General features: G+C 40.0%; 1 protein-coding gene across 1 annotated transcript; it reads left to right on the top strand.

The window, feature by feature from the left end:
• Positions 1-49,614: 49,614 nt before the first annotated feature.
• Positions 49,615-135,687, top strand: LOC137131569 (cadherin-2-like). Its single transcript, XM_067513006.1, has 16 exons — positions 49,615-49,814; positions 54,272-54,389; positions 91,083-91,297; positions 96,791-96,964; positions 99,984-100,139; positions 102,374-102,518; positions 102,627-102,799; positions 104,074-104,211; positions 105,414-105,599; positions 106,778-107,031; positions 110,797-110,939; positions 114,985-115,218; positions 115,933-116,166; positions 119,738-119,877; positions 125,850-126,011; positions 131,694-135,687. The coding sequence occupies exons 1-16, from the start codon at positions 49,773-49,775 to the stop codon at positions 131,898-131,900; spliced, it is 2,721 nt and encodes a 906-aa protein (XP_067369107.1). The 5' UTR covers positions 49,615-49,772; the 3' UTR covers positions 131,901-135,687.
• Positions 135,688-144,179: the final 8,492 nt, after the last annotated feature.

Genomic DNA, 144,179 nt, shown 5'->3' with positions numbered 1-144,179 from the left:
TATGTTTTTTTTCTTGGTCTTAATCGGCTTGTGTAGCACTTTGAGATTTGTTAGCAAATGTAAAGTGCTTTATAAATAAAATGAATTATTATTCTATATATTTTTGGATCCACACTGTCCTGTGATGGCAAATGTCCTAACTTTTGTTCAGTCTCCTTCTGAAGAACTGTTAAATAGTTGTACAAAAGAACAACTTTTAAAGCTTGTGGAGCATTATAAGGTTGATGTTGGAGAAAAAAGACTGAAGGATGAAATTAAGTGTATTGAAAACTACTTTAGTGGAAAAGGGTATTTTGCTTGTTAAATTGCAGAGTTCCGCTGAAAGTACAATGGAGCCTGCAGGTTCTCATGCAGTAACTTTGACCTTTGAGCAACAAAAGGAACTTTTATTGCTGCAAATGGAAAGGGATAAATTAAGCATAGAAAAGGAAAGGCTAAAGCAAGCTTTTGAAAAGGAAAAATTAGAGTTGGAGCAGTATCGTTTGGATCTTGGGGCGACTGTGGCGCAGAAAGGTAGAGCGGTTGTCAACCAATCCTACAGTGGTTCAATCCCCAGCTCCTCCAGTCAGATATCAAAGTGTCCTTTAGCTTGAACACTGAACCCCAACTTGTTTGCTCCCGGTACGTGTTGGCCAGCTGCGTGTGTGTGTGTGTGATTGTGTGTGTGAATGGGTAAATAAGAAGCAGTGTAAAGGGCTTTGAGTGCCAATAGGTAGAAAAGCGCTATATAAGTGCAGAACATTTACCATCTTATTAGAGCTGATAAAATTGTAACTAGTGTTGACATGGAGGGTCCAGATGATCAGGAGGTATTGGTCTCACATGGTTCAAAAAAGTTTGATGTTCTTAGTGACCTGAGTTTAGTACCAAAGTTTGATGAGCGAGACCCAGACATTTTTTTTTTCTCACTTTTTGAATGTTTTGCCGATGTGAGAGGTTGGGCAGAGGCTGACTGTGTAGTAATGTTACAATCTGTGTTAACTGGTACGGCACAGGAGCATATTCAACGCTTACTGCAGCTGATAGTCAGAAAATACTCAACTGTTAAGGATGCAGTTTTAAAAGCCTATGAGTTGGTACCAGAGGCTTATCGACAGCGATTTAGATCCTGGAGAAAGTCTGATAAACAGTCACATGTCGAATTTGCAAGGGAGTTGTCTAAACATTTTTATAGCTGGTGCTCTGCTTTAGAGGTGACTACTTGTATGATCTGATGGTGCTGGAGCAGTTTAAAAATTCTCTTCCGCCTGAGATTTCTACTCATGTTGCTGAGTGTGGCATGAAAACTGCCTCTGACGCAGCTACTCTAGCAGATGAGAATGTGCTGTCACATAAGGGGAAATTTGATCATTTTGCTTCAGGTATTAATGCTAATCATAAACCTCCACGTCATGCACCTAAATCTTATTGGTGTGAGACAACCAAAACAAATTGTGGCTTTCATTCAGAGTGTAATTTTTGCCATGATATGGGACACTGGAAGACAGACTGTCCTACGTTGAAAAACAGAGGTAATCATGCAGGTGCTAAACCTGTAAAACCTGCAGCTCTTATAGCTCCAATCAGGAAAAGGCCTGTATGTTTTACAAAACCACATGATGCAGTTAAATCTGGTATTGAGAAATATAGCATTTGTTTCAGATGCCTTTGCATCTCTTACTGATAGTAAAGTTAATGTCCCTGTAAAAAATTTTACATGATACTGGAGCAAAGGATTCTTTTATCCTACAGTCTGCGCTGCCTTTTTCTGACAAAACGGATACAGGTGATTGTGTGTTAGTACAAGGAATGGGTTAAGCTACTGTGTGTGTGTGTGTGTGTGTGTGTGTGTGTGTGTGTGTGTTCCTTTGCATAAAGTCAACCTGTCCTGTGGCCTTGTGGACAGTGTTCGAATTGGTGTTCGTCCAGCACTGCCAATAGATGGTATAAATGTAATTCTAGGGAATGATGTGGCTGGCAATTGGGTTTGGTCTGGTAGATCTTCATCAATCAAATTTCCACCTGTGTGTAAAACATTTGAATAATTGTAAACAAGAGTTTCCTGATGTCTTTACATCTTGTGCTGTCACAAGAGCCATGGGTAAAGCACATTAAAGTTCTTTGTGAAGAAGAGTGTGGTTTGGGTCTGAGTTGCATTTACCAGATTCTTTTTCTGTTTCCCAGCAGGAGTTGATGCTTCTTTGAGTAAGTTATTTGGGCAAGTACGTTTGGGTGAGGAAGCCCAAAGTGCTGTGGGTATTTCCTGCAGGATCAACTAAAGGTCTGTAAGTGGGTACCACAGAGCCCTAATTGCCTTGGTGGTCCAGATTGTGGTTACAGCCAAGTACCGCATGAAGTGTTGAAGTGTTCTCATGACCAAACGGGTCATTTGTGTCGTGGCCGTGAGTCTTATTCTTGTTGCCTTGGTGATTGGTACTTCCCCTCACTCTGTTTTCCTCTCCTCCCCTCTCCTCTCCCTGCCGATCTGCAATTAGTCTCATGCCGCTCACCTGTTGCCTCCCTTTATATACTCTGCCCACCTGTCACTCCCTGCCAGATCGTCTTTCAGACTGCCTTGGTGAATGATCCTGAAAATCTGCGCTGTTTTTTCTCTTGAGAGCTCCTTCGCTAATTTTCAAATAATCTATTAGTCTGTTGCTACTTTGTGTTGCTCATTTGACAGCGTCTGTTTTGATTTGTAGTACCAGTTATTGATCTACTGTTTATTCTCGTCCTACTCGGGGTTCTTTTTGTTTTTGGAAGAAGCGTTTTTGTGTTTACCTTTTTAGGCAGGGTTTGAGTTGGAGTCTGCTCCCCTGCGCATTTTCTTTTGCTACTTGTTTTCTGTTTGTTGTGGTACTTTGCTCGAGTGTTTTTTCTGCCAGCTGCTTTTAGTTCATCCCTTCCTCCTGTTCTGGTCTCCTGCCCTACCTGGTCTCCACCGTAACTTCGAACCTCTACCCGCAGTAAGATCTGGTTCTGCCTAAATTTTCTCCGTGCCATAGTTTGTCATTCACCTCTGTCTCTTTTTCCCCTCAGTTTCCTACTGTCTCCTGGCCATCCCCTCCTCCCTCTCCGGTCCAGAGTCGCCTTCCCCGCTTACCTTAAATAAACTGTTTGCCTTCCAAGTCCTCTGTGATCTGCGCATGTCTGTGTCTAATTCATAACCTCATTTTAAGGCGTGATAATTTGGGAGTGAATAAAACATACACTCATATTTTGCGTTACTTCTTTTGGCCCCGTCTTAAACGTGATGTTGCTGCCTATATTAAGACTTGTCTTACATGTCAGTTGACAGGAAAGCCAAATCAGACTCTTAAACCTTCTCCGCTTTGTCCAATTCCTGCAGTGGACAGCCCGTTTGAAAATTTGATAATTGACTGACTGTGTTGGGCCATTGCCGAAGTCAAAGTCGGATCAAAATATCTATTGACTGTCGTGTCAAGTAACTTCCTATCCTGCTGCATATCCTTTGCGCTCAATTACAGCAAAGTCAGTTGTTAAAGCCTTGATTCAGTTTATCTCCTTATTTGGAAAATCTTAAATCATTAAAAGTGATCAAGGTTCTAACTTTTCTTCGCATTTATTCTTGCAAGTCCTTAAGCAATTGAATATTAAGCATAACAAACTGTCTGCATATCACCCGCAAAGTCAGGGGGCTTTAGAGGGATTTCATCAGACCCTTAAATCTTTAATTCAATTCAACTTTATTTAGATAGCGCCAATTCACAACAAAGTCATCTCAAGGCACTTTACAGAATAAAGTCAAGATTATAAAGATATATAAAGAGAACCCAACTATTCCCCCTGGAGCAAGCCATAGGCAACAGTGGAGAGGAAAAACTCCCTTTAACGGAAGAAACCTCCAGCAGAACCAGGCTCAGGGTGGACGGCCATCTGCCTCGACCGGTTGGGGTGAGTGGAAAGGGGAGAGAGAAAAGAACAGAGCAACAAAAGCAACAACAAAACATCAGACAGATTGGTAGGACCAGTAGCTGCACGCTGGAAGACACACAGCTTCAAAGCCAGGCACACCCTCAGAAAGGGACAGAGAGAGGGACAGAGAAGGACAAAGACAACTACGGGAAAGAACACACAGTTAATAACATACAGTGGTGACAATTGCGGGGTGAGAGGAGAGGAGAGATGGTCAAGAGGAGGAAAGGAGCTCAGTGCGTGAGAAGGTTTGTACTGCAGAGGGAACCAGGGCAAAACAGTTGATGGCACGAAGTTCTAGGAGAGAAGCAAAGGTGAGTAATATGTCTGCGAATGGAGAGATGATATTGGGTGATGGAATGGAGACGGTCTGCAGAGGATCTGAGAAAGGGCCAATCAGGAGAGGAGGCAGGGGAAGAAGAAGATTTGAAAGCACTGAGATCATCGGGAACAAAATAACAACTCAAGATAAATACAAAGTAGCAACAAAACAGAGTACAACAAAGTACTCTGTTTTTTTTCTGTACTCTCGGGAACAAAGTAACAACTCGGTGTCCAAAGAGGGAAAACAACAGTCCTATGCCAAACAAAAAAACAGTGTTATCCACAACTGGGCTGCATTCAATGGAAAGTCAGTCACTACTAGAGATCAACAGGGAAAAAGGCAGAAGGTCTCATGGGAAAACTGGGGACCAGAACCACAGATCTTCAGCAAAACAAGCTCAGAAGACAAAAACCAGGTAGACAGGAAAACATTCTGGCAGAGTGGAACAAGTGAGTGGGGCATATATAGGGAAAGCAACAGGTGATGTAGGTTATGACTGATTGGGCAGAGCAGGGGGGAGGGAGAGACAGAGGTGGTCACTAGGTCAACACAGATCAGAGTCACAGCCATGATAGCTGAATAATAAAGCGCAAAAGATTTTTTATTTTGTTCAACAGAGACAGTTTGTAGCAAAATAATTACTGATGATTGAATTGCGCAACGACTTTATTCACTGCAGCTCAGAACAAGGAGACTAATAGTTGCTCTTCTATCAAAAGAGGAAAAAAAAACACAGTCTGACTTTAGAAGTAACAAATCCACACTGGCAGCAATCACACATGTCGTCCTTTTTAATTATTTGTGCATCGCATGTTGAGAAGAGATTTTTCTTCATCAGACAAAACAAACATTTTGCTTGTGCTTTAACCAATGATATCACTGTTTAATATCATATTATCTCAAACACTTTAGCCATGGCACTAGTTTTATTACATGTAATTAACAAGTCTGCCTCTCGCTTACAGCCAGATATAGAAAACCAGGCTTCACAGCCAGTTGATGACTCACTTAGTGGTTCTAGATGTGCGTTTAGTCAACCTGCTTATTGCAGGTTTTATGGCTTTTATGCAACTCATGGCTGAGTCTTTGCAAACATGTTGCTCAGCACAATTAACCTTCCATCCAAAATGCTGTGATCAAAAAACGTCATATTTTAACATCAACAAGTTGTTTATCACAACACTGACATTTTTCTTCCAAGAAAACTGTCTCTCAGACCTCAACGACTTTGCCACCATCTACATGAGGCTTAGTAGACAAAACACGCACACACCAATAAAGAGGTAAGTGACACTACAGCCAAAGTACTGATCCCGGATGCCTCTCCATCACTCTGCTCTTGTCTTCTGAAACTCTGTAGTGAGAAAAAATAATGTAAATAGATGGTGATTGACACAGTGTGGACCTTTTTCACAACGTGTGTCGTAAATGTACCGCAGATGTTTGTACATGTTGCCACACATTTTCATCATGAAGCCTCGTGACCAGATGTCCCTCTTGGACACAGTGAATGATACGTGTCTGTGCATATATGTAAAAAGGCTGTTTCCCATGTGGAATAGAGGAGCTACAGTCAGTAAACCAGTTTTGAAATGCAGAAAGATTAGCATTGGTGTGTTTACATCTTTGCCTATCAGATACAAATACTATGATGAAATATATGCCAAATAAAAGGAAATATCACTCATTAAGTCACATGTTGTTAATATTTTTCAGTCGGTGAGTTCCGAGTTTTCTTGGTGTTGAAATATAGAGTTTTTTGATTACAGCATTTTGGATTTAATGCAAATTGTGGTAAGCGATGGAGGATTCTCAGTCATCTAGGTTAAGGTTATCCCAAAGTGCTGTTCAGTGGAAACTGGACTTGTGCTTGTAGGTCTCCAAGACGTGTCCTCCTTCCTCTGAAAGGCTGGTTCAAGCACAAGTGCAGTTGCCACTGAACAGCACTTTTAGGAGCAAAGTTAGCTCACACTGTTTGTTCGCTGTTAACTACACTAGCTGTAGCCGTTTACCTGCCTGCATCAGCTAACGTTATCTTCTGTAGCTAACAGTACAGAAACACTGTTTGACTGAGCAGGAGAAATTCAAGAGCAAAACACCAACTGAAAGACAGGTAAACGTGAGACTCACCTGAGGGACTGTAGCTCTGCGCTTCTCGGCCTCGGAGCTTCAGTGTTCTTCACTAGCCTGAGCGCGGACTGTAAGGGACACTGTGATCTGAACCGCACTCGGCCTGTAAGGCTGAGCCTGGAAACCCGAGCTGAGGGCAAGGAAAACCCTCCAATACAGACACAAATCTCGCAGACGGCAGAACAGTAGCAAAATTCCACCCCTACAAAGACAGAAAATTGTGATTCTTTCCATCACTTGTATTTAAAACCTAAGTGTTTTCTCAGATTATTAGACATTTACAGTGAAATCAGTGCAAATACATTTGCACAATATTTTACATACACACAAATATTATTTACAGGTACAGATGTGTGTACAGAGACACAAATCTGAGTACAGACACACAAACAGACTAAATTACGAAGCAGAGTACACGCGCACAAATACCTGTACACGTACAAATCATTTTGCTACTATTCTACTTCCATATTTATGCATGTAAATGATTAACTCTCCTACAAGAGGACCAGTCTACCACACCCCCCACCTTGATGTAAGCCAGAGACAGTAGTGTCCCTAAAATTAGGCAACTGTCAGTGTGAAATAATGTCATAAGCTTCATGCAACTTGAAGAAGTTCCCCTAAGTGATTTCAAGACATTCCAAGTCCAGTTAAATTTGATGGAAAATTGGAGACATTCTCCAGTTTCGCACCTGGCTTGTTAGCTGGATAATGAATAGGACGAGAACAGGGCGGAGTCATACAGATGTAATAGTGGGGATTGTTAGGTGTGGCTCTCTTGGTTGATGTGTGAAGTGGTCTTTATCTTACTGGGGATGGATGAGAGAGCACTAGGAAAATGGGAGACAGCCTCCTCCTTTGTTGAAAAAAGGATTCTCCATGTAAACATATATGTTTTTTTTCCGCCAACTCTTTGTCTACTCTGTCCAAAATGTGGACATTTTCTACTCATATGTCTTGTATCCTTCAGGTGTAGGTACACTTGTTATACAATGTGTCTCCCACTTCCACACTGCCCTTTGATCCATGTCCAAGGAACATTAAGACCACTTCACATACCCACCAAGGATGCCACACCTAACAACCACCTCATTACATCCCTACATCCTGTTCGATCAACTATACGTTTTCAGCTTGGTTTAGAGTGAAGCCTCTTTCCCTCTTCTTAGCTCTAGTTACACAGTTAGACTGTAAGTATTCACACCTATCATGCAATTGTTTAATAACTACAAAATACGTAGGTGTCAAAGGGCTGTGCCCCGTAAAGAGTAGGTGCAAATTTGTTATCACACACTAGTACCAGTAATTCTGTTAGGTTTACCATCTGTCCGGCAGATGTTGTTGTTGTTGTTGTTGTTGTTGTTTAGTTATGTGGACAAATTCAGGGTACTAGATGACCTCATTAATACATCCTCTAAAAACCATTGTTACTGTGATACTTACCAAATGTTCATGTGGGCTTATCCATCTACCAACAGGTCACAGGTTCAGACTATCAAACAAGAAGTGGGAGCTCTTTGTAGCAGGGGAGAATTAGGCTGTAGCATCTGGAGGGGAAATAGAGGGGAGTTTTCTGATTTTATGGCCAAATAGTCTTAAAATTACTCGTAATAACAATTAATGTTAACCTTCCCAGATAGGAAAAATTAGACTAACATACATTAGACATTTATATTTTTTTAATGGATTATCTTAATTGATTTTATTATTTAGTGGAGGTTTTTCTTTGTAGGAGGGGTTCTAGGTTTATAAGGTCTGAAGTAGAAGTAGGCAGGTCTGCTGCTCGCTGCCCTGTAGCAATGGGCCTAACTTAGTTTTTCTTTTCTGTTGAGTTCAGTTTTCCTATTTTGTTTTAGGTTTATTTTGTTGTTTTTATTTTTGTATAGAATTTTCCACACATTCACAAAACCAGTTTGAGCTGCTGTAGATCCCACACTGAGTGAAGTACACAACTGCCTTCTTGTGTGTAAACCTTTACAGTAGGTATTTTTTCATTCATAGGTACTGTCCATAGATAAACCATTGTTACTAATAAGTACACAGTAGGTTTACTCCATTTTCCCTGTAAGTCACAGGCTGTGATTTAAAGTGCTAGACTCCCCGTATTTTCACATTAAAAGTGGGCAAACACTGTTTCCGCAGGCTAAGTTAGTATTTCACTTTTTTCTTCAATAAACTCAAATCCCATTTTAAATTAGTATTTTGTGTTTGCCTTTGATTTAAGCTGAAGGTTAAAGGTCTGAAATTGTTTAATTTGAGATCCTCAGAAAAGAACATCTCAGCTTTTCATACCCTTTTCATATTTTCATACATCTTATATTACTAGATTTCACTGTGGTTACATTTTAATTTATTTTTAGTATCCTGCTGTTCACATCTGTAGTCCATGAATCTTGAGAAAGATTGTTGGTATTTGAGTTCAGCAGCCAAACAAATCCACCGCTCCATTGAGTGCTCCTTCATAACTACACCCCTCTCGTAAAAGTGTGTGCACCCACATCACCATGGCAACAATACGAGCAACTGGGGCAAAAGTTGATCCACTGCTTAAATTATCACATTAACATCATTATCAGACTGAATGAAATGTTTCCACATACGCAGATGAAACACATGATGATAAATCAAATTAGAATATGGAACATTAACAGTTAAATCATTAGCCTGACATCTATGATTTCAGTTTATTTCTCATAGACATGTAAATAGTATCAGTAGCATCCACTGTATGAGATGAATGTTCTGATAGGGTTTATATAGCCAAACACGTACAAATAAAACATTTCCGAACATATGCTTTTGTTCATAATTCTTTAGGATTTCTGTCTCTACACATAATAATTCATTTATTAAAATGTTTGTGTATGTTAGTGTGTGTCCATTGAGGCCTGATGAAAAGATGATAGTTTGTTGACCCAGTGAGAAGCAGAGGGAATGTGTGTGATTTTCCTGTTTTGTTTCTGCCTTCACATAAAAGCCCAGCTACCTCCTGACCCACACATACATAATAAACAACATTGCCATCAGATGTATTCCACTAGATCCCGTATCAGATGCCTCTTCAGAGGCAAATAATATCACGTGGTGCTGTGCAATGTGCCCTGCAGCAAGCTCTTCATCAGAAACTCTGGAGTAACCACACTGGGTTGGCAGGCAGTGGTGTACGCTAGAAAGTTACTTCACGGTTCAAGCTGAGACTTCTTGCTTTACACTTCATAAATATGGAATATATTGGTGAAATGAGCCCTGAGGTGAAACTTCAGTCGACTTTTTTTTCGAGTTGTTTAGGTGCATAGATAGTGTAAACCCAACAGTGCCAGCCAAGATGGCTCAACCAGCTCTTGTTAAAAGTGCATTAATATCCATCTCCTGTCTGCTCGCGGCGATCTGAGCCTTTCAACAGTCACACGATGAGATGCTCCTTGTCAGGGTTAGTTATTGTTGATCGAGAGCCTCTGGCCAGTCTTTTGTTTGACTCATGGACAGACAGTCCAAGAAGACTTGTTTGATGATCAGATGAAGAACCGAACTCCAGTATGTGGTATATTGTGCAAACATGAAGCAACACTGACTTTACAGGTGCAGGTATTCTGTGCAGGCTGCACACATGGAAGTGATTGTTAGCAAATCTTAACCACCTGCTAGTTTTGACCTTCTGGAGAACCTCAATTGGCATCACAAGGGCTGATTGCAACTGAATTAAAAGGGATGAAACTTGCACCAACCTGGCAACATTGTGTGTAGAAACATTTTTAGTTTTCCTAACATGTAGAGCATCAAAAATAAACATGGTAAGTGAAGAAAATAAAGTCCCGGCTTTAAGCAAAAACAAAAATTAACTTACACAGTTACAGTTTCCAAACCCAAATCCCCAAATTGTTAGGTTTTTGATTTTTAACGGTAAACTTAAAACTCTGACTGGGGCTGATGAGGCTGTTTTAGCAACTAAACTACGAGTGTCTTAGTGCTGTTGCTTTGTGCCTAGATTATGGGGAAGCAAATTATAAAGTAAAGTACTAACCAGTCTTAAGGGCAACACTGTGGTTCTGTGGTTTAAACTGCCGCCTCACAGCTTGAAGGTTTTCCTCAACCAGTCCAAAGACATGCATTTTAGGCTAATTGGTGGCTTTAAATTGGCTTTAGGTGTGAAAGATCTGTCTGTGTATGTGTCTCTGTGTTGGCCCTGAGATAGACTGGAGACTGGTCCACCTTGTACCCTGCCTTTCACCCAATGACAGCTGGGTTAGGCTCCAGATGTTAGGGATCCGTATTAACCTATTTCATTTCTTAAAACTAAATCTAATATAAAACAGAAGCAATGTGATCAAACACTAAATAATACAATTAAATAATAATTGTATTTAAAAATGATCCAGCAGCTATAGTTGTATAACAAGTGAGTTGTAGTGTAGTGAAAAGTATAGTTTTTCCTATATTACTGTGAACCTTTAGCTTCCTGGGAAAAGTTCAAAGTAAAGATTTGCTGTGTTTTCAGACACTAAATTTAGAGTTTGATACTGTAACACACTCAAAAACAGTTGGCAAAGAGTCATGTTTGCCACTGTGTTACATCACCTTCCTTTGTAATGATACTTTTAATGATACTTTTTAAGGGTTTGGAAACTGGGCATGTTTATTGTTTCAGTCAACTCTTCTTAAAGAAACACATTTATCAGAAAAGAAAAAGTTAAAGTTAAAAGTTCAATTTTAACTTAATGACAATGATGATATCTACAATTACACAGAAGCTACCACATGTTTTTAAAGATATACATGCATAGCGTATACTAAGCTATTACCTGGTTAGTACTTTAGTAATTGCACATAGTGTACTCCGAAAACCAGCCAGCATGGTGCTGCATGGTTTCCATTCCAGTTAAAATGGGCACATGAAACAGCATGTCGCTGGTGCAGACTTGAATCTATGATCTGGCACATTGCAGTAAACCAAGCAACATGTGGGGTCAGAGAGAACAATGAAAACCAAACGATAAAACATAAGCTGAAAGTTGTATTTCGTTTGGCAACACATGAGCTAGAGCTATTCTGTTGAGCCTCTTAATACATTTATTTACTAGTGTGTAAAATTAGGCTCGAACAGAAAGAAAAGTATTGTCACATTTTATATGGTGGTGGCTGAGTGATCTTTGGGATTATTAAATAAAAATACCTAACATACATTCACTTCATGTAAGTCTAATGCAAGGACATTCTCTACAAGGACCACTACCACCCTGTTTCTGAAGGTACTGTATTATCAGTTCTTTATGAGCTGATGAAGATCAGCATCATCAGCCATCTTTGTTTCTATGTAGCAAGAGGCCCACCAGCACAGCAAATGGTTGGTGGCTTATGACTTTTTTTTATTGTCAAGATAATATGTTTTACTTTATAACCTTATTACCTTGGTATTTCTAAAATATTATCCCCTCTTATATTCTCATTATAGAGATATTACCTACTTGTTGTATAACCTTGTTATTCCTTAGATTTTGTTATTTTTCTTTCTGGTTATCCCGTAAGCTCGTGGCCCCACAAAGATCATTCTGCTCAATAACTTGGCACACTTTCAAGCCGGATGTAGTTTTAGGGGTTCATGGTCTTGCCCAAGGACGATTTCACATACCACCAGGGAGAGTCAGGGCTGACGAGTCAGGGCCGACCATTCGGTCTGCCCCACCTTGTTATTCCTTGTTATATTGTGTAAACTTTTTTGAGAGTTTTGCAGGCCTCAAACTCAAAATGATGTTTTGTTGATCAGTGAAAACACTTAAAATCTTAGTTTTGCACTTTTGTCTAATAAATTATGGTTCAAGTGAATCACATATGTTAGTTTTTACTTCATTTTAAAAAGTAATCTTTTTGGAAATGAGGTTGGACAAATTGGAATCAAAATAAAGCCAAAGCACCACAAAAGTGCATCTACAGGTTTCCAGAACTTTCTGGCTGCAGTGAAAATGTCACTTTCCCAGTTTCAAGCAGAGCAGTACACACGAGTCTGACATCGTAATGAGGGAATATCTCCAGAACAAACACAATAACAATAGAGGCACAGGATCACAGGGAGGTGTGAGTACAGTATAAAATTGGTTTTTCATTACACCCCAATGGAATTTACCTTGACAATATCAGGTGGGAAACCTGAGGTCCAAGAATTCAGTTCCTCAAACCAATATATGGAAATGCTCACATGCACACACCCACTCATATTTAAGGCTGCAGGCCGAAGGAGGCAGAGGATTGGGGGAAGCATCTACAAGGAAGAGGTTTTAATCACATTCACACAGTGTCAGTGATAGAGAGACTGGATGTGAGTGGGAGTCTGCAGGGCAACACGACACATTGTTAGCAGCTCTGCCACAAACACAACCCGTCTTATTAGACAAAACACATCTGCAGCCTTTTTCTGCAACTCATGGGAGATATGTGTGAGGGCTCATTTCCACAGTCAGGTGTAATGTGGTTTGCTCCTGTCTAAAGATGATTTCAGGGTTAATTTCATGGTCTGCTTTTTCTTTCTTAAGCAGGTGACAGGTAAGGGTGAGGATGGAGGTGTGTAGGGGTTAACATTAGATAGGTGCCTGCATTAGAGTGTTTACACCCTGTAATGGATGAGACAGTCCAACAAATCCACTTCAGTGCTGTGGAGGACCAGCACACCTGGGTGAATAACAGTGTGCATTTATGTCAGCAGCTGAACAAACTCAAATGGAAAGTGAATAAAATAGTCTGAAACCAAGAGATGATCTTAAAGCAGTGTTTCTTTTGGCACCTGATTGTGATTTAATCTTAGTCACAGTCTTTAGAGGCAAAGCTAAATCATTTATTAATTATCAGAATATTAATATAGCAAACACAACACTGGGTTAATGATAAGTGGTATCACCTCTTCATGTCAGCATGCTGATCGTCTGAGCTCGACTTGTCCAATTCTCAGTGGATTCATTAAATTCATAAACCTGGTAATGCTAATCACTGATCATAAGAAGCCATTATTTAATGGCGGCACAATAAACTTTTAATCCAGATATGTTTTTGTCATGAGCAGCTGGCCCGGCCATATCCTAAAACATCCCAGGAAAAGATATCAAACCCCAAGTTATCCACACCACTAGCTGTGCCAATTGAATTTAATCTGCTGTGGCCACAACAGGATAAATTAAAGTAAAGAAATTAATCGTGTTACATGTTGGACTATATCCAAAGCACAGGTCCTAAGGTAAAACCTCAATGCAACTAAGTACATGTACTTAAAGTATAAGCTTTTTTTTTTAGCTTGTAGTATTTCCCCTTAACGTGGGTATTGCAGGACTGTCTTCATTGGGCGTCTTGTAGTTTCTTGCTGACAGCAGAAGACCAGCAGTAAGTGTCATGATCTGACACTCTTGTTCACTTCCTGCACCAGACTTTTATCTTGTTCCTCCTTTTCTCCACTTCCTGTCCCTAGTTTTGTCTCCAGCTTCACCAGTCATCACTACTCACAATTGCTTTCACCTGTTCAACTGCCCTTTTAAACCCAGCTCTCCCCTTGGTTCATTGTTGGATCATTGTCTTTGTTTGTCCTTGCTGTCAGTGCAACGCTTTGTTTTGTGAGTTACCTGTCTCATGATTCTTGGATGCCTGATCCTGCTCCCATGGACTCTGTTACCTGGTATCTTCAGGTTAAGGTTTGATTTGTGTTTTTTTATTTATTTATTTATTTTTTTTTTGATTGACGCGTCTCAGTCGCCTCAATCTTTGGACATTAAAAGTTTTCTAGTGTGAGTTAGTTTGGTTTTGATGCTACGTTCATGTTTAGCTCTTCCCAGTGTTTTCATTTTCTTGGTGTCTTCGTTTAGTTTCACTGTCCAAGTTTTTTATGTTGCCACTCGGTTAACCCATGTTTATCTTTTGTTCCGCCACCTATTTTGTCTTGTTCTGCTCTTGTTAAATTCCTTTTGAGGTTACGTTTCAGTTAAGCCCTTGTTTTAAGTTTTGTAGTCGTCCCTCTGGGATCGTGAGTTAATGTTGGTTGCTTTAACCTTTAATAAAGCTCGACCTTTTCACTAAACCTCTATCGCCCTGTTGCTCTTGGGTCCACGTTAAAACTAAACCTTGACACTAAGAGTGTTTTCTGTCAGTAGCTGCTTACTGTAAACACTAAAGCTGAACACTGGGATGAACACAGCAGAGTATTAGACATATTTTAACATGGAGTATGGTTATTAGTAATACAGAGCTAATGTCAGTACTTGATGCATATCATACACATACATATCTATATCAATGACTTCCTTCCTGATACTGTACCAGTACTGCTACACATGCTTTGTACAATGAGGGAAAAGAAATGGGTCCAAACAACAGTGACTGTTGGGGTACAGGACATAAAAAGCATATCTGTAGGTCTTTCTGCTTCTAGTAACAAGAAATGGTGTAACCCAGGTCTCACTATATTAAAAATGTCAATGGTTGCAGCCCTGATCTTTATAAAGTTATTTATAGTGACATTACTTATTTTATGTTAAGCATAATTATTTATTCATAACAATTGAAATAAGACATTTTCTGATTTTAACAGTGTGTTTGAGAACACAGAGTGAAGTCTGAACAGACATGAATCACTTTCCAACGCTCAGTGATACAGTCGGCATGGCTACACACTGGATACCTAGATAATGCTGCCACTGCCAACTGACACACTGTTTTCCCATAGAGCATCTCTGTTCTCCTCAACCGCTTCAGACTCCAGCTTTATAACATGATCACACTGTATTGTTGCTGAGTCTCAAGTGTCTTCTTGCTGGCTCACACATTTACACAGAGTGGACTTGGAGAGACTCTCTTGTTATTGTCATAACGCCTTTATCTATATGGGACTGAGTAACATAGCTGTAGTTTGCATATGACAGGTGGAAGCCAAAGTAGTTCAATCAGGTATTATTCAGACTTTTCAGCTTAGTTATAATTTTTCTTTCCCCGTGTCTCCTGTTAATGATAACATACACATTTACCTTAAATTAATGTGTTTAGATATTGATCTACTAATATAAGATCTGCTCATAGAACGGAAACTTTTGGGTTTGGAATGTTTATATTTCAGGATCGATCAGCACATCACTATCCTGCATATTAGTTTTATGATTTGAAACATTAAAAGGGGTGTGAGTGTGCGTGTTATTAAAGAAATTAATAAAAGATCAAGCATATATAAGATCGAAAAAATATTCAGCTGTGGCTTAAATTTATGGACAGACACATCCTGTTTGCTTCACTTTTTCTGGAGTTGAGTCTAAAGGTTGACTGTGCACCTGGGGCCAGGAGAGTTGCTTGGACATAGTTAAGAAAGGTACACACCTGTGGATAGAGTCCCACAGTTCAGATTGTTTCCCAAACAAAAGCTAAGACATGAAATCCAAAGAACTCTGACACTTCACCTGTACCATACAGCTTCAGTCTCAGCCATTTAAAATGTGCTGCTTCCAGCCAAGAACCCTCTGGCCGGCAGCCAAACCCCAGCCAGTTCCCGGCTGCCTTGTCCAGTTGCCTGACAGTGTGTCTAGATTCCTCAGTAAACAAACCCATTCAAGCCATTCACAAAAAAACATTCACACACACACACACGACTGCATGATTGCCTACAATACTCCATGTAAACAGCAGAGACATGTTTCTGTATTCGTCACCCACAGAGTTCACCTCAAGGACATTACTGGAAAAAACATTTGTAGAGTGGGTGGAAATTTTCTTCAGTGGTTTTCTGTATGCATTAGTTATGAAGACTCCCTAAGTAGCAGACTATTACCAGTCAAGCTGAGGGAAATTCACTCAACAAAATCAAGGTCACTTCACTGCTCCTGTCCATATGCACACTCCCTCGATTTTGCTTGCAGTGGCTCATCATCACCATCGACCATCTGAACTGTTTGTGACTGGCCATTATCAGTTGAGGCATGTACAAATGGGGAGCATTTGGTTTTGTCTATTAGGAGTCAGCTGAGTGGATCACAGGCCAGTGGATCAGTTAATGTGTCCCCATTTGCAGCTCCTCCTGGCAGATAAATACAGCATTACAACAGGCTTCCACACACTGGTTATGGGCTTTGCATTCATCACATCAGAGATGAGCATTATAAGTTTTTTTTTTTAGATTGTTGCATTTATCATTAATGTGTATTTGTAATAATAATAATAAACACATAAAACTAGTGCATAATACATTTCAATGCACTGATGTAACTGAATGTTCAATGCCAACTTATCATTATTCTGGTTTTTGCATATAGATCAGTGACAAACTCACACACTTTGGTTTCTGGCATAAAAGTCCGATGTACTACCCTGCATCCATAACTCTTCTTCTCCCATAGAAAGAAACCTGAAGCCATGTCATTACTCTAAAAATCATTAGTGCTTTCTGCTGTAGGATTCTTAAGTCTGATTTTATATACTGCAGGTCTTTAACCATCACAGAGCAGCAAATAAGTGCATTTCCAGTTTTATGGATTGTTTCACGTGTGGCACCAAAGCAGCTGAATTAATGATTTATGATTATTAATGATGTATTTAAAGCGATGGAATAAGCCAGGATCAAAACATAACTCACTGTTTGACACGGCTCCAATGTTTAGACAGGGCAGCCTCTTTTGTCTTGGTGCATTTAAAAGGTAGTTAGACCCAAGTTAAATAGTTGTTTCAAAACTTATCCTACTGTACTGGTACTGTATTTACCGAACCACAGTAACTACACATCATCTGACTAATACCATCCCTACAGTTACAGTCAACATTGAATGAAAGCTGCCAGAATATACTGAGAAGTCTGAGAGTTTTTGAAGATTTACCCAAAGCATTACTGCCAAAAGATTTCCAACAAAACACTGACTGACTGATCTGAAAGATACAATACCAAATTTTGGTTTTGAATTATTTTGGAGTAGTGCTGAGTATTTCAGCATTAAAAAAACATTTAAAAAACACTGTCTCTGCAGACGGTATAACACCATTTCAATACCATTATTTAAACCTGGGCATAAACAAATTCCAAATAAATGTGGGAGGTGTGACAGCCTGATTAATGCTCTGCCTGTGCGAAACAATGCCTTTACCGAAGAGTGATGATTATCACACAAGCTAAGGTTTTTCTATAAAATTCAAGTCATTGCTCTTGTACCACAACATAACTTCAAAAACTACTTAAAACAGATGAGATTGAGGGGAAGAAAAAGTCTGAAATGCAAGTCTGCACGTTTACACATGCATGATACAAACAGTGTGCAGGTTTATATGTTTACAGGTTGAAACAGGAATACAAGTGGTCAAAATGGTTTTCTCTTGTAGTGAGCCTGGACTCAGCCTTAAGACTGCTTCATATTGTCTTCATACTCATGTCTGGAGGTGGATAATGGACAGGGGATTTGCACATACTTTCATTCATACTACAATTGAGGATACAGCCAGAGACACGTTCCAATTATACAAAACACCATGGCAACGCTGAAGTGCTCCTTTGTTGTATTTGACTGGACAATACGCAACAAATGAAAGAAATGAAACAGTACATAAAATCTTCAAATGAACAGCGTCAAAGACATTGACACAAATTTTTGAACTGCATGGGGTCGTCCACAAAGAGTCTATCTGGCCGACTGGGAGGATGATGAAATGAATACGGACGTGGAGTTCAAACATGGAGGAAGCTCAGAGTAGAGACTCTGTTCTTTTTGAGTTAAAAGGAGACGGTTGATTTGGAGACAGGCGGTTTGGCCGTCTTATTAAGATGCCTGATAGAAGCTTTCTATTGGAGGTTTCTGGGCACCTCCCATTGGGTTTACTCACATGTCTAACATATATGAGTTGTCTCAACTTCAACTGAGAAAAAATGAAGGAGGAGACACAGAAAACACCTTTAAAAATGCCTCATCTAAACTGGGAATGTCTCAGATTCCTCTCTGCCCACAGTAATATTCCATACTTTGTGGGCTGGAACGGTAATACTACTTGAGTTATTCGGATTTTAAATGCAATAATTGATAGTTATCCATGTGGAGGGACAACGTCTTTTTTTTTTCCCACTTACCCATTTAGCTCAGAGCATCATTGATGTGAAATAACTTGTCTCAAGCTATTTCACTGAAAGACTTGGATGAGTATAAAGAACTCCAAAAGTCTTGAAAGACAAGCTGGCAATCCCTCTATTCCTCAGTGCACTGGGAATCCAGAGGAAGATGCCTCGTACGCTTGCATATTGTTTCTCCGCTTCAGTAGCACAGGCTTTGTTACTTGCATGTTAACACGAGAGCTCGGCATCCCTTGCAAAGATGCGTCTGCCAGCATGTTGTCACTTTGTGGTGTGAAGTTTTTCTTTGCTAAAGTTAGACACAACAAAACTCTGGTGTTGGTCATTAAATTTCACTCTGGATCTGTTCAGTTTTTGTACCATTAAGTTTTCAGTTGAGTTGCAAAAACCTTAGTCTACCTCCACAATGATAACGAAAATGGTCTGGAAATCTGGAACCAACTTTAACCTAGTAATCACGAATAGCTTCTTCAGGTTTGGTTTTCACTGAAAATAACATAAGTACGACAGATAATGTCATTCACGGCTGATTGGGTGGGACAAGTGCACAACATAGTGAAGAGATAAGTTAAGAGATAAGTGTTGGAAACCCTCCTGAAGAAGAGGAGGCTTTAAGAGCGCTTGCTGACAAGCATTCACATATTAACATAAAACCTGGAGCTGTACTTGATACTAAACAGAACAAACAAACATCATGAAGCTTTGCCCTTCTTTACCTGGATCGGGAGTAGCCCAGGCAGCGGAGAGGTCGGGGGGGGGAAGGGGGGCCTTTTAACTAGCAGTGACCAGGGGCCCATTGTTCTTCTAATCTGCCCATTCCAGTGGACATTACCAATGAATGAACTGTCAAAATTCTTGACAGAAAGCTTTGTATATATAGACACGTGTGCATTGTTTTAATGCTCTAGACATTCACAGAAATATTGTGCTAATCAATCCTTTAGGAGGCAACGTAAGTTATAACATAGTCAAGCATTTATACAGAAGTCTCCGTCTCTATTTACACATTTATTTACTGAAGATCAAGTCTGTGTGGCAGTGAAAGAACTACACATTCTGCCCCTTAAATGACTTAAATGCCCCCTGTTTTTGCTTCTTACCCTTTTGCCTCTACAATAATAATTGAGGGTTAAATGTTATAACAATCCACATTCTTTCAGACATTTTTGAAAACATTCTGTTTCTCAAACAAAACTATCTTCTAACTTTTTCATTCAGCTTCATCAGTGACTTCAGATGCTCTCCTGGCATAAAATAAAAGGTGGTAGAAGAGGGATTTAGAAAGAGTGGGGGGCATATTCTGTACGAGCACCACTTACACTTTATGTGTAATAACTATGGAGTAATTCATCAAGTGTAAAGGATTAATGCTGGAGCTCACATTTGTAAGAAGCCCTGAAATTACTACCAATGGTTTTAATAGTTTCACTTCAATTTTTATTTCATGGACTTGTTTCTGTGATCAGCATTCATATGATCCATATACTGAGCACTGTAAAAACCAATAGTGATCCTAACTTACATTATTTTGCTGATTTTATTCAGTTATCAAAAATATGCCCAGCTTACTACTTTTCACCAGGTTACAGGTAATTACAGGTGGAACAAACTCATTTACTCTTTGTTTTTGAGTGAGGCTAACTTAAAACAAATGGGTACAGTAGCAACATACGAGGCAATGACGCTGCTACACCGGTGGGAGGAACCAATAAATGAAAACGGGCTCAGTCTGCTGGAAAAACTTGTAGGCAAGTATTGACAACATCCGGCTATAGTTCATCAACCCAGTGCAGCTGACCATTGACCTTTTTCTGCCTTTAGAGCACCGTCTGCTGACATGTGCTAAGGACAAAGGGAGGATTCGAATTTTTCCAAATGTGCACTGCTGCTGTAAAATGTATTTTACAGTACTATAGTGCAGTTTGCAGTTTGAAGTACACTTAACATTACTATGGTAGGACTGATCTGAGCACTGTGTAAATACGGCTTAAAAAGTGCTCTCATACATGGACAGTAGAGAAAGAGAGACACGGTGAAGATGGAAGGTGTATTACTGCATCTAGCATACTACTAAGATTATCTTATCTTAGTAGTATAGTATATACTAATATAGCATTTTTGTAAAATTTAGCATATATTATAATATATTTATATTATATTATATTATAAATGCTAATATAGCATTTGGTTATGTACACTTATGTACAAGTGTACATAAGTATTTGTAAGTACAAATACAAACAAAAACATTACCCTCAGCCTGCCTTTACTACCAAATGTGAAAAATATATCTTAACTATAATATTCCATGTCTTCCTCAAAATAGCCGCTGCTATTTTGAGGAAGACATAGTTACACAGTACCTGAGAAACAAAGCATTTAATCAGAGTAAAGACACACTGCAAACATTCATATTCTTGTACAAATATGTACAGGAGGAGAAGGTGGAGGGAAGTAAATGTCAGAAAGCAGGCAGTGGTGTAGCAGCGTGAATTCTCAGCTTACAGTGAATCAAATACCTATTGAGAGAGATGTTGTAGACATACGTGAATGGAGTGTGTATAAAGCATGTGACTAACTGCATTATAACATGTTCTTTATCGTAAATGCACAGGTTTCGACTAATTTAACAACATCTTTTTAAAGGGTCTCCACAAACTACTGTAGGTTTGTACCTGTGTGAGCGGAACTTTGAGTGGACCTTTGTGACGTGTGAGCTAGTTGGACGTGCTAGGGAATGAAAGAAGGTTGTAGTTTTAAAAATTAGCCACTATTGCCCATGTTTAGGTCAACTTACTAAATATTCCAAAAATGTGAGGCTGCCTTGATGAATTTTTGTCTTCATGGTTAGAAAGATGTCAGAGAACCAAAACTTAAAATCTAAATGAATAAAACTGCAAAATGTGACCATGAAGAGCAGTCTTTTCTATATTTGGTGTTGTGGTGACCATTTGTATCTGCATGTAGTTCACCAGCGTTTCTCTGTGAAGTGTCATAAATGTCATAAATGTTGTTTTAAAACAAACGCATAATTTCAATTGTGCCTTTATCAATTGATTTCAACTGTTGGTCACTAACTTCTCAGAGAGTATGGCTCATAAATGCCTTCTGGTTTGATTTTAGAGTGAATTTAGATTTTTAAAACACACAAAAACTACTTACGTCATTGCAGTTATATGCCTCTGCTGACCAGATACGTTACAGTTAATTTGCATGTCGGTCCAGACTCACATTCTAATCAGTTCATTCACGAGTCCAGTTGGACGATTGTGTCACATGTAGTGAAATTCCCTGTAGACAATTATGTGATATAGCATTTGCAAGAATGGGACACATATAGTCACAGTGACCTTCACTTTGATCATGAATCGTCAATTACACCAGCAAAAGCAGAAACAAGGGAGAATAAGATTTCTTAAATTCCCTTCCAGTTCTCCTTAGGTTTTGCATTCACGTGAACAGTATGGATGGACGTGGAGACAAGCTGAAAACATAACACCACATACATGTGTAGGAACTTTGAATTGAACTTTACTAAACATGGAAAGTACTGTACAATATTGAGTGTAGATGATACCTGTGGTGTATTTAATCCACTGAGCAGCTTCCCACACTGGCATTCTGGTAAACAGCAGAAAGCTAATAGAACTGTTAGAACTTCAATAGCCATAATTCGTGAAAGATAACTTCAGAAAAGTGTCTGGCACTTCTCTATACTGACTCATCAGCTTTGGGGACATAGTACAATAGCAGGATTGAATGTGTGAGTAGGAAGAATGTGTGGTGATGGGATGGAGTCTGATGTTGTGATGTGGACTGATAAAAAAGCTTGCGTTTTATCCCAAAATCTTGCCTAGTGTGGCTCCAAACTGTGCTGAAATGTGAAAAGGTGTGTGTGTGTGTGTGTGTGTCTGACTGTAGTGAAGTACAATGGCAGTGTGTGTGTGTGTGTGTGTGTGTGCGCATGTTGTACAAGGCATGCTGCCAGCATGGCTGCTGGAGTGGAAAGCTTTCAGCCTGCCCACTAAGTGGGGTCGCAGCCGAGCACTGATCACTGCTCTCCTCCATCCACCACTTTGCTTCGTTCATCTCATCTCTCTTTCCTTCTCTGCGTTCCCCTCCCCCGCGTCTCTTTCTGCCGCTGCTATTTTATATCTGTCCATCTTCCTTTCTTGCTTTGTTTTTTATCTTTATCTCAAGCATCCTCTCCCCCATTGCTCCTGTCCTTTCCATTTCTCTAGCCTTCACTCTCTTAAAGCCTTTTACGTTCCCTTCCTTCCATTTCCCCTCAGGCGTCTCTTTTTCTTCATCTCATGTCTATTTCCTCGCCATTCCTCAGCTCCCCTTGTTGTTTTACTCTCTTCCCTACTCACTCTCTTGCTGTACGCTGCGCGGCTTCTATACAACCAAAGTAAATCAAGACATGTGTTCATTTTGCATTGCTTAGCGGGGACATACAGTTATATTATACACACCTTTTATTTTTTATGCTCTTTTTTCATTTTTATCGTGCATAATAGATTTCATGCCATTTCTTTGTCTACTGCATTTTTCATACAAACATTTAAGCTTGTTTTAACACCATTCGCTCTTCTTGTATATAAAATATAATGATCAGCGTGTTTTGTGATCTGCATGACTGATCCTCCATCTACTTGCAGACTGGAGCAATTAAAGAAGAGCTGGTTAGCATTGCCTGGCCCTCCCATATGGAGACAAAGCACGCCTCTGTGTGAAAGATAAAAATAGAAACAGACAGAAATATGGGAGAAAAATATTCAATCTAATGCATCAAAAATTTAGACATATGTCATCACTATATGGGGGAATCATCTCTTACATTTGGCTCTAGTTCAACTAAATAAAAGAAGATTCATTAGTTTTATTGCGATACATGATTTCAAACATGTCTCACTGTATCTAGGGACAGGTGGCTGTGGCACAGATGGTCGAGTGGGCTGTCCACTTGTTGTAGCATTGGCATTTGATTTTGACTTCCTCTTGCCACTTTATTTTTATCCCAAAATGACCATGCAGGAGGATCCTATGCACATTCAGCCGGTTTCATTCCAGAGGCGTCAAAAATTGCCAGTTTTCCAGTCTGTTTTGCTTTATATGCTGACGCTCAGGTGAGTTGTTTTCATTGTTGATTGACACCTTTCAGCGTAATACAATTGAATCCCAGACACTTTAATATATTCAGTTTCAGTTATGTTCCATTTTTCACACATTTTAGTGGCTAGGGCTAACTTTTAGAGATTAAAAGAGTTAACTGGCGGACAATATTTAATTATTTTGTCAATGTGTCATTGTGTTCTGCATTAGCAGTTATATACAGATTAACTAACTTACTGATGTTTTGCCTAATTAGTGCACAGTATGTGTCTGTTGTTAGCAGATAGCAGCTTGGCTGCAGCCCTGATTCTCTTTTGGACGGTGCACCAAAGATTCCAAACTGAAATAGCGCAACAACAACTAAACAAATTACCATCACCTTTGGTACAAATCTCCAATGTCAATTAATATCAAAGCATGAATCCTAATGACTTTGGTGATCTCTTCAGTTGTTCAAAAGCACCACCATGATGAATTAATGAACAGTATTCAGATGGATTGTTATGTAATGTGGCTTAGATAGTCAGGTTTGCCTGAGGATGACCTGCAACAACCGACTTTTAATTGAGTGCATTCGTTATTTGTCCAGCTGTTGTTTGGTTAATGAGCAAAAACCTGCAAAACAAATGACATTCACATCAGCCTCAAGTGTGTGAATTAGTGCTTTATGTTCAATGTTTAAGTACAAATCTTAGTGTGCTAACACATTAATGTGATAAAGCTAAAATGTTGGTTCCCAGTGGAAACAAGATGCCAACTGGATCTGATATGGGTGTCATGTACGGTCGTCAATTACACCTCCAAAAGCAGAAACAACGTAGAATAAGTTGAGTTGCCGGGTTGCCTGAAGAAACAGTACTTTTAATTACAATATCGACCTTTGCTAACATATAGTTTTACTATTTAATTATTACAAGAGTCACAACAATCCCTCTGATGCATGGATATCTGTGCAGTTTGAGTAGGAGTGTCTTGCTTGAGGATGCTTGTGTGCATAGAGTGTTGGGCATCTATTGTAGTGGTTTGTGTTTTTTACATAACTTATGAAAAAAGTGAAAAAGCATTATGTGATGGAACTGTTCTGAGCCTCGAGCATCCTCTAGGTCATGTGTCATTGCAGCACACACACACTCCATCGGAGTGTACAAACCAAGCTTAACAAGTGAGATTGTAGTCTAATTCAAGTTGGCAGATAGGAGTTAGGATGAGAGCAATGGGTAATCAAGGAGACAGACGAGAGAGAGAGGAGGAGGTAAGTGCACAGAGTGAGTGAGGACAAACTAGAAGACATGAGAGGATAAAGGAAGAAAGAAATAGAGGAAGGAAGAAATCCAAACTGACAATGTCTGAGTTAGCTTTGAGAGACAGAAGAGAGAGACTGAAATGGAATTAGAATCTCATCATTCAACGTGTGCGACTTGTGTAGATTGTGTCATCAGAGTACTAACAACATTCAGTAAGGGACCATACAGCACTCACTCAAGCAAAGTAGGACCTCATTTTATCCTGTCAGTTATTTTATTGGCATTATGTCGCAATATGCATTACAGGAACTATTTTCACACGGATGCCAGCCATTTATAGGCTCATAAATATTTAATTAGTGATTTGCACACACTCAGCATAGCACACAGCATCTTACTCTGCCAAAAAGGGTTTCAGTTAAGAAGTAGTTTGGAAATTTATAGAATTTCATTCAATTACTATTTGGGCTCCTCCGAAAGGGCTGTAGCAAGGCAAATTAGGGGCATACAGACATGTCTATAGGGAATAAGTGTTGAAAGAGAATCAAGTTTAACAGGTGTCATCTGCTAGTTATACTGTGTAACACTCCAAACCGAACCATGTGTTATTCTGTCACCGATTGTGCCTTTAACTTGTGAGCAGTTCAATAACAGACTCACAATTCTTTCTTAGTTATACTGGAATCCTATCATACACCCACTATTTGACATTGAAAGTGATTTAAATGTCCCTTGAGATGATAGATTAGAGAAAATGTGGCCGTATTAAAGATAAACAGAAGGAAAGATGTCTAAAATATTACACTCTAAAGCAATAACTTATTATTTTGAAGTTTAATGTTCTGCACTTATATAGCGCTTTTCTACCTATTGGCCCTCAAAGTGCTTTACACTGATTCTTATTCACCCATTCACACTCACAATCACACACACACTGATGTTATGCAGCTGGCCAACACTCACCTGGAGCATCTAAGTTGGTACCAACATTCAGTACCTGCTAAATATCACCTGCACATCTTCGAAAGATGTCTGTGTCCCCACATAGTCTACCCAAGTATTAGTGTGTCCAACTCAAGGGTCTGAAGTTAAACCTGCTTTATGTATACATAAATAATTCTGCTCCAGAGCAGCTAGCTCAGCTGCATTAATGGCTTTTATTACTGTATTAATACAAAAAGTAGTTCATAATAGTTCAATACATGTTACATAAAACATTGCCTGTCCACTTTGTATTTGAGTGACCAGAATAACTTCTATTAAAGAGTAAAACAAATGTCGCTCTAATGGCTGCCAGTCATGTTTCTCATTCAGATGGTATTTAAAAAAAACACTTTGTTTTATAAATGCATTGTAATTAATTTTTATAGTGTAACTGTATCAGTCACATATACACTGTACATTAAACGATTTAACTAAATAATCAAATAAAAATAAATTCACACAGATGTACAAAAATGAATAATCTATTACTGGTGAATTATTATTTCTGTTACCAGAGACATTAGCATGGTAACTTTCATCGGTACATGTAGACACAGAGCACTGGCCTTGTTCGGTCCATAATTGAGTTTTTGTGTTTATGTCCTCCACCATATCCCTCAACCCTCCACGCACATACACATGAAATCCCAGACACACACACTAAGCCACGTTCTTTCCATCCTGATGAAGAAAGGCTTCTTAAGCAAGTGTATTCTGCTAACTAGGATACTTTAGGAAATTATTTTTTAAATGTCAGTTATGTCCAAATTAATTCCAACTGTACCTTTTTTCTTAGTTGTGCAGTTGTTATTAAAATGCAAATTCATTCCAAATGTAAAGGAATTTTGCAAAATAAGCTGCCAGTTATTTTTTGTTTTGTACTAATTCAGCTAAACACTGAAATTCTGGACTCTCTGTGTTAAAACAGACATTCATTTTATATAACGATGAAGTGTTTTCCATTATTGGAACAACTTTTTCTGGTCTGCTTTGTCGATTAGGCATGCACATATGATTTTTATTCATTAGACAAAACTAAAAAAAACAAGCTATGATATTCACATTAAACAGCAGTAACACTTGTGATTCTCCAGAGCAATTTTTATCAGTGGAAAAAAAAACCTGACCTGTTAATACATGTAGATAGATTCAGAAATAAAATGCCAAATTTTGAGTTGTGCACTGGTTTTTTCACTCATATTGGAGGCACACACATGCATGTTCCTGCTTTGTGACTGACACAGATGTAACTTAGAAAAGAGGAGCTACAGTCTTATGTATCAGAAAGTGAGACAGTGCCTAAAAGCTATGATTATCGAGACCAAAGTGTGGCCTCACAAACAATGTGATGCTGAGAGTTAGATGGGGTTCACTGTGACATCCACAGAGCACCGTGCCATGAATTTACTACGAGAAAAACCTGAACCCCTTAGCCATTTTGCAGAACTAAGTGAACTAAGGCAAAAGAAGTTAACTAGAAGTTTGTAAAAATGCTGCTATATATTGATATGATAAATGTAAATAGATTAAATTCCACAGAATATCATGCTGAACAAATTTGGATTTTGGCCCTGAAATTTGGCATCAACAATGGTGAATTTTGTGCTTTGGTTAGTTAATACGTTAGCTAAAAACTCACATTCATACCTTTTTGGGGATGTTTTACCTTTTGGGGAGGGGGTGAGAGATTAATTTGGATGTTGTGGTTGGTGTCACAGATTCTCAAGCTGCAGACTTTGCATACTGTCATTGACAAAATAATCTTTGAATCCAAATTGTATTTTTTTTTACTAGTCTCCTCTGTGACAGCCATTTCTGCTATGGTCCATGCTGGTCTGCTGCAAATAGGTTGCCAGGTTTACATGCATTGGTCTAGAAAAAACCCACTTACTGTATGTTTAAAAACCTAAACTTTTCAATATCTAGTAAAATGCAAATATTTCATAATAAAAAATCTAGTCTTTTGAAGCCATCCGTCTCAAGTAAAGGTCAAGTCTCAAGTCTGTCATGAATATGACACTGGACTCTACTCACCTTCACCTTTTCCTTCCTTGCAGGAATCTACCCAATCAAAAATCTACCCTTTGTCAATTTGTATACCTGCACTCCCCTCTCTGCCCCTTGTTGTCTGTCTCTTCCTCTATTCCCATCAATCTCTGCCCTTCACTCTTGTTTCCACTGTCACCCTGTTTTCCACAGCCCTCCTTACTGTTTCCCAGCTTTTTATTTGTTATCCATCTGTTCCACTTCCTGTCTAATCATTTTTAATAACTTCCCCACTCATCATCTGCCCTAATTGTTTTCACCTGTTCCCTTGCTTATTTAAACCCAGCTCACCCTACAGTACCCTGCCAGATTGTCCCTCTGCATTCCCCATGTTCCTAGATACTGTGTTTTCCAGTTTGGACTCTATGAAATGATTTCCCTGTCTTAATTCAGGAACATAATTGTCAATTTGAGAGCATAATTTAATGATTTTTATTTTCAGATTTTTTTAAGGCTGTTGTTTTACATTCCCAGAGTTGTACAACCTGCTATAAAGGAGTGCAAACATAAATCATCATGCAGCAGCCTGTCTCCAAGTCCTTATCTAGTTATTAATGTTATTTGTATTCTTTTTTACTCTTTTTAGCTAAAAAGTGCATGGTAATAACCTACCACACACTCTACTTATTTACTGGAAATATGTTTTAGGTATAGAAATAGGATGCGCTGATGCTAATAAAGGCAATGCTAAACAAACTGCAACTTAGACTCTTTTAATTTGCTTCTAATAACTGCTAAGTTTTAATCACATCTTACTTATATGTCATTTCTGCCTATTACGTATTTTAGATGTTTATTTTTACTTAATGCAACCGCAAGGGGGCACAAGCCAGTGTCTTCTTGTGCCAGTCCCAAGTCTGGATAAATGCAGAGGGTTGTGTCAGGAAGGGCATCCGACGTAAAACACATGCCAAATCAAACATGCGAATCGTGACAAAGACTTCCATACCGGATCGGTCGGGGCCCGGGTTAAAAACGACCGCCACCGGTGCTGTTGACCTACAGGGTACTGGTGAAAATTGGACTACTGTTGGACGAAGTCGAAGAAGGAGAGGAGGAAGGTGTGTTCGTAGGCAGAGAGAGAAGAGGACAGCTATGTCGGTACTATGACAGGGAGGTTAGACAGTTGATTGACATGTTCCAGGAGACCAGGTGGAAAGGTAGCAAGGCTAGAAGCTTAGGAGCAGGGTTCAAGTTGTTCTACCATGGGTCAGATAGGAGGAGAAATGGAGTAGGAGTTATCCTGAAAGAGGAGTTTGTGAGGAATGTTCTAGAGGTGATTAGAGTATCAGACAGGTTGAAGAGACAGAGTTAAAGAGCTGGAAGTTGAAGGCGTGATGTTCAATTCTGGAGTGAGTTAGATGAAGTGATGCAGAGCATCTCCAGAGGTGAGAGAGTGGTGATTGGTGCAGATTTCAATGGACATTTAGGTGAAGGGGAACAGAGGTGATGAGACTGTTCTGTCAGGTTTGGTCTTCAGGACAGAAACGCAGAAGGAGAGATGGTGGTAGACTTTACAAAGAGGATGAGTGGAAGAGTGTTATCCAGTACAAATAAAGACACGGTGTGTATGTTAGTTACACCTAGTTTTGCTATCAAATACATTCTTTTTATGATGAATATAGTTTTACGTTTAGGATGTACTCCCTTCTAAGGTGATATTTTTTAGGTTAGTAGTATTAATCTTAACTGGGTGGACAAAATAATATAATCACCTTTTACACCTGTCATCTGATACAGTAGATTTCCAAAAGCAATTTGAAAAATAATGTAAATTTTGTTATTGAGATTTCAGGGATCAAGTAAGGGGTTAACAGCTTACAGCTTTCATGCAGCAGTGTAAAAGATTCATTCCAAACTCTGCCTCTGGGCAGTGTCAGAATCAACTGTGCTACTATATATTTTTAAATATAATATTGTTACATCCAACCACTGTATGATGAAATTATAACATACATGAAGTGTGGGACATCATCAGTCTGTGTTGTTGCTTAACTAATATTTACTAATATTTTGTAAGGGTTAAAAAAAGAGAAAAACTACTACTGCATTAATTAATGTATTTGTTAAGAACTACACTCACCTGCTAGTTTGTTACAGTCTAATCAGTCCTGCAGCAAATATTTTTCCTTAAAAGGTGAACATGTTCACATTTTTTTTCCTATACTGTTCTGCAGTTTTAACTCACTGCTTGATCACTGGTTGCTATAGCAGTATATTTCAGTTTCAATTTTTACTCTCTCAGCTGTGCTATGTTTTGGATAGCCGAGCTAATAAAAATGTAAATTATTTCTGATTCCACTCTTGCATGTGTGCACCTGTTATTCTATCAGTGTAATCTGACCCTGGAAGTTCTCGTATGTGCATTTTGGTTTATTGTTACTTGTTCGGTTTATTGTTACTGGTCCAGATTGGTGGCTTTGCCCACACTCTTTGGTTTTGTTAATATTTATTAACATTAATATTTTTAATTGGTTTTATTAATATTTTCCTGTATGTTTCCTATGATCTCTCCTCTTGTATGTGTGTATTCTTTTTGTATGTGTTTAAACCCTCACAAAGTCATGGATATCAAGTAAACAGTCAAGTTGATTCTAATGAGTGTTAGACAAGTTGTTCTTAAGTCCTCAAAATTAATTGACCCTTTTTAAGTCTGTGACTCGAATCACAACTCAGCACCAATAAAGAGACTCATTACAAATGATCTTTTTAGCCCACTGGGCAGGGGGGCTCATAGGTGGGGGGAAAAAATCCATGAGGACAGAGCTTGAGTGCAATAATCTTTGAAGGATCACCTGCCTCCACAGGTACATACAGCTTAGTGTCATCAGCATAGAGGTGGAGTGTGGTACTTTTACTATCACTAAACTGTGTCAAATGAGTCATTCATCAATAATCCAGAATCAATGATTATTAATTATTAGAGACAGACCAGGGCATAATATATAAATAAAAAAGTGGGAAATTATTATTCATACTTATCTTTGAAACAGAGTAATGACCACTTTATTTATAAGTCCTGATTAAGCCTGAATCCGACTGAGTAGCCACATTAATAACAGCTCAGTCATTACATCATTGGTTATGCTTTTTGTGCAGCCCAACTAACGGGACACATCATGTTAGTATTAACTAGTGCCTCATTATTTCATGATGATCTGACTGCTATTTTTTTTTTGCCCTCTTCAAAGACAGTATCACACAAAACCAACATGCAGTTGTGCAGTCTCTCAAAGTAGTATCAAATCTAGCCAGCTCTGATGTTGGGTCCATCCTGTTGGCTAACAGGATGGACCCAACATCAGAGCTTTCAGATCCTCCGTCTCCAGCTGTGCTCCCTCTGGAGCTGTGCTGTAGGCTCATTCAGAGACTATATTTTTAAAAAGATACAATAGTTGTAAGTTCATTTGTGTTCAGGGAAATTGGACAAAGCACTCAACTGCAAAGTTACAAAGAGAGAAAATAGTCAGCAGTTAACTCCCACTCCATCTGAACATGCTCATTACACTATTGTCACCCTTTATATCCGAGCACTTAGTAAGAACGAAAGCCCAGTGCCACTGTGCAGAGGAGTCTATGTTCTTTTGATAAATGTGATCATTTTTTTCACATTAAATGGAAATAAAGAGCTAAATGAGCATTTCCTATTTACACAGTGTTGTTTCGTAGACAGATATAGAAATAAACAGCAGCCATTAGTGAAACACACCACTGACTCGACAATGTGCAACAAGCTGTAATATGCTGACTGTATTTGTAGAATGTACAGTGCACCACAAGGGCAAGGAAATTAATTTTAAAGGATTTTTAAATGCAATTTATTTTCAATGCACCCAGCGGCGTGCAATTACCATCATGTGTTCAATATCATTTTATATTAGCCAGTTTTGCTACTGTGTGCTGTCTGTTTGCTGGTGCCTCCACAGAGAGTGAAATGTTTTCAGGCCAACAGACTTTATGTGGATTTATTCTTTCAAAAGAAAGAATGTTTCCCAAATCAACAGTCTTTGTCGTCTCCCATTTTTCATATGACCATTTAAAGGGCATGATTCCTAGGATGTAAACCAAATTTCATTGTGTAATATCGAAAGCATGTTTCCTTTCATTTTGTTCTTCCTTCTTTTTTCTGAGGTCGTCTTCACATTTTTGTTTTCCAGTTGAGCTCCATGACACCTGGTTATTGGAAGATTTGCCAATGAAATTTCTTTGCAAGTTGGCCTAGTTTATCAGAGAGCCTGGAGAGGCCAACGTGCTAAATGGTTAACGGCTTTAAGAGAAAAGAAGGCCACGACCAATCTTGCCTCCAGGCAGGGTGCATGTATCTGTCAGGGGAGAAAAGTCTAGTCTGTGTCCATAGCAAAGAGCTGAGCATTATATGTTAGACAAAATATCTGAGCCCACTCTAACCCAGTGTATAGGGGCTTCTTCTTAGTGAGCCTGCACTTTGCACATCACATCTGGCAAACAGAGCTTTACTTAATGTACTGTATCATTTGCCTCTTCTGTAAGTGGCTGGAACACTTAAACTTGATCTGACACTGAAAAGCTTCTAATGGGGTCTGGGGTATTGATGCACTGTTAAACTCTCATCCACAGCCTCTTCTGTGAGCGGCTCTCATCTGTAGCTGCCACACGCAGGAGAACATTTTCTCTGACAGCTCAGGTGCCAGTTTGGAGCAGTGCAATAAAGACGATCGGGTCAGCTTGTGTCAGCCTTCCAGTCGGGCCTCTAAAATCCTTACAACAGGGGATCTATTTGCAGCTTGTAAGGGCCACACTTTTATGGCATATGATATTTAGAATTCAATAGCAATGTAGAAAAAAAGAGTCATTGTGACAGCAGTCATAATGTACCAACCAGCCACACTGTGATTAACACACTGTGGATGAGAGAACAGGGGCAGAGCTCAAATTACCATTATTCAGAAAGTTTTACTTGTTTCTAGTGTGAACTGATAACATATTTATGTGCTTCATTTGCTCGTACAGTGACAAGTCAAATGTAGAGACCTGCAGTTGTAAACTAACATTAGTAAAGTCTCACCTCACCTGGGCAGGGGGCACACAGAGAAATTAATAAACAAATACATTTTCAAGTCTGCTTATTTCACACACTGCTCAGTTCAGGTCCCAAGGAAATGCACCTGGTTGAATCACAGATGCTGTGCTCAAATAATTTTACACCTTTACTATGTATTTCAGTATTTTTTATTTATTTTTTTTGGTCCTTTCGGCTCATCCCGTGAGTTCAGGGTCTCCACACTGGATCATTGTCCGCATGTTGATTTGACAACAGTTTTTACACCGGATGCCCTTCCTGACGCAACCCTTACCAATTTCCACTGGGCTTGGACCAGCACTGCACAGCTGGGGAGGGGAGTGGGCTGTTAGGGGTTCAGTGTCTTGCCCAGAGACACTTCGACATATAGCCGGGACTGTGGATCAAACCACTCACCCTGTGGTCTGTGGACAACTGCCTTGACCAACTGAGCTACAGCCGCACCCCCTTTCAGTCACATATGCAAAATGTGAAATGCCCACAGTGTAGGCTACAATTATGTCTGCAGATTTTTTTAATAAAATGACCAGCATGAGCACAGACAATCAGTCAACCACTAAAACCTAGTCTTAACCCTCAAACAGTGCTATAATACTTCAATGTCTTAATGATGGATTTAACTGTAAAAGGTATTCAGTGACTTGGAAATATACTTGTATCCATTCCCTGACTTCTGCTTTTCAATGACCTTTGTTCAGAGTTGGCTCGATTGTTCTATTGTCTTCATGAGGTTGTATTTGGCCAAAATTCTGATTCAACATCTAGTGGACTTTTCAGATACAGGTGTATTTATACTACAATCCTTTCAATACATTCATGACTCTTAGGTGATGTGAATTTTTAAAAAAACTTTGATTTTGGAAACCAATTCTCTGCACCAGTAATGTTTTAGGTGAGTAACTTATATGTATATTAGTGTACTAATATGTTAAAGAAAATCCCAGTGTGGCTTCTATGGTGTACTGCACATAGTAACTAGTAATAATATTATGAATCTTTTAAGTAATGCATTATATTACTTAATTACAATGAAAAGGAAATGTAAGTTACTATGAAATGTAATTTTACTATATAAAACATTACTATGGTGATGCAACACTGCCTGTAATTCTGCACTTTGTTTGAAGGATTTTGTGTTATGTGGCTCCAAGACACCCAGCAATGGTACTGTAAGAAGTTAAAAAAAAATACGTATATAAAACTGTCCTCCTGTGAAATATGTATTTATACAGTATATGTTGTTTGTGGGTTTGTACTAGCAGCCAAAAAGGTTGCAAACATTCTATGCACATGTTCTTCTAATTGCTCCTCATTACCCAAAGGATAAATGCAGTTATACAGGGTGACATTTCCAATAATCTTAGATTAGCCCTGCATCCCTTCACTATATAACAAACTGTAACACCCAGCAGATGCTGATACATTGTTGAGATTGAGAAATGATATGAAATACAATAAACAGCACTGAGCCCCATGATCATGAAGACACTACAATACTTTTGATCCAAGGTAAATTAAATGAGGCATCTTTATTTTGTTTGTCAGTCAGGTCAGTCAACTTCATCCACCCTGTATTTTCTGACCGGGTGAAGAGTGGTTTTGTTTTGGTTTTTCCAGTAAAACCTTGAGAAACAGTATATTTAAACTCTGGATGTGCTGCCATATTCCAATACTTAATCCATGATTTCTGATGGGGTTTTCCTATTGCATTTCACACTAAAACATCCACTTATCAACTAGTAGCCAGCATGAAAAAAACATTTTCTGAAAAGGCAAGAACAAAGAACAGAAGGGTGTATTATTCTAGATCACAGGTTCTATTCAGTTGAATGGAGGAACATTCAGGAACACGGCGATTAAGCAGATGGAAAAAATTGAGGCATCTCACTAAAATATGATGAACTATACCTATATAAATAATCTAAATGAGAAAAAAACGTTTTCTTTCATCAGCCTGTGACAATTTAAAGGTCTATGTCAAGCCTCTTCTAATCCCTATTCGAATCCCCGCAGCATTAGATGATAAAGTTTTGTAAGGTGTCAAATTATGTCGCTTTTAAGGTCCTTAGACGTATCATATTGACGCCACGGGTACCCTTTGCGATTACTATTGTACTGTTGTCAGGGTTTGATGAAACAACTCCAGGGTAATGTTACGTTAAGATACAACACGGGTTTGAGTTAGGAGCAAAAACTTTGGGGTAAAATTAACTTACAAGATAAATGACATAAAAAGAAAACAGTGACAATGACATACACGTACTTCCTTACCATGGTAACCACGTGTGTCACAGTGTGTTATAATCATCATTAAAGCACACATCATGTACTAGAGTCGGACCCTGGTCACCTGTGGAAAATACTTTGTGTCTTGTGCCATTTACCAGCCTGTCCACCCTGTCCACCCCCCCCCATGACACTTTTTCACTTTCTATACTACATCATTGCTTTAGGGGTAGAGGATTAGAGAAACCTGATTTGCCTAGTTAGATATCTTCTTGGGGGTATTGGGTCTTCTTCTAAATAAGGGTCTGGTGGTGTGCAGAACATTAAATGGTCATTTTCTACCCAATGCGACTTATTTACACTGCTTTTCATTCGCCCATTCACACTCACACCGATGGGGGAGCTGCTATCCAGCCAACACTCACCTGGAGCAACTAAGTTAGGGTTCAGTGTCTTGCTCAAGGACACTTTGACATGTGGCCAGAGGAGCCAGGGATCGAACCAGAACCTGGGGATTGGTGGAACACTGTTTTAATTTCCGGCACCACAGTCACCACTACATCAATGGCTTTCACCTTGTTCCTTCAGGATAATGATAATGAAGAGGAACGTAGTCCCCATGGTAATTTGCCATGGGGTTTTTTTAAAGGCCGGATGCCCTTCCTGCCATAACACTCCCATATTTTTTAATTTTACGTAAATGAAACTGCAGCTGCATTTAGTAAGTAAACTACTTTATCTTCTAGGAGATTTTTTCTTGTCATTTTTTATTTTACATTCCCGTCTTTGCCATGACGCTGTTTCTTTCCTGTAGGCAGACAGCATTAGCCTTAGGTAAACATATGCCTCAGCATTTGCTTAGACTATCACAGTAATTTCCACTCCGGATGACAAATAGTCCCACAGTATCAAGGTGATTCTCTTTGTCCTCAGGCTCCTCTTTAACCAAACATGAACTTCCTTTTAAACCATCTCACTTTCACTATGCAGATTATCTCTCAGGGCCATTCTTTTGTTTCATGACCTAAATCGGTCAGTTAGTAATTTCTTTGACACAATCTTCTCAGGTAAAAATTGCCATTGGTAGTTCATTGCCTCAGTGGAATGGCATTTTCAAATTTCACTGAGACATCCTCATTAACGCTGCCCTTCAGAGGCTTGGGGCTGCTGTTAACGAACGGATGCCTGGATAAACACACTGTAGAGCATCTCCTATGCTGCAGGTCTCCTGCCCTGACCTATCTCCTCCCCAGCTGTCTCAGCCAACCTTCAGGCAAGGAAAACTGATAAACACTCGCCTTCTCCTTGGGCACAAAACAGTGTCAATTCTGTCAGAAAGATGGATGTTTAAACCTCTTGCACTCATATTATTTGATAGCTGTAAATCATTTCCTGTTGTAAATTTGCTACTTCTGCCTTCTCAGTGTAACATTTCAGTTTCGTACCATAAGCCAGAAGCAAAGCTCTGTAGCTCATTCTACACTGCCCGTATATTGCAGGTTTACCACAAAATATGCCACCTTGCTATTCTCTATAAAAGGTACCTGGTGGGGGGACTCATTGTTGATCCAAATTAAGCTCCCTCGAGAGGTACAGGTGGACTGATTTTGGCCCCTCGCTGTGTAAAATAATGTTGCACCTTGGGGAGCTGAAGGTGAAGAGATTGTTTTTTTTTTTTTTTACTTTGAGACTGCAAGAGAAACAGCATTTGCAAGTTGTCATGCATTGTGAACAACAAGGTAATGATCAGGTTTGAGTTAAAGCGCTGGAGGAGAAACAAGTAGACCCATAAAGGACCACCAAGACTTGCAAAAAGAGTCAAGAAGGTTGTCCGTATTTTTCCGAGACTCCTTCAGCTCCTGTGTTATGATGCCTAACCTGCCTTGACTTTAGCCAGTTACCTCTGCTTTCTCTCGAGCTGCACATTGTAGCAGGTCCTCAAAACTTGCTTCTGCTCTAGATTCTTGTGACACACATTCAGTGCCAAACCATCCATTGAGGTTGGCATAGGGGGTCATTGCTACTGTTCAGATAGGTGGTTGAAAAAAGTTACTTACCTCTATATTCAATCGATGTAGATTCAGCTTCTCATTCTCCGGTTTGCATCTGCAGAAGTTAATTTATAGAAAGCTGCAGGGACGCGAGTGCAGAGAGGCGGGTGAGGGAGGCGGGTGAGGGAGGGTGTGAGTGCTTGGTGACAAACGTTGCCACCTGCAACCAGATCAATTTCCTCAGCCAGGTTTCCACCAGTAGAGGGCAGTCCATATGCATGTTTTTAACACAAAATACTGCAAGATGTCAAGGTACATAAGAAAACTGAGAGTGGAGGGAAAATTCAGGGACAACTCTTGGCTGAAGGGGAAATGACACTTCCTTAAAGCTTCCAGATTGAACACCTGACCCTTGTTTTCTTGCAGTCTGCTTTTTAGTTTCAACTTACCTTGGTGTTTCAATGGTAAATATTCCAAATGTGATGGGTCAGAAAAGACTCTGATGGAAATTCCACTCACACAAAAACATGTTAACTTGTGAATTTTGAATTTAGACTTTAAATACAAACATATATTTTCACTTTGTATGGTTATTAATAATTATATTATACATAATTGGATCGCAGTTTATACTCATACAGACTAATAGAGAATGAGTCACTGAAGCCGTGGATATGATCAGATTAGAAAAGATTGGAAGACTACAAAGCAACGGGGCTGATTACATTGTATGTCAATGATACATGGGGCTGCAGTGGAAATATTCTTATTGTGAAATTTTATAATCATATATCTGCTGGCTGTATTTTATTTCATTTATTCTATGTGTCTATTTTAATCTTCGTTTTACATTATAAACGTAAATACCTTTTACCCAATACCTAAAAACACATTAAAAACTAAACATAAATATATTTTATAAAGCTGACAAAAAGAACATATATATATACATCTCTACAAAAACAAACTGTGTTCCTAAATAACCTGTATTTCTGAAATATCATTTCCCTTATCAAAATCCTCCTTCCCACCACCCACCATAGTACACTAGTCTTTAAAACAATTAGTAGGTTACCAAACAAACATAATCTACGATTAGAGTCATGAGTTTAACACAGTTAACTACATACATGAACCCTCTTTAAGAAAATCCAAGCAGAATTCTAAAAGCTGCTTTCATATATTTGTATTCATTACCAATAGCCTTTGTTATCTATAGTATATAATTGAGTAGTGTTCTGAAGAAAAAACTGAATCAACCTAATTTTAATATCCAGACAGAATTTTCACGCTCACAGATAAAAAGTCGGATTCCTCTCTAAGACGGACTGACCCAAAATGCTTTTCCCATATTAACTTGAGGGTTATTTATAGAAATAAAGTGCTGAAGCTTCATATCACTTATCAAACACAACCCCAATTCCAAAAAAGTTGGGAAGATGTGTAAAACATGAATAAAAACAGAATGCAATTATTTGCCAATCTCATCCATATGTGCTCACAATACAACATAAACAACATACCAGGTGTTTAACCTGAGATATTTTACACTTTCATGAAAAGTATTAGTTCATTTTGAATTTGATGGCAGCAACACATCTCAAAAAAGTTGGAGCAAATGTCACAATCCTCTTCCTGTGTTTAGTTGTCCCTGTTTTTTCCAGCTTTGGAAACTTGATTTTTGTGTGTGTGTGTGTGTGTTCACCCCTCCTCAATTCTTTATAACAAATACCCTTTACTTTGAACCTGCTGTCTCCTCACTTGGGTCCTTGCAAATAACTTACACAAACTGTGACACAAGGCTGTAAAAGTAATTGGCGCAAATCAAAAACAAATGGGGGAGCATGGCTTAATTGGCAACAGGTCAGTAATATGAGTGGGTATAAAAGGAGCATTTCAGATGGTCAGAGGTTCACCAACTGTGCTAAATTGTAGAAAAACTGGATGCATGTGATCTTCGAGCCCTCAGGCAGCGCTGCATTAAAAAGAGGCATGATTCTTTACTTGAAATCACTGCATGGGCTCAGGAACACTTCCAGAATTAACTGTCTGGGAACGACGTTTGCTGTGCAATCCACAAATGTTAGTCATAGCTGTATCATGCAAAGAAGAAGCCACATGTGAACACAATCCAGAAATGCTGCCGTGTTTTCTGGGCCAAAGTCCATTTAAAATGGTCTGAGGCAAAATGGGAAAACTGTTCCTTGGTCAGATGAATCAAAATTTTAAACTCTTTTTGAAAACCACGGACGCCGTGTCCTGCAGACTAAAGAGGAGAGGGACCAACCAGCTTGATATCAGCAGACAGTTCAAAAGCTTGCATCACTTATGGTATGGGGTGCATTAGTGCCTCTGGTGTAGCAGCTTACACATCTGGAAAGGTGGTCCAGAGCTTTCACCAAGAGAAAACATTTGGCACATCATAAAATGAAAAATCTGGTAACAAAGGCCCAGGACTGTTGAGCAGCTAGAATCCTGCATCGGACAAGAATGGAACATTTCTGTCCTAAAACTCCAGGAACTGGTCTCCTGACTTCCCAGACATTTACAGACAGTTGTTAAAAGAACAGGGGATGCTACACAAGGGTGAACATCACCCTGTTCCAACATTTTTAGGATGTGTTGCTGCCATCAAAGTCAAAATGAGCTAATATTTTCCATGAAATGGTAAAATATCTGTTTCAACATCCAATATGTTTTTTATGCTGATTGTGAATAAAAATGGGTTGATAGTTGAAAATCATTGCTGTTGCATCTGTTTTCTGGAATTTGCAGATCTTTTTAACTTGTCTCCATCAAAAAGCTCCTCTAACACTTATGCCAAGTTCACGTCAGACTCCTGACATTGGTGACACCAATATTTTTTGCAGTTTTTGATTCCAAAGCAAAAATGAAGATGTTAGTATGTTTTCAATTATTTTTTAGGAAATAAACTGAATATATAGCAGTGAATGTTTAAGCCATTTAGTTACCTTTACTGAGTTATCAACAATATGCACTTCTTACAAGTTTTCATGAAGTTAGAGGTAATTGCAGGGCATTGTTCTAGTTCTCAGTTGCTGGATAAATGAAAAGCAGTTTATCCAGGAGCAGAAAAAACAAGTGAGGCATGTTAAAATTATTGGAATGACTTTTTACAACTCTGTAAGTAAGACATTGCTGTGTGGCTATTTAAAAAACAAGTTAAAACTAATAAAGTAGCAGCAGATATGTGTTCAACCACAACCTTGACCTTAGGTTCTCAGCTACTGTAGAACATTGCTAAAGTCTATTTTAATGAGCTGACAACCAACACAACTTCCCACAAACTATGTATGTGAACAATGGGAGCCCTTGAAGATTCACGTAGACCCCATGGTGAAAACTCACATGGCATCAGTGATACTTATCAGCAGTGATAACGTTATAGAAACCAATGCAAAACATAAAATCACATTTTGTCTGTACTGGCTTGTTCTGGTGCATGTTCACTCGCATAGTGAAAGACCTTTGTCTACAAGGAGCACAGTCAACAGGTGGATTACAGACCTATTGTAGGCTTGTAACTTTTTTGGAAACAGGTTTGCATGCGGATGAGTGTTACCAGCTTCCTTTAATTAAATTCAAATGAATTCAACTTTATTGATACAGCGCCAACTCACAACAAAGTCATCTCAAGGCACTTTACAGAATAAAGTCAAGACTATAAAGATGTATAGAGAGAACCCAACAATTCTGCTGTAGCAAGCCATAGGCAACAGTGGAGAGGAAAAACTCCCTTTAACGGAAGAAACACCCAGCAGAACCAGGCTCAGGGTGTGTGGCCATCTGCCTTGGACAGTTGTGGTGACTGGAAAGTGAAGAGAGAAAAGAACAGAGCAATAAAAGCACCAACAAAACATCGGGCAGATTTGTAGGACCAGTAGCTACAGACTACAAAGGCAACCATCAAGGCAAACTATCAAAGGCATATGATGTCACTAATGACATCGTCAGCACACAGACCATCACAAACACACATTACATAAAACAAATAACTAAACTGTGGAACTGCATAGCTAACCTTTGTGTGCATGGAGGATTCATCGTTAACATGAACAAATTGAAATCTATCAGATAGATAAGATTTAAACCAACCTAGTGCAGTTCCTTTAATCCCAATTTCATGCTCCAGTCTCTGTAATATGAATGCAGCACTAACATCTAACATAACTACAGAGACGAGTCCATTATCTGATGTCAAGAGAAGATCGTTGGTGACTTTTACCAGTGCTGTTTCTGTACTGTGATGAACTCTTTACATTCTACAGTATGTGAGGGAAATTTCAAAATCTAGTAAGACATCCTGTCTCCGGCTCCACACAGAAGTGTGTTAGCTAAGCACCAATCATAAAACTACCTACATCTGAACATTTGCTTCCCACCAGGAAACCTACAGGAACCAGTAAAGATTATCAGTCTCAAGGACTTAAAAGACATGGCAAACCAAAGGACAAGAACTTGGTCATTAGACTCCTGACCACATTGCATGAATGTTGATTTGCATTGACTCATGTGTAACCCAGCTGCTGAGCTAAATGTTTTAAAGGCTGAACCACCTACACAGCGGGGTCAAATCTGATTTGGCCCACTCGAGTGTAGTTCACTTCTGCTCTGCATGTTTCTCTGTTTTGCTCATTAAACTCACCATAACCAAGACTGTGAGCTGCCTTTTGCCTCCTAAAATTGCCTTACAGTTTTTACCACGACACAGTCCTCTAATAATAATCCTACTTCAAAACCTAAATAGAGTTTGGAGCTATTCAAAGGTAAAGGAATTGACTCTAATAATTTGCTGTCACAAGTGCTGGTTGCAGTGTTGTAGTAGTCAACGTACTGTACCCACAGTGGGGGAGTCCACTGTTCTCTCCTGATGACAAACCAATCATTAATGTCACATGCTTTTAGTAGTCAGGGCTGATTTCACCTACACATTAGCCTTTGTAAATAATAATTTAGAAAACTATAAACTACAATTTCATCTTTAGGACAACAATGAAGAAAACACAGCAGCTCTGAAACACGCAGATGAAATTATGCCAATTCATTAAATGGATTAAAGTGGAACTAAAATTGGATGTGATTAACATTTGCCCGCAGAAGTGTCCTTAACACGTTCAATCATGTATCAGAGGTAGCATCACTGGGTTTTGTTAAGTAATGTCGAAGTACATTGTGTGCTCTCGTTCAGCTGAGGGTCTTTATTGTACAAATTACAGAGGCCATTCTGCCAAGTGGTGGGTTCCACTGGGTTCCAGCAACTAAATAGGACAAGCTCAGACTGTATCAAACAGGACTGCAGACCGGTGCCAATCCACCCTACATCTAGGACCTGTGCACCTCCTGAATCCAGGACCTGGATTCAACCATAACCGCTTATCCTGTTAAGTGTCTTGGGGGGCTGGAGTATTCCAGCTGTCATAGGGTCCACCCTGGACAGGTCTCCAGTCTATGCAAGGGAAAACAAAAAGAGATAATCAGACAGACAACCATTCACACTCACATTCACACCTACAGGTAATTTAGGTGTGAATGTTAAACCCAACATGTATGTCTTTGTACTGTGGGAGGTTTTCAAACTGGTTGTTGTTGTGTATAATTGGTGAAAAATACATCAGCCAGACCCAGTGCTCCACTGGTGATGTGTTTCTTCGTTGTCCCGGAGGCTTGAAGTCATACTGGGCAATCAGACAGATGAATAATTAAGACAACAATGTATGTGTACCACAGAGATGGAGAAGCTAAGCCAGGTTGCAGCCTGCAGAGTAAAGTCCTGGTTAGTTTTAGTGTCTGTAACACATAAATAATTGACATAAATAATAGTTACGACCTTAGAAACCTAAGACAGGAGTAAAAACTGAAGTGGTATCAACCAATCAAGGTCACAGTCCAACAAAAGTGAGTGAGTCCTGATGAATTAACCTGAGATTTGTTGCATCTGTGAAGGTTCTCAAAACAAGTTCTTTAGGAAGGGAACACAGGAAAACAAATCATTAGGTTTTCTTTATATTCTATCATAATAATTTATATTTGGTAAACATTTGTCAGTGTATATTTTAATTAACCACTAAATTTGACAACTGTGGTTAACTTTTGTTTAAATCCATATTAAAATCATTTGTATGAGCCAACCAAGGGTCCACAGTGTAGTTATTTGTTTTATCTAATGTGTGTTGTGATGTGTCTGTGTACTGATGATGTCATTAGTGACATCATTTGCCTTTGATAGTTTGCCTTTTAAGCTTGTTGACCAGTGGTCAAGGAAACAATGCAATGCTAAGGGTTTGTTAAAGAGAGATGCAGTTAACTTCGGCTCGCACCAGTTTTTCTGATCTGTTTTCATGACTTGTTCGAGCCCAAGCTCAAGCTCTTTTAATGGGGTATTTATGCTACAAAACTCACCAAACAGTTGGTTGAAGTCTGGGAACAGCTTGGTTCCCACCACCTTTTAGCAGCCCTCTTCCATGAGACATTGGATCTCGCTCTTTTGTCTCAACAGCTGCTCCAACGTGGTCTTTCTTCCATTATTCGCTGTGTAGTGCTTAGCCCGTGTAGAGAAGGTTTCTTACTAATGTGGAGGTGATCTAACTCGAATCTGACGCTCCTGACGCTTCAGCACATACTTCAGTCCGGAGATCGTTGTATGACGAACATTGAACATTTATTGTACTTGCTTCTCAACTTAGCCAATGACGGATCAATTGTACATACAACTTTAAGCACAGTAATCTCACAAGCACGTTCAATAGCAGTTTCATCAAACAAGTTTCTCAAAGTATGTCTGAACTCACAGGACTCGCAGAACTAGGTAAGACACCGTGTGCCTCTACAGCTACACACAACCTTTTTCTTCTACCTTGTTGTGGTCCACACCTTTCTTGTAGTCAGAGTTCCTCTGCCCCAGGTACCGTGTCACGTCTGCTCTCTTCAGTTTGTCTAACAATCTCCAGAGTGAAGCATTTGCTGGAGCGTCAGATTCGAGTAAGATCACCTCTACATCATTCATCATCAGAGTTGGAAACATTGGGCCTCATGCAGCATCCACTCGCACAAACAGATTTGCTATTCACATTTTCTTTTTGAGCCCACACAACCACGTAATTTATGATTGGTTCATGCCTGTTGTACCCGTAATAAACCGAAAAAATGCCATTTGAAATTTCTCTACAGGTGGAAATAATTACTTCAACTGAATAAATCTGGAGCGAAACAGAAAAGACGGTAATTAAATTTACAGCATTTGCAATATAGAACAAACTAAATTAATATTATTTTTACTGGTCTCAATGTCTATCTTCCCTGGGGTTTCAATGCAGATTTTCTGTTCTAACAGCCAAAATTGTAACGTCATCTCAATTAGCTGGAATCTTCTTTACGCTAACATCCTCCGTGAATGTCATCATTTTGACCACAGTGTGTTTTATTAATGAGCTGCTTTGCTTTAGAAAGATGTTTTTTGTATCTTCTTGCAGCCTGAACTGCTCCCTCTTAATTTCCATCACAGTACAGCGCTGGTTTGATCAAATAACTGAAAGATACACAATTAAAATGTTTTAATAGTTTTGAGTCTTCTACAGTTATTAGCTGTCCCTGTTAAGTTTGCAGTGTTTTTTTATGATTACAGACAGAAGACTCAAAGCTCTGCTGTGTGAAATTCTTCTTTTTACCCTCAGGAAGTCTTATATGGCAATTTTAAGGGTGTTGATTAAGTTAATAATTAAATGTCATGGAACACTTGTGTAAAGAGAAAAGAATAAGAAAGCTAAGACAAGAATGCAAAAATATTCTTGCATGCGACCCAATGTGTGCTTATTTGCATATGTCAAGGTTACATTTCAGAAAAATGCAACAGTTATTTTCTCACATAAATTCATTCAGTGTCTTTATATACATGTAAGAACAGATGAAGGCTAAAGTTTGGGTCCACACACACCAGAAGTCCACATTTACAATGTAAAATGTTGGTACCAACTGTGCTGATGACATGTAGCTATGACAGAAAACAGCAGGAAACTGCAGCTCAACCATTTGATGTGTATATCTGCTGAAATGTTGGTGTCATGAGCATAGGGGGGGAACAGCAGGGCAACCGCGGTCAAATGAGGAACAGGATCTGTAAGTTCGCCGTGGTTGGATAACAACAATTAAACATTAACTCTTCTCCAAAAGTTGCTGTCAAGAGTTTCATCAATTCAAAGATGAGTTTCATCAGTGAAAGTGAAAAAAGCTGGAGAGTGAGAGGAACAGAAAGTGAATGTGACATGTGTCTTCTCTCACTACAGGAATGATGAGCATTCTAGCTTTTAAAGTCAAACTCCACCGTGCTGCTAATGTTCAGCTGATGTCACCTGAGTGATTTTCACTCATGCACATTATTCTTCTCTTTACAATGGCTGAATAGGAAAAGACTGATGCTGTGTCTCTACATGTCCCTCTATAGGAATCTTTTTATGAGGACAGCCTCAAAGATACCCTGAGTTTCGACACTAAAATCTAACTAACTAGCCCCACCTAAAGTAAATGTTTAAAGCCATTGCTTCAAACTGAGTAAACTACAGTAACAATTAACAGGCACTAACGCTAACAGGCTTATTTAATGTAGTGCACTTACACTTCCATTTAAAGAACTAAACAAACTGTCAAACGTATTCAACAAAAATACTAGATACATCTACTGTGTATGAGGCAACCAGGGTTTACTCTTTTTTATTTCTACTACGCGTGTGTGTAAGGGTAGTTAGATTAAGAAGTATATGTGTAAGTGTACTGATGATGTCATCAATGATGTCACATATCTGCCTTTAAAGTTTGCCTTTGAAGTTTGCTATTTAGTTGCGTAAGTTTGCTCGAGGAGAAGTAGTTCAGCTCAGCCTTAGGAAAGAACAGACAAACTTTAGCAGCTACAAGGTAATGATCTGTATATTTTATTAAATGACAAATGTTAAGAACGCGATAATTTTATTGAGATTATACAAATATATGTTTTATAGCTAAAACAGAGAAGAACAGTGATGAATAAAAACATAATATAAATGACAATAACGAGTAAAGGAAGTTATAGATTTTTTAAAAGTTATGTAATAAATGTAATAAATAGGAGATTAATGGATGGAGTAACGGGACATGATATGAGAGGAGAGGATGCAGATGACAGAGTAAAATGAAGCCACATGATTTGCTGTGCCAACTCCTGAAAGTAAGCATCCAAAAGAAAAGAAGAATAAACAGATTACTGTAAAAATAAGTTGGGGTTTGTTTGTTAAAGAGAGATGCAGTTAACTTCGGCTCGCACCAGTTTTTCTGATCTGTTTTCATGACTTGAAGTTATAGATTTTTTAAAAGTTATGTAATAAATGTAATAAATAGGAGATTAATGGATGGAGTAACGGGACATGATATGAGAGGAGAGGATGCAGATGACAGAGTAAAATGAAGCCACATGATTTGCTGTGCCAACTCCTGAAAGTAAGCATCCAAAAGAAAAGAAGAATAAACAGATTACTGTAAAAATAAGTTGGGGTTTGTTTGTTAAAGAGAGATGCAGTTAACTTCGGCTCGCACCAGTTTTTCTGATCTGTTTTCATGACTTGTTTGAGCCCAAGCTCAAGCTCTTTTAATGGGGTAAAAACAGACATAAACAGATTACTGTAAAAATAAGTTGAAACAGTTTTGTATTTTACAGCCATGGTTGTTAAATAGAATAATGACATTATGAATAATGACATTATGTGTTTTCAGGTAATTTCCTATTACGTATTACCCAGTGCTTTTTGAAACTATTACCTGGTTATTAATTTTGTTATTAGCATGATATTAGTTTATTATTTTAATGAACATAATCCTGTAACATCCTAAGTAGTCATCCATCCATTATCTGTAACCAGTTACCCTGTCTAGGGTCACGGGTGGGCTGGAGCCTATACCAGCTGTCATTCTCGCCACATGGGATGATATGTATATGGCTTCATAAAATCCTTCTCTCAAAAGAGAAGGCACAACCCGTCTCCCATTTTCCATGCTGCCCTTTCATCCATCCCCAGGAAGATTATGGCCACTTGACACATCCACCAAGAGGGCCGCACCTACTGTGACCCTAACTAAGGGCTATATACGGTCTTCTCACCTCCCCTATTATCCACCTACTGTAGCCATTGGTGTTCTAAGAGTCTGTTGGGGCCCTAGGCAAAAATGTATGCAACATAAAATCCCTACGCTTAAGATACGGAATATGGAAAATAAACTTGTTACGTGCCAGGGTAGGTGGCACTGTGGGTTTTTCCTTTTCTCTTGGCATCTTTGCAGGAGCTGAGGCTTTACTGATTTTGATATTCAAACCTAATTGGTCCACACACCCATTGGCTGCCCTGAACCAATCTGCTGCCAATCCGCTTTACAAAAGGCGGCAGCTCTTTTACCGCTCTCTCCTTTTTGTGAGCTTCCTTCCCGGGCATTGCCATGTTTTACTCGGTATTTTTTAAATAGATGTGGTGGGAGGCTGGATGTAAGTAAGTTGGGGGTAGCACCCTGTACATGTGCAAATCATAGAAATGACCTTTTTAAAGAAACTAGGTTAAGAGGTTGGTGCCTCATTGTACGATTTAAATGGAAGCTGTTTGTAGCCTAGATGGTCAAACGTTTTTTTGAGTTTTTGTTTCCTCGCTCATGCTGTAGGTAAGAGCAGATAGGCCCCATTTTGTTTCATCAATGTGTTTGGCACAACCTTCTGGTCCTGTCCTCCCCCACTCGTGTTCAGTTGTTTTTCTCAACACACTGGGAATAATAAACCGTATGTCCTTCCTTTCTGCCTTTGGCCTTTTTCATTGCTTTTGGTTGTCTTGTGGTATTGGCCCCACTTCCTGTGGAGCATTTCAGGGTGGGGGCGTAACAGCAATGGGGGCCCATCTGGGAGTGATTTGTTGTGGACAACCGAAATGAATGAAAGGGTGGTAGTGACTCTGTCAGTGTCAAGTACAAAAAAGGTTGGATTCGAATTGCAAGACTTTCTTAGTCAATCTATACATAAGAAAGTTGACTTGTTCCGTAAGGAGGATTTATTAAATATTGCTGCCCACTTCAACATTTCACTTTTGAAACATGATGTTTAGCAGGTTTCAGGGTGGTGGTGTAACAAATAAAATACACACCACACTTCACATAACACAATAACTTACAGTAATACGTTGTACTGATTTATAGTACACTTGTCCACATGTATTTGCATCTAAATTTGATAACTTAGCATTCATAGCTTGACAGTTAGCTTAGTCAGACACAGCTTTCATCAGTTACATATAGAAAAAGTAAAGTCTGAGTTAGCTGATTATTAGCAGCCTGCTAGCTAAGCTAACTAACTGACCTCTGGTGACACATTAGGCTGCTCTACTAACTTAGTTAGCTACGTTAGCTCATGTTAAATCTCAAAGTAAACAAAAGAAACGTGAAACCAGTGGAAGCGTTGTTATTCAACTGTGTGTTCACCACAATTACAGCTACACTAGCAGCATTTAGCTGACGCCGTTTGGTTTAATATAGTTAAAGGTAATATCTCAACCTCTCTACTTGCTTTTTCTCCTGTTCCTCTTTTTTCACACCTACAATGAAAACTCCTCTTCTTGTTTACAGTGAATCCTCTTTAGGGAGGTCGCAGACTTTGCACACAATCAGTGCTGTATTTTAACTGTTGCCAGCTCTCGGTGGCCCCCTGCTGGGTCTAGTTCCTCTGACTGTAACGTGACTATTCCAGCCAGTGGTGAAACTAGGCCCACTCTGAAGGATATATCTGGGTTCCCAAGTCAGACTGAAGGAGCTTCTTGGATCAGTAGCAAAACCTTTTTTAGCCAAGAAGAAAGAAGTCAGTTGACATGATTTCACTTTTGGATAACCAAACCTGGATGACTAAGACCTACACTAACATAGGATACTGGTCCACTGCATGAACAGTATAGTGGGTGTTTGATGATCTTAAAAAGTGACCCCCCCTCTTTTGTGCACAGGCTGAAAATGGCACACTTGTCCTTTAACATCAAAGATCACAATAATGTGTGAGGTCTCTAATTTGGGAACATGCAGCAGTTTTTTGTCAAACCTTCCGAATCAGTAGAAATGATATGTTGTATATATCATGAAGCTGCTAGTGCAAATGTTGCTTCCTCACTAGAAGTAGAAAAGGCTGTGGACAATATGTGTTTAAAAAAGTGTATAAAATAATGAAAATTATACCTGTTTGCATCCCCCTTGATAAATACATTCAAAATAACTTTATTTTCTGATAAAGGAACTTTTGTAGTAAAATAATGTACCTTATATATTATATTGATAAAAAAACTGTGTTTTACTCTGTTTCAGCAAACATAGGAGAACGAAGAGAGATATTGGTCCAATCCGCTGCGTTCTTCAGCGGTTCTCTTCCTTTTGCTGTTGTCCGTTAGGGGGCGGCACAGAGACGCAGCAGGAGGAGGAGGGGGATTGCGTTGAGTCAGCCAGTCCCAGGCAGGTTGGAGTGCCGCTGAGCCGGGCAGAGCAGACAGACAGAGAGTGCTGGTGGAAGGAGGAAGGCTGCCTCATGCCGCCGGGGCTCAACTGGAATTAAATAATTTGTCGTCCAGCGCTGCGCAACGGACTCTGCCGGTTGAGGAAGGAGGAATTTTTACAACAAAACATGCATCTTTTGGCGATGTGGATGCTGATGGCGTCTCTGCAGGTAAAACATTTTTTAATTTTACACCGAGATTATATCTGATGGTCGGAACTGGAGACGAGCGCTCAGTGTCTGCGTGTTTGAGTCCTCTGCGTTTGTCGACTTAACGGCCCCGTCTTCTTCTTGATGCGCCGGTCCCGCTGCACACTGTCCTTCTGAGAAATGCATTGTGATAAAATACCCGTGCGAGCCGAGGATCGACCATTAGAGACGTTGGTGTGTGTGTGTGTGTCCATCATCGGATGACAGGCTGCTGTCGCCTGGTCCAGCATCTCATTTAGGACGCAATCCGTGTTGCTTGCTGCTTAAACTAGACGCTTCCCTCTATGACCACGCCGATCTCCATTTAAAAATACGGCACTTTAACGTGGCGTCTTCTAACCGGTGCGTATAGGTGGCGGAGCAAGGTTCATGGCGTTTTTTTACTCTTTGTTTCAGCATGGTTCTCCAGGCTCCTGGTCCTGCTCTGTGGAGCAGTTTAACGCTCATCAGTGTCCCTGTCCCTTTGCCGTTATGCGCTAACATGCAGTCCCCCCGGGGCGGGGGGGTGGTGGTGGGGGGGGTTTGGGTGCAGGGACGAAAGTGGACGTTGTGGGACTGAGAAAAAGTGTTGCACCACAGCGCTTTTTAAATTACATCTTAGAACATGTTACTCAGTAATTTGGCATCAAACTGATAGAATTTTCATTTTTTCAAATGGAGTTTGGCTTGGAAAATAGAGAACAGGACATTTAGTTGGGTTACAGTCCAAAATGTGGTGTTGTTTATACCACCTGCTGTTCACTCTGTCCCAGAAATAACTTTTAAAGGACAATACCAACGTTTATGTTTTTTTTTTAAATCATACATTAATGCTGACCATAGTCTTGGTGTAGGCTGCCATTTCTTTCAGGTTGAAATTTTGTGCTGTACACTGATCATGAAAGTGTAATAGTCATAGAGAAATGTTATGATTATAAAGTGGTGGAAATGTTAAGGACCCAATATTTGTAGAAATGCTGGCAAACACAACCAGTAAAAACCAGTGCTACGCAATGTACTGGCAAATCCTTGTTACAGACGTGTGAGCTCCAAATGCAGCTCTAGCCAGATTTAATGAAGTCAAACCAGGTGTCCACACTGTTTGGACAGATCAATACAGAGGACAGTGCTGTGCCAAAGGTCAGAGACTAAAACAAACCCATTGCCAATGCCTCACCTAAAAAATAAAAAAGCAGCGGGGACGGTGCACTCAAAGGCTTTACCTTCAATCCTCTAAAAGCCTTTCATACATCTGCTTTTGTTAGAGTTTAGCTAGAATTTGTAGGCCTGTCTAGATTCTTTGAACAAGTTTACTGTGTCTACTCTTAGCTGAAAGCACTGTTGTGTGGTCATATCCCTGGTTACAGGACATATGAAGGTGCAGGGATACGGTTAAAGATGGAACAGATTAAAGGCTTCTACTGTAGATAAATCCGTAAAAACTGTGAAGTTTAATAGAGACAGTAGTTGCCAAGTTACTCTGACCCTGTATTAGGTCAAAAGGGGAAAATAGATGTTGGGTATTGATTCAAGTTTAAAGGTTTGATTTGATCAGATTTACCTGATGCTGCAAATTGTTCTCTTTCCTGAATCTTTACAGAGCCCTGGATACTGATTACACATTTCTTCTGCTGAAGGCAAAGCTTGAAGTGTTGTGTGGGTTTTCAATTTATGTGCATTCAATACGAACGCACTTGCATTCCCTAAAACATCTTCATTTAACCAGCTGTCCCTGGAGCCGAAGGGTTGGATGGACCTATTTTAAAGCAACAAGGCATATTTTACTGTGTAAAAGGTAATAAATAGCAATTATTTGAGGCCTGGACGCTTCTGTTGCAGGGTTTCTGGGGAGATCAACTTGTAAGAGACTCATTTACGTTAGTGGCAGTAAATAAATGGATTGAAGGACACGTATAGATGTCTGTGGGTGTCATAAAGAGCATGAAGAGCACCAGGTAATTCCCCCCTTTACTAGAAGGAGGGGAAATCAGTGGCTAGTCTTTCGGGTTGGATTCAGATGAGAAACTTTGATAACAAGAAAATATTTTATCATTTTGTTGGACAAAACATTCTAAAGTTGAGTTGGGCACTGTCTCTGTTTTCTGACACTTTTATAATAAAATTAAATGTGTTACTTGAAGAGTTAGCAGATTACATGCACTTAGTTACTTCATTTAACTGTAATATTGTATGACGTGTGTGTCGCTGATGCATTGTCTGCTAACTGGGTAACCTGTCTCATGTAGCAGTGGGTGGAACCTTCTAAAATGTATTACGAAATAATCTTTAGTTGAATCAGCTGTTAATTCAGGCTTCTTATGATCAGATTGCTTTCTTTGTGCCATTTCCCCTCATCATGTCAGTGGTGACATGATGTGTCTGCTCTACCACGTGAGCCTGTTGAGAGGCCCACACTCAGCACATCATTGTGCATGTGAAGCCGATGCGCAGTCGTTCACCACTTTTTCTCCGACACGAACAAGTTCAGATTGACTGTGGTGGTCCTCACTCCAAGCAGAGCTTTAGAGACTCTTAGTAGACTAAGAGGCACTTCAAGCCAACTTCATACCCCGAGTGATTATAGTGGAGGAAGAGGCAGCTTTGGACACTTTGTTTAAACACGAAGTCATAAATCTTTTGCTGGTAAACAGTTAGTTTGTGAATTGCAGCAGACATCAAGATTTGTCAGTCGTTTCTTTAGTTTTTGCCTCGATGTTTCCCAAAAAACTGTATTGTCTGATTGTAGCTGTGTGTAGTATTGAACTGAAACTTTATGTACAAGTCTGAAAACCAGTTTCATGTGTAAGAAAGTGGAACCTGCACAACTTTGGCATTTAGTAATTCAAGGTGGACTGGAACACTGCAGAACCTGCCTGAAAATCTTTGGGCTTTCCAATTTGGTTTAGAAGCAAAAGCCGTTGGTTATCAGTTGTGGGATTTGTTGTTCGATCACTGGCTCCCCCCTGTCTTTGGGCAGGACACTGAACCTTCTCCTGGTAGGTCAGACGCCAGTGACTTGTGTGACTGTTACTAGCTTATTTGGTGACCACTCCCATTTCCTAACCTCAGACACTGTGGGTTTAGCCTACATATAAATACACACGTTGTATTTTGAATTAACTATGAACACTTCTTTTCTCTTTGTCAAAATTGCTTTTCTACTAAATACATATTTAAAAAAAATTACAATTCTAATTCTAAAGTTCTGCAGTGTTTAAATTCTTGCACCATTAATCTATTGTGAACAATTTCAAACGATAATTAGCAGACCAGGATGTTTTAGGAATTAGAGGAGATTAGACCTGTAGTTCGTCTCCTCTTTGATGAATGTTATAGTCTTCCATCACAACTAGTAATAATTTTTACTATAAATATTTAACATTCATTAATGGCTAGTCCTGGATTATGCTGAGATGGAATTCAGCTATTTTCAAACTCAAAAATTAACTTCCACACTTCTCTCATCTTTAAGTCCTGACTACTGAGACATGTTTTTCTTCTAGAAGTGACCCCCGCACACCATCCAGTTTGACCTTTAGTTCATCTTTCTTTTCCTGTAAGTCCCGAAGGCTGTTCTGCAGCAGACTACGGTGTTGCTATGTGTCTTTGCTTCCTCTTTCCTTATGCTAATAGGGGAAGAGATAAAAGCCAGCCGTGCTAAATCCACACCCTTCCCCTCAACCTTCAAAGACGTCAGGGAGGGCAGGGAGAAAGCGAGGGGTTAGAGTTTTTGGGGTTAAGTGGAAGCAAATCAAAGCACCCTTCTTGGCTTCATTACTGTAATCACAGAAGCAAACACACATCCCCCCCAAACACACACTCACACATTAACAAACTACAGCAAATTCTTTTGTGCTGAACTGAGGAGTGGAAATATGTGCATTTGTGTGTGTGTGTGTGTGTGTGTGTGTGTGTGTGTTTTGGGGGGCATCGAACAAGGGGGACAAAGTCTAGACACTAATTATTATCTGAATGAACTGACCCAGTTGTCTGCTCCGCATGGTGTTTAATAAAGGCTTCACCGTTTGGACTGGTGCTCAACTGGATTTTATTTTCTGTGACGCACAAGTTTTTTCTTCTTGACTATTGCGAGTCAGAGTTATGTTAATTTACTTCTTCGTGCCTATTGTTCTGTTTTTCTTTTCCCATGTTTATATTCCACCTTTACTATGGCAAAGAATTTGGTTCATAATGTTTCAGAGACCAAAACCTCTAAAAACATCATTTGGAGTTTTTCTAAACTTGTTTTTAATTGATATTTTTCCGGCTTACAAATGGACCCTTGAATGATGTTGATGAAACATTTTCAAGCCCCCCAGGAGAAAGTATGCGTCTGCAGTTTGCAGAGAAATCATCAAATTGGAGAGGATGTGAGGACATGAGATAATCTGTACACAAATATCTGAATGTTGTGTTTGTTCTGCTCCTGCTCTGACCAGGCTCTTGTTCTGAGCGGCGAGGCCGAGCGGTCGTTGCCATGCATGAGGGGGTTCACACAGGAGGAATACATCATCGAAACAGACAGAGAGCTGGCAAAGGGACAGGCTGTCTTCAACGGTCAGTACACACACACACACACACACACACACAGCTCCAGTATTAATCTCCTGCAGTTGGGTTGGGGGTGTTTAAGAGCCCTACTGATTTTTGAACCATAATGGAGCTTGAATTTAAGGAACCTTGGTGAAGACTTGAGTGTGGAGCAGGAGTTGACTTATTACCTGAGTTCAGGGAGAACTCAGGCAAACTGTATTACATCCATCTCTACTTTCCTGATGGAAGGCTACAGCTTGTTGGTATTTTATTTCTGTAGCTCAAACCATGGTGCTGTCGGTTATGATTCTCTCACTAAAGAAATTCTGAGATGTCAAAACCAAACAAATAAAAAATTGGTCAGATTCTGAACAAGGACTTGGCCACACTGGTTGAAAATACACCAGGCCATCATCCGGGCAGTTTACAGGATGGGTAGAAGAGCAGTTTAGGAAATAATTATCCAATGGGGGCCTAGACACATCAGTGGCCAACCCCCCAAAGGATGTTGCTTATATGATCATAAGATGTCAAAATATGTATGTTACACAAAAAAAGCTGAGTAGAAACCATATAAAAACTATACATTAAAAGGATTGACTGGACAAAAATGTATGTATTTATAAATTTAAACAGTAGCATTAAGTATAATTTCATAGTTTTACTACTTTCTAAACTATAAAAATGATCTAATATTATAATATTAAAATCTTCACTCATTCCTCTTGGATGTAAAACCAAAATGCCCCTACGTTTCCTTTTTGTATTGCTTATTAGGTCAACTTTTCATTCATGGGAATAAGAATTATGTGAATGCATTTTTAACATCTGGCTTCAAGAAAGACTTGTGTGAAGCATTATTGCAAGTACTTTTGGAAACCTAACAGTATGCTGTGTTACAGGTATGTATGAATGCGTCTATAGGTAAAAGCCAATGCATAAGTCAGCTTGATATATGAAGCCTGCTGCTGTTTGTACAATAAGGCAGAATCAATCAGCATGATATTTCTCGGTGGTGTGTGGGGCAGGGTGGGTTAGAGGGATCAGTATCATCGACCGGCCCTTGGGGTATTGGTAGCTGACTGATCGAAAAGCAGTGTGTGTGTGTGAGTTTGGCTTTGTGCATTGCTTTTTAACTACACACAAGCACAGTAGTGTGTATACACGTACAGGACGTAGCACATACTTTTCCTTACTTGCTGTGATCAATGTGTAAATGGTGCCCTCACATACATTGATTTAAAGTGCTGCTTATGCACATCGTCAGAAATGAGATGGACAGTTTCAAACAATCTCAGCAGCAGCTTTAGATTCCAAACAACACACAGTGGAAAGTTTTTGTCTGTTCGAAACTACCATCATCTACACGCCCACCATTTATGTTGATGTTGCTGTTTTCTCTGCCCTAACATCAAAAAATACCTCTTAGTAGTTCTAGTACCTCGTAGTCAGTCAACGATCGTTAGGCCCTTGTCTGCCCCCTTGTGACTAACCTTCTAAATCCTTTAGCGATGCACAGTCAATCAGAAGTAAGTGAACAATGATGCTGCTGTTGCCGATAAACAGAAAGTATACTGACACCCTAAGCTACTTAACTTAAAACTGGAGACGTTTGTTGTTGGGGCGGTGCCCACACCCTCCCGCACCTGAGTGACAAAATCAGGTAACAAATGACCCACAAGCTCCACAGTGACAAAAGTACAAATATGAAGCAAACAATAAAAATCAATGGGAAATAGAAGCATATTATACAAATGTTATATTATGAGGTCACACAGTGGCATCATGGGAGGATTGTGTTGATCAATGCTGAAGGAAGCATTTAGTATAGTGATACAAGAAAACTCAAACACCAGTAAAAGTACAAAATCTATAATAACAGAACAATGTAGAATATTTCTCTCCAAACTGCTTGAATATTAACTTTCCCGTTATGGTAAGTAGTCTGCCCTTATATGGTGATTTTCTACCTATTGGTACTCAAAGCACTTCACACTGCTTCTCATTGATCCATTCGCCGCCTCCAGTGTTTTTTATACCTTTAAGTTATTCTTGCCACATGTGTATTTTTTCAAAACAGACATTTGATACTGAAAATATCTTTGCCTGTTTGAAGAAACTTTCCTGCACTTCTTGACTCTAAGAGGAATTTAGTCAGAGATAAACTGCCTAAAACTGCTTTGGATGTGGTTTGAACTATGCTTTACAGAGGCCAATCAATAAATGGACTTAAACCTTTTCCCCACTAGCGTGTTTCACTCTGCTTTGTGTCTATACTGGAAGAGGTGTGTGTTCATAGTCAATATCTCCATAACAGTGTCTCAGCCTGTGGCAGCTTCTGGTAATTTTTTCCACACAGGAAGAAGTGCCCAGGGATTTCTGATAACTTTGAATTTGCTTGAAGCTGATTGAGTGTTCTGCCTTATAATGTGAATCAATGTGGAATAGAAGTACTGTGTCGGGGCCTGTAGTTCAGCTTGATCCTGAAGTTTGACAGTATGAACCCCTGGACTGTAAAAATATATTTCCACATCTACTGGTGGAGGGATCTACAGTTTCACAGATGGGGCTTGATGTACAGTATGAGGCAGCTCCCAGTGTGAAAGCGTATGAATTTGAAGAAGGATGTGCTGTTGATTTGCCCTGGACAAACCGAGGTCAGAAAGTGATGGTCATTCTAGCAGAAGCTGCAACAAAATCCTTTTTTTTCTGAGGAATGTATGAAACAGAGCTGACCAGCCAAACACTGTTTGTCTAACCACTTCCAAGTAGCAGGCAAAAGCCCCACAATAAAACTACACTGACATGCTGTGTGTGGGTGTGCATGTGAGAGAGCGAGGAAACGTGTGTGTGATCACATGTTTGTGTGCTTCAGTGGACTTGTATGGGCTCTGTGAAGTGTAACAAGGCAAGTGACAGAGCTGCGAGGAAAACAAGAAGAGTCTGTGTGTACATAGGTAAAGGAGGTTAGGCAACAAATTTACAAAGCCGTCTTGTTTATGCAGTGTAACAAATACTAATTGTTGCATCTTATGCATCCAGGCTGCTGGGAAGATGAAGAGAGACAGATTTGTGTTGTTGATCCTTGTGTGTCCATCAGTCTGACTTGTGCTTCTCATACTGTTCACCACCAAAACCTCCAGACCTTTTCAGACAGAACTGTTAGTCCACCCTTATGAAACCAGTCATTCATAATAACATGTCCTGGATAATAATGAATGACATTGAGACTACTTAGGCTGTTACCACACTACTCACATTAATACATAGTGCGACTCACACAGATATTTTGTTAATTGAAACATTTTCAAATATGAATTATTGCTGTCATTATACTGCTGTCCTCCTGCATTAAAACTCTCAATTAGCATTTGTCACTTAGCTTTTACAGTAGGTCTTGTCTTTCATATTAGCACTTGGTTTTATTTACGTAAGCTTACGAAGATCTTAACCTTATTGTTTTTTCTTTCTTTTTTTACTTTACTCTTATAGCCCTGCTGCTAGTATGGCAAAAATACTATGATACAGGAATATCAATTTCTGATACAATGATATAGAATTACTGTATAATAGGATTCTGCGGTACATACTAATTTTTGTCAGTATTTAACTGTTGACATTTTTTTCAGTACTTTTAACATAACTGAATATCTAACTTTAATATTTTCGAGGCAATTCAACTTATTTGAGTTTTTCTGCTGTCAAAACGCAGAAAGATGAGTTGTCATTGCTAAAGTCTTTTATCTTAAAATTAGAACTTGAATGAATTGACGTCTGAGAGTTTACTCAGCTAATTAGAATGTTTTTAAAGAAAAATCTTATTACACTGTAAGTTTACTTGAACATTTTGAGGAAACTGGTTGCCTTACAAAAATTAAGTAATATGCAGTGAAAACTTGAGTGAATTTAACTTAAAAACTTGAAGCGCCTCGAACGTGTGTTTCTGCGTACATCATGTAGCTTTGTGATCGTTGCCTTTGTAGTTTACCTTTTAAGTTTGTTGTCCAGTCGTCAAGGAAACAACGGATAGCAATGATTTTGTTACAAGAGACGCTCATATTCAGCTCAGCTACTGAAGGGTCCAGATGTGACACGGTACCTGGAGCCAGAGAAACTGACTAGAAGGTGGTGTGGACGCAACAAGTTAGAAGAAAAAGGTTCAGTGTGTAGCTGTGGAGGCACACGGTTTCTTACCGAGTTCAGTGAGTTCAGCCAAACTTTGAGAAACTTGTTTGATGAAGCCGTTTGCAAACGTGCTAGTGAAATTACTGTACTTACACTTGTATGTACAATTGACCATCGGCTAAGTTAAGAAGCAAGTACAACAAATATTCAATATTCAAGTTAATGGTGTCAATTGAACTAAGATGTTGTTTTTTTTAAAGCAAGCATATGTTTACAGAGCTACCAAGATTGAAAAATATGATTCAAATAGATAAGAGCAGGGTTTACACAATTGTCCATTCTATTTAAGAAGACTAGGGATTCTGTCCGCATAGTTCAATAAATGTGCACATCCAAATCCACCAATCCGGTGCAGGTGTTTACACCACAGGCAATATTTAATCGACATATAAAAAAAAATGCTTTTCTGGATTTGGTGTAACATTTTCAACAGCCCTTTCCATCATGCGTTATACTGTATTTCACCGTGCAGTGTTTACTTGATGCTAATAGAAGGGTGGCAGGATATCAGTGTCTGCAGCTGCCATTGCATACAGACAATTATTGAATAAAATCCAACCCATTTTATAATCTTATTTGTCTTTTTTTTTTTTGGAAAGAAAAACCATGAGACATGTTTTCAAATTAAAAAGCCTTTTGTGGTATTTTGATCTTTTTAATGTGGTTGTAGCAGGATGTAAGCTGTTTGAAGATAATTTGGAGCCCAGCTCAGGGTCCATCTTATGGCTCTGGGCGCTGTTAATTATTTAATTGGAGCAGAGGAACAGTGAATTATTAATGAGAGGAGAGAGGATGGAGGGGGGAGAGGCATAATTCTGAAGTGACATCTGGGGGATGGGTTGTGAAAGAAAGGAGGTTAGAGGTGCAGATCAACAGCTTACGGAGTCCCTCATTCCCATAAAGACAATTGGAGGAAGTACTAAGGGTTATGTGATAAAGTTCATTGTTTTAAATACTGTCTTTAGGCTTCTTTCAAAGTAAAGCCATCTTTTTTATCTCTTGGAAACATTTCCAAAATCCTATTCCTAATCCAAATCCAAAATTCTGAATTTGCTGTCCCAATGTCATTCGCTGAACAATTTCCACATCCAATTTTCAAATATACACAAAGGTCAAAACCAGCTGTTCATGTCCAAATATTAAATCCAAAACTATTGTCCAGAGTCCAGGAACAGACAGTGACTTACTGTACAAGCGGCGAGAGGGCAGCCCGGGTCTGATATCCAGGAAAGCAAGACAGAAAGACAGGAAGTTCCTCTGGCATCAAGCTGGCGATGCCAATTTGTGCTTCCTGAGGTTCTAAACTAACATGGGTGGTTGTTTTTTTAAACTATGTGTTGCAAGACACAGGAACAAGTTACCACTGAATATTAAAAAACATATTTTTAGCAAGTAAGTGAAATAATTGTATCTGTTATCTGATCATACTGTAAACCTGTATGCAGGTTGAACATGGAGCAGTTTGGCATGAAAGAAATGGATTTGAAGAACAAATGGTAGTAATGGTACTGAAAACTTCACTTTGCATTAAAAATTTCACTGGCATTTAAAATACTCTGAAGATAGCTGAGCTCACTGTTGGTGTAAATCAGTTTTGTTTGTAGTAAGTGATACAAGATTAACATTAAATCTAACACTGTCCTTTGACCAAAACAGACCAGCAGAAATGGGAATAAACCCACACGGACAGGAAACTGCCTTAAAGCTGTGGTGGCTGATACAGGTTTGTGTTTGTGTGGAAAAGAAACAAAAATAAATAGAGGAATGGAAAGTTGATTCAGCTGCTCTCAAAACAGTGTCCAAGTCAGCGGACGGTCTCCGTGTGTGTGTGTGTGTGTGTGTGTGTGTGTGTGTAATGACTGAAATCAGGGTGGTGGTTTGAGTTTTTACTTTTATAGACATGGTGGAGGTATTTGTGTGTGTCCACTTCCTGTTTCTTCATCCTGGGTGTATGTGTTTGGGGTTAGTAATATGCATGTGTATTTTATCATGTGCCTTTCACTGTGGTTCGTATACATTCAAGCAGCAGCACTTGGATATGCTGTGTTTGTGTGTGTGTGAGTCAGAGTGAGTCAGGTCGAGGTCAGTGCTCCTCCTGTTCTTCCCGTACAGTGCAGCAGGGCTGACTGCCCTGACCTTCCCGTTTTCTCATCCATCCCTTCCTATTAATGGCAGTGTGTGTTAGTCAGCAATGAGGCTTCATGTAGCCTGCTCAGCGGTGCCATACACGGCTCTGGAAACCCCCCATTCCACCAGTCAGCAGACACTGAGCACATTGATCTCTCTACATCTTCCCTTTACATCCCCCTCTCTTTCCCCCTTTCCCCCTTTTCCCGTTCCTTCTTCTCTTCTCTTGTCATCCAGGGGATTGCCCTATTTTATTCAAGCCTCATGTATCACTGTCTCCCCTCACAGCAGGATTTGTGAAGGGTGGCTGAGATGCGGAATGAGAGCTCTCTTCCTTTCTATCTGAATCCCTCTTCTTTTTCCCTCGCAATTAATTCCTGTTCATGCGATTGTTTTTCTCTCTTAGGGGCTTGTTAATATCTTAGCAATGGGGCATTCAGTGCTCTTATATATTTTCACTTTTCACTTAAATTATGTAGTGGAACATACTCAGTTTGTAGCACTCCAGTGTATTAATGATTCATATCATTTTGAAGATGGTCTCTATTTTAGCAGCACTTTTAAATGAAAACATATTGGTGATACAGTTAACTGTTCTGGAAATTCTGTTACATCTGCTTTTGGCTAATACCATGAATTACATTTCTGAAAGATCAAGGTACTTCATCAAATTGATGCTGTAGGTCCAATGACATAAAGCAGTCCATCTCAGTGATTTGTGACATTGCCTGCAGAGGCCTAAAATATATTACAGGCATATCAACCTCAGCAGTAATGGTATTAATCTTTATCATCTGACTCACGTTATGTATCTGCAAGCCAGGTTTGAGTCGACGATCAGGATTTCTCTGGTTCACAGAGGCAGGATTCTAGTGTTTTTTACTATCCCCAAGCAAAAGGGGCAACTTCTAGCCAGATAAACCCATTAGATTAATCTAGTGCCAACATCAGGCCAAAGTGCACAACACAGGTAGTACCAAAAGTCCCAAGTCAATCTTTTTCACAGTAACTAAGGGCCAAAAAAGATTTCTATCGGCTAAACAAATCTGAACAAACTCTCATCATAGACTTCCTTTTTGAAGGGAATATTTGATCTCGACTGGTCAGCAAGTGAGCAGTATTTGTCTTATGAATGATAAAACACAGAACCTAGCGGCTAAATCAAACAAATATCTTCCTAGGAAACCTGATCCCCCATAAGACAGTGGCACCAGCAAAGTTCAGCAGGGCATTCATTTTCTAACCTTTTGAAAGAACACTCTATGGTGTTCCAGGGTTTAGTTTTGAAACTGAAAATAAAGCTGAACCTTATTCAAGGCGCCATCTTGGAACACATCCAAAAGTTGCTTTGCTTAGGTCTAAAGCAAAGGTACCTGCCAATTGAGTGCAAGTCACTGTGTGCTACATTAACCTATCATCCATCCATCACTCTCAAAGGCAGAGAGGCACCGCACCCTAGACCGGTCATCAGTCTTTCTCAGAGCCAACACGGGTACACTAAGATACACAACCACGCGGCGGCTGTAGCTCAGTTGATAAGGCAGTTGACCATGGACCACAGGGTCAGTGGTATCATCCCTGCTCCCAGCTACTTGTTGAAGTGTCCTTGGGCAAGACACTGAACTCCAAGTTGCTCCCAGTGGGTCAGGTGAGCACCTTGCATGGCAGCCACCGCCATCGGTGTGTGTGAATGGGAATATACATCATCAATCAAGTGCTTTGGATAAAAGCGCTACATAAGCGACTATTTACAACCAAACGTCGCCATATCTTTACTGAGTTCTACAAATTTGCCAACCTTTTTCTGCTAATATTCCAGCACTTTGCTCTCCTAAATTAAAGTTCTGCTCTTGGTTTCAGCATTTTTGCTCCAATTTGGAGTGTGTTACTCCTTTTTTTTCTTTTTCCTTTTTCTAACCAAAACACTTCAGGAACTGGTATCAGAAAGTGATGCTCTTACACCATGTGTTCTGTCTAGTGTAACTCCCAAGGCTTCAGAGATAGTCTTTCTTACACACCTTTTACCACGTTTCTCTGCTGTTTGATGAGGCTTAGAGTTCTCATCTGCTACTTGAGAAATTGTGACAAATGTAGCAGGAGCAGGATTCTGTCAGCCCCTGTTCACAGCATTGGTCTCCTTTATTTCCAGCATATCTGCTTGCGAAGCTGCCAACGTTTCCCAGCTTGCCCCACATTTGTTCTGTAACCTTTTCAAGAGCTTGGCATTACCCAAGGCTCAAAAATCCGAAAAAACTGGGCCGAACACGCAAATCTGTGAGAGGCACCTGGCTGCAAAGATCAGAAAGTGCTTTTAGTCTCGGCTGCAAGATGTCAACTTTCTTCAGAGCTTAGTGGTTTTAGACTTTTCTGGGGGGCTTTTCCGAACTCTAACCATATTTGAATTTTGGCTACTTCCTACTACTTCCTGCTGAGGTTGGTAATCTGCAACCAGATACTCCTGAGATATGTTGGGACGATCTAAACTAAGCAGCCATGTTAACTTTAAATAGTATTTAATAAAAGCAACAACCTTAAGTAAGTGCTATGCTTAAATATAACCATAACAATGCACTTCATTTTCCAGGAGACTTCACAGCTAATTGAAAAAAAATTGCAAATATTTGTAAAAGAAATATTTTGTATGAATACTTAAAATTTGTTTACTTGTTCAAAATACATCAGTGCGATGCAGCACCTTCATGCGCACAGGTAATGCTTATTTTCCACACTTTTCATGGTGCTGTGGCACAGTACATTTGGCAGAGAGACCACTTGCAGAGTTCTTGTCTAAACAAAAGAGCCTTGAGGTCCAACAAATGTGTAAAGTGCATTTTTCATTTTCATAACAATATTTGCAAAGAGTATTTTTTGTATGGGTTAGAAACTTGCTTTATATTGTCACATTAGGATGTAAAAATGAAGCATATTTGAAATACTGCTATTGTTGTATATAAACAGGCAGGCACTACCTGCAACTGTGGCACAGGAAAGTAGAGCGGTCGTCCACTAATCTCAGAGTTGCTGCTTCCATCCCCGGCTCCTTGGGTCACATGTCAAAGGGTCCTTGAGCCAAGACACTGAACCCCAACTTGAAGGAATGTTGGCCATTGGTGTGTGAGTGTGTGTGTACAAATGGGTGAATAAGAAGCAGTGTAAAGTGCTTTGAGTGCCAACAGCTAGAAAAGTGCTATATAAGTGCAGAACATTTACCATTTACCCATATGACCAGAAGAAATATTAAAAATGTTACTAGAAATTTGCATATTTGTTTATACATCACTGTCATAATAGCAGCTTATAATGAACAAACAGATATACAGATATTTAGCTACTAAAATAGTGTTGTCAGTGTTTCTTCACTGTGTTGTCCGCATGGAACCACTGGAATGCAGAGGCTATAATTATAACCTAGCAGCCAGGAATTAGTGACTGCACTGTTACTTCATTCATTTGCATGTGATGGGGATGAGAAATTGAAATCACACTGAAAATGTACAAGATTTATGATGGACAGAATTAATGACTTCGGCCGCAGAATGATGAAATTAGAGTCTGGGTGTAAATGAGAGAAATGTCTCCCTTCTGATTTCCCTGGCTGAGCTTGGCTGTTTAAAACCGCAGTGTAAGAAGTGAATGAGGGGGTCAGTGAAGGTCAAAGAAGCCAAATGTGTCTGTAGAAGAGCTGAGGTAGTGTGTGTGTGTGTGTGTGTGTGTGTGTGTGTGTGTGTGTGTGTGTGTGTTTGTCTAATGGTGCAGGATGACTGATACTACTGTTGCCATGCAACCATTAAGCAAATTTTGGAGTGTGTGTTTATGTGTGTGTATATATATAATTTTTTATCACTGTGAAATGAATTATGATTAGTTACTTGGGTGATGTCCGCATTTACTTTAATTATAAATCATGTAAAATGACATGTGCTGCTGCATTATGGGTCATTTGGAGAGGTACGATTGCACACTGCACTTATAGGTCTGTTAGGTGGAGGAGTTTTTGAGCCCATATTTTGTAGTGATCACTTAACATCCAAAACATATGCTGATGCTCTTTTGTATTAAAGTTCTGGAATGCATGTCCAGAACAGGATAGACTGAGATGAAGATGCGATGCTTTCATTCAAGCACAGATGTCAGGGAGACAGGCAGAACTTTGTGCTCAGACAGTGGAGTCATTAGGCGAAAATGACAGAAATAACTATGTGTCATCGGCATAGCAATGATAGGAAAAGCCAGGTGAGCAGATGACAGAATCCAAGGGTTGTGGTATAGATGAAGAAAAGCAGGCTGACACCTGTGGAGAGGCAATGAGATATGAGTATTCTCCTCCTTTTTCATCTAACTTAAGAGAAAGACCCAGTTAAATGACCAGAACTCCAGATAAGTTTTAAAGATTTTACTGAAAAGTGCAAGGAGTGTGGGTGATCATCAGGTCTGGGGAGATGCTCGACCGGGATCTGGGAAGACAGGAGAGGTCAGTTAGAAGCAGCTTGGTGCAATTAAGGAATACAAAATCTAGGAACCGGTAAAGGGCAGCTGTAGCTCAGTTGGTAAGTAAATGTTCTGTATATAGCACTTTTCTACCTATTGGACCTCAAAGCACTTCACACTGCTTATTATTCACCCATTCACACTCACAATCACGCACACCGGTGGGGCAGCTACTATGCAGCTGGCCAAAACTCACCGGGACCAACTAAGTTGGGATTCAGTGTTTTGCTCAAGGACACTTGGACATGTGACCGGAGGAGCCGGGGATTGAACCAACTGTGGACAACTGTAGAGCTTGGTGGACAATCGCTCTATCTTCCTGCGCCACAGTCGACCCACAAAGGCAGTAAGGCAGTTGTCCATGGACCACAGGGTCAGTGGCTCGATCCCTGCTCCCGGCTACATGTCAAAGTGTCTTTGGGTAAGAAACTGAACTGGTGGGAGTAACTTGGGTGAGCACCTTGCACCTGACATGGCAGGTGAGCACCTTGCGTGTGAGAGAGTGAGTGCTATGGATAAAAGCGCTATATAAATGGCAGAACGGTAGAACAGGAAGTAATAATTTCAAAAATCCAGAGGCGGAAGTGAAACTGGAGACTGTTAACATCATCTGTTTTACATCTGCCCTTCACGGAACCTGCTAAAGTGCTGTTTCTAAAAATGTAATATGTGAAATTAACAAAGCACCAAATGAGAAACGTGAAATAAGTCAGCTTTTTAACTTTTGTAGCTTTGCTTTGGGGTTTTCCAGCTGCTACGGTTCCTTTTTAAGAATTAGGTAGAGAAATGTCTGTGAAGATGTTTTTCAGCTGGTTCTGATGATTCAGAATGTCTGAATGTAAAACAGAGTTATTATTGGCCATAGAAAATGCTTCCATTATATAAAGACAATGAAATTAGTTGTGCATGAAGCATGATATTTATACTGCTCATTTTTTTTACTGATATGTCAGACAGGCTTTAGTCATACTTCAACTTTCTTCCCATGAGATTAAGCCATATACTACACTATTGTGCTTTTCACTCTGCCTTTCTAATTCTATTAATTATAACTCATAAAAATACTAGCGAAGCCAGCTAGAGACAGTTGTGGACCACAGACCAACCACACAGTGCAGACAGACTTTCTCTGGAACTGGCTTTCTGTGTGTTTCAGTTCTGTGTGTATGTGGAGGAGAAGATTCCGGGTCTGGTTCTCATTATATTGTCTGTATGTTAAATTGACGAAACCCAGGCAGTGCCACTCACATCTCCACAGATATGACTGGAATGTGTGCTCTGTGTGTGTGTGTGTGTGTGTGTGTGTGTGTGTACTCCCACTGGGGATCTTCCAGTTGTGGTGGTTCATGTTCTACTAAATGCTGTCCTCCCATTTGTCTTTCTCAGCTTCCCTCCCATCTCCATCTCTGTCTCTCAGCCATTTTTGGTTAAATGAATGATGGCTGAATGCCTGACCTCACATCTGACTAATGGCTGTGTGAGTATCAGCAGGCGTCTGTGCAAGGGGGGGTTGTGCATGTATGAGTGGTTAAGCACAGGGCTGTATATGTACTTTATTGTTAGTACTGAAAAAATGCTGCTCTAATACTGTTTGGTGTTCTGTATTTGCCGGAAAGATCCACAGCTTAACCACATTCAATGGAACAATGGAATTAAGAGTAAAAGTACTGTGATTTCAGATTCATAGAGCAAATTGCAGTGCAGCACATGCAGTTTCAGTTCAGAAAGTTCTAAACGTTTTCCCCTAGTCCACTCATAGCCAATACAAATTTCCTATTTATTTATTTTTTAGGAATATTTAACAACAGCATATATGTTTTTTTAGGATACTAATTATTACGGTTTTGTAAGTGGGAACATTTGCCTGTCTCTGCTGGATACAAGACTTTAGCTGTTTAAAAGTCTGTGGCCGTTATCTGATTCTTCTCTTTATGATCTGCCACACGTTTCAATAGGAGACAGATCTGAACCGCATGCAAGGCCAGTCTTCATGTCTACGAAGCCACGCTGTTGAAACAAATGCAAAATCAGGCCTGGGATTGTCGTGTTAGAATATTTTCTGACTTACTGAGAGAAGTGTTTGATACTGGTTTCTCTCTCTAACATCTTTTTTTTTTTTACACTTTTGTGTCGATGCTTTCTTCCCACATAGGCAAGTCACTCATGCCATGATCATTATTACAGCCCCTTCTATCACAAACTGGTTGGTAATTTTTGTTTTTAGCAGGGAGAATCTGACTCTGGTTTTTCCTAAATCAAGCTGAAATGTGACTCCTCTGACCATAGAACACATTTCTGCAGTCTCTCAGTTCATCTGACGTAAGCTTGGCTCTAGAGAACCCAGCAGGGTTCCGGTACAGAACCGTATGGCTTCCTCCTTGTGTAACCAAATTTCAGTTTACATTTCTGGATGTGTTTAAATGAAAGTCTTCACATTATGAACTATAGGTTCTTTGCATTCTTATTTCAATAGATTTTCTCATTCTAAAAGCCTGAGCCTTTGGTGGGTTCTCCTTACTTGAATATTTTTTACACTTTTAGTCTAATTGAATTTTGTTTTCTTTGTGCTTTTGTCAGAAATATAAGGTTTAGCAGCTCAAATTTATCGAATCATTAAACATCTGAACAGCTATTGGCCAATGTGGCGCTTAGGGTTGGGCCAACAAAAAGTCTAAATAAATCTCCACTGGTGGACTGGATAAACACATCCACAATCAATACATGACAACAAATAAACAAAAACCTCTCTCAGCCTCCTTGGATGAAAGATGAGATGAAAGAAATCCAATTTGGCACATTTGAAGAACAGACCCATGCATCCGAGGCCTAACTCTGTACTGTGGTACTCAGCATTTCACTTTTCACCTCCTACAGAGGTTGCGGGGCAGATACACATAAAACCCTCTTCTAGTGTAGCAACTTGTTCATCTTTAAATGCATTTGCACGGTTGTAGAGCGAAGCTAATACACGGTACAAGAGCAGACGGGTCAATCTGATTGTTCAGTCAGGGACAGTGTAAAGGTACTAGAAGAGTGAAAACATGAACAGAAATCAATAGATTCTCTCTTATCTTTCTAAGAGACTCTTGATCTATTGATGTCATGCAAACAGAAAAACACTTGTGAATGTGACTAAATGACAAAACTGTGACGTAAGAGAGGAAAACTGTCAATTTATACCACAGTTTCATCCAAAACGCTAAGTTCTTAAGATGCACTTCAGGAAACCTCAAATTGCAGCGTCCCATTCAGATGTTGGCCACTTCAAAGCAAGGTAAGTTCATTATTAACTCCATATCAAACTATTTATGGGCATTTGTATGATAGTTTTAAATAAAAAGCAGTGATTAAACATAGGAGAAGGGAGGAGGGTTTATGACATGCAGGTGCAAGGGGCCCACTCAGACTCAAACCTGGGACACTGCAGTAACATTGCATGCGAGTATATGGCCACCTGTATGCTCAGGTTTTTGTAGTTTCACCAACAGCATCACCATCATCATCATCGGCAGGTTTTCGCACAATAAAGTAAAACCATGTCTAAATAGCTTTTACCAATCAATCACCAGTGCGTTAGCTTGCAACACAACATCTATATAGTTTATGTAATCACCTGCAATTTCATGCACCTTGTGTAGTGATGGACAACCATCCACCAATGAATAACTACTTTCTGCCAATATTTGGTCCAGTATATATGATGTGTGGTGCCTGTGTTTAGTGTCCTGGCAAAAAGTACTCAATCTTGCTATTTATTGTCCTGTGAAAGCTCCACTTGTTCACTCTCCAATTATTCACTGCCAACACCACATTTAACACCACACACTGTTATTTTACAGTTAGGCGAGATTAAGTTGCAGCTCCACACCTGAAATATCAGGCCTGGACACAGATCAGATTTAATGTAGTCTATAACAGTTCATCAAAAGGTGTCTGTACTGGTCCTGAGTCTGATCCAAAAGAGTAGCTCGGGACTTTGCTAGTCAGAGTATTGGATGCAGATAGTGTTAACAACTAATACTAAAACACTTAAAGTATTTAAACTGGCAGGAAAACATTTTGAACATGCAGAAGCTTTTCTCAGAATAAGGCTATGTTAGGGCCATGAGACACCAAGCTGACAGGCAATCGCCTGTTGTCGATCACTGAGCATCCATTGGGCTCGTTTTTGCAACGTGTCCACCTGCATTGGCACTAATCGTACACCCATCAGTGGCATTTAGAATTTCTTGTCAGACATATGCTCGATCAGAAGATGCTATAAACCTTTTACCCTCCTCTCCTGGAGGCGGATAACTTGTGTGTTCATGTGCTACTTGTTAGACCTCACGACAGCGATGCAGAAGCCGGCTTCTTTTTTCAGTTCTTTGATGTTGGCTTGATGTATCACAGCACTTATATTCTAACTACACATAATAGAAGTGTTTGTTGGAGAAATGGCAGCACCTTAATGCAACAATCAGTCAGCGGTACGGTTTTATGAAGTGTAGACACACAGAGGAACAGGACGAGACAAACTCCATCACTGCTTTCTGACATGTTTATTCACACATGTTTAGGTTCAGTCAGTGTGTGTCTGTGTTGTGACTGTGTCTGGACTCATGCGTCCATTTACCCATGTGTGTGTAATACACTGTCCCCATGTAAACCCATGTATGTGTGTGTGCCAGCGATTGAAAGTGAGTGTGTTTGTGTCTAATAGTGGGGTAATATAATCAGTAGGGCCTGTCACGGTCTGTTAAAGCTCTGCTGCCATCATCTGAGACCTTGTCCTGCCTTACACTCTGTCTCCATAGTAATTCAGACACATTTTTCAGTTGTCTTTCTATCATGCATCTGATTCAAGATCGCAGTTGATCATGTATCGGGCTGACATACATCTTTAAATACATTACTGGCCTTGTGTCTTTGGTTAGAAAACTGAACCAAAGCCTTTAGAAGAAAATGTCTCTGCTTCACTACAAGAGCTGTTCAATGAATCTGGGTAACAGACTTTGACATCACCTCTCCATGTTAAGTTTCTGAGCTTGTTTCTAAAATATTTTTTAAAGAATATGACTTATAGAAACTTTAAGCCATTTGTTCGAGGTTTTTACACAGTGCATGGAGTGGGAGAGTAGGAGATGTGGGGGTTCAGGGGTTCAGAACTACAACTATACACTACAAGTTTAATCTATGATGACAGCTTCTCAACACACACAGCCAGGGACAGGGTTTGTGTGTGTGTGTGTGTGTGTGTGTGTGTTTGGTGAGTAGGTCAGTATGTGGGTGGCAGTGCATTTGATTCACAGCACATAATCATGTTGCTTTTCCCTCATTATATTTCTCCACTTCTTTTTCTCCTTTAACCCTTCTTTGAACTTTTGTAAGAGGTTGATAGTGAGCGTTTTGAAAGCCACAGCCTCATGTCTGTATCCAGCCTGCCAACATTTCTTACTAACAGTTTAATTGGACCTAAACAAGAAACCATAGATTGTGTGTGTTTTCAGAGGGGAGATTACTGTAGGAGGGAGTTTTTCCTAGTGGAGCCACATTACTCTCAATGAATGTTTCTGTGTCTTGATGTTCCTCAAACTATTTCTCAATTGCCATGTTAAAGTTTGTTGGAGACAAGTGTATAGAATGGACATCATAATTACCTGCTTCTACTTACGTTATGCAAGCTGCAACAAATCCTCCAACTTTTACTCCCATATATGTTGTTTGTCCCCACCCTCTCATTCGGTCCAAGAAGTGTTAAAAGAGCGCACCCACGGCACCAGTTGTCTGTTGAAATTGCAACCCACTGGTGCCAGGCACCAAAATAGCAGTTAGCGTAACACTATTATTTAATCCTAAACACAAACACTGGAACACAAGCAACTGAACAGTTGCTTTAGTCACTTGTAGCTGCAGGACTGGACTTTACCCAGGTAAAAACAAGAAGAGTAACTAACAGTAAGTTAGTTAATGTAGTTCAGCTGCTATTTGAGGTCTCGCAGACTCACTCAGCAGTTTGAGATGAAACGAAAGCTATGACAGGTGCTGTAAGTGCTCAGAAACAAATTGCTGCAATTTGTGTGAACCACTGTAATCAGTTATGGTCAAATCTGACCACGCAGACATGGTACACATTGTACAGAACTAATACTTTGTGCGATTATCGTGGAAATAATGCTCCTGCAGAACATGACCAGAGAATCTTCATATTTTTAAACGACGTGAGATAAATTTGAGATGAGAAGCTTGGTGTCTACTGGCCCATAGCTATGGTGCTGTTTATGATTATGAACAGATTGTTGTGATAGCCTCTGAAGCAGGTTCCACCATTTGTTGGTTCAGGTCTCTGACACAATTTGTGAATCATATATATTTGATTCCCATCTTTTCCTTTTAGAGGAAGCCCTATGTTCTGAATAAAAGACATAACCTAACTTTTTTGGTGAATCCTGTTCCCACTGCTTCTTAACGTTGTATTAAAACATGCTCCAGGATTATCAGATCCAATGCTTCAGAAGGACTAACTTCACGGGGCTGCACAAAGTATCAGATACCCAAATATTTTGCACCAGTGTCCAGAGCAGTGGGGTGTGGTCTCATCTCTGGGGGAGATACCTGGCTCTGAGCAGATTATAGGATTGTGCATTGGGAGGGGATGATGGGGGTGGGGGGTGGGGGCACTGTTCATTACATCTATAATCCAAATGTGTGCTATATGGCTGGAAACAGCCTTCACCCACACTGTTTGAGTCAAGTCTCTGCATGAGTGTGTGTGGTTCTGTTGGTGTGTGTGTGTGTGTGTGTCAGATGAATTGGGATGGGGTGACAGCTGTCCTGTGAGGATTAGCTTTGTGTATCTGTAGTCGTTCTGAGTTTAGTCTGCTCCTCATACACAGACAAACACATCAACAGGCTGCCTCTCTAATCTTGTCCTCCAGATTTCAGTCGTAATTACTCACATGCACTCGCTCAGTCGTTCACCCTAAACCTTCAGTCTTAAAGTCTGAACTGCAGCTATAAAGTGTGACTCATAACCTGCCATTAAAGCAAAACTATAGCTCTAAACCTGGATATGGCCGTGCTCCTCCTAAATGCATGTTTAAGTGAGGTTTGAATGGCTCCAGGTTGACTTAGTTCGTGTCTGAGGTTTTATTTGTGATGTATTTTTTTGTAAAATATTAATTCAGAGTGTGTGGTTAGAATCTTCCTGCTCTGCCTTCTTGTTTATGCTTAAGGAAAGTTTGGGGGGCACATCACTTATTAAACTGATGTAAACAGCTGAGTGTTATTATGCCACTGAATGGTCCATTGTCAGCCTATACTTAAACTTCAGTTATAGCACTATGACATGAACAAGAATGGGGGCAGGAAATATAATTAAAAAGTCATATAGTCTTTGTAAGGTTACGTCAGGATGCATGGGTGGATGCTGAACCACAGGACTTTGAGGGGCAACACACTAGTTTTGTTCCGTTTCAAACTGTTAGTCAATTACAATTTAGTCAATTACAATTAGTGATTTAGCAGATGCTTCTATCCAAAACGACTTTCAAGTAAGTAGTACACAGTAGGTACAACTTGAGGGTCCAGGAAATGAGGAGAAAGTGTTGCTAAATATGTGAGAATATGTATGTTGAACATCGCACACATCTGCCTTGATTTCTTATGCATCATTTTCAACAGATTGGTTTTTGTAGCTGTGTGCACGGTGCACCGAGGAACTGATGAACTAATGTTTTCTAGACTTTGTGAATGTGAAATCTATACTGTATATTGCCACTATACTAATAGCTACACACAGGGCCATGAAAGAACTATGAAAAGATCTGTTCCTAAATTATATAAAATTTTCTTAACTTCGAATGTTCGTGACATTGCATAGCAGCTCCCCCATCGATTAGTGAATGTGAGCGTGAAAAGGGCTACACGAGTGCAGACCATTTACCATTTATTAAATTAGTTGTGGTGTTATTGGCAGGTTTCTGATAGTAGACCAGAAAAATATTAAACATTTTTTGACACTTTTACTTACTATTACTTTACTACAAATCTTAAAAAATGTAGGTTTGAAATTAAAATTGTTTATTGCTGATGGACTGATGGATAATCAACGATCCACTGTAGCATCACTGTAAAGTACATTTTATGTCTCCAACTCCATTTCACATTCACATTTCACAAATTCTTCTTTATATTACTATATGACAGTTTTGTAAATGAAACGTTCCCACAAACAACACAGAACAAAAACCTAAGGCGGTAATTTTAGGGTTACTCATTATGCTAATCAATAAATTTATCTATCTATAGACTTATTTTTCAAATCTCAAACAAACAATTTATGATGAGTTTATGCAGTAATAGAGTTTAGTTATTTTGATGGATGTGGAAATTTATACAACCAAACCTGACAGAGAAAAGTCAGAACTTAAGGAGAAGAATCTGAAAATGATTTAATGGATTGCTGAGCTCATGAGCTGAATATATATGAGAACTGAACAATTTGTCATAGTAACCGAGCAGATATCAGAGTATTCTGGTATGTTAGTAAGTACAGCTTTTTGTTTTCTATAGTAATAATAACTACAGGAAAAAAAGGACAATAACCTAAAAACACTTAGTTTAGTGTAGTAAGGCTCTAAAAACCGAAGTATGGATTATGATGGATTATGGTTTATGGATTATGGACACATTTTGAGTAATGTCGGACTGAAGGATTTACTTTACAGAATATGTAAAATTGGGTTTGGGCTGAATGCCGATCAAGGGTAATACCTTTTGTATTTACTACAGCTCAAATCTGACAATAAATTTGGTCTAAAGATCGTTTTGATGAATTGTAGTTTCTGCACACTTTAACAAGCTTTATCAGCAGTGTCACTGCATTGTTAGGTAGTAAATTCATTCACCATCCATCAAACCATCCACTTTCTGCTGCTTATCTGGACTTGGGTTGAAAAGAAAAAAGGGAAGACGGAACCAAATCAGCATGGTAGTGCAGAGGCCCCTCCCCCAGGAATGTTAGAGAAGAGTTAGGATAATCTCCACATGTCCACTGCTATGCTGAGTGTGTACATACAGTAACTTAAGTAGTCGCAGTTTGGGTTTGCTGCTTTGGAAACAGCAGCCCGAGGACAGAGGGGAATCTAGGAGTAGACAGACATGGTCAGAGAGTTGCTGGTGAAGGTAATGAAGTACTTGGCAGCTTTAGAGCCATTTATTCCCCTCAGCAACTTGTAGAGACCAAACACAGAGTAAAAAGTGAGGAAAATTGGAATAAGAGTCACAGGCTGGAGATTACAACGAGAAGCTGGCTGCAATCAAACTGGGAGAGAGCAGGCAAAAACTAGGGTGCAGGTGAAACCAATTTGGATAATAAACAAAGAGTTAGCAGTGGGAAAAGTACAAAACAGGGATGGGGACCAGGGATGAAGGTTGACTTTTACTTAAAGCAGAACTTTGGTCATTTTTTCAATTGGGAATATTTTTGACAATCTCCTATAGACTCTAAAAACAATGAATTTCCTGATTACATAACAATATCATGGGAGAACTTGTTTTCTGTAAATTCATGGATAATACCACATGGGAGCCCATTTTACTATTACCATTTGAAATTGTACAAAATGTACAGCATGCTTTGTGGCTTTCATCTTGCGTAGGTAGTGATGGGGAGGTCTGATGTGAACACTGCTAGATTACAGAGGCTGCAGGCTTTAACACTTTTTACCCAAGTAAAGAGAGAATTACGTAAATGGGTTGTAATTCCTTTATCTTTTTGAAAGAATTTGAAGATCCACTCATCAGTAACGTTATAATGCTTAGTAGTAGCAATAAAAACATGTAATGGTCAAAAATGTATTAAAAGTTTAAGGTGGTTTGACTAGTACCTTACGTATAATCTATAAGAATCTAGTTGATTGACTAACATGAGACTGTCGTACAAAGTTAAGGTGATTCTAAGCATTTTGGACAAAAATGGGGGTCTGCACAGACAAATAAGAGATTTATTCACTGTTTGCTAGAGTTTCTCTATGAGGATTGTTGAGAAATATCTAAAGTTATCCTTTAAAATGATATCATCATTACTATCCACAGAGACATTAGAAGGTGATGTCATGCCAATGTGTTTACAGCTGGTTCATCCATCAATCTATGAGTCATGGGATAGTGTGTTTTCCACAAGTGATGTTATCTTATTATCTGCTGCTTTAAAGGTAAACGTGACACAAAATACTGATATAAATTTCACATTATGTTGCCCTCTTCAACTTTGTCACTCTGCATTTAAATAAATCTCCATTTATTTAGCATTGCCATCGATTTCCTCCAGAAATGACACTTATGTCATTTACTCCTCCGGGGTCACGGTCAGAGCACGAACACACTGCAATTTAGCTGTTTGCATCATGGAACTTGATAGCAGACTGCCTCAACATCTCAGGTTTCCAGCTCGATGGTTTCCCCGAAGCATTTTCCTTGGGGGATATACGTGGCACAAACCGTGCTCTGGCTTAAACTGGGAACAAAATGGAGTGGAAGGAGATGTGTGCGCTGCCTACGACGCTACATGTACACGCCTGAGCAGGATGAAAGCTTTATTTCACATGAAACTCCTTTAAGTCGACAGATTGGTCCTCTTTATCTAGGCACATGCAGAAATCGAGGAGGTGGTTGTGGAGGATTTTGAGGGGGAACAGAGGAGCAGGAGGGGGGGGGGAGCAGACCTGTGAATGGCTTCATTAACACAGAAGAGATGGGTTCATTAACACCCAGCAGCTCTGCTGAAAAGGAGAGCCCCACTGGTAGACTGGGGAGGAACAAGGCATGCTACGTGTGTGCGTGCGTGTGTGTGTGTGTGTGTGTGTGTTGGCAGGTGCAGGAGGTGATAATTGGTAGTAGACTCATGTTTGCTCATGCACAGATCTAAAAGTGGAGATCTTCACTGTCTCATTGGCTTTGAGATCTCAGATTCCCCCGTGGCTGTCTGTGTCTCTTTCTCTCTTTCCTTTTATTTCTTCTTCTGCCATCTCTCTCTCTCTCTCTGCTTCTCTCTCTGCTTCTCTCTCTCTCTCTCTCTCTCTGCTTCTCTCTCTCTCTCTCTCTCTCTCTCTGCCTCTCTGCTGCTCTCCTGTGTCCAACTCTTTTTTTTTTTCCACTGATGGCAACTACACAGACTTGTGTGCCAAATTTTAACAGAAGCATTCAGAAATGGACTTGGAGACATAAAATGTACTCTACAGTGATGCTACAGTGGATAGTTAATTATCGATCAGGCCATCAGTAGTAAACAAACAATTTTAATTTCAATCCTACATTTTGTTTTAAGATTTGAAGATATTCATGAAGTACAAGTATCAAAAAATATGAAATCATTTTTGTCTCACACTAAACTGAATATCACCTTGGGTATTGACAGTTAAGATAAAAAAGTAAAGTTAAAAATAATCATGACTAGATAAATAGCTTGATAAGAAAACTGTCAACACCCTAGCTGCAAAATGCTGGTCGATTTGAAGACAAGGGGAGGACAAGGCGGCTGTGGCGTAGGAAGGTAGAGCGGTTGTCCACCAATCTTGCAGTTGTTGGTTACATGTCAAAGTGTCCTTGAGCAAGACACTGAACCCCAACTTAGTTGCTCCAGGTGAGTGTTGGCCAGCTGCATAACAGCTCAGCTCCCCCATCGGTGTGTGAGTGTGTGTGTGATTGTGAGTGTGAATGGGTGAATAAGAAGCAGTGTAAAGCACAGTTGCCAATAGGTAGAAATCCACTATATAAGTGCAGAACATTTACCATATACACGAAGGGGTAATGCCAATACAATCCTCACATTTTTTGAAAGCTTGACTACTTTATTTATCCCAATGGGGAAATTCAGTGCACACTGAAATTTTTTCCAGGCACTGGTGCATATTGGGGACCCCTCATCATTAGCTGGAGGGCTACGGTTAATTAAACTGCTAACTTTGTGATTAGTGGATAATAATAAATGAAATCACAGCCACCCTACACTATAACTTTTTCCGTTATTTACTTTAAGTAACTCAAAAGCTCTGCCCCTAAAAATGTTCATGCAGATAAACTGCGATTACATTTTTGTAGCGTATACGTTTAGGCAACAAATGCACTTTGGTTATGATTAGCCAAGTACTGCGAGAGTCAAAGAATAACCATTAAATGTCTAATAATGCTGTTGTCATACTGCATATTTTGCCAAACAAATATACATAAGCAGTTGCCATTTTCTTAGTTCTAAAACACGAGCACTTTGAAATGAAAAGAATTGACTAAATTATGATTGAAATAAGAAGATACAGTGCACATACTGTGTATGTTCAATGAAAGATTGTATCAAAAAAAAATTATGAATCTGGAACCCAGAAACTATAAACACAAACTGTAAGGAAACCAAAAACTCATGAGATGTGGTACCCAACCATATTCATGTATCCGCAATAATTAGATTGATCAGAGTATTACTACTGTTTCCTGCACTGTGTTTATGGGCTGCAGGTACGTCAGGTCTAGATCAGAAACCATGTGGTCCAGAAATGCAACAAATGTAGAATCTTCAGTGCGCTATAAATAAAACACTACTTCCTGCAACGTACTTTTTTCTATCATGTTGTGCCTCCTGTGCACACTGATCCCTCAGAGAAATCAAGCAGAGTTTCTCCATGTGACAACACTTTTAAATTAGACAATCCCCAACTGTGTGTTCCATGTGTGAAATGACGGCTGCGAGCAGGGGCCGCACCTGATTCTCCAGTTGTTGTCCACAGTTTATATGTAAAAGAGTTCAAGAAATTGTCCCATCTCAGTAGGTCGGAATGAATGAAGTCACTGTGTCATGCTTTGGAAAAGAGATTGCATTTTCTGTGTGTGCGTGTGTGTGTGCGTGTGTGTTTTCCTTGTCCGTGTCACCATTGACTCTTCAGGCTTTGTTTCCAACCACCTCGTCACCCACTCCCCAGTTTGTCAGTAACCAGAGGCAGGCCGTGCAGATTAGGCTCAACATGGCCGCCGTGTGTTCCTCTAAGCCACTCAGCTTATCTGTCAGTCTCTCTGTACGCCTGATGTGAGTGTGTATCGTGATTAGCGGCCAGTCGATGCAGGGATTGATCATAGCGTTAACAAACAGAACACTGAGCATTGTTAATGAGTGGATGTGAAGCCTGATAGCTGCATTTGCTAAGAAAGAATCAGTGTTAGGTTTGCATACAGTGAAAATAAACCTGGGACCTTCTGTTCTGTCACCTTCACAGCTTTACTAAAGCCTTTCACTTAATATTCACTGTCTTTGCAAATCCAAATGTGCCAATGTGAACCTCGATTAAAGCTAGTCTATAACAATAGTGTATTTATGTCTTGCCTTTGTGCTCACTAGCAGGCATGTTTCATCTGCGCTGGTATAAGTGGACATTTTCTGGAATCACTCTATTAAAAAATGAATTGGAAACATACTTTGCAGCTACAGGTCCACTGGCCAGTCTGATTCCTCCAGGGGCTATTTTGTGGTTCTGTATTTGTGCTGCTACAATTAAATAAAGCAGCATAATGAAGTAAATCTCATTTAGCTGTGAGAGTCCACCAAGACAATCAGCAGTTGTCGCAGATCTACGCTACAGATATCGATTGTCTGTCCAACACTGTAGGTATAACAGATGGGAGCTTGGGTTAAACCACATCACTGTGTGCTCTCTCTCTGCAAGCTCCCGAGCTCCCCTGATCTCACTGTGTGTGTGTGTGTGTGTGTGTGTGTGTGTGTGTGTGTGTGTGTATTAAATTGAAAATCTACCATGAAGCACATTTATATCACATTCATAAATCAGATTTATATTTCTGAGTCAGCGGTTTGGTGTGAATCAGTTAATTTATTCTGATGCACCAAAACATGATGCAGTACACTACAAAACAAAATACTGTGCTGTGTAAAACAATATAATGTGATAACATAAGAAAAACTACTTAACATATCATACATGCAGCATAATGCACCTGGCAGCATTAGCCTCTTAGAGGTGCCTTAGGCAAAATGTTCCTCTTGGGCCCATATTTCTTTATTCCAAAACACTTGGTTAATAAATTGTTAATAAAGTATTGCTCCAGATTCCCACAGGAGATCTTGCACATGTGCAGTCAACACTTGCTGTACGAAGGTATGGCGAACCGGGGCTTCTGGAGCAACATTTGTAAATCATTTCTCCAGCCCATGTTTTGAAATAAAGTGTGAAATGATTTGTTTTAGCTACTCTTGCTGCAAACCCCCCACTCTGTTCTAAATGGTCTGCATGTGGAAGCCTGCTGGTGAGCTGACCAGACAGTGAATAATGGATGGAAAATTAAATCAGGTGCGTGAAATGTTACGTTGGAGGCCCCATCTGTGGGCTGACGACATTTGTATGCAGAAGTGAGACCAAGGAATGTCTCTGCGGGTTGTTGAAAACATTTGAAAAAGAGGTTTTTATTGTTACATGATTTCATCTGCATAGGTGTAGCTCACTTTTTTGAATTATAGCGGCATCTAATATGGGCACCTATCGGATGGGGGCCTGGTGGCTCAATGGGTAGAGCATCGGGTTGGGATGCAGAAGGCTGCAGGATTAAATCCCCCCCCCCCCCCCCCCACCCCTCGCCCCCCACCAGATGAAGCACCCCCCAAACATCAAGGGCTTCCTTGGTGCCGGACTTAAGCCCGGATAAAATGGGAGGGTTGTGGCAGGAGGGGCATGTGGCGTTAAAATACACATGCCAAATCAACATACGGAACACGTTCCGCTGGGGAAACCCCTGTGCCCAAAGCACCTATCATCACTATAGGGAAGCTACAGGTAAAACCCGCTAAGATACAGAAACTTCAAGAGATCTGATGTCATATCACAGTTTATTGTGATGTGTTTGCTGTTTCTTTGAGTTTTGAAAACCTCAAATAAACGTAAAATCTAAATTTTTATTCTACTATATAATGCAATTAGGGGAATGTGAAAGCTACCACTATGCAAATCTTTTATTCATTGGTACAAAACCTGGAGAGAAAACCTATGGCCGCTCAAAATTGAAAATATGGAATTAGTCATACAGTTTTGGAAAGGATTAAAAATGTATGAATAGCAGCAGAGGAAAACAACCCATTTGGCCTGTGTGCTGGACTGCAGCCATGTGTGAAGTGTATTTAAGTAGAGATTCTTCCCTTCAGCACATATCCAGGCATGTTAAAGCTGCCAGCTGCTGAGCAGGAAGACCTGGTGGTTCAGTAAATAGATGGACCTGTGAACAGCAGGTGACGATAGTGGCTGAGCCACAGCCTTTTATTGCCAGCGATTCATCTATCAGCCCTGTACTCTCTTTACATGGTATCACCCTGCCAGAGTGTGTAATGTAGGTAGAGGACGGCTGAGCTCTGACTCTTTTGTTTGACTACCAGCTCGGAATTCACTATGCCTCTGAGGGTTTATTAGTAACATATTGGCCTTTCAGGGCTGTGGCTGATTGATTTTGCATGGCTCCTAGAGTTATCTTTCCTATGAAGGGATTGTGGACAATAGAGGAGAAGACTGGCTGAGTGAGCAGGGCCAGCTGGCAATGAGAAACCAGGGTACAAACCAAGTGCATTCCACTAGTGAGTGAGAATTGTTTTGGACATAGAGGGTTTAGATTTAGGGTGGGGGAACACTACATACTTCATCTTTGAGGTCATTTCTATTGGAATACTCTGCTCGGGTTTCTCCGATGTGAGAGCTCAGAAATGGAAAATAGGAACAAAGGAAACAAGAGATTTGGTAATAACGTTTTTCTAAAGCCTATTAAATTGATGATGGGATAATTTGTGCTGCATAGATTATGGAGACACAGGGAGCTCAGGGAAGCTGCTACTTCATCAAGTGTGAAAAGAAACTCTTCCTTTAAGCTGTGAGTTAGATCAGTGTTAACATGAAGCATTGTGTTTTTCAGAGCAGTTTGAAAAGGGCCATAGTCATTTTGTAACAATTAAGTAACTGTTTAGCATATACAAAGCAGACAAATTGATTATTATCTTTATTAAACTTGGTGTGAGAGACAACTGAAAAAAACAAACTGGGAATAATTCCAGTATGCTCGTTGGTATCAGTGAATGAAGTATAAGATTTAATGAATAATCAATAGACTGTTTGAGTTTGGTTTCAAAGTTCTGTGAAAGATATTCTACTTGTTGTACTCAAATCCAATCACAAGGTTATTCCAGACATGAGCTCCACCTGGATTTAAATATGTGCCATGTTCTTAATTAAATGATTAATTAATTAAAGACCTGGGGCATTTATATTATAAATGAATTGATTTAAAAAAAAATTAACTACACTATTTATGATCCATATTTTAACATCTGTGTGAAATGCTCCTTGTCAACAGTTTGGAATGAAATATAACAGGATGCAAACCTACCTGCTAAATCTAACATAATAACAGCGCACCATCAGCTAGTATAATGTTCTCTCATCATGAAAGAAAAACAATCCAGGAATATACTTTTTAAAAATGTAATCAATATTGCAAAGGTTTGCATGCCCCTTGATTGATGAAACATTTGTACTAACTAATTGTGCATCTAATATGTTGTTGGTAAAAAATGGAAAAAAAGAGTAAAACAAAGAGGATGCAAACATTTTCTCCCAAATCTAGTCTAACACATCATCATGCAGCTCTATTGTTTATACTGTGATATTGTCAAAATGACTAAAATGTTATAATGTGGAGGAACTGCCATGATATGATACAGCCTTAGTCTGAACCCAGCAGGAGTTTCTTTAAAATCTAAGTGGTTAATTCTAATCCTATCAAAGTTACTCTAGTCACCTGGTTGTAACACTACATCAACGTACTGTGCTGGAAATACATGGATTGTTCCCTTTGGGTTTGGGAGTAAGATGCTGCACCTAGTGGAGGGAGTTTCTCAGGGTCTTGTTCATGAGTTAGGGTACAATGGAACACAAGACTGACGGGCCAATTGATGCAACAGCAATAATGTGGACTTTGTACCAGACTGTTGCTAGAACGAGGGGGCTGGGCTGAGGTCCGAAGGGAGTTCGGAGTAGAGCTGCTGCACCTTCAGGTCTTGCCCCCTGGGTTCTCCCCACTGGAATATCTGGATTATCTTACTGAACCTGCTGCCACTACAACCCAATCCCACATCATAGCAGATAATAAATATTTTCAAATGATCGATGGCTTTCAGCTTGTCCCTTCAGGGATCCTGCCCTTCCTGCCGCAACCCTCCCAGTTTTATCCAGTCTCGGGACTGGCACCAAAGTGGTGGGGTCCACATCTGGTATGGTGGGATTATTCCCAATTCGATGCTCTACCCATCACCCGGCCCCCCCGTGGATGGGAATATATGTTAACGGAAAACAAATGAACACCTCACGTTGCAGCCACGGTAAACAAACCCAAACTTGCTGGATTTAACGTTGTGCAATATTTATAACCAACACACCAAGATAGCAGCCATAAAAACTGTCTTGAGTTGTGACATAAACGCTTAATCATGGCTCTCTCTCCCATCACCAACAACTAGTGGAAAACAGCATTGAGCAGCGCTTACAAACAATATCCTGAGGAAAAAAACGCACTTGTTCATATAAAATAATAAACTAGAGCAGCAGTGCAGACTTTGACCATGATGAGGTCCAAAACATTTCTTAAACTGACAATTTTGTTCCTCACAGCAAACCACGCTGTATGTATTATATTAGTCAGCTTAATCACATCTAAAAACACTTCCCGGCTCTGCTCCTGGTGTACAAATGTCACATTCTGATGTCTTAGATAAGTTGTTGTTTTAAATGACATGGCCCGATGGGAGCAGCTTATTTCATTTAAATTCATGAAATATTACACACATTATATTCTCTGTCTGCACGGGCTGGATTTAGAGAGGGAAGAAGGAAGTCGGCCTCTGGCTTTGCTCCTAGACAGAGTTTATCTAGCAACACCCAGCTGTCACTGTAAGACCCACACACACACACACACACACACACACACACACACACACACACACACACACACACACACTAGAAATGCCGGGAGCCTCTGCGTTCAGCAATGTTTGTGAGTATTTAGCAGGGAGAAAATTGTTTTGGAAGATTCACTAGTGAGACTTTAATCCTGTTTAGTTCTCTTTGTTGTCGTTTAATCTTTGCTTGAGAGTGTGTATGTGTATGTGTGTGTGTGTGTGTGTGTGTGTGTGTGTGAGTTCACATATTCCTTCATTTATGCAAATGCGTTTGCTCTTTTATCAGCCTGTCTGTTGAGATGATTACAGTTCTGTCACACCGTGTCATTGGTTGGCTGTTAACTTCCTGTCTGTGTCCTTTTACACCATCACCAACAATTTTACTGACGTTAATAATTATTAGTTGTTAATTTCCACACTCGGCTCCATCAAGTTTGAAACCTGATAAGAGCTTTTTGCAGCATCTCAATATTCATATTGCCTGGTATATTCATCTATGATGCCATCAGCAGATCAGTGAAGTAATGTTAACCCCCAAAGAAGCAGTGACATGCCCATCAGCCTCAGCTGTACTTGGTGTTTACTGTTAATTGGCAGAGGCTAGGAACCCCAGCATTCAGCATGCTGACATTAGCAATTAGCTCAAAGCTAAAATCAACATTCTATAAAATTGCCTTCGGTGAAGTGTATTGTAAATAAATTTAATTAGAGTTAACATAACACGGCCTTCTTCAGGCTGCGTGGGTCCACATGACGTAAATGTTATCTCCTCAGCACACCGTTTGTGCTGTGTTCTCCATCTTTGCTTCTGTTCATATTAATATTCTTATTAATGACTTAAAATTGCACTTGTTGTCAGGAGGATTTAATCGTGTTTTGTAGTGTGCATCGGTTGACCATTCTCCACAGTTGTTGGATTAATCGATGGTTTAAAGTTGCAGGGACTTGATGCTGGTTACTGGATTTATGTGAATGCAGCATATTATGTTTTGATTGAAGGTAGAGTTAAAAATTCAATGTGATTGTAAAGATCCGTACACAAGCTGATGTACAAAGTTGTTCAATAGATGTATGTACTTAGAAACTTGTGATAATTATATGGCTACTCCACCAAATGTTACAAATGAACATCAGTTTAGTTGTTTTAAGGAGTTCTGTGGCTGCAGAGAAGTGAAATTCCCTGATCCTTACCCCACTAATAAACCAGAGGAGGTCGACATGAGGGTGACTGTGGTGCAGGAAGAGCGGTAGAGCGGTTGTCCACCAATCTCACAGTTGCTGGTTAAATCCCCAGATCCTCTGGTTGCATGTCAAAGCTCATGCAAGACACTGAACCCCAACTTAGTTGCTCCTGGTGAGTGTTGACATAGCAGCTCCCCCATTGGGGGGTGTGTGATTATGAGTGTGAATGGGTGAATAAGAAGCAGTGTGTAAAGTGCTGTGAGTGCCAGTAGGTACAAAAGAGCTATATAAGTGCAGAACATTTACCAATTCTGTCACAGGTAGGAGCTTGTAGCTCTTCGATACAGGAAAGCACTTCAGGGGCTTGGCTCCGGTTTTTAGGACCCTGTAGCTGAATCACACTTTAGATCACCATGGTAACCTGTGTTGCACAGCTAACTAGTTCTTGAGCAGCTTAACTTCAGAGGATCAGATGGAACACTGACCACTGACCAATCAGATCACTAAATCTGACTCATCATTCCTAGAGGGTCCTAACAGAGACAGAAGCAATTGTAATAATCTTGCATTAAGGTGCTAAATAACAAACAGTGACTGGTAAAATGATGTGGCCGTTTCATATTTTCCATGAGTCACCGACAAATTGATGGACAGTTTATCATTAAAAAGCTACATAATGATGATTAATGCTGCACAAAAACTAACCCAAAATGTCTTCTACCATTGACATATATTTCTGAAAAGACTGTGATAATTGTTCTTATAGTAGAAGCTCCAGCTCCACCTGTTTAACACGAACATGCACAGAAACCCAGCATTCACTGAGCCACTTTTATCCAGAACAGCTAATGTTCAGTTCAGTGAAGCCAAAAATCTACATATTAGCCAGAATAAGTTGAACTCACTTTGGGCTTCTACTACTTCTCTCACACTGGGAATTAAATGTAAATTCTGGAAGACAGTGTCAGGGCCCCTGCAGTCACGGACACAGTGAAGAGGATGAGGAGGAAGGGGGGGGATGAAGCTTGTGTGTGTGTGTGTGTGTGTGTGTGTGTATAAGAATATTTCCGCATCTACAGGCAACTTATGAGGGTTTTAACTCTTTTTGATATTGTTAAATTAAGCAGCTTTGAATTATTTGAAGCTACCTCACTGAAATTGAAGGTACCAGATGCACATTCGGATAAAAAGTTGTGGACAGAAATAAAAAGCAAATTGCTATTCTAAAAAATAATGTTTGATTAAACCCTTTTTCTTTTGTCATCATGAACCAATAATAATGATTCCTCTACACAGTCACAAAGAAATACTTGAGGGATCATGCACTGATACAATGTGACTTTCATAGCCGAACACTGCAGTGTCAGTCGTTCTCAAACTTTTTGCCTTGCGACGCTTTAAAACAAAGTGCCTTTCACCCTGTCAAGGCCTGCATATGGTGAACAGCTCAACCAGAAAATGATTTTGCCTTTTCAGCTTGTTTGATTTGATTCATCATCACAGGAGGCCTAGAGGCTGCAAACACTTTAATAAGAAAATAGAGAACTAGAAAAACATGGCAAGTGCATTTATAAAGTAGACATAAGTTGTTTTTCCATTCAGAAGAGCTGGATTCAGTAAAGACTCAATTTGCTGTTATTGAAATGCTGTTTTGTTGAGTGTAGATGTGTAAACCAGACAAGCATGCTGTGAAAGTATTTCAAATGTAAACAAGTATTTCATTTTGTTCAGTTGCAAGATTACAATACATGTACAAATATGTGTTGTTTTGGGCAGAAATAGGAATTAAAGAGGAAACCTGGCTTTAATCATAGTCAAACATCAAATGAAAAGTAGACTTGCTGGCTTTCATTCAGTGTATTGATCAGAATCATAAAATCACATAGACATACTGGACACTAGCTCCACATCCGAGTGTAGAGATGATGTACATTTCAATGATGTCCCCACAATGTGACTTGAACGTGACCGTAGTTTGGTTGAGTCCTGACAAGTAGGCATGTGCATATATTTTTGCCGCCACCATATGACATAATACATCTACACACATACAATCTCAGCGCCTCTTATCGATGCTCACCACATTGCCTGCTTGGTTTCCATAGTCACAGTGTCTTTATTTTCCGCTCTGTCTTTCTTTTCTCTCTCATTAGTGCTTTTTCCATCCAGCCATCAAGCAAATTTCAAATCTGCTATAACAACACCACTAAAAATAAACTATGAATAAGTTGTCTTTCTATCAGCTATGAATAAATTAGCATCCTAACCATGAAACACAGCCATTCCAGACAAAATGATGCCCTGATGAATATCCATATGGTGTCATAGAATATAAGGATCTTTGCATGTTTGTTCCAATGTGCATTCAACTAAAGCAGCTGGTTTCAGTTTGGATCAGGTTCCCAACTGGCAAAATATGTGGATTTGCTTTGTCATATCGGCAAAAATCTGTTGATGATTCACCAACAAAGTGGTGAACATAGTTATTGATATTACATCATTTTCAGTCTCATTCTCCCTTTTTCACTTAAATGCAGACTGAGTAGTTAAGTTGAGTAGTTAAGTTCATAGATCAGCGTCTTTGGGCTTGTCCCTTAAGCGTCCCCACAGCGTCCATGTTGATTTGGCCAGCATTTTTACACCGGATGCTCTTCCTTCCGCAACTCTCCGGTTTTCACCTGGGCTCAGGACTGGCACCAGGGTGGCCCTTGGTGACTGGGCGGCGCCACCCCTGGTGAGGTGAGATTCGATCACATGGCATTCTGCATCCCAACCTGCGGCTCTACCCATTGAACCACCAGCCCCCATTAGTTTTTGTTGTTATAGGCATATAGGTCTAGATTGGATGTTTAAGACTTATTCACAATAAATTAAATTCTGTCAGACAGTCAGTGTCTTTCCTAAGGACAGTGACATATGGGACGGAGATGGGGACTGAACAATCCAACCCTGCATTGGTGGATGACTGCTGTAACTCCCGAGCAACAGTCACCTAATGCAGACTTCCATTCATACACCTATAACAGTTATCCTTTCCCACTCCCACCTGCCATCAGACAAGAGGCAGGACACACCTTGGCTGTGTATACAGAGAATACATTTATAATACTGTGTAAATCTGTTAAGACTTCTTGATCCTTTTTGTATTTGTTTTTTGTAGTATTCAGACCAAGCCTGCAATCTTCCCCTCCCCACCTCCCCCTAATTCTGAGGTGGTAGAAACCATTTTGGATGCACTGACTTGTTGTTAATGTGCTGACTGTGATGAGCTGACATTTTCTCTTGACAGCTTTGTTCTGCATGAGTGTGCTGTGTCTGCTCAAATCATACCGCCAATGAAGTTAGGTGATTTCCGGAAAAATGCACTTACAGTGCTGCATACCCCCCCCAAGGAATCACAGGAAGCTATTTCTTCTCAGAATGTAGGCTGTACTTGGCAAACAAGCTGAGGACTGCGTTGAGTTCCTGATGAAAGTTGGGTCCCATTTCTGTCCGTTTAAGGTTTTACTCCTGCAAATCCCGTCCTTAGCTTTGGGATTAACAGACAGACTAAACACTCTTTGGCCAGGTCCATCGATTTCTACTCCAATGCTCATCAGAAAGCAAGTCAGGTTTTACATGACATTTTTCTTCACTCTGTTACTCTAGTATCTACTTTTTTCCTTGTACCTCTTAAAAACATTTTATCCCTTTAACTTCTCCCTAAGCAGCTTTGAAAGGAAAAAAAAAATTCTACACTGTTTGACAGCTACACATATGCACTATACACAGTATCAGCTTGTTCCATTTTGGATACATAATTTAAAGATAATTCCATTCACAGAATGTTTTTTAAGACTCACAAAAAGTATATTTATTTTTTCTAACACAACTATCACATTCTGCTTCTCCTTTCATCTTCTACCTTTGTACTGTTGCAGAGTGGTCCACATTGTGCACAATAGGGTTAGACAGGATGCAAACAAGTAACATTGAGTGTTGGGCACAGACCTGCAGACATGATTGCATGCAGGTTACAGGCTTTCAACATGTGGCCACCATTCTTATCAGAGCACCCAACAGGATCCATCTTCTTTGATACTTACCAATGAAACATTGTATTACAGAAGTACAGGTCTGGGCTTAGGCACAGCTGGACCCAAGAATTGTGAGAGCTTAAAAGCCATCTGCAGAGGGCCTCACTGAGTAGTTTACCAATAAGGTGCAGCTTAAGAGATGCTGAAAAGGTTATGTAAAGGTAGTGTTTCACCTACAAACATGGCGGCACGTCATCAGTACAGACCCTCTATTAGAAGGGAACGTCCCAGAGGGCTTTAATTGAAGGCACCCTGTGAGACATACAGGAGAAATTATTTGCATGCAATAAATACATCTAATATTCACTTTTTTGTACCTGGCCCTTACATGGAATTTACCAAACAAAGGTGCTGCATGAGAAAGAAATACCACACAATTTTTGGTGTAATAACGCAAAACCTCTATTATCATCTTCTCACTGTGCCTGAAACATTTTCTAGGGAAAATAACGAGGTAATTAAAATGAATTTGCTGATGTTCTGGATTTCGAGGTGCATCTTTTCTCACACGTGAAGGTTGGTGCAATTATATTTTATTTCTGAGACCTGACACAGGTGTTGTTTTTCCTTGGAGTCCCCCTCATACATAGAAATCCTCACATAGAGGAGGAGAAACCGTACGTACTGTACAGCAGTCTGCCTCATGCACAGTGGTTGTGTAAAATGTGCCACATGTTACCTTCACATTTAAATTTGTGCAAGAATTGTGTTTGAGCTATCAGGTACAAAGCTACTCTGGACGAGACTCACAAAGCACTTTGACAACATGCAAGTAATCGAATGGAAGGCAGCTAAAGAAGATGTATTTGCAATGTGCGTGTTACAGGTCAAGATGAATGTGATATTCTGGCTTACAAGCAGTTGTGTTACTTTGGCAGCATTTTGCTGGCCTTAAGAGTAGATCATTAAAACTGCCTTAAAGAAGGATCAACCTGTCAGCAAATTCTCTGATTTCTTTCTAAAAAGAATTAAGGTATGGATATACTTTAGGCTGCCTGGGAAAAGGTATAAAGTGCATAAAACTAATGCACATGAAAAGAGGAATAATAGATAAATCTAAAACATATATTTAAACATTTTAATTAATAGATTATAATCAACGAAACATGATAAAACTAACACCAAACACTAAATTTGAGGTAATAACAACAGATTTAGTGACAACCTTTACATGAGCCTTTATACTGAGTCAAAGATGACAGAGGTTTCTGGCCTGTGGGTTGGGGCTGTCTCTGCGCCTTTAAAGAAATAACTAAAATCAAAATTTTCTGTCCTGGTTGACCTATAAAATGGTCTGGGAGATCCTGGCACCTAGTGTCTAAAATATATTTGAAAAAGGCATTAATGGAGTCATTGGAGCCACATAAAGCTGAGTTTCATCAGTGTACCTGTAGAGCGAGATCCTGTGTGTCCTGAGACATTTACATTTACATTTAGTCATTTAGCAGACGCTTTTATCCAAAGCGACTTACAAGTTGAGACATTACCTAGAGGTAACCTAGAGTAACCTGTACAAATTAAAAAGTCATGGTCTAAAAGTTTTCTGAGGTTTTGGATGTGTTTTCAATGGTTTTTGTGTTCAAGAAAGATGTGAGGACATTTAGTTAAAAACTGGTCCTGACAGAGGGATGTATTTCTTCAGTCTATTTAAAATTATTTGACCATCAACTGTATCAAAGGCAGGACTAGTTTCAGTAGTACTAAAACTGAACATTTATTGATGTCTAGATTAAAGCTACACTTCTCCTTCCCTTTCTGCAGCTGTTGGAGGAGGTTAAGTCAGGCTGCTGTGGAGAATGTTCTCAGTTAACTTCCACGATCCCAGATTGTTAAACAGAAAAGATTAAAATTGTCAATATAAAAGAGTCAATGTGCAGATTGTCTTTGGAGCCATGTGTGATGGCTGAGTAGTCTGGAGATCTAGCCGGTGCCACAACCTTGTGTGGGAACTGGGTTGAAGATGAAGAAACATTTGTAATTATAATTACACAGCACATTTAAACAAGAGATAAAATCACATTCAGCAGTTGGCTGAAATGTGACTGTTGGCGTTTGATGACGGAGCTGCATCATAACATTGATGTTATGAGTCGCCATGTAAGCAGAGGTATTTTGATCTGCCATATGTGTCACCTGTGCATAGGCAACTGTGGAAAATCCCAAAACAAGTTAATTTTTTTCAGTTAGGTAATTTTTTACGTTTTTAATGGCTTGTTGTAGCTGTGTGTGTTCATGTAGGGAATTGGCACATATCGCCATCGACAGGAAGATGAAGGTCAGATAAAATCTACTCAAATCCACTAGTTTGTTAAAATGGGGCAAATAGAATATTTGTTTAAACTGTCAATCTAGGGACAAATTGTAGAGTCCAAAGTAAAATGGCAGTAAACTTAAAGATTTTTTGTCTCCTGGATTCTCTATTATCTCGTAGCCAAACATGTACATGTGTAGTAAAACTTGACAGGCTCCTGACATAAAATAAATGACAGTATGCAAACATGAAGTTAGTGATGGGCTCAGCCGGGAAGGAAATGTTCACCTACTCTGAACTGGCTGCAGGGTGTTTAAGCATCTATCTGTGTCACAATAGACAACCATCACTTACACATACACACACTGCATATCACAAAGGTGATTGATGGGTAAATCAACTCCTTCTGATGTCTGTCTCCGTCTTTCTCACTTCCACAGTGAGCTTCATGGACTGCGGCAGCGGGAAGGTGTGGTTTCACATTGGAGATTCATCCAATTTTAGGGTGAGTGAGGATGGAGTGGCGCGTGCCCTGAAGGCCCTCAGCCTCCCAGTAAAGGAAGAATCCACGGTGTGGGTCTACGCTCAAGATGTGCAGTCCAAAAAGGTCTGGCAGACCCGAGTGCACCTCCATGTGCGTCCAGAAGCTGATCAGGTAACACATTGGTGGTGGTAGAGAGCTTAAAAGTTTTTTCAGTTGCGGCATTTGCAATAAGCTGCTTACCTATTATCTCACATTCAGTCATAATTGAGTTAAAGAAACACTAGAGACTGTGTTGTATTTCTAATATTCCATACTAAATAAATTGGATCATATTTCAGTTTCACTGCTTATTTCCTTCTATTTAAATATGTTCAACATCTCTCCCATGTTTACCTTGGGTGTGCTAACCTCCCCCTAAAGAGACCTGGAATCCCTCTGAAGTAACATTAGGACGGCATAGAAAATCGGATAAATACAAATTTGCATTTCTAATGCTACAGCAAATTATGAAAATAAAGGAAATCTAATTAAAATCTGATATAAAAGTAAGATAACTGTAAAAGAAAGGTAAGAAGTGTATTGTTACTATTAGTATTGTATCATCTGCTTTTTGTTTTGGCCCTGATGCTGATTTCATTTTTATAGTATTTAATGACAGTAAGTGCTCATTACAAATGTATTGACAATAGAATAGATATAAATCTGACACAGGCTATTTTTGAGGAGCTACTTCATCCAAATACCCAGTGGTCCTGGCTCAGACTTATGAAGTTTATTATCTTAAATTATTAATTGAATTATAGAAAGAATAACTGGAGTAACTGTGACTCTTAGACTTGAGAGAAACTGAGTGACTTGATATAAATCTGTGGTTGTATGTTGTTACAATTCAGACAGACTAAACATCATTATTGGAGCTGAAACCCTGTTTGACATTTTAACCAACAAATGCAGCATTAGCACTGACTACATTTAAGGAGCTGCTCCATCGAACCTGCACATCTTCTTTCTTGGTAGCAATTGTGTCTGAAGCTGTGCTGCGAAAGGGGGGGAACCCTGTGAACAACCAGCTGAAGTGTGTGTGTGCAGTGCAGACCAAGCTTTACACCCACATGTCACATCTGTGGCTTTTTTCATGTTTAGTAGGTCACAACATAGCTCTTTTTTCGAGCTGTGAACTATGAAAATCTAAAGTTTCAACCACAGATGTGAGCTGCCTACACACATCCTGCCTTGCAACCCTTCTAAAAGGACCACAAGTCTCCTGCAAATCAAACTCTGATGCCTGCAAATCATAAATAGTATCCAAGAAACTAGATTTTTTCTCTTTTCTCAAGAGGAGAGGTGTGTTAATATAACCTTTACACGAAGAAAGGTGCATGATTGGGCCGTAAGCACGTGTGGGGGGCTTTCAGGGACCATACATACCGTACTCAAATACAGGACAGTCAAGCCAATCATGGATCCATATTGGATGAGCTTTATTTTGTCTGAAACGATCCATTGAAACATCCCTAGATCTGCTCTGACAGTGATCAGGACATCTCTACATTACTACAGTCAACATTATTTTATTGAACATCTTGAGCTGTTGGTTTAAAGATTCAAAGAATGCAGCCCAGGGCACAGGAAACTCTGTCATTTTTATTTTTTTTATATTATTCAAATTATAAATACTTAATAGATTCATGAATAATGAAAGGAGTTATTAGTTGCAGCCCTAATGGCTCTAATGTATTTGTTGTCTCATGACTGAGCTGTAAGAAGCTCAAGTGCTTCTCCTATTTATCATTTTCTACTCATTCCAATGTCAGTGTTATTCATAAACAGTGTGTAAGTGATTGCACGGTGAAAACAGATTGACTGCTGCCGAGTCCTGAATAATTGTGAGTTCATTAACACGTAGAACCTGACAGCAGTAACACATACCTGGATGTGAGTGTGAGAATTTCAGCATTTTTTAACATGCAGAATCATTAAACAGTCTGAGTAGGATGGGCTGTAATTTTCCCCCCACGGCTTCAGTAATGTTGGATGAACTATGTACACATATAAAATCACAGCTTTTCCAGCCCAGCAGGCGTCTGAGGTTGGCCAAGTGCTGATTGCAGAGACAAAGCGAGTCAAACAGCCATCTGTTAGTTTGTTTCATGTACAACAGCGATAATAAGGCCCTCTGCATGTATTTAGACAAGACACTGGCCTTGATTGGCTGTTCTTCTAAACACAACCCAGAAATAGCCGGGTGCCATATGCTTTAGCTGCTATCGGCCTCACTCGCTGCAGCCGGTGAGGAGGAGATTCATAGAGAGTGAAAGAAGCTGTCAACAATCCTTCATAAGGAAAACTCACGAGGAGCAGCAACGGCAGTTAACAACCAGTCATTTGCCAAGGGAATAGTGTCAGCACTGTGCCCTTCAATGAGCGAGAGGCAGGACTGTTCAGGTCTGTTATCAAATGAAAATGAAGAGTGAGACAAACAGGCGTCACATTTACAGCCCACTGAGGTCCAAATGTCAGGAAAAGGTTGTCTGTGCTCTACACAGCAGACAGTGTGGCGTCATAACAATACCCCACTTACAGCGTGTTGACTTACAAAAAGCAGATGCTAAAAGATAATTTTATCAAAAAAAAAATATTTACCAACTGTACTTTGTGTAGTAAATTTATTTGCATAATAATGTACCAGTAGTATTCCTAAAAAGTACCAGGGGGCTTTGGTTGGGATGCAGAAGGCTGTGCCCCATATCCCGCCCCACCAAGGGCCACCTTGGTGCCGGTCCCGAGCTCCGACAAAAACGGAGGATTGTGGCAGGGAGGAACATGTTCCACTGTGACTGCTCCAGAAGGAACAAGTCAAAGCGTTTGATAACTGATATACTGTTGTTTTCGAGTGATGGGTAGTTTACTTATACACACTGTAAGTCAACTATATTATTTAAAGTGAACTATACAGTAAGCTGATTACTTTTATTATTATTCTCAAAGGTCAGTCTGACAAAAAGCTTGATGATAATCATGGGAAATATTTTTCAGACATTTATTTTCTTAATAAAATACAATACAGGCTTTAGTTTTTTTTTTCCCCAATGATTATCCCTGTGTTATTCTGAAGCTGCAACTGTGGGGAATCCTGTTGGGAATAAACCAGGTGCTATTATCATCATTATGCAGTTATTTAGTGATTAACTCCCCCTTTGTGAGACTCGAATAACAACAAAACGATCTGACCGATAGTCAAAAGTATCAAGATACTGCTTTTTTTATCACTTATTATGTGTGACTTGTAATGCCAGGATCCTGTGTGATTGATGATACAGTTTTACCAATGATCTGACCAATGATGTGTCAACAGATTTTAATCAGATCCTTTGAACTTAACGCGCTCTGGAGCAGGTGGACTTGTGCAACATCTGTTGCCATGGTGATTTACCCCTGTTAAAAGTGAGCCAGCTTCATTGCACTGGAAAATCTGCATTAAACCGAATGTTGGCTGTGAAACCTACTAATCTGGGTCTAATCACTGAAAACACATTGAAAATGAGAATAAATCAGGAGTCACTATTTTAACCCTGTGGACTTAGAACTATTAATTTGTAACATTATTACACATTTATTTCTAACAGCTGCAGCAGCAGCAGCACTGAGTGCTGGGTCGCCTGAGTTAGTAGTCTTGATATTTACCCGACATATTTAAAGGATGATAAAGTGCTGGAATCCTACAGTTGCATTAATTTATTAATTCAGATGCAACTTCATGGGAATAAAGGCAACAGAAGATGAAAGGTTAGTCATAGATCTGAGTGTAAAATGTTTATGTTGATTTGCAGTTAAAAAGCATCTCTTTAAATAGTGAGTGAAAAATTTTGAACTATTTAATCAAGTGAAAATTCTATGCAGTTTAATGTATTCAGAAACTAACTTTAAAATACGTTTGGCCCAGTTTTTAGATCTTGGTACTCTCCAATGAGTAAAGACGCTAGAATTTTCTCTGAAATACCTGACAGAACTATTAAAAAGAATAATAACAGTAGTAAAGGGCAGCATGGTGGTGGTTGTCTGTCTGTGTGATAGACTGGAGACCTGTCCAGGGTGGACCCCACCTCTGACCCAATGCTACCCCCTGAACCGGATAAGTGGTTACAGATAATGAAGGGATGGATGGAAAAGTAATAAAAAACAGACTTTGATTTTTGCTTTTGGTTTAGCCGGATATTTTAGATAATCCAATAACTGAAAATGGCCCTGATGGATTTTTTCAGAAAAGATCAATAAAAAAGTGATATTTCAAACAGTTTTCTTTAATTAGCATCAGGCCCTTAGATGCAATTTTGCCTGTTTGCACAAGAAAAAAAACAATTCTCATTTTGGTTTGTGCTCTGTATTATTTAAACTATTCTTTTGAATAAAAATAAAAGAATAAAATAAATATATTTATTTTATAAAAATATATTAAACATATTTTAAATAAATAAAATAATAAAAATCAAAACCAAAGATTTCTTTACATCTTTTTTCATTTCATTACTTTTTAGGCATCTTTTACAATATTGGTATAGACAAAAATAAAGCTGTTTTTCTTCAACCCTGGTTGGCAGGGACCCCCTGCTCCAACTAGTGTTCAGTGGCCTACCCACTGCTAATTACCTGGATCAGGTGTATTCAGTCAATCGGAACGTCAATATTCCAATTTCCGACTGAGCACATCTGATCCAGATAATACACAGTGGGTAGTGCAGGGTTGGAAAACCAGCATTGGATGGTGGTTGTATCCCTCTTCCATGATCCCATCATATCAATTACAGAAGTCACATTGTCACAGTTTTTCAATCAAATAAATAATTTAAACTGATAGTGAATTTTTTTTTTTTAACAAAGACCTTTTGTATTTGGATCAAGTAACTCCTGAAACGTGTGGTGTTTGATTACACTATGCAGTTGTTATTTTAATGTGTCGGATACATTTTTATCTGTACTATTACATTTTAACTGAACTGTTTTTTTTTTGGTTTTTTTTGTCCTTTACCGCTTATCCCGTGAGTTCAGGGTCACAGCAGCGGATCATTGTACGCATGTTGATTTCTAAATATTACTATCAAATCATAATTGGTACTGGAACATGCCATAAAGAATCACAACTCATATCCAGACATGAGGTGTAGAACATACAAGCCTATGTCCCTATGAAATAGAAATGGTCTTTTCCCTTTAGTCATAGAAGTGTTTGATATTGCATGTGTTAGTAATAGAACTGATTACCACTCATATAAAGACACATTGTAAATTCTTTGTACGTTACATTAACGATGGATGTTCTGAAATGTAGTTTATGTCTGTAAGAAGACCCACCCCTGCCTCCAAGGTTAACATTTCCCATGAGCACTAGGTGAGTGGAGGGAGGTCACAGTAAATTAGAAGCTCTTCCTTTTTCTTACAGTCTGTAAATCCTGCAGTGAAGCTGCTCAATGGCCTGTCATGTGTGCACACAAAGTCGATGGTCATTTATCACACAAACCATAATGAGAGCATTAATCCAAGCCACTGGAATGGGGGAGAAATACCACGTTACCAACTCGTTCCAGCAGTGTGGGCTAGCAAGTCATCTGTGCTCAGTGTGTGTGTGTATATGGCCCAGTATACAACGGTTGTTTACTGTCTCTGCAGGTAAAGCCCAGTGATGCAACACTGACTCAGCGGGTACCAGAGATCTTGTTTCCATGGCACAGCGTGGTTGTCAAGGGTGATGGCACTCTGAAGCGAGTGAAGAGGGACTGGGTCATTCCGCCTATCAACGTCCCTGAGAACTCACGAGGACAGTTCCCAGAGGACTTAGTCAGAGTAAGACACAGACACACACACAAACACGCACACACACACACACAGAGGCAAACCCATCCTACTGTAACTTTGAGGACCTTTTACTGACTCACCCCAAAGCAAAGAAACAAGCAAAATAACTGCCCAGTCTTTGTGAAGGAAACACGCAGCCCTCTCTGAAATAATAAAGACATCCACTGCAAGATAAGGCTGAGCAGGAAATGATGTGTTTAAAGCAGGAAATGTGCTGTGAAGGAAAATGCCATAAGTTCATGATGAACACCATGAACTTGTGGTAAACACAGGTTCAAATTCTGCCAAGGTCAATGATGGGTCAGCTTTTTAATCAGTGTGATTGAAATGTTAAATGGCTGTAGTGGAAGGTAACTAAATACATTTACTTAAGTACTCTCCTTAGGTACAGATTTGAGGGATTTCTTACTGAACATTTTCATTTCTGTTACTTTAGACTTTACTTTTGAAATGTAGTAATTTTAAATATTCTACTTCAATTGTCTTTAATTACTTTTAATTACCATTTACTTTTCAGAATGTTGCTAAACAATCAAAACACAGTACAATCATGAAACTTTATTGATTTACAATCTATCCAGCAGCATGTAAAGTAATTCCAATTGTAATTATTAGGTTCAAAACACATGATCATCAAAACAGTGTTAAAAATGTTTAAATAAGCTTCATCATATTATCTACTGCATCATTAAATATTACATTCTGCATAAACCATACGTACTTTTGGTACTTTTGATATTTCCTGAGCTAAAATGTCTGTACCTTTACTTATGTACCAATTTGAATGCAGGACACCACCTTGTCTTTTTGTCAAGACAAAGGGGCCAGATTTACTAAAACAACATGTGCTGCAGTTTTCATTGAGCCAAGGCAGCAGTTTGCATGTATACAGCTCCTAAATTTACTAAGACCTTTGCTCATTACATAGTCAGGTCCTTGGCTTATTCTGGGGGTTTCCTCCAGATGCAGTTTGCAAGTGAAAGAAGAGCTCAAGATCCTAAGTGCTCAGATCTCAGAGAAGAGAATTCTATTAGATCATCAGGCTCAAAAAATGAATGAAAGTATTGTGATGTTGATTAGATCATTTCTTGTCTTTGGACTGTGGGAATAATGCAGAGTACCTGGTAGAAAGGCACAGACACAGGAAGAAGGCGTGTGCTAATTCCTTCGCCACTATAACAGCTCACTGATGGTCAAAATTAAGTTTGATGAAGACAGAATAAAACACTCCTCCATTAGTGTTTCAGTAATCACATAATGTGCTCATTAATAAGCAGCCTAATTGCTTCTTCATTGTTTCAAATAATTTGGTTTTATGTACAAGACTATATTTAATGCATGCTGCTCTTCCCACTACAAACTTCCTTGGGGCTCCTGTAAATCTCATTGGTGCTGTGTTTATGTTTTGCAGTTGCAAATAGCCTCAGTATCTCTTTTAAATCCAGCAGAATGTAGAATCATCTTCTGCTATTATGTCTCCCCCTGTTATTTTCATTATGCACAATCTAATGCAATGACAAGAGGTTCGGCTTGCACAAATGACATGTAAGCTGTGGCTGCAACCTGCTGTGTCCACTTAATAAACACATTGTGTGTTTGTGGCAGATGGTGTTGTATGTGAGTGGGAAAGCAGGTTAACCATTATTAACTGACAAAAAAATGTGTAGGTTCTGGTCGGATGTAATGAGCAGACCTATCCAGTCCTCAGGCCTTTCACCTTAGAACCTCTGGCAGAGCTACGCAATGTCCCTGAAAAAGTGTCAAAAGTCAAATCGGCATTCTAATCAAAAAAGGTTCTTTTCTGGATCAAATCATGTTTCTAAAGGGGGGCAGTTCATTCGTGAAGCCAGGAACATGCTTCTTGAGGGGGAGGGGGCCTCCTCTGCGGGTGGGTGCAGGTCTCATCAACAACAATATTCTCGCCAGCCTATCTTTTGTCTGCATTATTGCTCTACAATATAATACAGTAGTAGCACATTGCATTACCTTAATTTTGAAAAAAGCACCTGCTTCTGTCACTCACTGTGCTACGGCTTATTGTGGAGTGGATTTTGAGCAGTCTTCACCACAGTTTGAACTTACCTTAAGGATAAGGTGAGTTCATCTACTGAGTCCTTGGATCCAATTTTTACCCAAACATTTGCCTGATACCATAACTGTCTATACCTGACTCACAAAGTGAAGAACCCACACATTTATGCCGTGATGGCCACGCTGTACCTCCTTAACAATCTTGTAAAAACCCTTTGTGGTCTGGATATGAGTGTCTTTGGGTCCAAACCCAAACAGGAACCCGACACCACTGACCACTGACTTAAAAAAATTGCTCAGTCGTTCAATTGTTCTTTTGGATCTTCTTCCATTATAAAACTGCTTGACTGTGCGACAGGATGATAACAGGTGAGTTTGAGCTGTTAGTGAGGTCATAGATGAAATCAAAGTTCTATTAAATGCACAGCCCTACCACAGCTTGACACTGTATCAGCTTATCTTCCTGTTAGTTCTGCCTCTTTGAGGTTTTGCAAACATGCAAACATGCATCGCCTCCTGCCTGCACGGTATTTCCCCCCTCTCCCTGTTTTTTTATATGGACGGCATGCAGGATATTGAGGGTGCACCAAGCATCTCGTTTTACTTTGAAGTCAGAGTTTGTGTAGTTATGTAGCAGCAGCCTCAAGCATTTGCTGAGTGTTGCCTGTGCAAGCGTAAAGTCATCCTGACATATGAGACACATCCAGGTCAAAATCAGAAAGTTTGGCTTCACTTGTATTTTATTATATCCTTACCTTTAAACAGGCAGTCGTGTTTACTGCGGAGAAATAGCTCCCAAAATACATTGACAGAATAGAGGATGACACAAAAGAAGAGGAAAAAATATTTATTTTATGCTGGTGCTTTTACATATGAAGTGCTTTCTATCTACCTACTCTATTATTTATGACTTATCGTATAAAGTGATGCTCCAGTACTGTCCTGTGAATCTTTTGCTCTCTCTCTGTCTGTTCAGATCCGCTCAGATCGGGACAGGAATCGGATGCTGCGTTACAGTGTGACGGGCCCCGGTGCAGACCAGCCTCCAACCGGAATATTCGTCATCAATCCAATCACAGGCCAGCTGTCCGTTACCAAGCCTCTAGACAGAGAGCACATCTCCAACTTCCATGTAAGACTCTACATCTTACAGCTACGGGCTTAGTCTTTTAGTTGGTTATTAGATTTAGAACCTCAGTTTAAAAAACCTGAGAACCTCACAGTGTCATGGTAAAGACAACAGGCCAATCAACTACCTAAACTTCTACATTCAGAAGACACAGGGCTTAAGGTCACATTGGAAGGCTATAGACTAATATCTGGTCTAAAAATAAGTTGAGCTGCACTAACATGTTGTCGCTTCGAAAAGTGTTGAGACCTTTTCCCCTTTGAACATTTTAGGGCATTGCACACTTATTTTAATATGGATAAAAATTATAGACTTGTTATTGATTCTTAATCATGGGGAATAACAGGAATTTGCATATAGTATGTATTCAGACCCCATGCTGTGGTTCACCCAGTTTGCAAGAGCTTCACTCAAGTACATGTCTTACCTATTGGAATGACTGGGCTTAACATTAAAAGGTACAGACTTGTTTGTATATGGTCCAAGCCAAAACCAAGACGCAGCCAAGGAACTCTCTGTCTCCACTTCCACTATCAGATTTTCTAAAGCTGAGTGTTCCCATGAGCACTTTGGCCTCAATAAATGTTAAACGGAACAAGTTTGAAACCACCAGGACTTTTCCTAGTGACACTATCTGACCAAACTAGGGGAGCTTCTCAGCAGTAAGTACACATAACCTGATTAGGGAGGAAATGCGGAATGTAGTCCTTGAAGGAAGAGAAACCTTGTCCAGATTGCGTGAGGGCTGGGGGGACGCAGTGATCTGAACAGAACATCCAGGGCAATGCTTGAGGGGCTTTGGCACAACACTACTGTTCTTGATTGGTCTAACTAAACCCCTTTTGAACAATTGTAGAGAGACCTGAACATGACAGTTCATCCAATCTGATGGAGCTTGAAAGGATCTAAAGGATGGGACAAACTGCGCAAATCCAAGTGTGAGAAGATTGTAGATACCTACCAAGCTTAAACTAAAGCTTTAACTGCTGCATGCAGCTTCTAACCAGGACTGAATGGAGGGTGTGACATTTTTAAATAGAATCGACAACACAGAAACATTTACAAAAAGTGAAAGGATACAAATATTTTCTGAAGTCACAGAGTATGGTGTCTGTTAATCAGCAAATCCTAAAATACTAAGTTGTCCTGATATTCTTAGAAATATGCTCATTGACGTTATTCCCAAAAGTGAGCTGATGAAATCAATAACACACTGTGTGCAGACACAGGTAGTGCTGAACTCTCAGTGTGTTCTGCTGAGGCTGATGTGTCCAGAGTTCACAAACAGACCTGTCAACACTGAGGAAACTCACTCAGCAAAATGTTGTCTTGTTCATTTAATCCATATTCATTTGTAATTTTTAGGGGGAGTTGTATTCAACAAGGTACAGTAAAATATGACATCCCTAACCAGATGTTGAAGATGTTGGCTCCACACCAAATATTCACAGACCTCTAATAGCCGTCTGTAGTGAGGTCAACTTACTTAATTCAGTCTTTGAAATTTACATTTATATTTTCAACTTGTCAAACATTTAATAGACTCAGTTTGATATATTGAGCTTGGTACTGGATGTATTCACATAAAATTCTTACCTTGATTGATGATTTACCTTCTCTTGATGTAGACTGTGCTCCTTGTCTGCCTCACCAGCTTGGTCACATGCATTCCCCAGTTTTTATTTGCTCTCACTCAACCCTAAATACGTTCTCTTTCATGCACAGAGATGAAGAAGAAATTGTTAAAAAAAAATATATAGACGTGTTTGCTCTCTATATCTAATACCAGTCACATCCACTTCAGAGAGCAGAGTCTAACCTTTTGATCTGTAAGAACGCTTACACACAAGCTCACACTGGCGAGTGGAAATCTGGAGACGCAGCAGGGTGATTTGCATTTAAGCCGTCTGATGAATATTCATGTGATTGGATGTAGTTGTCAGAGCTAGGAGCTGGGATTGGCCGGCATGTTTATTCATGAGGGAGGTTTTGGCTCTGTGAGCCTCGTATGGATGTTGCATCTGCTGTAGAAGAATGACTTATCGAGTGGCCAAGGCCGATCAATAGCTATGTTCAGCATCTTTGATTACTTTATACTAAATAAACACATCTTATATCCCTGATGTTCGGCAATGCATGTAAAATACATTAATTTTCAAATTAACATAATGGTTTATGAAGATATATTTAAACTGTAATAGTTGGTTCTAAGACCTACTTTCATTGCTATTTTGCAGTTGCGAGCCCACGCGGTCGACCTGAATGGGAATCAGGTGGAGAACCCGATTGACATCGTCATTAACGTCATCGACCAGAATGACAATAGACCAGAGTTCACATACACCATCTTCAATGGCTCTGTACCTGAGGGATCCAAGCCTGGTACCAACACACACACACACACACACACACACACACACACACACACCTCTAACTTTAATCCTTATTCATTGATGCACTTGTGTTGACTCACTGTGTTTTTCCCTCTAGGATCATTTGTGATGACAGTGACAGCAGTTGACAAGGATGATCCAAAAACTGCCAATGGGATGCTCCGATACAAGATCCTCTCCCAGAATCCCCAGAGCCCCTCCTCCAACATGTTTACCATTAACAACAAGACTGGCGACATCATTACTGTGGCAGCAGGCCTCGATCGGGAGGTGTGTGTCTGTGTGTGTGTGTGTGTGTGTGTGTGTGTGTGTGTGTTAGTGTGTGTGTGTGTGTGTGTGTGTGTGTGTTTGCGTGGATGTTATGTTAGGCTCGTCCCTAAACCCACATGGAGCAGCTGCTTCTCAGCCTGTAAACGCGTGTAGCTTTTAGCTCTTTTCTAGAAATATTCAAACATCTTTAGGTCTTAGGAAATATTCTGTCTGCCCATCTGTACTGTTTTCTTTTTAAAGAAGTTCTTAATCTGCATTAAATCAACTGATTTAATTTAACTGAGCCTGCCTTCCGGATTTTGAAAGTTGTGTTAAGTTTAGGGAAATTTCACACATTTTTTAACACCAACCGAGTGAGTGTACATGAGCCTTACTGTTAACTCAGGACACTCACTATCCTTTTGCTTTCAGACAAATCTCAATGAATTACTATGTCAAATTATTGCTTCAAAGGTTACATCGTACGTGCACATGAAGTTATTGCTGACATCAAGTAACGATGGTACTACTGCAATGAATTCAAGTGGTACAAGAAACTATCCCTACACTATGCTGGAGAACACTGTGTTGTACTGTTAAAATAAAGCCCATTTTAGACAAAGACTGAGGAATTTGGCCATAAAGTCATAAATTAATTTGAACATGCAAATCTTCCAGGTTTCCTCCAGTGTACAGTTATGTCTGCTTGCTCAAACACGTTGCTATAATATGACCTTGATGCAAAACAACTCTTGAGTCTGGATAATGTTGCAAATGCTGTTTCCCCTGCTACTAATAAGAAAATGTCAGAGCTTCAAATCCCTTAACCCAAAACCACCAAAACCACTGCCTTCCCTTTTATACAGACACTGAGGCAGAATGTTTGCGCCAGTGTTACTAACTCCTGTGGCTGCATAAATGAGGGTCAACATAATCCGCCTTTGAACAGGCAGTGTAAAGGGGGCTATTGAAGTTATCAACAACACAGATTCCACTGAAGGTCCACTTATTTCGGGCCACATCTACATCAACAAATTTAGTCAACAGAGTTGTTATAGAGCTGTAAAGCTTCAGAGCTCTTATTATATCATCAGTTGTAATAATGGTTAGACAGAATGACTTTAATTAGATATTAAGCGGAGAGCTATTTCAACTAAATTGGATTGTTTAATATGGATATGTCCAAAATGGATAGTGGGATGCTCAGTCAGCCTGAAGAAGATAAAAAAGAATTTCAAGTTCATCTTTGACCTGTGTTTCCTGGTAGAACCCGTTTGTTTTTGGTCTTTTTGCAGAAAGTCACCCAGTACACCCTGGTCATCCAGGCCAACGATATGGAGGGAAACCCAACTTACGGCTTGTCCAATACTGCAACTACCATCATCAGGATCACTGACGTCAATGACAACCCCCCTGAATTCACCACAGACACAGTAGGTCCACGCTCACACACACATACACACACACACAGAAAAGAAAAAGACAGAAGGGAGGGACTGTTCCTTCTGAATGGCTGTAAATCTTGGTCTTTATTTTGCAGCACATCTTCACGTTGGATTTATTTGCTTATATGTACATTTAGTCATTTGACAAATACTTATAAGCCACTTTGGATTAAAGTGAGCAAGCAAAAACTCAGGATGAAAAGCAAAGTGCCAAATACAGATGTTTTTTAAGTGTATATGAAGTTGTGGAGGAGTTCAGACCTCTGAGCAAAAGCTCTGCTTGAGATCTTTTGGTATGTGGTGTAGGGTCCATCATCCGTTCCTCGGATGGTCAAAAGGTATTGAAGACCTAGATCAGGGGTCACCAACCTTTTTGAAACTGAGAGCTACTTCTTGGGTACCGATTAATGCAAAGGGCTCCCAGTGTAATACGCACTTTTGAAATAACAAATTTGCTCAATTTGCCGTTAATTATATGTTGTTATTAATAATTAATTAAATTAATGATATTCATCTATGTGAAGACACGGATCATGTTAATGATTTCTCACAATAATTATCAAATGTGATTTTAAAAAGATTAGATGCAGCTTATTGGTAAATGGTGCTATGGTGAGCTATTTTTAGAACAGGCCCGCGGGCTATTCATGTGGTCATTGTGGGCTACCTGGTGCCCACGGGCACTGTGTTGGTGACCCCTGACCTAGATGATATAGTTCAGGTAGAGAGGTGAAGTTAAGTCGACTGCTTTGTAGGTGAGAGTGAGAGCTTTGAACCTGATGAAACCAGTATAGAGATCTGAGCAGGGATGTGACATGTGTCCTTTTTGGCTGATCATAAATGAGACGTGCTGCTGCATTTTGGATACTCTGTAGGGGTTGGGTTGTGCATGCTGGTAGTCCTATTTGTAGGGCCTTGCATTTTTCAAGATGAGATTTGAAAGTGACTGCACAAGGAATCAGGTAATAAAGTCAGAAAGTGCATTTGGAGGGTCTGCAGATTTATGAAGGCAAAAGCTACAGACACATTGATTAAAATTAGGGCAGAGGAGTGTTGCATGGGCTTTGCAGAGACAGGAGAGATGTTTCTGCATACACCTCCTAAAGCCAGAAATATTTCCTCGAGAGATTCATGCTTGTGCTGTTAATTAAACATTTTGGTGTTAACGAGTTTGTCCTTTTGTCTGTCAGTTCTACGGAGAGGTTCATGAGAACAGAGTGAATGTGATCGTTGCCAACTTGACAGTAACAGATAAGGACCAGCCACACACTCCAGCCTGGAGTGCTGTGTACCGCATCATTGCTGGGGACCCCACTGGACGATTCTCCATCCCTACTGACCCCACCACCAATGAGGGCCTGCTCACTGTAGTCAAGGTGGGCTTTTGGTCTTCTCACAAACACACACACACACACACACACACACACACACGCATGTGCATACTTAAAAGCGTCATACTGTTCACATGTGACCTTTCCTTGCTATACTTGAAAAATTGTGAATGGCTCCTTAGAATTTCACTTCTGTCAACACACACTGTTCCCAGAACAGTTTGACTGGTGACGTGTATCCAGAACTTGGTGCTGGATCTTTACAGCGAGTGCCTTCTTTTAGTCACGATCAGAAGAACAACTGGTGTTTCCGTTTACAGCACTGACAAACAAACTCTAAAGGCTTTATAGTCTCATATTGTTTAAGAAAGACACTAATTGGATTTTTACCATCATACTGTGAGAAAACACAATCTCACGCTGCTCACGCAGTGCAAGTAGTTTTCCACACAACAGCTGCTCACAGTAAAAGGAAGTGTTAGCTTTGATGTTGTGTTAGAGGTGTGCTGGTTCATACAAGCCAGCGTTAGAGCTTGTTACCTGCAGCTATCACAGCTTTACTTCTTCTGTTTCTCTGATGCAGAAGTTAAAAATGATCGAGCCTTTTATTAGAGATAAATCAAGTCCTAACCTCTCTGACAACCACATTACAGTTTCTGTGGTTGCTTGACACAAAAAATGCTGTGTTGTGTTGCCAGTGACAACAAGTAAGGATGTGGTAAGGTTTACCTGTCGGTGAAAAGAATATTGTTTGGAATGTAAATTTGCTAAGAATTTTATTACATTGAGAGAAATATCTGGAACAGGCCAAAAAGCATTATTGAATGGTCCTGATCTTCAGGCCCTCAGTCAGCACTGCATTAAAACAGACATGGTTCATTAGTGGAAATCACTTTGTGGATTCACCTTTTACCTTTCACCTTTTAAAACTATAGTCAGTGAACACAGCTTGGTAACACATACACAATTTAAAACTCTACTTTTCAAGAAACAACCATATATAAACAAGATCCAGAAACTTTTCTGCCATCTCTGAGCCTAAGGCTATTTAAAAGGGACTGAGGTGAAGTGGAAAACTCTTCTGGTCTGACTATTCTTTTTACAAGTCAGGGATGCTGTTGTCCTCCATGCTAAAAAAGAGAACCATCTGACTTATGCATAGAAATGCATCCAATCCATTCCATAATGTCATCATCATCTCCCCCCTCTGTTCTCCTATCCAGCCCATAGATTTTGAGCAGACCCGTTCCTTCACGCTAATGGTGGAGGCAGAGAATGAAGTTCCACTAGCCCGAGGTATCCACTTGCCTCGCCAGTCCACGGCTACTGTCTCTGTACAAATCCTGGACATCAACGAGAGTCCAGAGTTTAACCCCAACCCCAAGTCTATCAAGCTAGAGGAGGGTCTGCCTGCTGGGTCTCTGCTCACCACCTTTACTGCCCAAGACCCCGACCGATTCATGAGACAGTCAGTCCGGTAAGACTTTTAATCTATTTTTATTCTGTTTCTGTTTCAAGTCAAAGTAAAGTGGTATAAAAACATGTTTAATAGATATAAGTGAGTGATGAAATAGTAAGTCGGTTTAAGTAGAGAAATGTGTCTTGCACTGTATATGGGTAAGAAGAACCTTTTTACATTTCTATGTGTTTTTATCTTTTCATCTTTGAAAATAGTCTTCCATTAATTGGATTTTATTCTGTGTCACTAGGAAAGTAGAACTGAAAGGAAATAGGTTTGATACCATTTAATGCAATTTTGGACACTGCTCATCTTAGACTGTGTGTATCATCATGTAGCTGTGATAGGATTATGGGCACACTTAGCATAAAGCCTTCCCACGTGACAGCAAGAGTTGTCATTGCACATTCTTTACATCCTTATGTTAGTTGACGTAAGTGTTGACACTAACAGAGCTTGAGCTCCGTAGAGGGTGCGGCAGTGGCTCAGTTGGTGGAGTGGCCAACTACCCCCCATATAGGGTAGGAGGCTCGTGTTCTGCTCTTCCCGACCACATGTCAAAGTATCTTGCCCAGGCAAGAAAGCTTGAGCTCCGTAGACAGACTATCCCCGTCCCCAGCCGTGTAGTGCGTACCCAAGCCCGGTAGAAATTGGGGAGGGTTGCGTTGCGTCAGGAACGGCCAGGAACAGTGACTGAGGCTACCAACAACGTTCCTAACTTACCTATTGTTTATGGATAATAGACAGAGGGATCCAAGGATCCCAAGTCACGTCACAAATCTAAGCTTTTTTAAATCCAGGGGGTATATTTAACATATCCAAGTTTTAAATAAAATATTAAAATGGAAATCTTGAAATATCAAATGTTCAGTTGCAAAATTTAAGTGCAATTTATATGTTCTTACTTAGAACGAGTGAAAGAAAATGTAGTTAAAAAAACGATTTTACATCTGATGTTAAAACAATTGGTTTTTCACCAAGATGACCATGTCAGCATACCTGTCTGGAAAAGAGTTCAGAGCTTTTTGCAGACACTGAGAACTGTCTCTCTGAAGGCACAGTGATGTAGCATGTAGCCAGTGCGAGAATGTGAGGAGCTACATTTTGTGGATTTCTTATTTACTTCAATTTATAAATAATGCAGACCTGACAAAATGTGCCGATGGTGGTGGAGCATAGAAAGCAAAGCAGAGCTGCAGCGAATTGTGGAAAGGACGTTTTGGTAGAGAGTGGATGGATGTAAAGTTTCACATTATACCTTAGTGGCCCGCTGATTACGTTTGCCAAACTTTGGAGGATGAGCCATACGGATCACTGTGATCCATTATAACGTCAATGGACAATGAGTTTTCTGCAGAACACATGTGCACAAGACACAGGGAAACGCAGAGAAATGTATAAGAATAATACAAGAATAATCATGCAAAAAAAACAAATCAAGTGGGTATAAGATTGGCAATAAATATAAGTATTATAATAAGATGTTACTTGTTGACTTAATTTACATTGAGTCACCTAATGTGAATTCAGAAGATACAGAGGAATAGCTACAGTATGTGGCTCAGTGTAAATGCATTCAAAAAGCATTCAGGCTGGATTGGAATCAGAATGTCAAAGCCACCTGTGCTGGAGCTTTAAGACTGTCTGACCAATGTGTAAATGTGTCAGTCTTGCAAAAGGCACAAACTGTATTTAACTGAAAAATGAGCTAAATGGGAGACATTCCTGTTGGAAAGGGAAGTAGTTGTGGAAACGACACCTCCACACAGGTTCCCTATCACAGTGAATTAAGGGGGATGACTCTTGGTAGAAGCTTCCACAACATGAAGTAGTTTTGCTATCGAAGAAGAGGCGTTTGATCCCAACACAAGAATCTACATGAACACCCTCAAAGACCTTGAAAGCAGTGTTAACCATATTGTTATTGTTTCAGTTCAAATCCAAAGTAGAAAGTAAAGGAACACAGAGTCTGAACTAATACTATATATATCTGGACAAACTCTAAAGTATCTGCACTGGCTAAAGTAAAGATGGACGCTGTCTCAGCCGGCTACAAATTGTGTGAATGTGACAATGTGACGTTTTTTAGACTCACTTGTGTGACTCTAAATTCATACACTGGTGTTAAACTCTAATGCTATTTAAAATTAGCAGGAGTTAGTGTGTGAAACACCCTGTACCTGCAGGTCAGAGTTAACACTTAGTGGTTGTAATGACAAACGTCTACAGCAGTAGCTCATTTCAGCTGTCAAGATCTTTCCCATGCTGTCCCCAGTCCACCACATTATTGAAACTACATGTAGTGCTGCACTGGTGTAGGTCCAAAAAAAAATCTAGTGGAGTGGACTTCACTCTGAAGCCGTTGTGTCATTTAAAAAGTAGCGATTCCCATCTATTTTTAGTACTCTATCCATATCATATCAATATACACACTTAAAATGAATATTATTATCCATTCATTATGTCAAACTATCATGGTAATTATTTTAGTAATTACCATGAGTTCAGTTTATTATTTAATTAGTAACATAATAACACTGTTTCATTGTTATTACAGTAATATTATCTCCTGTTATCTTATATTACTCCCACTATCATGCTCCCATCTCAATATTAACTAACCGCTCTACCTTCCTGCGCCACAGTCGCCCCTTAAGTGTTACACGATATTATTATTATTGTGATTTCTGAATTATTAACCCACTATTACCCTGCTATTACCAAAATAATACATAAAAGAATAATAAAATAAAGTTTTCCTGGCACCGTCCTGAGTGTGTGAACATGAGTTTTGATTTGTCATCAACCGTAGTTTTATTTAGGCAGTGGGGTAAATGTTTGCCTTCTCAATTAGCAAGGTCAGCATGTTATACTCTGTTGCAGCCCTGAAGTGATTTTAGATCAGGGATGATAATACGCCTCGATGTCATTTTTCCCCATGATGTCTGGAGACTTCGTACATGTTTTCACATCCTCCAGCAGTGGGCTAACAGCTTAACAAGTCTGCAGGACTGCTGCGTTTTGTCTCATCCTTCTTTCTTTTACATCCCACTATTTGTTTCTAAATGTAGTACTGAAGTCTTTGTAGCCTAGCAACAACCAATGGACGCACAAAGTGTTCACACACACACACACTAACACGCTCTCACATATAAAGCAAGTGTATTGTGCTCTATAGAGAGGGCCAGGGAGAGTATTTTGGCTTCTAATTTTTCCATTTTTGTTGCTTTGTATTCAGTTGGTGCTGCTGCTCCTACATTTATTCATAACTGTTCCTTTCTACTCTTTATCTGACCAATTAAGAATATACAAAATGGACAACATTCTCTATTCATGGTGGCTAATATCTGCCTTTGATAAAAGCTGTGCTATGTTCCTCTTTATTTACATGATCTCTCTTCTTAATGTGGGCCCTGTTTGAAACCTGTCTCTTTCTGCTGTTAAAGCAGTGCACGTGAGAGTAAATCCTGTCAGATAAAGACATTTCATCAGCAAGTCGCAGAGATTTGCCAAGATCCTTCCTGTTTAAAGGATAGTTTCCTGTTCAAAAAAATATATTTCCCCTGTCAAATAATAATTTTTGATATAATTTTGAAGCCTGTTAAAAGCAGAATCCTTTCCAGCGAGAGTAAATGAATGAATTGTGGCTGCCTCGTGAGAGTGCTGCAGCCTCCATATATCAGCTCCCTGGTAGCTGTTTGGACTGCAGCCAGTGAAGCAGATAAAGAAGCCTCTCTGTGCTGTTTTCTCATGCCATGTCTCTCTCCTTCTCACTGATTTCAGGTACTCCAAGATGTATGACCCTGCCAACTGGCTGGAGATTGACCAGGTTAACGGTCGGATTTCCACCATCGCCATCCTTGACCGAGAGTCTCCCTATGTCAAGAACAACCTCTACAATGTTACCTTCATGGCTTCAGATAACGGTGAGCCACGTGGACTGTGCTCATGTCCTACAGTAACCCCTTGGCACACACAGAGGCTGGATTGTGTTCACTGTGTCTCGGTGCTCTTTCAATAATTGCAGTAAATGCTGGTTTTACTTTGGAGTCAGTGTTATAGCTTCCTGCAAGGTATCTGCAAATAGCAGATACGAAAGGGACTTAATAAAGATATCTTCACCTGTAAGCTTGGAAAGGTGATGAGAAAATGGGGTCAGGCACCGACAAACGGCGTTTGTACTATTGTAAGCCTAAGTATGATCTGTAAACATACTTTAACAGTTATGACACATACCGTTTTTACATAGAAGCAAGTCAAGATGTGACAGTGTGTGAACTTCGAAGGAGAGCGCAGACAATAGCACATTCGAGTCAATGTGGGGGAGGAGTTTACTCCAGCGATGGCTGTTGGGTAAAACCTTTACAGCAGGGCTAGTCAATTTTGAATTAAGGAGAACATTTCCTCATGTGCAGGTCTGTACATCGTCATGTTTAAGTTGTATTATGATTTACAATGAATTTATAGATATTGAAGTAGAATTGTCAGTGTATCAACTCGCGTGGACTCTAGTTGGCTTTAAGATCGCTTACTTTCTGCAGCCAAATTGCTGAATTTATTAGGTCATTTATTTCAAATGTAATTTGGATTTGTTTTGTTACTTTTACCACTGTCAGAGGAGATGAGGCATAGCGGTTTCAAGCGTCCAATGGGAAGGCTGAACATGTATGCCTCAGTCCATTCCGGATAAAAAGCCAGGTTTTCTGTGTCAACCTTCGCACAAGCTATGACACACTAAGAATTGCGTTTCTTTCACTTGTCTTTTGACTTCTCACTTTATGTTTTTTCTCTCTGTCCCTGTCGCTGTTCTCACTCGGAATGCAGGTTTTCCACACCTCTGTTCAGCCTGTGTGACTGTGATTGGCTGATATTTTCAGATTGGTCAATGTTCAGCATCTCCCAAACAGCAGCAGGGTGGAAAAATGATGGGCTGGGTGGGTTTTGTCCTTCAGAATGTTGCATGGTCTGAATAAAGCCAATTATGTCCAAGGGGGTTGATGACTCTCTGGACAACTGTCTTTTCAGCTGCTGAACAGTTACAGCCCTGTAATGAAAGGTGTTGTTCTATCCAGCAGTGGTAGAAGGGAATGACCAGCTGCATAGGTTGATTTCCTTAATGTCCTTTGAAGGTAGAGCCGCTGCTGTGTCTTTTCCCAGTGCCAGTGATACTGTCTATGTGAGGTCCTCTGCCAAACTCGAAGTTGGAAGCTCCTTTTATAATGTCTCCACTGCTGTCCTAACGATCCTTTTGGTTTTAAAGGTGTCAAACTAAAATGAAAAGCCAATATGTAGTTAAGACACTCAATATTTATATATTGAAAGTAGCTACTGTACAGTTACTTGTAAAAAGTCGCCTACATTAGCGACATTGGAATTTAAAACATCATAAAATGATTACAACTTGCATCACATTAAACAAAAAGCTGTTGTACAATCAGGAGCTTTAGCCTACAATAATCATAAAAACTAAAATTAAATCCTGTGTTTGGACAATTACACATTTTATGTTTCAACTTGTACGCCATGAAATGAAACATTCTAAAACCTGCGAACATCGAGTGTTGGCTGCATTAAGCGTGGAAACTGTCCATTTGAGTGCCCACATGAGTCCAGCCTTTTCCTGTGAACAACAGACTACACTGTCCACCTTTAATTACATTGCATTCATTAGTTTTTCTAATCAAATATCCTGATCGGGGAGGATTGTAGGATTACATACACAGTCTTTTGGACACAGTGCAGCCATTCATTTGAAATGGAGATGTTTTCCTGTCTAGTGCATGATTCCCAAAGCCTTGCTGTTGTTCTGATCACAACTGTGCTTTATAGCCATAGAAAAGAGGATTCTCTGTTCAAAGTGGAAAATTGTTGGAGAGGAATGTTATTCAGCATCCATCGACTGTGCCCTGAGCAGCACTCTCACAGAGACCCCGCTGTGCTCTGAGCTTCCTGCTAACTCACTGTCTTTGCACATTTCCTGCCCTTGTCGAGATCGCACACTCTGCAAGGAGCTCACTGATACAAAACAACACTCAGACACAAGGACAGCCACACACAAGCTTGTGCTAAAGGTTACATATCTGCAGTTTTTCACTGGTTCACCATATGTGCAGCAGCCACCTGCTATTACTGAGCATACTGTAGCTTACACTGTGTCCATGAAGAATATATTATTGATTTCCCCGAGGGCATGTTTTAATTCAGCCAGTCACTGTTAGTGATAATATGCATAGCTGATGGATGGTCATACTCTGCAGCAGTGTTTAGCCAGTGTGCATGAATTATTGTTCAATGACTTTATTGTTGATTGTCCACTATGCGGCATCCAGAAATCTAAAGGGAATGATTGTGCAGTATAGATTGTGCATTCTGACATAAAGCTTTCTGAAAATAATAATTCCATATAGCATAGCACAAGGCTGGCTTTTCTTACTGTCAACTTATATCTCACGACAAGACGCAATCCGAAAATGCTTTATTCCATCTCTTAACACTTTCGGTCCTCCATACTCTGGCTGTGATTCTCAGGTTCAAGCTCACTTTTGCAATTGTAAATGAGTAGTTTTAATTAAATTCCAGTATATAGGAGATAATTTGTTTGCATGCATCAAGCCTTTTACTTTTAAGTTTTTTTCCTTTTCAAGGCCTCTGTTGTTGCATATTTTGGAGACCCTCTCCCTTCAGTCTACAATTCAGCAGGTGAAATTCACGTGCACTTGGTCTGGTTATTGGCTTGGCCAGGTCCTTCCACATTTACCTCTAATGACGTCCTTTTTTGGTTTGGTCTCTTGAGTCTTGCTCATGACATTTTCTTCAAATGATGGATTCTGATACAGTACCTTCACTCTGGCTCTGTGGAGCTTGCTGCTGATGTCACTGACTGTGGTTTGGGGCTTGTTCCTCACAGGTCTCACAGTACTTCTGTCATCAGCTGTTGTTTCCCTTTGTTCTGTGGCTGTTTCTCAGTACACCGGTGGTTTCTTTCTTTTTCAGGGTTTCTGGATTGGCCATGTGCAATGCTTTCTCAATGCTTGACAGGTTCTGGTCTCTGGTTTCTGGTCTCTGGTTGTAAATGTGAATTTACAACAAATATAGTCTTCACAGATTAAATCCAAGTCTAAAAACAAAAGTAATATATTTTAGTATTTATTTTATTTATGAATGAAGAGTCAATCTCACTTAAAACACTTGGCTAAAAACCATATTTTTGCTACTTACATTTTTGTGTCATCTAAAACAAAAGGTGATATAAAAACTTTTCTGGTTTGTTAAACATGACATAAACTTGTCTACTTGTCTACACTTGTACACAGCTTGTGTACAGCAAAAAGGTTTGCTTGCCCATCCAAATACCTGGCAAGCATTGAAACTAAATAGTTTCATTTTCATTTAGTTTCAGCAGTAAAGGGTAGATTTGTTTTTTTTAAACAGCAGCATTTGCTGATTTTTCAGTAGTGGAGTAATCTATGTTTATAGCTATTGAGTATCAGAGACACAGGGCAGCATGTCTGGGATTCAATGTATGTGTTCATGGTAATGAATGAAGATTACAGCCAGTGCAGCCGTGTTTTTCAGAGATATGCGATTAATAGTCATTGGACAGCAATGCAGCTCAATTGATTAGCCCAGGGAATAAACCTTTTTTGTTTTGTTTTGATGACCCTGCTGCAATGTTCTGGACAGATTTCATTATCGAATGCCATGAGCAGCTTCTTTATAGCACCTTTTTCAGTCTAATAGAGAGAAACCATTTTTACCTTGTTTATCTTCTTTGTTGGTGCCAAGGAACAGGACATGGGTAGCAAATCTTGATGTAAAATAACACCCAGCAGTCTTTGTCAACCTGTGCATCACTGGTGAACCCACCACAGGAATACAAATGAGAAGTAGTCTTTAGCTATATGTGGGGCAATACATGTATTTGGTAGTGTTTCTGTTCAATAGGTGACAGTTTTTACTCTGTGTGTCCAGGTGTTCCACCTGCCAGTGGGACAGGAACCCTTCAGATCTATCTCCTGGATATAAACGACAATGCACCTCATGTGTTCCCCCCTGAAGTAGAAATGTGTGAGAAGCCAGATCCCAACGCCATCAACATCACAGCCAGTGACCCCGACCTGAACCCTAATGCTGGGCCCTTCGCCTTCGAGTTGACCAATCGCCCATCAGACGTACGACGCAACTGGACGCTTAGTCGCCTTAACGGTCAGTGTTTGTCATTCATTTACTATAGAAATTTGTGTACATAAAAACACAATTCAAATCTTAATTGACAAAATCACTGCATGTCAGTGCACGATTCCAACAGGAAAGTAAAGCTTGTTTGACCTCCTTACTACACTATGCCAGAGTCAGACTTGAGTCGCGATGAGCCATATAAGATGTGACTTCAAGGACACTGGAGTTTGAGTCCTGGCTCTCCTAATATGAGACTCTAGGGAGTGGAAGACCACTTGCGAGCTTGCAAAAGCAGTAACAACCAAAGTGGTTATAGATTGTAACTGCTGTCCCTGCTCAGAGAAGTCTCTGGTTTTAGAAGTAAAGGTGGTTTTAGTAGTTGGTGGCACTAGCAGATGAGAAACTGCATTTTATTCCCCTTTTTACTTCAGCAGTTTGTTACTTCACAGTAGCCAATAGATTTTTTTTTCAGCTTGTATCTTGAGTTTAGGGGAAAATATGTAGAGCTCTTTCCTATCAGCACCTGCTGTTGAAGTACTTTTGGCAAAGCAAAAAACCTCCAGCTGCTCCCGTGACCACCATTAGCAGACTCCAGAAGTGCTGGGCAGCTCCCAGAGTAATTGAGTGGAACGGCATGAATATGAAGCAGGATGAAGTCTGTAAGTGACCACTTACTCCGCTTGCCTATCTTTCAATTTCTCCTTCTGTCTCCCCTTCTATCTTCATCTTATTCTCCTGTAGGCGAGTATGCCCAGCTGCGACTGCGGATTGGCTCTCTGGCCAGTGGGATCTACGAGGTTCCAATCATGATCACTGACTCTGGCAACCTGCCCATGTCCAACACCTCCTACCTGAGGATCAAGGTCTGTCAGTGTGATCACCATGGAGACTGTGTGGACATGGAGCGTTACATCGCTGCTGGACTGGGCACTGGAGCCATCATCTCCATCCTTATCTGTATCATCATATTGTTAGGTGAGCCTGCCTAACGTTTTTTAAGCATAGGCCATATGGATGGTTGTATAGAGCACCACAATGGAAAGAAATACTTTTGATGTTTGATCATGAAAATTAATATGCAACTATGAAAACACTAGCACTGTTGAGGTTGTCTGCCTTGCTGCATGAAATGCATTGCTGAAATGCAGGCACACGTTTCAAAAATGAGAAATGAGCAAATAATAACAAGAAACAAAAAAGATGTGCATGGTAATAATGGCAGAGAATTCACAATCCAACTCATCTGCAGAGAGACTGATCTACACTTTAGATAATCTAAAAAACCCCATTAGGAAATGTTTCAGATGCTTGTTAGAACATGGAGGTACAGCTGCATGCAAGCCATGCCACCTTTCTGACTCTTGCTACCTGAGTGCGCTTATTTCCTATTTCACGTCAATGAAAAGATAATTGCTTTTCCGTGTTCATCATGGCGCCGCTCGCTCAGGGCATTGACATACTGTTCTGTATACTGCAAGCTAAATATTGTTGTTTTTATTCTTTATTGTTTGTTCATTCTGTAATGTGTTGGTTAGTCTTTTAAAAGACATCTGCATGTTCAGTGGTTATGTCTGTCATATTAGTTTATGCTCATATGGACAAAATGCCCCAAAATATTTGTATTTGATATTGGAAACAGCAAAGTTGGAACTTATTTTAGAAAGAGAATTTAAATGTCATTTTTAGACAACTTTGACAGCAGTAGTTCACATATTCTATGCAAGTGTTAAGCTACTGTGTGCTATCCTGAACCAACGGGAAGTGTGAAAACCAAGGGAAAAAGTAAAGCTTGATTACAAAAAATGCATCATCATAACTCTACAATAACCTTGCAGGGTTTCCTAACACAATAATTTGCAATATAACATACAACAGCATCAGCTAATGTGAGTCATTTCCACCAAAAAAGAGAGCTCAAAAGACATACAATCAAGAGTTATTGATCTGCATGTGGCTGGAATGGGTTATACAGTAGACTTTATAGACACACTGTCTATAAATGGAGACAGTTTGGTACTGTGGCTACTCTCCATAGATGTGGGCACCCAGCCAAGATTATTCTAGTGCCTCAAGTCTGACAATCTGATACAATAGTGGGAAAATGTCTTGTGGAAAGATAACAAAGGTGGAATTGTCTGGGCAATTAAGAGAGCCATGTACCAACATGAAAAGTTAAGTATGATGAATTATGATTTGGGGCTGCTTTGCTGCCTCTGGATCCTGGAAAAATATTCCCAAATGTATTAAGGTAACGTACAGGATAATGTCAGATTTACTGTCATTGGAGTACAACTCCTCCAGAATGGCTTCAGAGACGCAAAATCACCTTTTGGACTGGCTCAGGCAGAGCTCCTACCTTAACTCAACAGAGATATTGTGGAATGTCCTTGAAGAGAAACATTCACACCACAGATGTCCTAAGATATAATGGCTGAGGTGAAGCAGTTCTGTAAAGACGACTGGTCCAGAATTTCTCCTCTTATGTGAGTGTAACCCACAGCTACAGAAAGTGCTTGCTTGAGGTCACTGCTGCCAAAGGTGGTTCATCTCGTTACTAAAACACTTGTTTTCACCTTTTTCACCTTCTCCATCACTCTGTATGTTTAATGGCTGTGTTCAAAGAAGTAATTTATCAGCTGAGAAATATTGTGTTTGTTAATGGTTGTGATTTGCTTTGCTGCAGAGCCCCCATATTACCACTTATGGCCACTTGTAGTAAATACCACAGGAGGGGAAGGTGTCATTTTTGTCCATCTATTATTTGCAATTAAAGGCAAAGAACTCAACACCTGTGTTGCAGTAGAAGCTGGAGCCAGTAGCGAATGTCACACTGTGGAGCTTGTTGGGTGAAGCATAGGTTAGCCGTGGCAAAAATCCCAGACTCTGATCTCAAGTCAAGCTGTTTGCAGTTTTTCACAAATTATGTGCTTGTTACTAAGTAGCACTTAATGTGCTTGGACACAGTGTGCAGCCATTATGAGCGACTACCTCGCCACAATGCTGCAAGGTTACAACATAGTGGACAAACAAAAGAGGCTCAGCTGGAGTGGTTCTAATTATGAATGGAACAATGTGCTGGGATTTACTACATCAGACATAAAAGTGCATCAGCAAGTAGTTGAGCACAGCATGAGTTTTCTGACACTTTCAGGAACAAAAGAAGGACTTGCCTTAGCCTTTGTCCTACATGCAATGATTGCATCACATTCTTAAAACAAGATAGAACAATCAAGATGATGATCTGGTTCATACACTTTCACTTGAGTGATGCGTTTTTGTAGGTCAGTAGAAAATGTGGTTGAACAAACGTTGGCCAACTAGACTTAAAACAAACCTAAAGCATCAGTCCTAAAGTTCTGCAGGAGAAGCCTTAATGGCATCTACTGGGTAATATTTACATTAAGTGCCAGTTCCATTGGAAATTGTAGTTGTACAATAAGAAATGTACAAAGCATTTGAAGTCCCAGTGTGGCCCCACAGTAAAAATACAATACACATGTATTTAATGACTAAATCACTGGTGCTTGCAATTTAGTTAAATACTTAAAGCTCCATGTTTTTTATTTTAGTGACAGATACTTTCTGAACGTTCCATTCAAATCTTTGATGGTTGCCATGGTACCACCATTAGGAGATATGCAAAATCATAGACATTTTAGTTCATGGGAAAACTGTTTGTGAAGAGGAAAGAAAGGAAAAGCGATGGCAGAAGTGTTAAGCTGCTGTCCTTTGGGGCTTGTTACCTAAAGACTTCATCCAAGTATATGGCACATCGCCACGTCAGGGGAAAAAGGCAGGCAGAAGTACTGTAGCAGGCTTATTATGTTATTTCAAATACCCTACATGTGTTGTCTGTTGTCTGGTTGAAAGACTTTAAGGCTGTTAGCAGCCAGGACTCCGTGTTGGTTTTGCAGAGAAATGTTCCTAATAGTGACAAGCCATTTTTCAGATCACCTCTCCAGGGTTTAAATTGTCCTCACTTAGAATTTCCCTCTGCTTCCTAATGTGTTTTGGCCCTTGCAGGTAGAGCAGCATGGGTTTAAAAACACATGCACACACTGAGCTCCACTGTCTTGTAAATCCATCCAGATTAATATGATCAAAAGCAGAGGGATTCACTCTGAGCTTTAAAATCCACCAGTTTGGTCAAAATCGGAGCTTAAATATCAACTCCCATCCGTAAGGATGTCAGTTGGTGTTTGGTATTGAATTGTCTACAAAGTGTTTGGAAGGGGACAGAGGTTTTGCAGTGGGGGATGACTGGAGGACTGTCTGATAGGTAATAATGAGTGAATGCAGATCATGAAACTGTCAGTAAACCAGTAAACTTTTCAAGTTGGAAATCAACATAATGGAGGATTCAAGCTTGATTTCTGGCTGAAGTCAGAAATTCTGGTTTCAGGGCTTAAATGGAATACTACTAATATTTAACTGTTAAATTTGTCCACTCTCAGGTCCCTGAAACCCACTGATAGACAGTGGAGACTTGAATTGCCTCTCGCATAAAAAAATGTCCTCATCCTGTGTTATTGCACTTATTCTGCAGTGATGGTGCTGCTGTTTGTAATGTGGATGAAGAGGAGGGACAAGGAGCGCCAGGCCAAGCAGCTGCTGATCGACCCAGAGGACGACGTCCGAGACAACATCCTCAAATACGACGAGGAGGGAGGCGGAGAGGAGGACCAGGTACAAACACACACACATTGGCTCGGAAACCAACCAGAAAATACTGCTTAAAGTAGCCACACAGACACACACTTTCACTTTCTCTCGAGTTTTCAATCAGCTGTCCTCCAGCTAAGATTAAGTGTACTACAACAGAGGACCTCGAAACAGGATTAATTGCTTTCTGTTCGAGAACAATTTCCTGTGTCCCCCCACAACAACTCCTCCGCTGGTGCCATGTGCATAAGCTGCTCTGCTCTTCTGCTGGGAAAAAGTTTAACCCTTGTTTACCCAGCCAAGTAATTTTTAAAGCAGCAGTTCATTAAAGTGGCTGTAAAGGGAAAGTATTTAGACTTTTAATGTACAACCCCAATTAAAGCTGTGACAATGTAATGTAAATGAAAACAGCATGCTGTGATTTGCAAAAGCCTTATTTATATCACAATAGAACATAAACAACATCAGATGTTCAAACTGAGATATTTTACCATATCATGGATAATATTAGCTCATTTTGAATTTGATGGCATTAGCACATCTCAAAAAAGTTGGAACAGGGTCAACAAAAGGCTGGAAAAGTAATTGCTGAAAATTAAAAAAAACAGAGGAGCATTTGACATCTAATTATGTTAATTGGCAACATGTCAGTTACATGACTGGGTAACAGGAGCATTTCAGAGAGGAAGAGCCTCTCAAATGTAAAGATGGGCAGAGGTTCACCAATCTGTGACAAGCTGCGTCTAAAAATTGTGGCACAGACTGTAAAGATCCCACCATTGACAGTATTTCTTTTCATCTAATCCCGTGAGTTGCCATGGTGGCTCATTGCCTGCATGTTAATTTGACACAGTTTTATGCTGGACGTGCGTCCTGATGCAACCCTCCCCAATTTCTAGCAGGCTTGGACCAGCACTGCACATCTGGGGTATGGGATTGTGCTGTTAGGGGTTCAGTGTCTTGCCCAGGGACTCAGAACTGGATGTGTGTGATCTTTGAGGCCTCAGGCAGCACTGCACTCACTGTCTGTGAACACAGTTCACTGTGCAATCCAAAATAAGTTAAAGCTGTATCATGCAAAGAAGAAGCCACATGTGAACACGTGTTCTCTTGGCCAAAGCTCAAGTGTACACAGGCAAAATAAAAAAAATATTTCGAGGTCAGATGAATCAAAATGTAAAATTGTTTTGGAAACCATCCAGCTTGTTATCAGCGGACAGTTCAAAAGCCTGCGTCTCTGATGCTATGGGGGGCATTATTGCCTATGGCGTAGGCAGCTTACACATCTGGAAAGACACCGTTAATGCTGTGCATAGAGGTTTTAGAGCAAGATATGCTTCCATCCAGACAATGTCTCGTTTAAAGGAGCCGTTACATATTTCAGCACTTATAATATAGCACTTTTCTACCTATTGGCACTCAAAGCACTTTACACTGCTTCATATTCACCCATTCACACTCATAATCACACAAACACTCACACACTGATAGGGGAGCTGCTATGCAGCTGGCCAACACTCACCAGGAGCAACTAAGTTGGGGTTCAGTGTCTTGCTCATGGACACTTGGACATGTGACCAGAGGAGCCGGGGATTCAACCAACAACTGCGAGATTGGTGGACAAACTGTTCTACCTTCCTGCATCATTCACAACAGAGAAGAGTCCGTGTGCTGAACTGACCTGCCTGTACTCCAGACCTTTCAACAAGAGAAAACATTTGGTGCATCATAAAACAAAAAACCCAGCAACAAAGGCCCAGGACTGTTGAGGAGCTAGAATCCTCCATCAGACTAGAATGGGACAACATTCCTCTCCTAACACTCCAGCAACGGGTATCCTGACTTCCTAGACATTTACAGACAGTGGTTAAAAGAAAAGGGGGATGCTACACAATGGTGAACATCACCCTGTTCTAACTTTTTGGAGATGTGCTGCCATCAAATTCAAAATGGGCTAATATTTTCCCTTAAATGGTAAAATGTCTCAATTTCAACATTTGATATGCTGTTTATGTTCTATTGTAAATAAAATATGGGTTGATGAGATTTGCAAATCATTGCATTCTGCTTTTATTTAAATTGTATACATCCTCCCAACTTGGGTTGTACCAACACACTTACAGGACTCGGCAGGTGGGGAAAAGCCTTGCACCTGCCAACAAAAGCGTGCACCTTCTCCAGCTTATTCAGCTTCACTAGGTTTTCAAAATAACTGTGCAACATGGAAATGGAAGCATTACAACCTCAGCACTGTTACAAACTCAAACAGCACTGACAATGCAAGACTGACTGCAGCTGTTTGCCTTAGCTGACAGTGTGTGGGATCATTAGCTAGTACAAAGCTGGATTATATAGTGAGTATATATATCAAACTCCAGCCCATATGCTAACAAATGCCCTGGGGCTCATAAGATTTGTTTAGATTTACAGTAGACTCTGTTTTCATTAGCCAGATGCTTGTTAATATTTTATGAATCAGATCAATCAGACATACTAATAATACTAATGGGAACACACATTAGTGTATGATTTTTATGTTGGTTTTCTGCCTTAGAGCAAATGTAATACTGCAGATGAACGTGTTTATAGTAGTAGTAGTAAAATATCCCATCAACCACAGAATTAATGGTTCCCACAACCCTAACTTTTTGACCAGAGGCATCAGCAGGTCAGAGTGTTATTATGAAGTCAAATTGTATAAAAATTGTATGTTAATATCTTTGGAAATGGCCTGATCGAGGACAAAAGGGAATCTGGTTTGTCTGTAACGGTGGATTTAGAAACATACAATCAACTTTGGGTGAATAAAATTCAGAATTTAACCTATGTCTAAAAATTGTGACCATTTCAGAGTTGGCACTATTAGTAGTAGTAATGATTTCTCTAATCCAACACTTTGAATTGCCCCCCCCCCCAAAAAAGTTTTAAATAAAATTAAATATTAATTTAATCAAATATTGGGGGCCCTGCTGTGCTATCAGACTACTGATGTCTTATCCCTGCTGCGTTTTTAAGTCATTAAGAATCAGCAGTCTCTTGCCTAAAGAGCAGTGTTGCTGCTGTGCTCGTGACATCACAATGAATCGTGAAGTCAGATACAGGAGGAGAAACCAATCTCTGCTCAGGCAAAGCAGTTTGGAGCAAGCACTGCTTAAGGGGCATTAAATGGGTACAGTTGTAGCACAGGGGCATGAGCACTGTCCTCATTTGCTAGAAGTGAAGAGGAGGCAACACCTCCAGCCAATTAGAGTTGGGACTCATAAAAGAATTTCACATATATATTTAAAGTCAGCCCAATATACCTGCTTTTTAACTAAGCTTTTTAAGTGTCATTAGGTGTCACTTAATGATAACAGGACTCAATAACAGCGGTTTCAGTGTGTTTGTTGTTTGTCTGCGGTTAATACTTCAGCCTTCAATTATTCAACAATAGGAACCGGCCTTCATGTAACCTATGTACTCTGCAAACAGTGAACACAAATTCCTTCATTACTGTTACAGTAACACATTGCACAGGCTTTGGATAATGTGGGGGCTCTGTTCTGTTTAATTAGATTTCCATGTTGCTACAGGCAGCCTGGGTCTTTATTTGTCTGGATTTAAGCTTTGGATAAAAAGTGAACTCAGTCCCTAGGAACACACTCATGCTAAGTGTGAGAAACACACAAATACACACGCACATAAAGACCTTTATTCCCAGCAGTTGTTCTTACCTGTAACCACTGCTACACTGACCTTAAAAGCTTATCAGAGTACATAAAGCACTTGTGTGTACATTCTGGTTGTCGCGGGACTGGATTAGTAAAACACAAAGATAAGTGCTGAGGACTCTCGTTAGTTCTGCATGTCAAAGCACAAGACCAGGGAGAAGCAATGCTTTCCTCACCACTTGCTCACCGCTTAGTTAATTTAGCCCTTCCTGACGCAACCCGCCCCAATTTCTACCGGGCTTGGGACCGGCACTACAAGGGGGGGGGGGGGGGGGGGGGGGGATTGGAATTGGCTGTTGGGGGTTCAGTGTCTTGGTTGGGAAGAGCAGGGTGCAAAGCTACAACCCTATGGTCAGATGTTAGAGATTTAAATAAGAGCAGCCAGACTGTTCCTGGTAAGAATATACAAGAAGTTAGTGTTTTCTTTCTCCCTGCCAGGTTTTAGGAGGCCCCTGAGCTGCTCTTCAATGAACTATATTGTGTTGGTTGGCCATTATTGTGAACAAAACCCAAGATCAGTCTACAGCCATGCTGTTACTAACCTGAGAGGGTGGCTTTAGTGGATTTCCCTGGAGACCAGAAAGCATGGAATGGTTTCTGAATGGTCGCTGCAGTGACTCACAGCACCACCATTGAACATGAACAGATCAAAGGCCATGACACGCACTCCCTCCTCTGCCTGTGACCATCCTGATGTTGAGTGAAGGAAGGGAAAAGATGGACTGTGGATGCTAAATAGATAGCATTTGAGACAGGTTCGCTGTCCCCTGGGGACAGTGGATGTTGAAGAAATGGTAGATTTTGCATCAGAGCTCTGGGGGCATCTTTGAGTCATCTAGATTTCCACTGTGTCAACTGTTAAATAGACCTGGGGCGAAAAAATGAACTGATGAGTGCATTTCTTGTAAGTGTGTGTGTGTTCAGGTTATTCCAAGTTGGTCGTTATCATGGCTGCTTCTATCAGGAATGAGGGAGGGTTATCATGAGCTTTGTTAGGGTTTGCAAGAAAGTTCAAGCCAGTTGTTCATCTGCAGCTACAAAATTCTGCAAACATAAAATTTCTAAAAAAAAAACATAAAAGAAACATTGTTAATTATGAATTTATGCTTCACGACAATCCACAGATCATTATGTCTCTTTGTGCAACAATTACTGAGTTTATTTGGAATTATTTGAAAAGTAGTCACTTAGAAATCATAGTGTTGTATGGTTAGAATAATCGTGATGTGATCATCTATGTTGCATTCAGTTAGATTTACTCTATTACTACTTTTCCATTGGTGCATTATTGGTCGAATCTTATGATTCACATACAATCATGGATAATTGTTTTGGTCACAGCATTATGCATCGTAAACAAAGTGCAGCCACAGTTTCAGCATCTTAAGTTGCTCACTGCAGCAACTACAGGTCCACCTCTGTTGTAATTATATATGCAATACTCCAGGCAATTGCTGTGCTCTGTTGGAATCAGTGACATTCCCCCACACCTGCAAAACCCCACAGCCAAACAGGCAAAGACAAAAGTGGGCACTTTTTGGTTGAATCTGTGCTGTTGTTGGCTTTTAAATATAACTGTAATATTTCTTCACAGTTAAGGTAACTAACAACTGCATGTGAAGGCAGGTGGTCAGACAATTTCTACTAGGCTGAAGCATCTGACAGCTTAGTTTCAGGGACATTTTTTTTATGTGATGCTTTTTGCAGTGTTTCTGGCCTTTTTAAATGAAATTGCAGAGGCAAGTGACAAAAGAAATTGTTGATATTTTGTGATAACTCATAAAACAAATCAGGGGCAACTATAAGCATCACTGTTCTACGAGATCTATATTTCACCTCATGCAAAAAATGAAATGTAACAAGTCCGTCACTTTGATTTGTCCTTGTATTTCAGACATTCACCTGGTGTGTTTTTAAGTGTTCAGCAATTATCGACTTTCATTTGTGCTTTACCACAATTTCACACAAGGTGCAAATCGGTTTACTCCAATTTTCCTGTACTGGAAGTGAGATGGACACCAACAGGAAGGATTAACAGTTTCGTAACGTAAGCAGACTATGGTCTGTGCTCTGGGAACATCGGCAACGTGTTGTGGATGTATAGTCAGTGGAATATCTTCACCAAAGAATAGCTTGTCTAAGGACAGAGGGGGGGGGGAGGGGGGGGGTGCTGTGCAGGTGGTAAAACCACCTGAGACATGTGTAATACTGTGCTGTGGGAATAAAACTGACTTAACCTGCTGTCATAGCAACATGTGAATATGTGGCTTTGGGTGTGTTTTGCAGGACTATGATCTGAGTCAGCTGCAGCAGCCTGATGCCCTGGAGCCAGACTGTGTCAAAGTAGGGATCAGACGCCTGGATGAGATGCCCCTCCACCATGACCACCAGTACCCCCTCCGCTCTGCAGCCCCTCACCCAGGAGACATAGGAGACTTCATCCATGAGGTACGGCAGCTCACAGACTCTGTGTGTATGTGTTTGACACATTTCTGTGGGATCCACACGCCTCTGTGGCAACATCTCTGTGTAAAATGTCAATGTTCTGGTCAGTCTAAAGCAGCGAGTGTGAGCACAGCAGAGGAGGGATGCCTTCCTACTGACATTCAGTCTATTCGCCCAGATTCAGTTTTGGTTTTGGGCACATGCATCTCTCCGCACACAGGAAGTGATGAATCACAACTTGACTGAAATACAAACTGCCTGTTCAATAGCAGCAGGCAAACTGTGTGTCCAGCAAAAGCAGGATTTGCCGACAGTAAATCTTTTGCTTTACTCATCCCTTTTCTCTTCTTGGGCACGAAGCATCAAAGAGTAGCTGGGGTGTGTGTCTTATAACCTTGCAGGATTTCGGAAAACTGAAGTTCAAAAGGTTTTTTATTTTTTCTCACAGCTATTTGCAGCTGCCAATGTGGGAACACACCCACTGTAACATTCAGACTCTTTGATTGTGCTAATTAAAACAGAATACAGCATGTATATACCAACAGGGAATCTCTCTCTCTCTGACACACACACACACACACACTCCACTCTCTATGGAATATACAGTATACACAACAGTGATGTAGAGTGTCAGAGATGTGTGATGAGGACTGTTTGGCAGCAGGATGCAGCCTCTCAGCCAAGCTTGGTTTGTTAAAGAAACAACTACTGTAGCAAGAGAGAGCGACAGGCAGACAAACCCAGAGTACAGTGTCTGTGTAATTCTTAATGAGCTTTCCTAATGGTCAGGATTAGCCAGCCTCAGACGTAGCCACAGCCTGGAAACCTAATTGGAGGTAAATCCATTGAGTTTAGTTAATCCCTGGCTGCAGGCCGTCCACAGCTCCTTAAAGGTCTGGGCTTTGGGAACTCACTCTGTTCCATGTAAATGTATCAGAACGTCCAGGTTAATTAATTAGTTTGTTCTCTACACTTAAGAGATTTGGGTTTATGATCAAAATATAAATATGAGATTAACTTTGAGAATTGCAGCTCTCAAATGATGGTATACAAACAATATAGAAGATGCTGTTTTGTATTAGATTATCCACATTTTCTCTTTATAAAGTATTGGCTCTTGGTTGGTTTATTAGAAAATAAAAATACATACAAGACTAACTATTCTGCCTAACAATCAAATCCTCAAAGAAAATACCTAATACTGACCAATACATCAGAACACAAGCCAACATATAAGTTAGTGTTCAACAAGCATTGTTTTAACAAAATTATAAAATTGTTGCTTGAGATGTATTGAGAAACGGTTATATAATAATATAATAATAATAACAATATAATCATAAACACTGTACTGTAATAATATTCGTCAAACTCCCTCTTGTTGCATCATTGTAAACATTTTCTAATTAATTTAAAATAATTAAGTAAATCACAAGCACATGTGTTGCTCAAAAAATAAAAAGTTGTGGGAAATTTGAGATTTTCCGGGGGGCTGACATCTGATGTTCATGGAGAGTTTGCATATCACCCAATAACTTGTTTTGAGCAGTCTGCAGCATGTTTTTATGTATTGAGAGTAGCTGCTGGACCAAAGGAGCAGCTTTTCTGGCTAAAGACATTTGATATATTTGTGGTAAAAGTGGGTTTTGTTTTTTTGGTTTTTAGGTTTTTTCTTGTCTTCTGGGAACTGATTATCGAACATACATCCTAAATAACTGACCGTAGCTTTGGCTGCTGTAGTTGTCAGTACTATCTTAACAAAAAATGACAGTTTTCTTTATTTTCTTTAATTACCACTCTGCTCCATTTCTGCACTCACTGTTTCTTTTATAGAAGCTATGTATTTGTGAGATGTTATCACAGCAGCAGCATCCACCGAAAGACCAAGATCACAAACCTGGGACTTGAGAAGACTGCATTTGTTTCCTCTGCTGACATGTTCTGTGCATGTTGCTCAGGACACCAGAGGTTTGCTGTTGCTGGGGTGGGATTCACCAAATTGTGGACATCACATCAAGGTGCATTGCAGAAAAATGTACCCAGATCAAATTCTTTTGCTGCACAATACTGCATCAATTTGAATGACCCCTGATGTGAATCCTTTGCTGTGTCACTACTCTTCAAACAGAAAGCAATTCGGAATGAGACAGAGATTTAGTGCCAGTTACAGTGTTTGTGTTTCCATCCTCTGCTCCGCCCGTCCATGTCCCAAAGAGCCCTTTGAGACTTTGAGCACCAACTTTCTTACAGCGTGTCTTTGGTTTGTGTGTTTGGATAAAAACTTCTGCCAAATGACTAATAATCTAAATGCAAGGGTCATGTTTCCTATTTACAAATCCAGTAGACACATGAGTAACCGCAGCATGTTCAGCAGCTGGTCTTCACAAGCTGCTGAGCAGCTAGAACCAGTTATTTGTTGCCAATATCTAAAACTTTTAGATGTAAATGTTTAACCAAATGCTTTTGAGTATGAGGATAACCACTGTGTTCAGCAGTGGTCAGGAAGTGACTTTGAGATTTATGTTTGCTTCAAATTGATGCAAGACGTGGTCAGAGCTTATTACTGTATGACGCTGAAACCTTTCATAGCCATAAAAGTAGAGGAATCACACAGGACCTTAAAACCACTTCATGCTGTATAAACATTATGCTGGTTATAACCAACCAGTGTCAGAACCAGTGTTGAGTGTTAAGCATTACATGTGTTACCTTTTTAAAAGTAACTACTGCCTATTGAAAGTTAACATTAAATAATATACTGCAACATTACACATATGATGAATATAGCAATAAAATAGGAAGAGAATATAAAAACAAAACAATCTACAAGATGTTGGCCTTACTAACACCCGTATTTGTGTGGCCTCAAAAGTGGGACCTTCCTAACATCATTAGATGATGACACACTCGGCTCAACATATGCAAGAAACTTGAGTGGCTCACTTACCAAACCAGAGCTTAAAGTAGACCAGTTCATTTGATTTGGGTTTTGAAGAAGTGGTCACTCTGACAGGTGGTTCTTGTCACCCAGGTGTGTACACATCAACATTAAAACCATCAGGTGGTATTAATGTTTTGGCTGATGGATGAACATGGCGTCAGCCCCACATACTACTGTATGTTTTGCGGTCAGTGTGTGTTTGCTCTATGTTTGAACAGAGTTCATCAGATCATGAAGAAAGTGAACTTTAGCTGTGTTAAATAACTGTCATCACATCTTGCTGGCACCAGGGCACCTCAAAAATGGCAAGTCATCATCGTTGATGCAGCCGGTGCCTGTCGTTTCTGGTGCGACGCTTGCTTCCATACTGTTTGTGCACGTGTGTGTGTGCATGTCTTTTTGGATGGGCTGCATAAAGACATCTGCCAAGTAGAGCTATGAATAATGAGCGGGAGCTGTCAGACATGGCAAGCTGATCTAGACAGCTTAATCTGGCAGACATGACAAGCCGATGCTTCTCGCCCTGCCTCTCCTGCTTCCTCTCTGTGTTAATTCTCTCCTCCCATTGAGTGTCAGAGTGACGCTTGTGTCTTCAGTCAGACGACAGACGTGGCCCACAAAACATTTCCACAGCTTATCAGATTTACTGCTTTCCTTTCTGAGTGCAAGCAGAAAACACCTGTTTCTTTGTTCAGGTCATATTGGTAACAACGTCATTTTAGATGGTGCTTTAATTCTACCAGTGTACTGTTGTTGTTTTTTGTTGTTGTTGTTTTTTGTGAGTTCATAAAAATCTGAAAAAAAAACCATCTAAGGTGCGTGCGTGCGTGCGTGCGTAGCAGGGGGTGCTGGCTTTAAGTTCAGGCTGTTTAATCTGCTGAAGCTCCTACTAGAGGCAGAGCCAGCATCTGTCCATCCTGACCCAAATCCTCCTCCCTTGTATGCTCCTCCATAATCCCTGCTTCACTCCTTCTCCCCCAGCTCTCCATACTGTCAATCACCACACACACACACAAACACACACACTGGAACACGCCCATATAACCTTTGTTCTTTCTCTGTCTCATTCAGACTTTCTTTTTGTTTGAAGAGTAGTGACACAGCAAAGGATTCACATCAGGGGTCATTCAAATTGACGCAGTATTGTGCAGCAAAACAATTTGATCTGGGTACATTTTTCTGCAATGCACCTTGATGTCATTCAGTAATACACTGTAAACAGCATGTTATCCCTGTTTTTTAACCCAGAAGATGTGGGATCCATAATTTCTACAAATTATTTCACATTGTGAATCCCACCCCTTGAGGTGTGGCCCCACCCAGCCATCAAGGGCGACCTTGTTGCTGGTTCTGAGCCCGAACAACCAAATAAAAATGGGAGGGTTACAGCAGGAAGGGTATCCGACACGTTTCGTTTTTACATTTGATATGTTGTCTTGTCTATTTACAATTCAAAATTGGTTTCACATGATTTGCAAATCATTCCTTGATCTTTTTTGTTAACATCTTACACAACATCCCAAATTTACTGGAAGTGAGGTTTGTATTGTACAAACCACTGCTGCCATGTGTTTTGGCAGCTAATAAGCTGTGAGGACATAAATCCTTTCCTCCAAATTGCACTTCCTACATCGTATTTCATCCCCACCAACGTGGACCTTTTCTTTCCTTTTTACATACATCATGTGAGAATCCAGCCTCACTCTGATCTCCTCCCTTCCCCTCCCTGAGCCAGGGAACGAGGTAAAGCAGAGTTAAGACAGGCTGACTTGTGATGGGGAGGTTGATATTTCAGTCCTGGTTGTCTGCTCTTGTCTGATGCCCTGAACAGGTCAACGAGGGTCATCAGATGCTTTTTCCATGGGCTATATGCTTCTCTGCTTTGGTGTTAAAGCATGAACACAGGTTTCTATAATACCCTTAGCTTTACCATAAAGTACTATTGAAATATTATACGATTACTATAATCCTGCACTAGCTGTGGTCAGAGTCTTATAGCTGTCTAACCATAAATTCTGCTTTTCTCATGGGTATCTGCAGTGTGTGGGCCGGTTCACTGTCATCTGGAAGTCTCTGATGCAAACATGGCAGTGTCCGTTTTTAATGAGCACAAAGTTGACAGCTCTGCTTGGCGAATATTTGATAGTGTTCAGTGCTTTAGAAGTGATGAGTTTGGAACCAAGGATTAACGTGTGACATGAGTCTGATATGAATGTGCATCTTCTTTATTCCACATCAAACAGGCTGTGTGTGTTTGTTTGAAGGTGTTATCAGTAATACTGCTCTGGTGACACACTGCCACTGAGAAACAAACCAAACTGATCACCTGGTAATGTGGATAAAGCAACAGCAACCAACAGTAGACTGTGGTAACGGGTCTTTTTAAAACATTTTCAAATCTTCCCTGATCAAATTTGGCCTCATTCTCGCTTTTTCATACTTCTGTTTGCAGAAGTTTCCTTTTTTCGTGTGTCTGCACTGAATCATTTTGAGAGAACTTTTACCTCTTATTTCTAAGTAGACACATTACCAGCATAGAAACCATGAGAGACATAAGTGCACACAAAAGTCAATGAGGACTCATCACAAATCAGTATGGGATGATAAATGGATAGATGCTGTCGGCCGATCACGTCGCTTCAGATAAACAGATAAGAGTCTCTAAAGGTAAATAGTTCCGGGTAGTACTTGGAACTATTTGGACTTAATTCTCAGTTTCCTTTCTCCTCCTCGTTTCTTTCCAGGGCCTGAAGGCAGCGGACAACGACCCCACCGCTCCTCCCTACGACTCCCTGCTGGTGTTCGACTATGAGGGCAGTGGCTCCACCGCTGGCTCCCTCAGCTCCCTGCACTCCTCCACAAGCTGCGGAGACCAGGACTACGACTACCTTGGCGATTGGGGGCCACGCTTCCGCAAGCTGGCTGACCTGTACGGCGGGGGGGATGATTAGCACCATCAAGCCCAACAAACGACAAACCCGCCCCACCCCTCCTCACCCTTGCTCTAAGGCTTAGGTGTGGGTGGGGTTAAGGAACGAGGATAAGGGGTGAACATGGGGTCTGGATCAGCACTTCTGTATTACCACAGGGACAGCTTGTTCAGAGACTTGCTGCCTTTCGAGGACGATTGATGACACTAGGGACCACGCTGAGTCCTAGCCTTGCAAGGCTGGGCAGCGGCTAGCTTTCATGGACATTTTCATCTGAGCGTTAGCTCCTGAGCTAATAAACGTGAGAAGCCAGAAGAGTTTGCTCAGAGGGCATGTTGTCTCTGTGAGGGTTAAGAGCTATGACAGCCATGCTACAGACGCTCATTTACACTTGAATCTCACAGTACAGGAGCACTGGGGTCAAACGTGCCTTTGTACATTCTTTTGATTGTGTTCAGTCTCGATTCTGTATGTTGCTTTAAAGCTCCTGCGACAGCAACTGGAGGAGCAACTTCGCCATGATAATGGATGCATATGAGTGTGTGTGAGTGAGTTCCACCTCACGACCTGTGTGTGTGTGTGCGCGCGTGTGTTTGAGAGAGAGATTTCCACAGAGACACACTGGATGGACACTCTAAAGGGCAAAGCCTGCTACCAGACACCTTGGATGTCAACAAAACCAGCTTTCCTGTACAGCTCTGGGTTTTTGCTTGATCCATGTGATTCAGTCAGAAAACAACCAATGTTGAGATAATCAGTCATAGAATGAAATATACACATAGTCAAGTGTACTCTTACTTTTAATACACACACATACGCAAATATTTTATAGATCTCCTAAGAGACATTCTCATCAGGCCATCAGCTTCCCCACAACAGCTGTCCTCACACACTATAACACAAATACGAGCCCGTGTTTCTGTGATATTACAGATATATTTGAAGCGCATATGTGTGCTCTGGTATTAATGCTACTGTGTTAACAAAACCAGCTGAGAGGTTTTTATTTCCTGCTGTTTTCCCACACTGATGATTCAACATCACAACACACAAAGGCTTTGGCTGAATTAGTGCAGTGTGAAGAATGGCTGCCTCACCTCACCTGGCTTTTAACACTCTCAGGCTGAGGACATTTATCGCCACAGTCACTAGTGCTGAAGAACATGGTGATAAAATAAAATTTGCATTGGATTTGTGCAGATAAAGCAAAAAACAGCAGCAAACCATGTGTGTGAAACACACTGGTTGCATAAAAAAATGTAATCACAAAGAAAATAAAATGATTAATGACAAGTAAAGAAAACGCCATGACAGATGAGTTACGTGTGTGTGGAGATCAGACCAACACAGATATGTAGCAGATTGGAACATTCTCCAAATGGCTGTCTGTACATCTGCTGTTACGTCTTTCTAACAGAAACTTCAGGAGCCAAGTTGATGTAACAAATTTTACTTATTGCAGTGGAACCATTGCATATGTCACAGCATTTCTCTATTGCTTTTTTATTTTCAAACCATCTGGAGATTTTTCATGGCATGGCAGCAGATAAACCCATCTAACAGTGTTAGAACAGTCTGTCTTAAAAAAAAAAAGTCTGGCCAGATTTTTAAAGTAACACAAGTATATTCATGGTCCCAACAGTTCCTTTCTACCCAGGTAATATTTAAAGATAAAAGAAATATAATTTAGAATCACATTTTTTATGTATAAGCATGTGCTGTACTGTGTAAAGCATCACTGTATTTACCCTGACTTTGCTCATGTGTTCAGGCAGCATGACTGTCTCCATCACATGCTTGGGATGGATTCTGATCGTTCAAGTTGTCAAGAAAAAGTGCTCAGATTTGTTAATGCTCTGTAGTCAATGAATCTCTTATAGAATGTTTCTTCTTTTCTGTTTAGAGACACTGAGAAAAATAAAAAAAAGGTCATATGAGGTGAACAACAGTGTTATAATTTGCAGCAGCAAACACAAGTGCTTTGTTAGTTTTGGTAGCATCCAACGTGTGAATGTAAGAACTTCTGTTATTGTTTCTAAGTTAAAGTGCTACTTCATCCGAATCTGTAACCTGTAGCAGTGCAACAATCAAAGGTGGCCAACATGTTGAGCATGTTCACCAGATGCTACAGCTGTAATAAACTATCAGTATTCATTGTACATTCTAATAACTGTCCTAACTGAACTATTTAACTACTAACTAACTCTAATGTGGAGCTCAATTAAATATAGGATTTTTCTATATGCAGTCTTCATAGTTTTTCAGGCACATACAGTAAACACACTGAGATGGTCAATGCGATGAAATGCTCCGGGGTCTAATATGGAACAGTCCTACCAGGCACAAGCCCGTAGGCCAAAGCCTCTCAGGGTGGATTCTGTGCTTTAATGGCTCAGGCACGGTTCAGTTGGACTCACAGTTGGAAAAGCATTAAACTCCAGTGCTATGATTATGCAGAGCGCTTCTCTGCAGCACTGGCCCAGATCACTGTAGCACAAAGTGAGTGCAGGTCATCAGGGGAGAGGGGAGGGGGAGACAGTCATGCTCATTTTACAGTACAAGTAAACAGTGTGAGTGCAAGCTAAAGTTATTTTAGCGCTATTCTTCATATTTCTGCTTTAAAGTGACCAGAAAGACGTGCAACAAGTACAAAAAGATGCAAAATGGCCCTAAAAGGATCAACAACCTTAAAATAAAAACCCCAAATTACCCCAAACGTTTAAAAAATACACATCAGTAAACTAAAATTAGACTAGAAATGGACGCTGGTCTATTTCTCCAGAAATCGTAGACACTCTGCTTCATTTTCAGTTTTTCGGTGGTCATCACACAATACTGAAGGCCAAAGGGAAATGACAGGATTTGGTAGCCTGGCACCATTAAGTCTACAGACACCTCATATTTCAAGACGTTCTTTACACAGGCTGTTAGTTTGTGGTTTCAGCATTCAGTGACTCAACACGTGACTGAATACATTAAAGTCTCAACCCTTACGTCATCAATTCCTCCAGGAATTCACAGTGCTGCGATCACAACAAATAACTGAATCCCCTGAGAATTCTGCACAATTTAGCAAACATCATAAAAACACTGCAAACATTTTTTTTAAATATATTTAAGAAAAGCTGTTGTGAAATCAGGCAGTGTAACAACAATCACAACCAAGAAATGCTGGAGAGGCCTGCTTCATACTACATGTAGGAAAACACAGAAAGGCATTTGCAGAGGAAGTTTACTTTCAAGCTTAAAGAATCTTTTAAAGTTAAAGCCCAGCACCGTTCTCTGCAGCAGTATTACAGTTCACTGAGAGGCCGCTGGAGTTGTGGGCTGCTGCTAGTGTGAAGCAGACAAGCCCAGAGCTGTACTAAGCTGCATTTTGCCTGTTTGATTTTCCAAAGCTGGTAAGAAGACATGTACAGTAATGCTCGACTTTAGGTAGATACTTCCAGGTTTGTTTGGTTTTTCTGATTTGTTTGTTTTGCTTTCATCACTATGTAACTTATGCAGCTGATTGCTAATAAAGGGAGTCATCACTTCTTGTTTTGTAGCAATGATATTTCTTGATACTCTGCTGTGGTGGATTAAATACAAAGTTTTTTGTCTGTTAATGATTTGCCTTAGTGTTCTCTGGTACTCTCCAACTGGCTACTCACTGTAAACTGAAAAATGTACAGATTGTATTTTTGTTTTTTCTCTCGTTGTTCTTTTGACTGTGGTCTATGAAAATGACATGCTAATATCACGAATCCTTGTATATGTGTAATTTGGATTACAAATTAAAATGTTTTTGCATGTTTTTATCTTTTCATTATGGCAATGTTTTTTGGTATTTAAAAAGAAATAACGACATTTTAAAGCAGGATAAAGTGATTATTTTTGGCCACTCGGATGCAAAAAACACACATTTGCTCATGTGTTCAGGCAGCATGACTGCTTCCATCACATGCTTGGGATGGATTCTGATCGTTGGTTCTGTTTGGACCTCGTTCAAGTTAAAATAAACAGATTCGTTAATGCTCTGCAGTCAATGAATCTCTTATAGAATTGTTCTTCTTTTCTGTTTGGAGACACTGAGAAATAATAACATTTAGTAGAATCATACTGAACTGACGGGACTAATTTTAAGGATTGGTATCAGCTAAAGTAAAGTTAATTAACATGCTGACTCTTATTGACTTATGGTCAAATTGCTCCTCATTGGTCCTCAGCTAAACTACATCGGAGCATATTCGCATAAAGTTTAGTTTTCTTAGAACTTCTTAGAGCTGAAAACAGCCGCTGCCTGCTTAGGGTAAAAACCAAAACCCCTCTAAAAAAGCTGAGACTTGCAAACGAGATCGTAAAATATTTCAAAAGCTCATCAATATCACTGATTCCCAATATTACATATTTGATCCATTATTAATTTACAAAAATACAACAACAACAAAAAAAAAGATTGCAGAGAAAAGATATTGTTGAGCTTTTTGTTGGTTTAGTACTTCAGAGCCACAGAACTGTGCAACTGTCTCACAGAAAAATAGCCATTAGTTAAAATTATAGATGCCCAATAATGATTTACGTAGGATACATTTGATCTACTCAAGGATTTGGTCAACATACATGTAGTACAGATGCTTTGAATGGTTTTACTTTAGTGCTGAAATGATGACCCACATGTTTAGACTGGATCAGCTTTATCCATTTTAGATTGTTTTCAGGCTGAACAGATTTATTTAACATCACAACTTAACAGCAGATGGTCAGTCTAAAGTAAGTGCACAACCCAAATATCCTCACTACATCAGCTTCAACAAACGATATTAGCGAATACCTTTCTTCATTTTATGTCACTTAAATCTACAAGACCTTTAGTTGTGTTTTACTGTTCACCATGAAAAAGCAGAGAACACAACAAAGATTCTGTAAGAGTGACTTTTATAACAGGTGCTGGTAAATGGTTCTTATGCTGTGTGTCAGTGCGCAGACTCAAAACTTGATGACATGATGAATCAGATGCATGTGGAGGGGAGAAATACAAACCCACCCTGGTAAAATGTTGATTCTGCATGTTGAATTTGTGTCGTCCTGTCCTGGTAAAAGAGACCACTGATTGGTTGTTAAGCAGCTCAAGAGTCAGTGCAAAAGAAGGGACCATTCAAGGACCACTTTTCAGATAAGACAAAATGAGTTGATGCAGCGGTTGGTCTTTATCACTGGTAGTTAGTTCCCTTATGCCTTTAGTGATTCATAGCAGATATCAACAGAAGGACCTACAGTATCTTTTAAGCCTTTATAATTATCATGCCGTGTTTATTCAGGATTCCCCCCCAAAACACTAATGTCCACTAGATACAGATGCTGTCATGTTTATTGTGAGCAAAAGTTAACAAAAGTAAAGACAAAAAAAATTGTGTGAGATACAGCCATGTGTCCACATACACTTAATTGCCAAAAGTATCCGCTCACCTGCCTTTAGACCCATATGAACTTCTCCCATTCTTAATCCATAGGGTTTAATATTACGTCGGCCCTTTGCAGCTATAACAGCTTCAACTCTTCTGGGAAGTGTGTTTATGAAATACATAATACACAGTGCTCGCTGTCTTCGCTCTAATTCATCCCAAAGGTTTCTATTGGGCTGAGGTCAGGACTCTGTGCAGGCCAGTCAAGTTCTCACTCATCCATGTCTTTATGGACTTTGCTTTGTAACCTTTTGGTAATCTGAAGCATTCACATTTCCTCTCACGGGAACTAAGGGGTCACGCCCAGCTCCTGAAAAACAACCCCACACCATAATCCCCCCCTCCACCAAACTTCACAGTTGGCACAATGCAGTCAGACAAGTACCATTCTCCTGGCAACCGCCAAACCCAGACTCGTCCATCAGATTGCCAGATGGTGAAGCGTGATTCATCTCTCCAGAGAACGCGTCTCCACTGCTGTAGAGTCCAGTGGCGCCGTGCTTTACACAACTGCATCCGAAGCTTTGCATTGCACTTGGTGATGTATGGCTTGGATGCAGCTGCTGGGACATGGAAACCCATTCCATGAAGCTCTCTACGCACGGTTCTTGAGCTAATCTGAAGGCCACATGAACTTTGGAGGTCTGTAGCTATTGACTCTGCAGCAAGTTGGCGACCTCTGCGCACTATGCGCCTCAGCATCCGCTGACCCTGACCTCTGTCATTTTACGTGGCCTCCCACTTCCCGGCTGAGTTGCTGTCATTCCCAATCGCTTCCACTTTGTTATAATACCACTGACAGTTGTCTGTGGAATATTTAGTAGTGAAGAAATTTCACGACTGGACTTGTTGCACTGGTGGCATCCTATCACAGTACCACGCTGGAATTCACTGAGCTCCTGAGAGCAGCCCATTCTTTCACAAATGTTTGTAGGAGCAGTCTGCATGCTTAGGTGCTTCATTTGATACACCTGTGGCCATGGAAGTGATTGGAACACCTGAATTCGATTATTTGGATGGGTGAGCGAATACTTTTGGCAATATAGTGTAGCTGGTGTGCAGGTAGACATGTGACTGAAATCAGAAATGAAACAGATTTTACATCACAGAAGAATTTTTGTGTACAAACGTTTTGGGCCTTTGTGGGACATAGTTACCGCAAGATAAGAATTTTCTCCAGTTATCAATGATAATAATTGTTGTGCTCTTGTTAGCATGTTTATTGTGGTTTAATGTACTGTTTGCGTCGGTAATTGACGCTCACACCTGTCAGTGTAGTTAATTAGAAACCCTGGTGCTTCAATATTTGACGCCTAAATCAATGACGTAATATAAGAAGAGAAAAAGGCTCATAGGGAGGTGGACAAGGGACAATAATGGGACAATAAGACATGGCACTTTTCCACTGGAGACCGGGGTTCAACTCTAGTGTGGGTGGGGGAGCTTAGCTCAGTTGATAGAGCAGTCTCCACAGGGTCAGCGGTTCCAATACTCACTCCTGGCTACATGTCTGAGTGTCCTTGGGCAAGACACTGAGCCCCATGTTGCTCCCAGTGGTTCAGGTGAGGACCTTTGATGGCTGCTACTGCCATCAGCATTTGTGTGTGAATGGGTGAATGAGAAGCAATATTGTAAAGCGCTTGGGATAAAGTGCGAAATGTTGTTGTCAGGGTCTTGTTGCACTTCCTGTCCCTTGATTTTTTTTTTTGTGGCCCCTTCTCCTTACTTCCTGTCCCTGGTTCTGTTCACCCAGCTTTACCCTCGTTGTCCCTCATTGTTTGCACCTGTTCCTCCCTCTATTTAAGTTCAGTCTTCCCTTCTCTCCCCTGCCAGATCCTTGTCGTTGTTAATGTGGTCTCTGCCATTGTGGTCAGTGTCTTCCTCGTTGTCATTATTATCCTCACCAACCCCACAGTAGACTCTGGACTTTTGGTAAAGCCTGAAACGTATGTTTCTTGAACTCTTGGGAGATCTGGACTCTCTAGCATCTTGGACTTTGGTATCCTGGACTCTGTGTTTCCTGTGTGGTTTTGGTCTGAGGTTTGCCTTTTGTTTAATTCAGTATTTTGGTCTAGTACCTAGTTTTCTCCGCTTGTTTTATCCTGGTTTTTTCATGTTTAGGTTTGCTCGTGTGCTCTTCAGTTTGCCAGTGCTTTATGTTGAGTTTGTTTGTGTCTGCCTCCCCTTAGTCCTTGTGTGTATGTGCTCCCCCAACTCTGTTACTTTGGTATTGTTCCCTTCCAGTGTTTTTAAGTTGTGCTCCGTTTTACTTTAATCATTATTACGTGTAATCCTTTGTTCAGTAGTTCGTCCATTGATATTTCTTGGTCCCCTTAGCCTTACCCTTGTGTTTACCCGCTTTAGTGGTTTAACGTTTATCTGTGCCTTATTTATTCAGTAGCCTCTGTTAGTTCTTTCCTTTCCAAGTCTAACTTGTCCTCTGAGCCTTAGCTGTGTTTATTCTGCTAATTCTGTTCCCCTCTTGTTTTCAAGTTAACTCCTTTCGTGTGCTGGTCCTGTTCACCATTTACATCTCTGTCAATAAAAGCCCCTTATTTGCGATCCCTCTTACAGTCTCTTCACTTGGGTCCTCCCTTAACCTAAACGTGACAGTTGTTCACTTTGTTGATGTGGTTACTATATTTAGGACCTACATGTGTGCTGCTATCACTTTTTGTAGCATTTTGTTTCATGGACACCAAAGTGTACCTGCAGCATCAATACTGTTCCCAGGGCATCGAGTAGTGGTGCTCCGGAAGCATCTAAAACTGTAGTAACACCAAAGGGTAACTGCTGCATCAGTATAATACACCTAAAGATGAACAAAGCAACACATTTTAATGCCTGAGGAGCATCAATATCTGATGCTGTGGGATGAGAATGTGTTGCACACACGTACTTCCTTACTATAGTAACCATGTGCGTCACACTGTGTTACTATCATCATTACAGCGCACAAACCCCGGTCTCCTGTGGAAAAGTCCTGTCCACTTTATATTCTATATGTCATTTCTTTAGGATTTAGGTGGAAGGGACTGGACAAACAGGGGAAAGAAAACAGGCTGGCTACACCATGTTCCACTGTTTCAAACCAATGAGTCAACTGAGTTGTGGTGCAAAAATGAGCCTAGAAAGTCTATCAGATAAAAGCATCACAATGAGACAAAATGATTATTCTCCCATGTTGTGAAAAAAGTGAAGAACACTAAAAACAGTGCAAACTAGTGATCACTGTCACCAAACTCCTCCCGGAACCTTTGACAACCAGAGACTTTGTAACATCCCTGGTGATGCTCTCGCTCTCTGTGGGGTCCTTACACGGACCTTAAGCTTCGGCTTGTTGTGGGCTCTCTGCTTCTAGTGGAAAGCAGCTAATTCAGAATGAATTTGACTCCACTTCTTCATCTTAAACATTTCTCTGGTTGCTTTGTCTGTTTGTTTAGGATTGTTGTCCTCCTTAATAATGAAATGTCCTCCAATGAGTTTTGAAGCATTTGACTCAATCTGAGCATCTCTATTCACTCTGTATTCAGCCTATTGCTTCTTTCAGCAGTGGAACCTTCAATAAATACCAGTGTGACAGTTCCACTGGCAGCTGCATGTATCCAAGCCGCGGCAGCAGCAGCAGAGGGGTTGGTGCTATGGGTCATGAGCTGTTCCGTTATTTCTCCACACTTTCCTTTTTTCATTATTTCGATAGAGGGGATTTATTTTAGTTTTTTTAATCCAAAGTAATGTGTTATTCTTTATTATTATTTTGTTTTACTGCAGCCTGATAGATCTGTTTTTGTGTCTGAACAAAGGTGAATCCTCTGAGTTTCTGTGAAATTATCTCTGGATTGTTGACAGTCTACCAGACTGTTTCCTACATGCACCCCGATTTTTCAACAATGAATTAAACTGCTGATTTGGGCAAACAAACTACTTTTGATGTTTTCTGCCACAAAACCTGCCTTTTTGATGTAGTTGCTCTTCATTTGTTTCAGACCAAATATGCTGAAGCAGATGTCCTGGAAAAAGCACCTGCTCTGACAGTTACTATCTGCACCATAGCTATGCGCCAGTTGGTACCTGCTCCACATGCTCGGCAGGTCATTATGGTGCCACATTATGTGTTGCAATGTCATTTGGTTTGAGCACAAAACCAAGATTAGGGTTATGATATACAACATTAACTAAACTAACAACACTGACTAATGTTCTGACACATTCTTGCACATATTCTGTTGACTTTAAATCTGGCGTTTGTAATATTTTCTACCATTGTCTACGTGTCTCGCATCACATGATGATGCTGCCCAAGGTGTCAAATAATGCCACTTTTTAAGTCCTTGGGCTTCTCATATGGATGCCACAGGGTTGTGGACGGCTACCAAAAGAGTCTGCTAAAGGCGGAACTTTAGATTTAATTATGTGTTGATTTCAGAAAAAAATTATAAGCCTAAGTAAAACTTTTGCACCAATTTCTTTATTATAGATTTATGTCGCACAATTAAGCTGTTTCAAGAAAAACAGCTCAAAGAAGCTATTTAAAGCCCAATGTTGCCATGACAGTCATATCAATGATAAGTGTATGTAAATCTTTGGTGAGAACTGTATGTTCTGAATGTATGTTTAATCTATTTCTTCATAATCATCCTACTAAGAACTCAATCAGGTCGTAATTACATTCAAGACATGATCACTGTTGCAAATTAGCTGTTCAGTGTTAATTCTAATTAGTTAACCTTCCTCACAAACATGTTAACTGATTGCATTAAAAAAACTAAGAGTATTTGAACTAACAATTAAATAATTAGATTAAATACAATTAATTAGAAAACTGCTGAGTAATTGATCATTTACATGTACTCTTGCCTTAGTATGGATTACTCAAAATTACTAAATCAAACAACTTAATAATTTGAGGAAAATATACTGTGTGTGTTCTAATTCAAAATATTGGACAAACTAATGTGACTTTTGTTGCATTGTAAAAATCCTCAGGGGGATTTATTTAAACATGCATCTGATTTACCTGTGAAGTCATGCAAACTAAATTCTTTTTCTGTGTCATTCACATTCTTCTTAGTCATGGTTTGGTAACCTCCCCCCCCACAGAATTCATCAATCCACAATACCACAGCAACCTAACAAGGATTACTAGTTACTGTAATCAGTCATCCAGTCCATGTTAGCTACAAAGAATACTGAACAAAACCTGTAGTCCTCAATGTGTGTGAAAAATCCATTCTGACATGCAGCGTTTTACGATAAAGTCCTCTTAGCAAACTCAAAATGTCAGCTCGTGTGCTTCATCAGGACCGTGATCTGATTAAGTGCCCAAAAAACATCGGCTGTCATCAGATTGGGAGGTGTGTGAGATTAGCTTATTCTGTGTGAGCATTGGCTGCAACCAGTTTGAAGGGCTCAGAGAAAAAAAAACATGAAAGAAATACAGAAATACTTCATGTGAGAATAGGCTATGAATGGGTTAACACCAGAGCTTCGGAGACTGCTGGAACAAACCGAGACTGACACACAGCACAGCATTGGTATTCAGTATGTACGTCCCAGTCCTTGTCCTCAGCAGCGTCTTGCTTCTCTGTGGCAGCTTTAAATCCTCTTCTTCCTCCTCTGGCATTTTATCTCCAGTCCGACATGAAACACACAGAGCGTCTGTGGTTTCCAGGCCCAGTGGCACATCAGTAGTATCTTTCCCCAGCAGCCAGCCATCCACAGAGGCACAACAACAGCAGTGAAGACAGAGAAAACAGAAAAAAATCAAGTTCCCCTCTTGAGATCACACACAATTACACAAACACATTATGTCTGTGTGTATACGTTCAGTCATCGGAGCACAGTGGGTTCGTTTCTGCTTTTGCACATCCATTCAAATACTATAAAATGTGGAGGTTCATAGCTTCAGAGCTGACTGCAGCCAAATCAAACACTTAGAGACTGTAAAATACAAAGAGTGTGAGGGTCTGATCAAAACAAATCATTCGACCATGTGTTAGTGACTGTACAGGACATCAGTTTGACCGTTTCATACACATTGTTTCTGAAACTTATGCTCCATGATGTTTGAATCTCCAGACTGTTCTGAACACATAAACACTTGCAAAGCTGCTGAAAAAAGCCTGCTGGTGTGTGATACCAATTATGTACTTACCTTATGTTGCTTTTCCCAAGGGGAAGCTGGTTTGCAGAAACATGCATACATGCTTCCAACATATACAGTCAACAAATAGTCCGTACACATTAAATACTGTGCAGGTCTTCAGAGAAAACAGAAAAAAACTAGTTCCTCTCGAGATCACACACAATTACAAGCTTATTTGGTAAAGCAGCTCTCTGTGGACCACAGGTCAGTGAGTGGACATTCGGTCCCTCTTGGCTATCTGCCAAAGTGTCCTTGGGCAAAACTCTGAACCGCAAGTTGCTCCTGGTAGGTCAGGTGGGCACAGGTGTTTGTGTGAGTGGATGAATGAGAAGCAACATTGTAAAGGACTTCAAATATTATAAGCAACTATTTACCAGGTTTAAAGATATTTTTTAAATTAGAAAAAAAGAGGAAAAAAAGTACAAAATATTTAAGTAATGAGTATAAATAATATAAATAAACATAAAACTCAAACGACAAAATCCTTCCCACCACCGCACCCTCATGTCAGTTGTATCATGTTTCTGTGGGGTTTAGTCTTGTTAGTGACTTTCTTCTTGGCAGCACTGACACTGCAATACGAGCAGAGGATCAACAATGTCAGGATGCTTTCAATAAAAGGTTTCTGAACATATCTTAAGCAGTGGTGACCTTTGGTGGCAGTGGCCAGCCCCAAAAACTGATTGGCCACCTCAGGTGCCAAGCCCCACT

Source organism: Channa argus, chromosome 8 (genome assembly GCF_033026475.1).
Source record: "Channa argus isolate prfri chromosome 8, Channa argus male v1.0, whole genome shotgun sequence".
Taxonomy (NCBI): domain Eukaryota; kingdom Metazoa; phylum Chordata; class Actinopteri; order Anabantiformes; family Channidae; genus Channa; species Channa argus.
The sequence above is the reverse complement of the archived record's forward strand: the minus strand, read 5'-3'. Positions and strand labels throughout refer to the sequence as shown.

Excerpts from the sequence above, each read along its gene's own strand:
- LOC137131569 (XM_067513006.1), top strand. The coding sequence starts at position 49,773 with ATGCATCTTTTGGCGATGTGGATGCTGATGGCGTCTCTGCAG. Across the intron at positions 91,298-96,790 it reads TGCGTCCAGAAGCTGATCAG|GTAAAGCCCAGTGATGCAAC; the intron begins GTAACACATTGG and ends CTGTCTCTGCAG. Across the intron at positions 96,965-99,983 it reads TCCCAGAGGACTTAGTCAGA|ATCCGCTCAGATCGGGACAG; the intron begins GTAAGACACAGA and ends CTGTCTGTTCAG.